The sequence below is a fragment of the Macrotis lagotis genome, chromosome 1, assembly GCF_037893015.1.
Source record: "Macrotis lagotis isolate mMagLag1 chromosome 1, bilby.v1.9.chrom.fasta, whole genome shotgun sequence".
Classification (NCBI taxonomy): domain Eukaryota; kingdom Metazoa; phylum Chordata; class Mammalia; order Peramelemorphia; family Peramelidae; genus Macrotis; species Macrotis lagotis.
Genome location: NC_133658.1, coordinates 626,160,075 through 626,304,253, shown reverse-complemented (window position 1 = coordinate 626,304,253; position 144,179 = coordinate 626,160,075). Strand labels below are relative to the sequence as shown.

Below are 144,179 nucleotides of genomic sequence, written 5' to 3'. Positions count from 1 at the left end.
GTTTGACTCTTGGTGGTAACAATAAAAATAAAAGGAGGGGTGGCTAGGTGGTGCAGTGAATAGAGCACCGGCCCTGGGGTCAGGAGTACCTGAGTTCCAATACAGCCTCAGACATTTAATAATTACCTAGCTGTGTGGCCTTGGGCAAGCCACTTAACCCCATTTGCCTTCCAAAATCCAAAAAAAAAAAAAAAAAAAGTAAAAGGAGATGAGGCAGCATTTAAATTAGCATTGTACATTATGTAGATAGAATCATCTTAGGAAATCTAGAAGACTGGGAAAGGAGGGCAGAGTATATGAAGGCCAATGGAAACCCAAACAGAAGTGATACAGTCAAGTGATAACAAATCACATGGACAGAATTTTTAATAAAGTTTTAGAAATATTATCACATCTGAGATGGAAGCACATTAAAATAGTGATGAGAAATTTTAATTATACAGATATCTGCTGACTCACTTTAGCTCTGATAGGGCAGATTGTAATTTTCTGAGGGTTTTTTGTTCTTTTTTTTTCTTCTGTTCTATTTAATTATATTATGATATCTTTTAGTAACATAACAATAATGATAATTTCTTCCAGAAAACAAGTAAAGAATTATTGTCCTGGGCTTGATTCTCATTAACAAGGAAGAGCAGGTGCTTGGGGTGGAAATTTGTGGAGAAAGGTGAACATTTGGTCTTAGAGTTTATGACAAAAAAAAAATGGAAAAATCAAGCATAGTCTCATATGACATGACATAGTTTCCCCTAGATTTGAGGAGAGATTTCAGAGTCCAAAAAAAAGATCCAATGAACTAAAATTCTTCAGAAGTAGCAAGCAAAGGGACGGCTAGGTGGTGCACTGGATACAGCACCAGCCCTGGAGTCAGGAGTACCTGAGTTCAAATCCAACCTCAGACACTTAATTACCTAGCCCTGTGGCCTTGGGCCACTTACCCTCATTTGCCTTGCAAAAAAAAAAAAAAAAACCAAAAACAAGAAGTAGCAAGCAAAGAATGGAATGCTTATTTGAATGAAGTTCTGAAAAAAAAAAGAAAAAAATCTGATTCAGTAAAAAAAGGATATTTTTCTAATTTCTAATCTATAGATTACTAGTTATATAGGGAATGTATCCAACAACTTAACTTTTAAAAATATCCTTTGGATGTCCACTTGTCAAATATATCATAGAGGGAACTCTTGTTTAACCATGTGTTAGCCTAGGTGACTGGAGAGGTCCTTTCTAATTTGAGACTCTTTGATAATTTAGTGCTCCCAACTGTTGTATGATCTGAAAGCAAAACCTATATATAAATCTAAATAAATATATTGAACTCATCTTTCAAAGTCAAGTATTTTAGACAAACCATCTGGACCCAACAGGGAACACAAAAAAGGGCCAATTACTTGGCTCATCCATAACTTAGCTAAAGTTGAGCTACATGATGCAAGATTGTACCTGTTTAGGATTGGAATCTGAGTATTTAGGTTGACAGAAAGAAATTTCTCACTGAAAAAGGCCAGTGATTACTTTTTTAAGGTGCTGTGTCCCCAAAGTTCTTTCAATAATCTTCTATGCCAGTGGATCTGTCACTTCATCAATGTGATGATGGCATCCTGTGCTATTCTTACTATACTTACAAATGTAGGCTTATCACAGAGAGGTCATTCAACAAACTGAGTTCTCCTCAAGAACTGAAAACTTGAGGTACCAATGGACTTTTAAATAACATTTAAAAAATCACAGCACACATATTTCATAAAATTATGAAAAAAGGAAGTATGAGGAAGATTCAGCTAAATAATCAATGTATCTCTCTTGTCCCCTTACCCCCACCCCAACTGATCCCTGATTGGCTTTTCTTGATTCAAGAAACAGTCCAAGAGTTGTATAATTGTTGAGGTGTAAATGACTAACTCCCATATACACTTAGCAAGGTTACAAGGAAAATCACTCCCCTTCCAAGGCCTCCTGATCATCCATGTTAATTTATCCAAAAAACTCATTAGTTGTATCTAATAGTGAGGATCTCACCAAATTAAATTTGCAAAGACAACAGCTTTATAGCCATTTCTTTTAATCTTGTTTGTAATATTGCCCATTAAATAGAAAATGTAGCATGCCAGATCCAGTTCATTTCTAAGCAAATTATAGGGGTGGGAGAGAGCTAAATTGTACACCAATATAGATAAAAAAATGGTTTTTTTTCTAGCAGGGCTGCAAAAGCAGACATCTGTTTGTGATAAGCTGACAAACCAAAGAATTGAAACTTGATGAATCTTAATGTTTTGCACTGCATATCACAAGGGTCCCCAATTATTTCCAGTCTTTGTGAAAGAATGACTAATGATAATTCACACATGCATATCATTTACATATTTAGGCTTGAATATTGGGGAAGAGAAGGAGGAAAACAGACAGCATCATCTGCTTTATTCCAGATTAAAGTTCTTTCTTTCAATACATTTTTGCCTTTGAAACACTATGTGGGATTAAAATGTGTTTGAGGAGTTGAGTCCAACTCATTTTCCTGGTTTCTAAGAAAAGAAAAATCAACTTTTCCTTCATTTTGAGACTCAATGTTTGAAGAGGAAATCGCTAAGCAGCTAGTTTCCACTGTCAGCAGGTGTTTAAAACAATTGGACCCAGACACAATTGACCTAATCAAACCCTTGATTTTAGGGCATAAATGGATGATTGTACCTACAAGTTAATATCCACATTCAGCTTCAGGTATCAAAACTTTTTAAATATTTCCTTTTTAAAATGAATTGATACTAGATTCTGGCAGTTAGTTGTACTTTACAGGCTATTCTACTGTCACTATGGCTTCTCAGAATGTCTCCTTAGACCACCAAGTAGAGTCAAAAGCAGTTCTAAATGTACTGAAAGAAGTAGGGAATGCTGAACACATTGTATAAACAAGAATCAGAAAAAAACAACTAATGCAATTGACTTTAACATAGGAGCTAGGGGCTTTTACTAGAATTCACAGAGATGAAAGAGGAATATGGTGATTTGCTAGAAAGTAACAAAACAGTTAGAGCAAACCTAGCTCACTATGAAGCACCACAGGAGGAAAAGCATTGCAAATAGATATAATTGAACAGTCACTGAAAAAATAGCTTTGTATGATTTATATAGTTTGTTTAGGATATAATCAATCTTTTATGAAACAATGCTATAGAAATTTTTTAGTATGTTAATTTATCATATTTGTTATAAATATACTTTTTTATAATTTTTACATTTTTTTAAAAAAATTAAATTTTAAAATAGTTTTTATAATTTTATTTTTTTATAATTTCTAATAAATTAATATAAAATAAAATGGGCTGAGATACTAAAGGCTAACATTCTCAAACTTTCCAAAACAGAAATATCATGTACATTGGCAGAGCAAATGGTTGCTTGATGTTCAGGGGCTATCTCACTGTAGATATCCTTCAAAGAAGTTGCTGCCATTTTGTTCCCTCCCTTAATAATTGAATGGAGTTTTAAAAGGAACTAAGAATAAGCTAGCTACAGATTTGACCATCATGATGTTCTATTTAGGAGAAATGTCAGAAACACATGGTACTGCTGCCAAGAGCCCTAACTACTGTTTTTAATGTAATCATTTTAAAATTAGGTCAACTTAACATACTACTACCATGGTTTCTTACAGTCTAATCTATTCATATTTAGCGATCATTTCGTTATAAAATTTTAGAATATGAGAACTCATGGAACCATAGGATGATAAATGTAAAGCTGGAAAATAGAAGTCATTTTTATATGTGAGGAAACAGAGGTACAGAGAGGTATTATAAAGTTTAGGTGTTTTACAAATATTATCTGATTTCGTCCTTACAACAAACCTAGAAGGGTAGTGTTAGCATTATCACCATTTTCAGATAAGGGGAAAAAAGCAGATAGAGATTAAGAAACTTGCCCAGGGTCAAATAATTAAGTAACTATCTGAGGATGGATTTTAATTCAGGTCATCCTGACTATATGTCCATAATTCCATTCACTGTGCCATCTACCTGCCTCTCATCTCTCTGAAAATTAAAATAGATCAAGCAGAAATCAATTAATCCATGAGACCAATAAATATTCAAATAAAATCAAAATATTAAAACAACAACAATGTAAGATAGCTATTATAAAAAAACTGATAAGGAAAATATGACTAGGAGCAACTTTTTAGAGTTGGACCCACTGAAAATATCATTTTGCTTTTTAAAAATATGGGCACCATATTTCAAGAATAATAAATGAAAATTGCCAAACTCTATTAGATCTAGAAGGTAAAATGAAAATTGAAAAATAACATTAACTAGAAATTCCAAAAGGAAAAGACCCAAGAATATCAAAATCAAAATTGAGAATTCCCATGTCAAAGGAAAAAAAATAAAAGTTTGGAAAGAAGCAATTCAAGTATCAGAAAACCAAAGTCAAGATCATAAGCTTTTCAAACTCTGATCTGGGTGGCAGTCATGGGTTTAGGACCTAGAAGAAGAGGAGTAATAGCACAACAGAACTTGCTGCCACAGAGAAAAAGGGGACCTTCCCCACAGATCCAGGGCAGAAAGGAGTGCCTGTGGCCACCCAGACCAAAGCCCCATCCAGAAGAGTAGAGAATTGAAAACCTGTAGGTCTCTAGAGGTATCTCTGAAAACAGCTGCAAAAATCCACAAGCTTGGGACAGTGTACATTACACTGGAATTCTGGAAGCAGAATTCTACCTTAACAAAGAGTTAAAATCAAGTCAAAGAGCAAATAGTAGGGGAAAAAAACTGATAATAGAGAGCTACTATAATGCTAGAGATGATCAAAATACATGATCAAATAAGATAGAAAAGTCAAAGTTTCTACATCCAAGGCCTCCAAGAAAGCATGAACTGGTCTCAGGCCATGGAAGAGCTCAAAAGTAATTTTGAAAATCAAGTAAGAGAAGTAAAAGAAAAAATTGGGAAGAGAAATGAGAGTAATGTAGGAAAATCACAAAAACTGAGACAGCAGCTTAATGAGGGAGACAAAAAAAAATACTAAAGAAAATAACATCTTAAAAACCAGAGAAAACAAAATGGAAAAAGTTGTCCAAAAAGCCAGTGAGAAAAATGGCTTATAAAGAACAAAACTAGTCAAATAGAAAAGGAGATACAAAAGTTCACTGAAGAAAATAATTAGTTAAAATACAGAATTGAACAAAAGGATGGTGACTTATATTATTCCAACTGTGGCTCCATAGAAATTGAATTGGTTCTTTCTTGCTGCTTGAAATATTTTCTCAGAGTTCCTAGGCCAATGAGAAAATATTTCAAGCAGCAAGAAAGAACCAATTCAATTTCTATGGAGCCACAGTTGGAATAATATAAGATTTAGCAGCTTCTACATTAAGGGAACATGGAGTTTTGAAATATGATATTCCAGAAAGCAAAAGAATTTAGGGAAAATGATATATTAATGCATTATTGGAAGAGTTGTGAAATGATTCAACAATTCTGTAGAGCAATTTGGAACTACACCCAAAGGGTTATAAAATCATGTCTACCCTATGACCCAGCAATGCCACTACTAGATCTGTATTTCAGAAGAGATGGAAAAACTGAAAGGAAAAGGACCTATACGAATAAGAATATTTAGAACAGCCCTTTTTCTGGAGGCAAGGAACTGTAAATTGAGGGGATGGCCATCAGTTACAGAATGGCTTAAAAAGTTGTGGTATATGATTATGATGTAATGCCATCCTGCTATAAACAATGATGAGCAGAATGCTCTCAGTAAAACCTGGAAAAACTTACAGGAGCAGAAAATAACAGCAATATTGTAGGATAATCAGCTGTCAATGGCTTACCTTTTCTCAATAATGCTGTGCCCCAAGACAACTCTGAAGGACTTATGATAAAGAATACTATCCATTGCCAAAGACAGAGCTGAACATAGATTGAAGCAAGCTTTTTTTTAACTTTATTTTTTTTTTGAGGTTCCTTTTGGGGGCAGGAGGGAGGCCTATGTTTACTTTCATAACATGACTATTATGGAAATGTTTTGCATAACTACACATTTTTAACCTATACAAAATGGTTTGCTTTCCCAGTGAAAGGGGGTTAGAATGGAAAGAAGGGAGAAAATTCAGAACTCAAAATTTTTTTAAAAAAATGAAATGTTGAAACTTGTTTTTACATGCAATAAGGGAAAAATTAAATTAAATTTAAAAATTAGAACCATGTTTGCCTGTAATCAGTCTAATAGGGCTATTCCATTATTTTTGATTAATTTTATTTTTTAATTTTTTCTTATAATTTAATTATCCACAAAGTAATCATTTCAATGAAAAGACCAAATAAAGATTGTCTATAAAACCAAAAACTTCTCTCTTGTATTTCTAAAGGGTATTCAAATCAATATAATAGTAATAAAATTGCCATTTTTGAATCCATTAAAAAAATGAAAAGGGATATTCAAAATATCCAATATTACAAAATATTACAAAAATATTCCAAAAGTCAAAGGATTCAGGCTTACAACAACAACAAAAAAACTTACTTTTCAAAGATTAGTAATATATTATCCTACAGAGAGAATTTTTTTTGAGAGAAGATTATCAAGCATTATGGATGAAAAGACCAGAGAAGTGTAGGAATTATAAAATACAAGTGTCAGTCCAAAGAAATTTAGATAAGTAAATTCGAATAATTAGAAGGACCTATACAATATAGTGCTTACATTCTAATGGGGGAGAAGAAATGTGTCCCTTCTGAACTTTAGCACCTTTAGAATCTATTAGAGGAAACTCCCAATAACAAGAAAAAAACATCATATAGGGCAGAATTCTTTTTTTTTCTTGCAGTTTGAATTGGGGATAAAGAAAAATTAAAAGAAATATACTAACATAGAAAGGAGAAGAAGGGGGTGGAAATTGATATTTCTTCTAATTAGGGGGTATGTGACTATTATACTAACTTGGAGTGTGGTATGAGGTGAGTGGACACCTGATGAGTCTTACTATTATCTGAAATAGACAAAGAAGACTTAAATATATGCACACATAATTTGGCATTAGATACATGAGACTTCTGAATTTCCTTTCTTTGCACTGTAAGAAATAATGAAAAAATGGTATTTCAGAAAATCTGGGTAGCCCTAATTGATGATTAGTAAAGAAAACAAAATTAGGAGAATATATAATGACAACATTGTTGAGAAAAATAAATGTAAAAGATTTAGGAACTCTTGATTAATGCCTTGTCTTCAAGTGGTCTATGATCAAGAGTATTACCCACCTTCAGAGAGGTGATACTCAAGATGCAGGAAAAGATATACATTTTTGGACATAGCTACCAAGTGTGTTCATTTGTTACAAATTTTTGCACTTTAACTTACTGTCCTTTTGGGAGATTTTGGGGGAAGAGAGATTAGTACTCATGATGCAAAAATAAAAGAAGTCATTGAAACTTTTTTTTAAAATGCACAGAATGGGGCAGCTAGGTGGCGCAGTTAGATAGAGCATCGGCCCTGGAGTCAGGCGTACCTGAGTTCAAATCTGGCCTCAGACACTTAATAATTAATTACCTAGCTGTGTAGCCTTGGGGAAGCCACTTAACCCCATTGCCTTGCAAAAATCTAAAAAAAAAAATGCACAGAAGAGAAGGAAATTCAGAAGAAGAGAGACAACTCTCATCACACTCAGTTTGGATCAATGTACAGCATAGAAACAAAGTAAAGACTGACAAATTGCTTTCTGTGGGGGGGGGGAAGTAAGATTGGGGGAAAATTGCAAAACTCAAATAAAATCTTTAATAAAATAAAGAAAAGAAAGAGATAAACTGGACAATTTTTAAAGCTATATTTTAGATAACACAATCATTTTTAAAACATGAAATAAATTGTAGAGTTATGGTTTCATATATAATCATCTTTTTTGTTTTCTTTTAAGTATATAGAAATGCCCATTTAAAATAACTCAAAGATGACTATTTCCTCAAAATTATAAAATATACCTATTTATACTTCCTTGGATGTTACAATCCATTTAAAATGAACTCTTCTCTATTAAAAATATTAGGGAGATTTTCTTTTATTTATAAAGGAACTTTGTTGAAAATTTCATGAAAGTTTAATACAGAATTCTTTTTTAAAATGATGTAGAGACTTATGGCCAAGATGGCAGGGAGAAGCCAGGCACTGTGCTAAGGTCTCCTGGCTTTCCCTCAAAACTAATATGAATCACGCCTCTTAACAGAATTTAGATCTAGAATACCCAGAAAAAGAACCTAGGAGAAGAACATCTACCAACAAGGTCTGTTTTAGAGGAGCATGGGTGAGCCAGGAGCAGAGGGCAGAGACCAATGTAGGATGGCAGGGTAAGCCCTGTGGATTAACCTGAGAACAGCTGCTCTGGCTGTGTGAGCAATAGGCTGGAGAGCTACAGGGAGAGTTCCAGCTCACTAGACATTGATTTGGTCAGTTTGGCTGGTCTGGAAGAGCAGAGCCACGAGGCCCATATTTTCTGCAGAGTCCCCATGATTCCAGTTTAGTCGTTTTGTCCCCCGATCCCTATGGGAGAAAGGGACTCTTCCCAGAACAAACACAGTAGCAACACCCACACCCTCCCAGGCTCAGCTGTGGACAGCAGATCTCTCTCAGTACTGAATGAATAAGATTAACTATATAGCCCAAGGGCCCCAGCACATAATGTTCAAGGATAATTTAGATGCAACTGCTATCCACCCACCCACCCTCCAGGCCTAAGGAGTGGGCTACAAATCAAGATCACAGACACTCCAGAAAAAGCCTCTAGCACCCCCCTAGTGGAGTTACTAAACCCAGTGAGCTAAGCCTCTAGAGATTTCAACTTCAAAGTTCTGGGAACCAACCCCCCTCCCCCAACACAAGGTTCTGGGAAAATGAAGAAAAGACAGTGGAAAGGTTGGGGGGGGGGGGGTCCATCGAAAGCTACCACAAAGACAAAGAGCCTAACTCAGAGAGAGCTACAAGTTCTGAGGAGAATATGAATTGGTCTCCAGCCCAGAAAGACTTCCTAGAAGAAATCAGGAAGGAGTTTAAAAATCAATTGAAGGGAGCAGCTAGGTGGTGCAGTGCACAGAGCACCAGCCCTGGAGTCAGGAGGACCTGAGTTCAAATCTGACCTCAGATACTTAATAGTTGCCCAGCTGTGTGACCTTGGGCAAATCACTTAAATCTATTGCCTAAAAAAATAAAATTTAAAACAAACAAAACAAAAAAATCAATTGGAAAAATTGGGAAAAGAAACACAAGAGAAAATTAACACCCTGCAACAAGAAAACAAATCCTTGGAAGACATAATTAAGCAAATGGAAAGCTCCTTCAAAAATAGAATTAACCAATTAAAAAGGAATTGCAAAAGGTAAATGAAGAAAAATTCTTCTCTTTAAAAAAGATTGGAAGCTGTGAAAACTAGTGACTTCATGAGGCAACAAAAATCTATTAAACAAAACTAAAAAATCGAAAAACTAGAAAAGACACAAAATACCTCATCAGCAAAATGGCAGGCTTAGAGAATAGATCCAAGAGAGATAACTTAAGAATCACTGGGCTTCCTGAAAACATTGAGGATTAAAAAGAAGATGGAACCCAATATTTCAGGATTTAGTGATGGAATATTGCCCTGATATCGTGGAACCAGAGGGCAAAATAGTTATTGAAAGAATTCATTGATTCCCTCCTGAAAGGGACCACAAAATGAAAACACCAAGGAACATTGTGGCCAAATTCCAGAACTATCAGATAAAAGAGAAAATACTACAAGCAGTCAGAAAGAAACAATTTATTTACCAAGGAGTCACAGTAAGTATTACACAGGACCTGGGTGCATCAACATTAAGGAATCGAAGGGCCTGGAATATGATATTCCAAAGAGCAAGGCAGCATTATGCAGCCAAGATTTCACTATCTGGTAAAACTGAGCCTTCTCTTCCAGGGGAAAAGATGGATGTTTAACAAAATAGGAGACTTCCAACTTTTCCTGATGAAAAGACCAGAGCTAAATAGAAAATTTGGACTTCAAACAGGAGATTCAAGAGACACATGAAAAGGTGAAAAAGGGAAAAGAAAAAAAACTGCTATCCAATAAGACGAAACTGGTTACATCCCCACCTGGGGAGAAAGATTATATAATTCTTGAGAATTGTAACTCTATTAGTCAGAAATAATAATGGACACTCATGACTTGTCTATGTCTGATAAAATGATATAGATTGCAGAAAACTGCAGAATATCAAAGTGTCTTTGTATGTCAATTACTCAGTTATGAACAAGAACTTTTTCTATAATATCCCCAAAAAGCAGGGATTCCACTTGAATGTTTCAAGTGAAGAACTCACCAAAGTACTTACCAGTACTTACCAAAGGAACTCATTCCATCATGGGATGCATAGGGCAGTGGGCTTGGAATTAGGAAGACTTATCTTGATGAGTTCAAATTTGATTTCAGGCACTTAACTAGTTGTGTGAACTTTGGAAAATCTTTTAACCTTATTTTGTCTTAGTTACTAATCTGGAAAATGAGTTGGAGAAGGAAATGGGAAACTACTCCAGTATACCAAAATGACAACAATAATAACAGAAAGAAAAAAAAACAAATGGGATCATGAGAGTCAGGGATGACTAATAACAACATATGGATTGTGAGGAACTCTTTCCCTACATTATTCCTAAGTCTGTTTCCCTACAACTTTTTTTTAAGAAACCAATGTTTATTTTCCATCCGCATTTTTCCAACACTATTAGAGCATCTGGGTAAAATTTAGGACCACTCTGTGGTAGTTCCTACCCATTCAGTGGCCTGAGCAGTAGGAGCTGCAGACCAGTCCTCAGTAACCAGCTGAGCACTCCAGTCTTCAGTAGGGAACTGCTGAATGGGCACAGATGGCACCTGGACGCCCTCAGACCAATCAGCCACCTCTGGCTGAGCAGCAGTGAATTCTGGGGCAGGTGCAATCCATTCACCCTGAAATTCCTCCTTTGTCACTGCCTTCTCAGCTGCGGCTGCTCTTCCTTTTCAATTTCCTCTGGATTTCTGTAGAAGTAAAGATCAGGCATGACCTCCCATGGGTGTTCATGGGAGATGGTACCACGCATCCGCAGGACTTCTTGGGCTAGCATCCACCACATCAGACCCACTGAGTGAGCTCCCTTGTTGTTACATGGAATGGCAATGTCCACATAGTGAAGTGGGGAGTCTGTGTTGCACAGTACAATGGTTGGAAGGTTAACATATGATGCTTCAGTCAAAGGCTGATGATCTGCACGAGGATCAGTGACCACCAAGAGGCGAGGCTCCTTGAAAGTTGCCTGGATCTGGTTAGTGAAGGTGCCCAGGGTGAAGCATCCAGCAATAGGTGTGGCACCAGTGGCAGCAGCAAATTTCAGAACAGCTCTCTGGCCAGTGTTCCTGGATGAGATGACACTAACATCAGCTGGATTTTCAATGGCAACAATGTCACGAACTGCCAGCAGAAGCTTTTCCCAAGTTCTCTTCAAATTAATGATATAGATACTGTCACTCTTCCTTTTGTAGATATACTGTTCCATCTGGAAGTCCAAATTGGTGCCACCCAAATGGGTGCCTGCAGCGAGGAATTTGAGGACATTCCTCCTCCTTCATCTGAAAGACATCCAGGGCTCTGGACATTGTGAAAGTTTCCCTTGAAAGTTACGATGGAAATCGTGAACAATGCCGTATGGACCCCTCTTCTGGGCAGCACGGAAAGGCTCCCTACAACTTTTACAGAGTGCTCCTAATTCTCTCTCTGGAAGCAAGCAATCACTGAGCACTGATTAAATCTTAATGTGTCCCCAGGATTTGTCTTGGCCTCCAGGAGCACAAAGCCAAAAGTGAAACAATTCCTATCCTCAAGGAACATATCATTATATTATTTTTATCCATAAGTATAAACAAAATATATTTAAATTAAATACCAATGAGTGGAGATTAGTTATTTGGGGATAGGGAGAGAAAAAAGATTCAATTATTCTTTCATTTTTTTACATTCTAGCCTTTTAAATATCTGAAACTGCTTTCATTATCCAAATTTCCTTTCTAGGCTAAACAAACACAATTCATTCAAATTGATTCTGTACTGCATATTCTCCAGGTTAATAACCTTCCTGGTCACAAGAAGCTCCTGTGTCTTCTGGATTCATTCTTCATGGTCTTTCTACAATGTAATCCCCCCAAAACTGAATATAGTTTTCAAATGTGACCTGACCTGATCATAGGAAATATCAGCTCTCTCATTCTGGATACTAATATTTTTTCTTAATACAACCTAAGATAGCAATAATATTTTTTTGTCTGCCATGTCACATATTTGACTCATACTGAGCTTTAGTTTTCTTATCTCCATAGATCTTTTTTAAATGGAAATTGTTGTCTGGCTATGTGTCCAGATCCTGTACTTGTGAAACTTTTTTTTCAGTATCCAAGTGAAGAACTACATACTTTTATCCCATTGAATTTTATGCTATTACATCCACCTGCAGTTTTGACAAGTATACCTTCAAAGGTTTCATTCAAAACATTGATAAAAGATGTTAAACATACAGTTCCAAGAATAGATGCCTGGGCTACTAATAAGGACTTGTTACATGACTGAATAAAGACCATGTAAGGCTGAAAACAGGACACAGTATGCTGAAGTAGAAGAACCGTGAACTTAGAAGCCATAGTACTTGAGTTAGAACCTTGTCCCTTCTACTTACTATTTATAAGTCAATTAATGTGAACAAGGCCTCACTTTTCTCCTATATAAAATGGGAGTGGACTAGTTGCTAAATTGCTTCACCTCTCTCTTCCAGTTCTATATTTCTGATCCTATCACCTCCAAAAGATTGCACTGCTGTCAGAGCAAGTGACCTATGCTTAATTTCCATAACATCTTCGAGATTATCTTACTTGAAGATGACATTATTCTAATTAAATCAAAACTCAGAATTCTACAGGATCTTTTCAAAGAAATCTACAGCCACTCAAAAGAAATCAGATGAACAATCCATGTAGGAAAAATGAAGCGTGTACAATTGTCTATTGCCTAGATTGTATTCAGCAGATGGATATACAACCTATTGGATTAGTCTATCAGTATATCTAATGTATAATGTCACTGCAAATGGATAACAGACTGGGTTCAGTATTAATAGAAGGGAGTAGATTGAATTTTGTTTAAGAATCTAGATGATATTTTCAATTGTCTTAAATAGTTTTTCATGCAAAATTTCATATATTTAAGTTTTATTCTACTAATAATGTGAAATGATCACATAATACTATCTTTTCTGAAGAACCAAAATTAAGAATGACCCAAAGGGCATGACAAAATAGCATAACAACAATGAATACAGTGCACCACTGTATCAATGATGACTTGTACCCAAGTGATGACATAAAAGATATTAAGAAAATGTATGCACAGCAAAGATGGATAAGTCATGAGCAGAGAGGTTGCCACAGAAGTCAACAGTCCAAAGATTGTATTGATACATTTGAAATGTTAAATGACCCAGAAGAAATTCTTTACTATATTGGGCAGATTCTCTCTGGAGATTTTATGGAAGAATATATGTACAATATGAGAAAGGCTGAAATCTGTACTCCCTGGCAGAAAAGAATGCTAGACTTGTGATCAGGAATACCTGAGTTCAAACCCTGCTTCTAAGAATTAACTGTGTGGTCAAGAACAAATCAATTAATTTCTCTGAACCTTTTCCTTGAATTATAAAATGAAGTTAAAAATTCAAAGAGTTGTTTTGAGACTTAGTGACATAATGAATAAGGAAACTTTGCAAACCTACACATACTAAATATACATACACATATATTTCTCATTTCTAAATGATACTATGACTTTTGGGAACGTCTGATTTTAGCTATTTTGAATATTCTTGACAATTAAAATTATGATAGTAAAGAGCACCCACAAAAAATAGTATTTGTTCTCAAAAAAGCATGATATTCCTTAAAATTCAACACAACAGATTGTTCCATTGCCTATATTATCAAGTCACAGCAGAGAAATTCATTTAATTTGACCACAAATTAGATGTTCTTCTGTACTAAAAGCATGGAATTCTAACTAACTGAAAGTTAAGTGGAAATTCATTCTGATTTAGGGTGCTTTATCATCAAGAAAAAGATTCATTATTAAAAAGTGATTATTCTTATCACAGACCATTAATTCATCAAAACTAGAATCAGAACTTAAATAAGAATGGAGGTGAGAGGAGATGTGGTATACAGTTTTTAAAAGATTTAATCCTGCCTTATTTAAACAAATTATTGAAAATTTTAAAAATGGGAAATGGACAACAAAAGCTAACTAATTATTTACTTAACTAATAATTTCATTCAGAAGTTATACCAATGTAAATTAATTGGTAGTGAGACCAAAAGCCTAGAAAGCATCTGACTAAGATGACTTATTTACCAATGAAAGAAAGATATCTGCCAAAGACCATACTGCGTTAGAATATACATGTCTATTAAAAACTTTACAAAGGATGATAGATGATTATGTACTGCATTTTTTATAAAGCAGAGAACAGAAGTAGAGGTTAAAACCAGTGTAAAGATATTCAGCTAAACAAAGTCATTCTAATGGCATTGAAGAATGGAAATGGAAAAGAATCAAAACATTAAAATGGAAAAATTTTGAAAAGAACATTTTAAAGGTTTTCCTCCCCCTATTAAGAAAAGTGGAATTACCACATTTGGACCTTAACATCACAATTTCATCTTGAGGAAAAAGAAGTGATTCTGAAGAGAAGGATGTTGGGGAAAAGTCAAATTTGATCATGTATGTATAGAAAAGTTCTATGCTAAAAATACAATTGTAAGGCAGAGGGACCAACATGCAAAATATCTGGAAATAAAATAACAAGGTGGAGGGGGGTCAAATCACATTAATGCCTTAAAAAGGTGATTAGGAAATCATTTAAAAAAACCACCAACCTACTTTGAGAGGATTAATAACTACCACTATTTTCTTTAAATGTGGGTTACCTTCACATTGGTTAGGAAGGTTATCCCTCCCCCTTGTCCTAACAATTAGAACTATGCAAAAAGAGAATGGGCTATATTCATCTCCTTGGAGATCTTCAAACAAACTGGATAAGCATTTAATAGATATTTTATAGTAGAAACTCTGTTTGTGTACAGATAGCCCCTAAAATTCCTTCTGTGATCCTGTGAATATGTAAATGCAGGTTGGTTTTTGTCCTCCTTTATCAAAGAAGACCAAAATTATATCACCATGTTCGAGTGTTCCACTTTGGTTGATCAGATCAATATGAACTCAGAATGCTCTGTCACAGGTCGGGTACAAATTGTTCATGTGAAAACCTGTAGTGGGTACTGTAAACTTACACATCTCATGTTACCTTTGAGCTACTTTAATTTTGCTTTGCTCATAGAGCATAATGCCTTCTCTAATGAGGGCATGCCTGTACCTCCCATGCTACACAATCAATTCTAAAGTTCTTAAGAGAGACTTTTAGAGTGTCCCTGTATCACTTTTTCTGACCCAAGAGTGAGCATTTGCCCTATGTGAGTTCTCCATCTAATAGTGTTTATGGAAAGCATATGCCTGGCATCCAAACATCATGGCCAGTTCATTGTGTGATCTCTGATGTTTGAATGCTTGGCATCTTGAAAAAGGACCTAAATGTCTGGTATGTCATCCTGCCAGCTAATCTGTAGAATTTTCCTTAAGACAATTTAAGTGGAAGCAATTGTTTCCTGTTGTCGTGCTGGTAGACTGTCCAGATTTCACAGACATAACAACAAGATCAACACAATACCTTCAGTTTGGTGGTCCCTGTAATACCTCTTTGTTCCCACACTTTCTCTCAATCTTCCCAAATGAGATGACTCTGGCAATGCATATACCAACCTCATTGTACCACACTGGAAAATATACTTCCAAGGTAATCAAAACTTCTCCATTTGCTGTAACCAATGGTTCCACATATGGATGGTGTGGTGCTAGCTAATGGAGCACCTATTTTCTTGATAGTAATTGTTAGATCAAAATTAGCACAAACAGCAGAGAAATTCATCCATATTTTGTTGTACCTCAACTTCAGAGGTTGTACTGAGTGCACAATCATCCACAAACAGAAGATTATGCACCAACATTCCCAATACTTTTTTCCTGGCTTGGAGCCTTTTCAAGTTGAAGAAATTACCAGTAGTGTGGTAGCTGATTTTGATGCCATGCTTATCCCCATGTTTGACAATATGATTGAAAACATCATGCTAAAAAGCATAGGAGGGGGGGGTGGTTAGGTGGCACAGTGGATAGAGCACCGGCCCTGGAGTTAGGAGTACCCGAGTTCAAATCCAGACTCAGCCCTTGAATAATTACCTAGCTGTGTGGCCTTGGGAAAGCCACTTAACCCCACTGCCTTGCAAAAAACCTAAAAAAAAAAAAAAGCATAGGAGGAAGGACTCAAACTTGTTTCACTACATTGATGACTGGGAAATCCCTGGAGCATCCCCCACCAATCAAACCCAGGAAAGCACACTGTCATGGAACAGGCATACAATATGATGAACTTCTCCAGGAAACCAAATTTTGACATAACTTTCCATAAACCATCACAACTGATGGTATCAAAAGCCTTGGTCAGATCTACAAATGTTGTATACAAATCTCTGTTCTGCTCCTGGAATTTCTCCTAGAGTTGTGGGGCAGCAAATACCATATCAACTCTTCCTTGACCCTTTCTGAAGCCACACTGACTCTCAGGGTGGTGACCATCATCCAGGTGAAGGATTAGCCTACTGAGGACTCTGGTAAGAATTTTACCAGCAATGACTAAAAGAGAAACACTCCTGTGATTGTCATAGGACAATCTATTCTCTTTACCTTGATAGAGATGGACAATGGAAGAATCCTTGAATTCCTGGAGGATAATTTCTTCATGTCATATAAACTGGAAAATTTCAGTCAGTTTTTGGATGAGCAATGGACCTCCCCACCTCATAAATCTTAACTGGAATAGAATCAGGCACCAGCTATTTTGTCACATGAAAGAAGCCCAATGGTAATCAAAACCTCTTCTTCAACTAAAACTTCAACTAGGACCAGACTGACTTCAACTTGAGGTAAACAGTCGATGATTTTTGATCAATGATGGTCTGTTAAGAACACTATGGAAGTCTTCAGTACTTCTCACTAGGGTCTTCTCCCTGTGATTCCATCAGTACCAAATAGTTGAGATACACCATACATCTTTAGCTCATAAATAGCCTTCAGGGCATCATAAAAGTACTTTGGATTTTTACTATCTGCATAAAACTGAAATTCATCTATCTTCTTACTGAGTCAAGAATCTTGAATCTCTCTAAACTTCACTTGTACTTTAATTTCTAAGGAATTAAATGCTGTCTTCTTGAAAAAGGATAAAGTATCTTGCTAGTAAACCCTGTGGAGTTTTCATTTTTTCATTTAGCAGCTTCTGTATTTTTCCTATCATTTTCATCAAATCAGTCTTGATGCTTGTGAGTGTTCTGACCCAGATGAGCAAGTGCAGTGTTATACACAAAATTCTGAAAGCTGCCCACTACTTTTCTGCTCCAGTATTGCCAACTATGTGTTGGTTCACCTTTCCCTCCAAGTCAGCAACAAACTGTTCACAGAGAAGCATTCTTTTTTTATTGATATTTTATTTTTTCCAAATACATGGTATGAAAGTTTTTCAACATTCATCCACATGCCTATGTATATTTTTAAGTTACAAAATTTCCTTCCATCCTCCCTTCCCACTTCTCTCCCCTCTGTATTGAACAGTCAGTTTAATATTGTACATATACATTCGTGTTAAGTATGTTTATAGATTAGTCATGTTCAGTATGAGAAATTAGGATTAAAGGAATGAAATATATGAGATATATTTTGAAAAAGTGAATGTAGAGTTCATCAGATTCTGAAGGCTTCTTTTGTTTTTCTTCCTCTGGATGGGGATAACATTGTCCAGTCAGTTTAACTGAACTGCTGAGAGCAGCTGCATCCATCAGAGTTTATCAACTCAGTGTTGTTATTAAACATGTAGGATGTTCTCTTGGTTCTGTTCCCTTCACTCAGCATCAGATCCCGTAACTCGTTCCATGCTTCTTTGTAGTCCAACCATTTCTCAAAAAACAATAGCATTCCATACTATTCATGTACTATAACTTGTTTAGCCATCCCCCAATTGATTTTAGCATCCCCTCAATTTCTAATTCTTTGCTACTACAAAAAGAACTGCTATGAGTATTTTGGAACATGTGGGTCTTGTCCCATTTTTTATGATTTCTTCTGGATAGAGGCCTAGAATTGAAATTGCTGGGTCAAAAGTATGAACAGTTTTATTGCTCTTTGGGCATAGCTCCATATTGCTCTCCAGTATGGTTGGATGAGCTCACAACTCTACCAGCAATGATTAATCCTCCCACAACCTCTTCAACATTGATCATTTTCCCTTTTTGTCATTTTAGCCAATGTGATGGGTATGAGGTGATACTTCAGAGTTGTTTTACTTTGCATTTATTTAATCAGTAATGAGGAGCTTTTTCCATGTGATTATATGTATAGCTTTAATTTCCTAATTTATTCTTAATATTCTTAATCTATTCATATCCTTAGACTATCAATTGAGGAATGACTTGCAGCCTTATATATTTTATGCAGTTCTCCATATATTTTAGAAAGATCTTTATAAGAACTCCTAGGTTTTGAAGATTGTTTCCCAGTTTTCTACTTTCCTTCTAATTTTAGCAGCATTGATTTTATTACTATAAAACTTCCTTATAGCCAAAATCATGCATTTTGCAGTTTATAATGTACTCGATTTCTCATTTGGACATAAATTTATACCCTTTACATAGGTCTACTAAATTATCTATGGTGTTGCCCTTTATTTCTAAATCCTGTACCCACTTTGAACCTATTTTGGTATAGGGTGTGGGATGTAGGTCTATACCTAGTTTTTGCTACACTATTTTCTAGTTATCCCAACAATTTTTGTAAAATAATGAGTTCTTATCCCAGAAGCTAATGTCTTTGGGTTTGTCAAAGTTAATTACTGTAGTCATTTACTACTGTTCCTTTTGAATCCATCCTAATCCACTGATCCATTACTCTATTTCTTAACCAGTAGCAGGCAGTGACTGCTGTTTTATAGTATAGTTTTAGATCTGATAGAGATAGGCCACCTTCCTTTACATTTTTTATCACTTTCCTTGCTATTCTTGATCTTTTGTTGTTTCTGATAAATTTTATTACTGTTTTTTTTCTTCTAGCTCAGTAAAATAATTATTTGGTGGTTTGATTGGTATGGCACCAAAAAGAAAGCATTCTAATCTCTTGAAATTAATCCTTCTGGTGGTCAATTTAGTTTGGGGTCACCACTTCAGTTGAATGTGAATATGTAGCTTGTAGAGGATATGTCTGTTATTAGTCCAGCACTCTGCACCAGATATTGCCTTTGTCACTCACATCCTGTCTCTCCTCCTTACAATCACATAGTTTATTAGATGCCAACATTTGCTATGAGAGTATATCCACAAAGTTTTATTGCACTTAAGTAAATGGAAGAAAGTGTGCATGATGAGGTCATGAGATGCACAAGTCTTCAGTAGTCAGGTTGCTGTTGTTTCTTCCAACTCCATTCTTCCCAAGGACTCCCTACCATGTCTGGTCATCTGAACCTGTTCTAGCATTAAAATCACCCAGAATTGTTAAGTCCTTTACTACATTTAAGATAAAGGTCTCCAGGTCTTCATTAAAATTTTTCTTTGATTTCATCAGGGTTCATCACAGTGGGAGCATAGGCACTTTTCCTTCAAGTGGCAATATGATTGTCATAAGCCTGTCATTCATAGCTCATGGGAAATATGCAAACTGGCTGACCTGATTAGATTTGACTGCAAAACCACTGCCCTTCACTGCGGCCACTCCAAAATATGTGTAACCAGCTTCAATTATCTGGCCTTTATTTTTGAAATCTTGTTTCACACAGGATTGCTATTCTACCAGTGGAAGACATCCAATTTCTTCCCACCCCAAAAGCTGGCTTTGGGAGGACTTTGGTAACTCCAACCTCCATCCCTTTAATCAATGGAGAAGCCGAGGCAGGAGGTACTGTTAGCAACATGATGACTAGATTACAAATGATGAGCTTACTACTGTTCAGCAGCATAATGGTAAGAGGTAATGCTAAAGGACTTGTGATGGAAAAATGCCATCCATATCCAGAAAAAGAACTATGGAGTCTGGATGCAGAACAAAACATACTATTTTCCATTTTTAAAACTTGTTTTTATGCTTTTTTTCCAATTCCTCTTTCACAACATCTCTAATATGGAAATATGTTCAATGAAGTTATACAGATATAACTTATAGCAGGTTACTCACTGTACAGGGAAGAGAGGAACAGAAAAATGTGGAACTCGAAATCTCATAAAATGTGTAGAAAACTGTCTTTGCATGTAATTGAATAAGAAATATATTCAAGAAAAAGAAAAAAGAGATGATGAACAACATCATAGGAGGGGCATCTTCTTCCATGAAGCTGAAATCAGGCAGAATTGTAGATACAAAATTGGTACTCCTACCAGGCATACACACTCCTTTACCAGCTTTACTCATGATATTCCAGACATTTCCCATACACACACACACACACACTTTCTTCTTCATACCTCCATTAGAATTTAAATTCCTTGAGAATAGGGATCATCTTTTTTTTAAGGTTTTTGCAAGGCAAACGGGGTTAAGTGACTTGCCCAAGGCCACACAGCTAAGTAATTATTAAGTGTCTGAGACTGGATTTGAACCCAGGTACTCCTGACTCCAGGGCCTGTGCTTTATCCACTGCGCCACCTAGCTGCCCCATGGGATCAACTTTTTTTAATTATTTATATTCCCAATAATTGGCATATAGAAAATACTTAGTAAGGGCTTATTGACTAGGTAATGAGTGATTTAATCAATGTGAAAACAGGAAGATTACATGGGTAGTAAAGTGAATGATGGATTATATTCCAAATAGACTAGAGGTAGTAAGATAAATTAGAAGTCATTACAAATGCCTAAGTGAAAAGAAATGAGAATATAAAAAAAACTTAGTTCTATGGGGAGTTCTGACTATTACAGAGAAAGAATAAACAAGATATTCCAACTGATTGGATTTAAGTGCAGTGGAGCTGAAAAACAGTTGAATAATATGCAGCCAGAATAAATGAATGATGGTACCAGTCAGAGATGTTAGGGTAGGGGATGTGATGAGTTCAATTTTAGACTCGTTGACTTTGAGATGCTGATTAGTCATATAGGTGAAACTATCTAGCAGACAAGTGAAAATATATGAGTGGAGTGCTAGGAAGGTGAAGTTGTAGAGCAAGTTTTGGGACTCACTGCATAGTTGGGTAATAAAAGCCATGAGAGTGTTTAAGTGTCAAAGAACGCATAGAGATTAAGGTAAAAGGAAATATGGGGTTCCCTCAAGACTAAGGGATAGGAAGTAGAAGAGGAAACATTAAAGGACAAAAAAAATGGAAAAGCACACATACAAGAGAAGAATAGTTTGATGATGAACATCCAAAAGGCAAAATTATTATGGAAGAGATTCTTGATTTACTATCATTTTGTTACCAGGAATAAAATTGCCCAGGAGAATTTTCTGAGTAATAAATAGGGCTCTTGGGTGAGAACATCCTCAGATATATTAGATGTCCAGGAATGAATTTTGCATTCTAATGATTTAAACTTATTCTGAGTAAAAACTCTCATTTAATATTATGGTGTTAATCACAAAAGTGGATCTATGGAATCATGTGTCTTCCATCTTTTGAGTCAGAGACCATACCCCACCTTTCTTATTCCTTTGGATCTGTAACTTGAATAAACAGGTCATAACTCATCCAAACTTTCTGGAGAGACATCTGTAACTATGCCCAAAGGACAACAAAAATGTACATACCTTTTGATCCAGCAATACCACTACTAGGTCTATACCCTGAAGACATGATGAAAAAGGGTAAAAATATCATTTGTACAAAAATATTCATAGCAGGCCTATCTGTGGTAGCAAAGAATTGGAAATTAAGTAAATGTCCTTAAATTGCGGAATGGCTTAGCAAACTGGTATATGTATGTCATGGAACACTATTGTTTTATTAGAAACCAGGAGAGATGGGAATTCAGGGAAGCCTGGAGGGATTTGCATGAACTGATGTTGAGCGAGATGAGCAGAACCAGAAAAACACCGTACACCCTATCAGCAACATGGGGGCGATAATCAAACTTGATGGACTTGCTCATTCCATCAGTGCAACATCAGTGACATTTTGGGGCTGCAATGGAGAATACCATCTGTATCCAGAGAAACAACTGTGGAATTTGAACAAAGACCAATGACTATTACCTTAAATTTAGAAGAAAAAAATGATATTGTCTGATTTTGCTATCTCTTATACTTTGTATTTCTTCCTTAAGGATATGATTTCTCTCACATCACCCTCAATTTGGATCAATGAACATTATGGAAACAATGTAAAGGCTGACAAATTGCCTTCTGTGGGGGGGGGGGGTAAGATTAAGGGAAAATTGTAAAATTCAAAATAAAATCTTTAACAAAAAATAAACAGGTCAAAGATTAATAAGATGAGAACTTGAGATAATTACTGAGTTTCTGAACCCTCTCATCTTTCAAATGAACAAGTTACTTTCTCTCTAGGATTTAGGATGAGGATTGACATTTCCAAAGGTCCCTTCCAATTATAATTCTTTGTCTGTTACCATTCATACTCCCCACTCATTGCTTTCATCTATGAATTTAACCTAATGTAATCCTACGACGCTAATCATAATCCTAATTCTCCCTCTGAGATCTCAATCAGACTCATAGTTGAAAGGAAATGAATGACTGCTCTCTGCTGACAAAATAGTTGTGTAATAGAATAAAGTTCAAATTAGATGCTTTAGAAAATGCTGATCCTTCTCTGGGTACCTGAGGCCACTAAAATTTGAGGCTTGTAGTAGTTTTGTACTTTGTTTTATATCTGGTTAAGTCACCAAGCCTATTCTCAAAACCTTAAAACTCAAGATCATTCAGGGCTTGTGGATCCACTAGGATATAGGAAGACAGTACCTTGTAGACAATGAAGAAAATATGTAACAGTGACCTAGCCTAGCCCCCTAATTGCGACAAAACTGAGGTTTGGATCTTAGTAACAAAGCTTCCTTTGAGTAGAGGGGTGGCAACTCTAGCTGAGCTAGAGGAGCAGTACTAGATCTGAAGTAAAAAAGATCTGTGTTCAGCTCTAACCTCACTTTCTAGTTGTATGATCTTGGGCATGCCACTCAAATGCTATTTCAGTTCTTCAAATGCAAAATGAAGATGATAGTTGTGAAAATTAAATGACATAATACTTGTAAAGCACTTAGCCCAGGGCATAGCACATAGTAGGCACTTAATAAATGTTTATTTCTTTCCTTTCTATAATGTAAAGTCAGGAACATCAGGGTGAGGAAAGGCTCTGTTCTCAATTTTTTAAAAAAATTATTCATCTGTGAAGGGGAAGACACAACAAGCCACTACTTATCTCTGACACTGTGTAAAAGATCTTTGATGTCAGAGAAACCAAAAGGAAGTAATTACGGCATGACATTTTTTTTTAGATTTTTCAAGGCAATGGGGTTAAGTGGCTTGCCCAAGGCCACCCAACTAGGTAATTATTAAGTGTCCGAGGTCGCATTTGAACTCAGGTCCTCCTGACTCCAGGGCGGGTGCTCCATCCACTGAGCCACCTAGCCACCCCTGGGCATGACATCTTGAAAGTAATTATGGAGACACTGGTCAGCAAAAACCAACCTATAAATGAAAGGGAAAAGGGGAAGTTAAGACTGTCTGTTTAGGGAATTGGAGCACACCTTTGGCATTCAATAATGAACTATGGCCCCAGACCAGAGGGAGGCATTCATGTTTTTTAATTCCAATTCCTCTCTTGGAAGAGAAACAATTGGCTGGCCTACAGACTACAAAAGAGAAGTGTTCTCTCTTCCCTGGACTTTGACTGTAGTTAGGTGGTTGGAAAGCTTAAACCTTCTCAGGCTTTGTGATTGGAAATAAATACTTTGAAGAAATTAAAATGCCATTTAATAGCTTAGCAAAAAAACTAAGCCAATGTTTCAAAAGAAAATTTTGGGGGAAAAGTTTCACGGACGATATTATTACATAGTAGCTAAAGTACTGATCTGAGCCCAGCAGACCTAGGTTCAAGTACTACCTTCAACAGACTGGCTAATCACTTAAACTTGCAGCATCCTGGGCAACTCTCTAAGATTATAAATTGCATAGGAAGTTTCCTAATGAGAGATTCCCCAGACCAATGAAAGCACAAGTTCAGTATCTATCCTTACCTAAGAATGGAAATGGGGTGGCTAGGTGGCGCAGTGAATAGAGCACCAGCCCTGGAGTCAGGAGTACCTGAGTTCAAATTTGGCCTTAGACACTTAATAATTACCTAGCTGTGTGGTCTTGGGCAAGCCACTTAACCCTATTGCCTTGCCAAAAACCTAAAAAACAAAAAAAACAAAAAAAAAAAAAAAAAGGAAAACAGAACAAGAATATCAATTTGTTTTTGCTTTGGTCTGGACTTGTTTACTTCTTCAGGATAGGGAGATCCAGGTGAGCAGTCTGTCAATAAAAAACTGCAACTGCTTAGAAATGGCCTGGAGGCATTGAGAAAGTTCATACTATTATTCCCACAAAGGTAAATCTTTCAGATTCAATCTAGATGCCATTCGGTCTCTTATTATCAGTATTAACACAGACTATTAAAGACAATTGTTCCCGTTCATGGTAATAAAGTCAGACAGATGTTTTACATGTTTTTTTTTTTAATCAAATGGGTTGGGGCGGCTAGGTGGTGCAGTGGATAGAGCACCAGCCCAGGAGTCAGGAGTACCTGGGTTCAAATCCTGCCTCAGACACTTAGTAATTACCTAGCTGGGTGGCCTTGGGCAAGCCACTTAACCCCATTTGCCTTGCAAAAACCTAAAAAAAAAAAAATCAAATGGGACTTTAATGAAGAGAAGATATTCCTAAACTACACCTTTTGGAGGCAGGAGATGCACAAGCATTACATATTGCACATATTTTTGGACTTTCTCAACTTTTTTCCCCCCTCTCCAAAAAACGAAACAACAAAAACTACAATCCACCAATTTGAATGTATAGGATGCTATATAGTGAGATAAGAAAGAAAAACTTCAATCAAAAGTTTTGGTTTTAGGTTTTTTTTTTTTTAGAAAGTCCTTGCATTCCTAGTATAACTCTCTTGGATCATTGATCTCCAATATAAATCACTGTAGTTTGATAGGATTTTGTTTAAAATTTTTGAGTCTAGGGGCACCTAGGTGGTGCAGTGAATAGAGGACCAGACCTGGAGTCAGGAGGACCTGAATTCTAATCCAACCTCAGCCAATAATTACCTGGTTGTGTAATCTTGGGCAGGCAAGTCACTTAAACCCATATTGCCTTGCAAATACCTAAAAGAAATTTTTTTGAGTCTATGCTTATTAATATTAGTCTATAGTTTTATTTCTGCATTTTTTCTTTGGTTTACGTGGATATAAAGATTACCTTTCAAAATGGGATTCCTTCTCAATTTTTGAAAATAATCTGTGAAGCATGACTATCATGGAAATATGTTAAACAAAATTGAACATGTGGAACTTATACCAGGTTGTTTGATGCCATGGGAAGGAGGAAGGGGAGGGTGGTAGAAAAAACTTAAACTAGATTACTTCAGGGGCAAGGGCTCTTTAAGTACTTCCACAAAGTAGTACTCAAAATTTTTGTTCTCAAGAACCCTTTATACTATAATCTGTTGAGGACTCACCCAAAAAGCTTTCACTATTTAAGGGTAATTTGTAATAATGAATAATTTCTAGAGCACTTCAATTTTCAAGGTTCTACCCCACATACCATAATTATCTATCTTTATCCTCAGAACTGATCTAGGAATAAGGCAGGAGAGGTATTGTTATCTCCATTTAGCAGATGAGAAAAATGAGGCTCAATGACTTGCTTTGAGTCATGAAGTGAGCTAGTCTAAAAATATTTACTGAGATAAAGACATTGAAATGTCTTAGTATAAAAATAGTATGGATTCTGCAGCTGATTTGGCAAGGTCCCTGGATCACACTTGGAGAATCACTACCTTTTTAAAAATTTTCTGTGACTAGGGGCAGTTAGGTGGCAAAGTGGATAGAGCACTGAATCTGAGTTCAAATTCAGCCTCACTTAATAATTGCCTGCCTGTGTGACCTTGGACAAGTCACTCTTAACCCCACTGCTTTAAATTTTTAAAAAAATTCTGATTTTTAGGACCCATTTTACTTTTTTCTTGAACCCTTTAAGAAGCAGACACTGAAGGGCAGCTAGGTGGTACAGTGGATAGAATCAGGAGGAACAGAGTTAAAAGTTCACTTCACACCAATAATACTTATATATACCTATTTAGCAGTGTGACCTTGGGCAAGTCACTTAACCCCACTGCTTTGCAAACCTCCCCCCCCCCCCCAAAAAAAGCAAAGACAGGGCAGCTAGATGGCAGTGGATAGAGCACCGGCCCTGGAGTCAGGAGTACCTGAGTTCAAATCAGCCTCAGACACTTAATAATTACCTACCTGTGCGGCCTTGGGGCGAGCCACTTAACCCCATTGCCTTGCAAGAAAAAAAAAGAGCAAAGATTGATAGTTATAAATTACCATGATAACATGAGATGCAAGAAATGTCAACACTTATTTAAAATTCCAGAGTGATATTCAAAGAAAAATATGGGGGCGGCTAGGTGGCGCAGTAGATAGAGCATTGGCTTTGCAGTCAGGAGTACCTGAGTTCAAATCCAACCTCAGACACTTAGTAATTACCTAGTCATGTGGCCTTGAGCAAGCCACTTAATCCCATTGCCTTGAAAAATCTTTAAAAAAAATATGGTAACCAAGTATTTAGTGAGGTTTTAAATTTGAAATATTACATTTTGACATTATCAACAAAGGGAATACATTTTAGTAATCATCCTCACAAATCATCATTATCCAAAAGATCATTACCCAGAAGTATTCTTTCTTAATTATAAAATCAAATCTTCCATCAGACAGACTATAAGCTCTGATCATTGTTTGACGCGGTCTCACGGGACCTAAATCTATTTGTTGCTTTTACCAAGATAATCCTTTCTCAAACTTTCCTCTTGCATCAATTCTATTTGTCAGATACCTTAACTATATTACACTGTCTTCTGCTCTCAGATTCTTAACCCCCCATTAATATAGTTCATTTCTTGGCAAATATTATCCATCTGGATGAAATACAATATTCAAGTGCTGTCACCCATGCTGGAAACACTGTCCTTATTTTCACCTCTGGGCTTCTCTCATTTCCCTCAGGTCTAAGTTTAAGTTGTACCTTATATATAAGAAGCCTTTCTCACTCATTGTATAATTCCTTAAGAAAGCATTTTCCTCTGAGAAGTTTGCAACACTACTTTTTCATTCCCTAATTCCTAATCACATTCACCACAGTAGCTTTTTCATCTTTTGCCAACCCTCTATTTTCAACTGATCACCTCATTCCTTCATCTCAAAATCCTTTGACATTATCCTCCCACTCTAGTCTTACTTCTCCCAATTCAGGAGGTAACCCTTCTTGTGGAGCCAAACCCGATCCGTTTGCCCATTCCCTTTTCAAGCATAATGTCAACAATTATTCTCTCCTTAAATCTTCAACCCCCTCCCTTACTAATCTCCTTTCCTACTCTTTATCTCCATCATTGAAACAAAACAAAAAACACTGTTCCCGGACCCTGTCAGTTGTTCTAAACGGTCATTCCCCAACTCTTGACTTTCCCCCATGCAAACTCCTAGAAAAATGTTGCATATATTTGCTGGCTTCATTTTTCACTTCTCTCACTCAATCTTTGCAACTTAGTTTCTGAATTCATCACTCACCTGAAAGTCTTCTTTAAAATATCCAATGATCTCAGAATTAAAAAATAGGGCTTTTTCTCTAGCCTGCATACTTCTTGACCTGCTATATTTATTATTGTTGAATATATTCTCCAGAATATATATTTTTTCTTTTCTGGGCTTTCTTCTGGCACTCCTTATCCTTGCTTACTCCTGCCTTCCTATCTCAGCTTCATCAACCACAATTGCAACGGTTTACCATTACTGGTCTTATCACGAGCCTTCTTCATCTTTTCACTATATAATCTATTTTGGTGCTCCCATGGAATTGACTATTGGCGAAGAAAAATCCAGACCCAGTCTTTCCCTAAGCTTCAATTCCAATTACTTACCATGAATAAAATATTTTGAATTGGATGTTCCAGACATATCTCAAACTTAACATGTACAAAATAGAAATGATCTTTCCACCCATATCCTTCAATTCTTCCACTTTTTCTTTCCAAATTTTTCAATTTCTGTCAAAAGCATCACCATTCTTTCGATCTCCAATGTTGTAACTTGATCTGTTTTTATCTCCACATCTCCTGCATCTGATCCCTCTTCACATACACAGCTATCAACTTAGTTAAGGCCCTTTCTCCCCAATTACCTATAGTATGGCAAGAACCTAATAATAATTGACATCCCTGCCTCAATCTTTCCCCTACTCAAATATCAGAAAATATAATTACCCTAAGTAAGTATATGTCAAATACAGGCAAATCAAAGAAAAAATAAACCTCAAGGAAAAAATTAAAAAGTGATAGAGAATACTTGGTCTGCATAAAGAACTGTGCTAATCTGAGAAAGACAAAATGCCAGTTTCTGTCCTCATGAAACATAATGTACAAATAGGAAAATCAATTCAAAGAACAAAAGACAATTTAAATATACAGATAGTGTAGAACTGATGAGAATTCCCAATGAGTTCTATAATCACTCAAAACAGGGACATATTTTTTAAAAACACATTCTTTGGGGCAGCTAAGTGGTTCAATGGATAGAACATTGGTCCTGGAGTCAGGAGGACCTGAATTCAAATTCAGCATCTGGCACTTAGTATTTAGCTAGCTGTGTGATCTTGGGCCAGTCACTTAACCCCACTGCCTTGCAAAAACCAAATAAAACAAAAAACAATCTTCTAATGTCATAAGGTTACAGCCATGGTAGTGGTAAAAAAAAAATACGTATGAGGAAAGCTAAGAAATGGGGGAGGGGGAAGTATGAGTTCTTCACAGAATACACACACACACCCTCCACTGATATTCATGAAATGTCAGCTCTAGGTGAAAGTCCTTGGAATGAATCTTCTACAGTATACTGACAAGAGGCTATCATAAAAGAGTGAGCAAGCATAGGCTGTCTACAATCTATGATACTGAAGCAGTAGTATATGTATAATTTTTTTCCCCTGAAAGTTAAAACTAATCTTTAAAAATCATCTCATTCTAATCCATTACTTTAAAAACGAATATACTAGATTCAGGAAAACTTTCCCAATAGCATGTAATTATTTAGAGAAAGCAAAGCATACAACTTAGTACTCTGAAACATTCTTTTCACTAATTTGCTAAGAAAACAGATCACTGAGTAGCAGTACTGGTGACAACTATAACTTTGACTGACAGCTCCAACTCCAACATGTAAAGATCCTTTCTTCATAAAGGATTCTGGTCAAAATTACTGAAGTAACAACAGTGGTACAAAGAATTGTTTAGTGAAAAGAGTCCTAGCCCTTGATCACAACTTACATGAAGATGCTGATACAATCACCAACCTCACCCCATCCCTTTGCAGGAATCTCAAAATGAGTCTTGGTTAGTAAAATATGTATGAAGGGTGAGCAAATGCAAGCATGAAGGGAAATTCAAGGTTAAGAAAACAACCAAAATATATGTAGCATTAACTACATAAAATAAACACTCAACAAAAAAATTATCAAAATTTACTTCTATGAACCCTCTTAAAAGGTATAATACCAAATGAGCTGTTACATCTGAGTTTTATCAGCTGAATGCTTTGACAGGACAAATAATAAGAGTGATAAAAGAGGGGCAGCTAGGTGGTTGAGATCACTGGCCCTGAAGTCAGGAGGACCTGAGTCCAAATCTCAGCCTCAGACACTTAATAATTGCCTAGCTGCGTGACCTTAGGTAAGTCACTTAATTGTGTTGCCTTGCAAAAAATGAACAATAAAAGAGTAATAAAAGAGACACTTGAATATCTTTAATCTCAGTTTTGCACTACTAGCTCTGACAGCATACAAAATTTTCCTGTGACTAATCTTTGAATGGTACTCAAAATAACTAAACTTTTCAAATATTATATTTCAAGGAAAAGGGAAGTGAGAGACAGGGAAAAAAAGAGACAAAGTCTAATTCTTCACTGTTCAAGGGTGCTGATGATATAGTATGTGGTTATCTGGATCCTCTTATTTTCTCTTCTATTTTCTTTCTTTGGGCCATTTCGTGACCCAGTGAAATGGAAGTTGGACTAGAGAAGAGAAAGAAATCCAGATTAATTTTTCTTTCCAGGTCTACTAAGAAATTGATGGAGATGGTTAAATTTCAAAGAGTAAAAATGGAATTTCATAATCGTCTCTAAATGTACACATGCCATCTAGTCCTTTTTTACTATTAATGAGTGTTTATTTTAAATTGTATTATAAAAGTAAAAAAAAGGAGAAAAATTTTAAAAGATCCAACCGTCTAATTAATTAGTACAGATGAAAACATTGTACTGATTTTAATACCTCGGAAAATAATAAGACTGGAGCAGCAAGGTGGTGCAGTGGATAGAGCACTGGCACTGGAGTCAGGAGGACCTGACTTCAAATCTGGCCTCAGACATTTAATAATTGCCCAACTATATGACTTTTGCTTTGCAAAAACAACAAAATAAATTTTTTGAAATACAATTGACTTTGTCTATACACTACAAAGTTTCTTTCCTTTTCCTTAAAGGGATATATCATCAAGGATGTGAAGTGTCTCATGCTGTTTGGTTTTATGTGTCACAACACTCTTGACAGGTTTGGAAGTAATTTTCAAACTCAGTTCTTACTAGGGGAATGCTTTGGGGAATGAAGAAGCTTAGGGAATGAAGAGGATGGGTAGTGATCACTACTTAGGTAAATTTTAAACTGAGTAATTTCAAAAATTTTCTGATTTCCCAAACTGTTAGATGAACTGAAGTCGAATATTTTGGCCCAAAATGATTACATACATGTTTCCCAAAAGGAGATTCAATTTATTTACCTCTTCTTTGATCTGTCCTGCTTTTGGATTGCTTTGAATATATATTCTTTTCTATTTTTTACATCTTTGCATCTTATCTAGTCTACAAGTTAAATAGAGCATGTTATGGTCAGAAAGTTCAACTTTCCTTAACTACTTTTTTTTTTTAAAGATTTTTCAAGGTAATGAGGTTAAGTGGCTTGCCCAAGGCCACACAGCTAAGCAATTAGTAAGTGTCTGAGGTCAGATTTGAACTCAGCTACTCCTGACTCCAAGGCCAGTGATCTATTCACTGTACTACCTAGCCGCCCCCCAACTTTAACTATTTAGGAAACAATTGGATACAAGTTGCAACAGCCAAGAATTGCACTGGAGAAGAATTGCTGAACAATGTATGACCAGCAATCAAAATAAGATCAGTTTTGCTCATGTTAAATTTGAGGCACCAGTGAGACACATTCAGATAGACAGGTCCCATAGAAGTCTAGAGATCAGAAGAGGTCAGGGATGAAAACAAATATTTTAGATCCATCTGGATAAGAGGTATAATCTGGACAGACTGTAAAAGTGACTGGAATTGACAAGGTAGATATTGTAAAGGAAGTGGCCACAAATTCAACAAAACTGATGGCTATAACTGGTGATCCAATATTTATAAATACCTGAAAGAACATGAAAGTCAAGGTAACAAGAGAATGGAGAAAGGTCAAATGTCCTAATTTAAACAAAAGAGGGAAAAACTGCTAACTATAAGTTAGTAAGTCTGACAACTCAGGGAAAATTCTAAAACAAATGAGAAATGCTAAGAAGACATCTGATTAAAAAAAAATAGCCAACAAGTCTTCTCCAACAGGTTATACCAGATGTTACATCACTTTTCCCCCAAGGGTTACTAAACTAATGACCATAAAAATATTTTAGTTTATATAGCAAAGCTTGAGAGGATGATAGAGAGGGGAAGCCTAGTACAATTAAATGTATACAGACAGTGTGAGTGACATGGTCAGTCCTGCATTTTGACAGTCATTATTCAGTGCCAATTCATTAGTCAGAGCCAATGTTCATAGTTAATGCAATATACAAGGAAACTTTACTTAACTTTAGACATTTCTATCAATGACTTAGATAAAGAAATAAACAGTAAACCTATTAAAATTTTTCAGATGATATAACGTTGGGGGGGAGGAATTAACATGGATGAGTCAATATTCAAAGGTTACAAACTAGGATTAAAATATAATAAAATGAAATTCAATTAAGAACAAACGTAGTCAAATACTTGGATTAAAACAAATTTATTTCAGACATACAGGATAAGGAAGGAATGGTTTGAAAATACTTTATCTGAAATAGTTCTCCAAGTTTAAAGAACTGCAAATTTAAAATGAGTGATATCACAGCAAAAAAAAAAAAAAGATAACGTAATCTTGGGTTACATTGACTCATTTTTGTTGTTCTGTTATTTTTATTCATGTATGATTTGTGACTACATTTGGGGTGTTTATGGAAAATATAAGAGTAGCTTGCTATTTCCATCTGCAACTCATTTTATAAATGAAGAAACTGAGGCACACAGGATTAAGTAAGCTACTAAGTGTCTGAGGCCAAATTTGAACTCAGGAAGGAGTCTTTCTAACTCCAGTTATCTACTGTGCCATCTAGTTACCTCATTGAGACATATAGCTTTTACAATTAAAAAGACAGACCCTTTTCTAGGGACCCCCACAGCATTTGGGCCATCATCAGAAATCCTGTTCCCTATTCAATCAGGTCATGGGATAATTATGGTTCTGGACAAGACAGTGAGAAGGATGTCTTTACTCAATATTCCCTTCACTATAATCAACACAATGTGCATTCATTTACAAAGGACAACAATCAAATCAATTGATAGGATCCTTTGTACTCCAGAGAACTATATTAAATACAGTGCATTTGAAGAATATTAATAAAAAAAACAGATATTCATGAAAATAGCTAGCACAACCAAAGAGTTTGGAATCCTTGGAATACAAGAATTAGTTGAGAGTCCTAAGGATATCAGAGAACTATATATTGGCCTGGAAAAGACAAGAAGGCCATATGTGTTTAAGATCTGAAAAGCATATTTAGTGGAAAATGGATTAGACTTCTATTTGATCTTAGAGAAAAACAACAAAGGGCTACAAGTAAGTGGAGACAAACTTTGACTTCAGTATTTCTGGACAGTTAGAGCTGTCCAGAAATAAAATGGTTTGCCTAGAGATCTTTCATTTTAGTGGGATTTCATTTCAGATATTAGGCTAGAATATATGCCATGGCTCCCTACAATTGGCAAAAACCCTGGAAAACACTTGTCTTAAAGCACTAGCAGAGAAATTAAGAGGTGACTAGAGTCATGGGAGGAAAGAATATAGTAATATAGTTAGAGCTGAATATTCATCCCTGTTTACTTATCATCCCATCTCTCCTCCCTTTTGTGGTGAACTCTGGGAGAAGGCTAATAATCCCCTCCAACTACTTTGCTCACTCTTAACTCTATACAGTTTGGGTTTTGAGCTCCTCATTTAACTGAAGTTGCTGTCTTCAGTTATGAACAATTGCTAAATTAGCTAATCTAATAGCTTTTTCTCAGTCTGCAATTTAACTTCTTCATAACCTTGGTAACTGTTGAGCACTCTCTTCTTGCTGCTTTATTCTAGTTTTTATCACGTCTCTCTTCTTCTCCTAGCCAAGTGACCACTCTGCAGGATCTTTATCCAAATCACACACATATAAGGTGTATTAGGTTTAAGTCTGTATTATCAGACAACATCCTGGGTCCTCTTCTTCCTCTAAATCATTGATCTCATCAGTTCCTATGGATGAAATTATCATCTCAATGCTAATGATTCAAAAATCTGTTGATCATTATTAAAATCTACTAATCAAGACCCCACATTTCTCCTGTGCAGCAATCCTATTTCCTACTGGATATTTTGAACCAAATTACCCAAGACTTTAAAACACATACAAAACTGAATTCTGTTATCTTCCGTCCCCCAAACCCTCCTCTCAAGTTCTCTTTCACAAGTAAGATGGGACCAACAACCTTCCACCCTCAAATCCACCCCCCCCCCCCGCATCCCAACTTATTTCCAGTTCATGGCCAAGGTCTGTTTCTTTCATCTTCGCAATATCTCTGCTAGGCCCTTCTCCTGATATTGCCTACCACCTTGGAGCAGTAAGTATTTCATCACCCCATGAGCTCTGTCCCCAACTCAAAAAACCCAGTGATTCCCAATCATCTCCACAGTCAAAGATAAAATGTCTTTTATTTTTTGGCATTCAAAGCTATTCTTAACTTTCCTCCCAATTTCTTTATACATCAAACCCCCCCAAATATTCTGCAATCCAGTGGTACTGGCTCACTGCCATTCCACAAATAAAACCCCAACATCCAGGTCTATACATTTTCACTGGCTGTCTCTTACATCTGGAATTCTCTCCTTCATCTACACCTGGCTTCACATCCCACCTAAAACCTCACCTTCTATAAAGGTCCTTTAATTCCAATGTCTTTACTTTGTTGATTGCTGACTATTCATCCTGTACATTGTTTGTTTGCACAGTTTTCCTGTTCTTTTCCATTTATTAACCAGTGAGAATATGAGAATGAGGATAAAAGAACTGGAAAAACAAACAAACAAAAGGGACCACTGGATTGTATAGGAACACTGATTTGGTGGTCATCTGATACACCCCTTTCACTTTATATAAGCACAAAGAGATTAAATTACTTGCTCAAAGTCACATAGGTAGTAAGGACCAGGAGTGGAATTTAACAGAGGTTCTGAATCCAATACCAGTGCTTTCCCCTTCTTATTGTTTCTGATTAGGTGATTAGATGGTAGTGGCAACCTTTGACAACAATTTCAGAAGATAGATGGGGAGTTCAGAAATCAGGTTACAAGGGTTTAATTGATTATTAAGTGTCAGGAGAGTAGAAGCATCCAATGAGGACAACTTTTTCACAAGTCTGGAAAGGGAGTAAAGAATAAACATCTATAGAATACATACCATTTGCTAGTCACAGTGAAAAGAACTTCACAAACATCTTACTGGAATATCACAACAGTTCCATGATTAAATGCTATTATTATTCTCATTTTTGCAGTTGAAAAAACTGAAATAAACTGATTAAATGCCTTCTCGGGATCATACTGCTAGTCTTAATCCATACAGCTATTTCTGAACTCAAGTTCTTCTGACTCAAAGAGTTATCTAATGCACTGTCTGGAAGATTAAATCAGAGGGTAGTAGTGAAATAAGGTAACAGTATCTCAAGAGACAGCCTCTGCCTGTGTTCAGATCTGACCTCAGACACTTAATAATAATTACCAAGCATGGCCTTGGGCAAGTCACTTAACCCCATTTGCCTTGCAAAACCTAAAAAGGGGTAGCCTTTGTAGAATAGGTAGATGAGTATATTTTGGTAGACTAAAAAGAACGAGAGGGAGGTAAAGATGCAAGAACAAATATTAGCTAAAGGAGAGAGGAAAGACTTCACTGGGTTATAAATTTATTATAGGAAGGGACTCTCAAAAGCTCATATAAGGAAAAAGAGGCCTAAGGACAACTCTCCCAGGATCATATGGAATAATGAGGATAAGACAAGATTTGTGTCCATGTCCTTGAATGCACGGTTACTTTGAGCTCCCATCAGGTCCCAATCTTCCCAATGTAGGTGAAAAAATAATGTAGGTGAGAAAAAAGGTGAAATGTAGAGTGGTCAAGAATAAGAAAGAAGCATTAAAATAAACCATGCAGTTTAGGAAAACAAAAGACAAAGTAGGTGGTCAAGAAACTTATTCATGGGACAGTTAAGTACACAATGGATAGAGAGCACTGGCCCTGGAGTCAGGAGGATCTGAGTTCAAATCTTGCCTCAGACACTTATGACCTAGCTTTATGATCTTGAGCAAGCCACATAACCCCTTCCCTCACCACCCCCACCATAAAAAGCAAAAAAAGAAACTTATTCATGTTTGAGAATTAAAAACAAGTGTTAAGAAAGGCAGAATTAAGAAACATATGGTCAGAGTAAAGTTATAAATATCAGAGGATATGAAATCAAAATCTTGATCATAGAAATGTGTGATTGAAGTTAGGCAAGAAAATATGGTTGCAGGAGTTCAAGACATTGGGGAATTGTGTAATCAGATTCAAGGGATTTTCAAAACGGTAGTTGATGTAGGAAAGAATAATGAATGAATGTGGTTTTGAATCCTGGTTTTATCAATTATTAAATACTTGGGCAAATAATATCTTTTCTCATGAAAAAGTAGAGTCAACTAACTCTTAGACAGAATTCTTTCAACTTTACATCAGTGTTCCTATCATTTTAACTTTAGGACACAAATTTGATTTTACAGCTACAGTGATTATATATCTTAAAATAATTGAACTATGTTAAGTATTCAACAATACATAAATGTTTGCTGAAGGAATATTGCCTATATATCTATATCTATAGATATACAAACACACACACACAACCCTTAGGCAACAACAATAGACCATATTCAGACAACAAAATCACCTTTGATAGTTAACAAGAAATTATCCTTCAGTTATCTACTCTACATAATTCTTAAAGCAACCAAATGAACCACTTACATAACATCTGCTGCCAGTCACTAAATTATGTTTTTCATTTCATTACTATGAAACTATCCAAGGAGATAGAAATAGTTTTATCAGTTTTATTAAGGGAGAAGGGTAAAGTCCACATTACATGGAAATTACATGGAAATTACATGTCCATTTGAAAGACTTCTAAATAATAAATTAATAACTATTTGATTCCTTTCTTTTTTCTATTAAGGGATAATTCACATGATATATGTGTGTGTGTGTGTATATATATATATATATATATATATATATATATATATATATTCATATTCACTTCTGATGCACAGATCAGAAAAGGACTCCCAAGGCTATACTTCCTACCATTTTGATTCAATAACTCTTTTTCTCCCCACAATTTTCTTGATTAGAAACTCAAGTCCTAGATGTTGCCCCCACCCCACCAAAGGAGCTTGGACTCCCAGTCTTCCAAATAAGTAAGATAGGCAGTACAAGGCAGGAGGGGTGATAGTGGAATATTAATGACAAACTTGTACATAAACATAAACTGTTTCATAAGCTGCAAAAGATTTTCATGAAGGAAGGAGGGGTGATGCCAAGATGTCAGCATGAAAGGAACATTTCCCAGGAACCCCGCCCCCCCGCAAAAAACTTCAAAAGCCATCAAATTATGACTCTAGCCAAAATTTGGAGGGGCAAAACCCACAAAAAGACTGAGCAATACATTTTCCCAGTCCAAGATAATTCAGAAGCTCCATGGGAAAGGTGTGTTTCACCAGGACCTGGCAATTAGAAAAAGGCCCTAGCCTCAGCACAGCAAAACCCAATCCAGGGATCACTGGTGACACCTTGATGGTGCAGTGAGAGAACTCTGTTGCACCACACTGAGTGTGGAGTGAAGAGTAGCAGCTGCAAAACCTGCATTGAGAATCATGGGGAAACCAGCATGCACAGCCCACAGATGGTAAGTTGGGGGGGGGGGGGGGTCAAGGGAGACTGCAGAAATCTCTCTGCTCTCCCTGGGGCAGGACTCTGCTGTTTACCAAAACTCAGATCTAGGCTGCAGTTTGGCCTTCCATACTAAGATAGCAGGGGCCCTCTTCACAGCTCCAGGGCAGAGGGGAGCACCTGTGATCATCTACATCTCAAAGCAAAGGCAAGAGAGCATAGGACCAAGGAGGAATAAAGGTCTCAGTGGGGTGTCCTCCCCCCAAAAATAACCAAACCCTTGGAAGTGCTGTAAATTAGTCTTGGGCCGAGGAAATGAGTAAACAACAGGAAAAGAAGAATCTGACCATAAAGAATTTCTTTGGTCCCATGGAAGATCAAAACACATACTCAGATGATGACAAAATAGAAGTTTCCATATCCAAAACCTCCAAGAGAAATAGAAAATGGGCTGACTGTGGATGAGCTCAAAAAAAAGACTTGTTTAGGCCTAATGGAAAAAGCAAAACAAAAGGCAAATGAGAAGAATGCCTTAAAAAGCAGAACTAGCCAGCTGGAAAAGGAGATTTAAAAAAAGCTCTTTGAAGAAAATAACTCCTTCAAATACAGAGTGGGACTAAAGGAAGCTGATGACTTTGCAAGAAAACAGGTAGAAATAAAACTCTTCCAAAAAAGAGCCAAAAATTAGAAGAAAATATGAAATATCTCATTGGAATAAATAACTGACCTCGAAAACAGATCCAGAAGAAATAATTTAAAAATTATTGGGCTCCCTGAAAGTCCTAACCAGGAAAAGAGCCCAGACTTCATTTTTCAAGAAATAATACAGAAAAATTTCCCTGAGATCCTAGAAACAGAGGGTAAAAATAGAAACTGAGGGAATTCACTGGTCACCTCCTGAAAGAGATCCCAAAAGAAAAACTTCCAGGAATATTATAGCCAAATTCCAAAACTCCCAAATCAAAGAGAAAATTCTAAAAGGTGCCAGAAACAAACAATTCAACTACTGAGGCTCCATAGTCAGTATTACACAGGATCTGGCAGCATCTACATTAAGGGCTTGTAGGGATTGGAATATGATATTCTGGAAGGCAAAAGATCTTGGTTTTACAACAGAGATTCAACTACCCAGCAAAACTGAGCATCATCTTTCAGGGGAAAAGATGGACTTTCAATGAAAACAGGGGACTTTCAAACTTTCCTATTGAAACAACCAGAGCTAAACAGAAAGTTTGATCTCAAAGTACAGAACTCAGGCGAACCATAGAAAGGGTGAATGAGAAGGACTAACTAGGGAGAACTTAATGATGTTGAACCATTTCCCTGCATGGGAAGAAGATAATGATAACTTATGTGAACTTTCTCATTTATAAGAGCTGTTAGAAGGAGCATATATATACACACAAGTGACAGGAGGGAGCTGAATATAATGGTATAATATAGTAAAAAGATGGAGTCAATGGGTGATAAAGGAAAGTACTGAGAGGGGGAAAGGAGAGGAAGAAGGAGCTAAGAAATTTCATGTAAGAATCAAGAAAAAGCTTTTGCAATGGAGAGGAACAGGCGAAGGTTAGGGGGCATGAGTGAGCCTTCATTCTCATCAGAAATGGCTCAAAGAGGAAATAACATATACACTTAACAGGGTATAGAAATCTATCTTACCCTAGAGAAAAATAAGAAGAAAGGAATGGGATAAGGGGGAACAGGGGGAGGGAAGGGGGGGAAGAGGTGATAGAAGAGAGATTGTGGGAGAGGGTACTCAGATACAACGCACTTTTGGACAGGGCCAGGATGAAAGGAGAGAGAGAGAGAATAGAATAAATGAGAGAGGGGAAGAATAGAGTGGAGGGAAATACAGTCAGTAATAGCAACTGTGGGAAAACTATTGAAGCAACTTCTCTGGTGGACTTAGGATAAAGAAGGTAACTCACCCCAGAGACAGAGCCATTGGAATCTGAACACAGACTGAAGCACATTTTTTTTTCCTCTCACTATACTTGAGGTTTCTCATTTTCTTGGGGGGAAGGGGGGTTTATGCTTACTCTCACAGGAAGATTATTGTGATAATATAAAATAAATAAACCAAAATCATACTTTAAAAAAAAAAAAGGATTAGGGGGCGACTAGGTGGTGCAATGGATAGAGCATCAGCCCTGGCGTCAGGAGTACCTGAATTCAAATCCGGCCTCAGACACTTAATAATTAGCAAGCTATGTGGCCCTGGGCAAGCCACTTAACCCCACTGCCTAGCCCCCCAAAAAAAAAAAGAAAGAAAAGAAAAGAAAAGAAAAGAAAAGAAAAGAAAAGAAAAGAAAAGAAAAGAAAAGAAAAGAAAAGAAAAGAAAAGAAAAGAAAAGAAAAAGGATTAGGAAGAATCAGAAACTACTGAAATTACTAACAACAAAGAATGATGAGAGCAGCCAACCTAACCTGTCTCAGATTCACCATAATTAGCAGGATTTCCATGAAATGTTGTAAAATATCTGGATGCTCAGGAATTGTTCACTGAGGACACCTACCTTGAAATTTCTGTGAGTGATTGTTGGTAAGGTATCTGCAGCAATAGCTTCACTGATCAGTTGTTAAAAATTTTGAATAAAGGGGCAGCTAGGTGGAGCAGTGGATAGAGCACCAGCCCTGGAATCAGGAGGACCTGAATTCAAATCTGGCCTCAAACACTTAATTACCTGTGTGATCTTAGCCAAGTCACTTAACCACCTTTGTCTTGCAAAAAAAAACTTAAAAAAAATTGTGAACAAAATGAAATATTTTAGATCTTTGCACTCAGAAAGCAAAGAATTGACTGGCTACATTAAAAAAAAACAACAAAAAACTATGATTGTGATTTCACTGGATTGAAGATTCTTGGTGAGCAAAATCCTCCTACCAATACAAGTCAGCACCTTGTGGCCTTAAAGAGGTGCCTGGGACTCTGAGAGATTAGATGACCTTCTCAAATTCACACAGCTAGTAAATGTCAGAAGTGGTACTTTAACAGAGCTTTTTCCTGATTCTGAAGCCAACTCACAATTCATTTCATCAATATGCTTCTCTACAGGGTGTGATTTATTATCTAAGAAACTATATATGTGTGCATGTGCATGTGTGTGCACGTGTGCTGCTAAGAAACAAAATAAAGTGTGAAACCATTATTTAAAAAAAGATTTTCATGAATATGTACAAGTTAGTATATCTATGTTATAACAAATGTATTTTTCAACATTAATTTAAAAATATTATTTTGTTATTGCTGTTTGGGGGTTGACCAATTATTTGACAAGACTTATGTTATTGGGTACTTGGCTATTTTAAAAAGTAAAGTATAATAATCCAAAATGAAAAATCCATGTTTTCCAAATAAATGCAAAGGGAACAAAACAATTCTGCATAAGTAATAACTTTATTGTAACTTGATATGCTGAAATGCAAAAATATTTTCAGCAACAAGATACAAAAAGTATCTGAACATTAACATCAGCTGATTAAAAAAAGAGGCTGGCCAGTTTGATGCAAGTCTTTACACATATATTATGATTTTCTAAATCATACCCACTCCAATACTGGTCTTAAAAATCATTATAACAATGTGTTTATTTCCAAAACAGGACTCATTTAAGTTAAGTCTTCATTCTAAACACTGAATTCAGAATTAACTGGACTGCTGTGCCTGATGATGAAGTCAAACATTTGAAGTATTCCCACAAATTCCCTTTAAAATATAAAGTCCATTTACTGCAAACAGAAAATAAGCTGTGAGTCTAATTAAATTCAGCAAACATTTATTAAGCACCTAATATATGCAGAGCACTGGTTAAACTAATCTAATCTTGATAGTTTATAGGAAGCTCTGTGTGTATGAGTGTATATGTAACTTTCTAATATATTAAAACCAGTGATCAATATTTTTGAGTCAATTTCAAATAATTTGACTCAGTTAATACTTTTAATTTGGATAATTTTCAATCTGGACCAAAATATTGATTTTAAACTAGGAAACATCTTTAAAAGGAAATAATAAACACTTAAAATACTTATTTTAGACCAAGAGAATGCAAATATAAATATCTAACATGTTTGAATTATTAAAAAAAACTATTCCTGTTCAAGAATACTGTATATTATTGAATGCACTGCATATTATTTAAAATTATCTGAATAAAGGACTTTTAGATTTTAGGAATGTTGTTCTCAATTACACATCAGCAAAGGAGATTACTGGTTTCAATTGTAAGTTTACTGCAATGTCAAAGAGGTAAATAAATTAATCCAATTTTTTCATAATTTATTTTCAATATAGTTTACATATGCATCAGTAATACTTGAGAAAACATAAGATATCTTAATATTTTATAAATTAATTTTATAATAGAAGTCCAAAAAAGGCACTGTATTTTCTTCATTCAGTATGCAGTAAATTGACCATTATAAAAAAGTATTTTATAGCTTTCTTGCTTCCTGAACTGTCTCCTAAATAAAACACGTTGAAATGAAATTTCTGAAACTAATATGTAATTTTAAGATTTAACTGAGTCCTATTTTCAGAAAAATCTATCTCTGTAAAAACAGCATACACACATACATACAAGCGTGTACATACACGCAACATGACCACACAACACATGCAAGATTCTCCAAAATAGTTTGAAGGTGGTAGACATTAATATTTAAGGAGGTAATGTTGGCAAGCCAAAATGTTATGGCACCTTCATACTTGTGCTCCAAACACTTGTACAATTTAAAAAAACAAAACACGCGTACATACACACTGTAAAATCTTAGCCTGAATAAGAACATTTTGTGATGGTTATTTTATAACATAGAACATTTGAAATTAATCACGACATTTCTTGAGGAAATACCCCTCAGAAGTGACAAAAAAGGGACATAAAAGCAAGTTGGTGATTCAAAGAAAAAAAATGCTCTGGACAGTTATTAGAGTCCACTGAGAATGCTGCATGGGGTTTAAATGCAACCAAAGAGGCTAATAATGAATGCATCCACTTGAGAATACAGCAACTGTTTACCTTTTCCTGAAGACATAACAGAACTGAAAATATACATAATAAATAAAAATAAGCAAAACAATGCCATACAATTTTTCCATTAGTGTAAGGAAGGTATGCATTGAATTATCTGAAAAGTGGACATTTTTTACAAACAGATATTCTTACAGCACAGCATTTGACATTTTTGGTACAAAATGTGCTATTGAGCTTTAAAAAATCTTTATAATAAAATCCTTAAGCTTTCCAATAGATGATGATATTATATTAGAACAAGCTGAAGTGAATATCACACAGTAATAAACATTACTGAAGTTATTGTACTTTAGAGCTGTAGTTTTTAGCAGTGAATTTATGCATGGTGTGATATATGTGTGTGTACGTGTATATACATACATCTATGTCTATGTGTATATATGTATCAACATATACATATACCATATACCATCACACATATGCATATCTTAAATTTCATTATAATACATGGCAGAAAAATTTCACTAAACTGAGGTGGAGGAAACATTTATACCCCAGGTAGCCAGTCTCGGAGCTCTCTAGCAGGAGTGGAAAAAAAAATTTATGAAAATAAATTCACATTGTAAACATATATAACTAAGTCTCTCATGGTGGAATCAAGGTAATGTGCATTTTACTCTTCTTACTGCTCCAAAAGAAAAAAAAAAAAAACAGAAAAGGCCTATTATCAGGGAAGGAATCTTTTGTTCAAATTTAATCTTTCTGCTTGCCGAAAGGATGCTTCCAATTTCAAAACTGACAATACAGTTAAAAACCACAGCAAGAAATTTAAAGACTCTTTAAACTTTAAACTCTTTCAAGTTTGTAAGTAAATGCTTACTTTTCAGTATTAAGTGTAAATAAGCATATATTCTCATCTTTAAACAATAAGATTAATAATGAAGACCTGGGAATTACGAATTATTTTGGAAGATAGATTTTTAAATTCCTTTGTTCTGTACTGTAAAAACTCTACAGGCAAATTACAATCTTTGTGAATAAAATTATAAATGTAAATATATATATATATTTAATATGTTTTATTTTCCAGTGAGATACTTCTTCCTTCGTAATCAAACGAAAAATTTGCCTAGCATCAATTTATATATTATCACTATTACAGTAAATTTAAAGCAGTAACTCAACGGTTACTCTCCTGCTCTTCCTATACTGTGCACCATTGCAGATATACCACTCCCCTCAAATTGTAAACAAAGCTATTGAACACTGAAAATGTATTTTAAAGCTAAAATTCATAAGAACTGGCCCACAAAAAGGAGTTTTCAAAAGGTTTGTCCTGTTCACATTATGCAGAATTCCAATAATCATCCACAATGCACATTGATTTAAGACAGTTGGGAGTGGGAGGAGAGAACAATTTTTGAAAATGTGACCTGGAATTGGAATACTTATCTCAAGGGGAATTTAGGGGTGTCTCTCCTTTAGTGTGCATTTTCCTTTTAGAGAAATCAGAGATGCACACAACTTTGCATTAAAAGGAAAAAGAGGAGAGCAAACTGCTCAGGATCTAGTTTTATTATGTGCCTTCTTCAAAGGGAGAGTACATCAGTTATTTAATGTGTGAAATTCATAATCAATTATGCTGTCTCAATTGTTATTTTCCTTGTCCATGGTAACAAAATGAGTGTCTCGATTGGTTTCAAATACCATTTTTTTCCCGAAAGTTAACACATTAACTGTACCTCATTAATTCAATCAAAAGCAAAATATATTATGTACCACTCAGTATACAAAAGTTACACATAAAAGTGCATATTTATCATTCTTAATTTGGCCCATTAATTTAATTTATATTTGGTCATTATATGTATACTTTCTGCAAATCCAGGAATATTCCTATCAATGTGGGTCAAAATAAATTTAAAAAAAATTTCTGAGAGCAAATATTCTTTGTGATATCTTAACCTTAATTCTCAAACATCATTAACTAGGGCATGAAGAAACACAAGCAAAAGTTTATTATGTGTTTCTCAAAGTTTGTTGGATATTTAACACACAGACATGTATTACAAACTGTACTGAAAATACAATTTTTCAGGCCAAACCATTGCATATTTGCCCCTACAATGAAAAATAAATTAGAATCAAAGTAGTGTATTGCCATAACTTACCTTGAAGGTAAGCAAGCTCTCCCGTATTCACCAAGACTTGGACTGGAGCATATCCGTGGTCATCTCCAATTCAAGTGTTTTTGAGGAGAGCCTAGTTTTTAACCTTCGAGATAGCACAGGACCAAAACTATAAAATTCATTTTGTTTTTCAAAATAATGGAAGATCCTTTTGAAACAATATCTTCAGTTATCAATTTTACTGCATTATGGAGCTAGTGCAATCCTGCATAGCCTAGTCAAAAAGACAAGGCACAATTTAAAATAAAATTAGCCTATATGAACTAGAAGTCATTGAAGATAATTTAAGGCCTTGCAGTGAATTAGAGAGTAATCAGTCTAATTTAAAGCTGAAGATTAAACCATAAATTATCCATCTGAAAAGCAAACAATGCTTTTTCAGCTTCTGTTCTGTGGACAAGGATAACAAAAACAATTCTTGTTTATGGTTTGTATATTAGAATCCATCTGGACCTGGAGGAATAAAAGTCAACCGAGTTTCTTTAAAGTTCGTGGAAGATTTCAAGACTGCTTTAGTCGTTTGCGTGGAATACCAAACTGTGGACACTGTGCAGATGCCAGTGCTCGGAAAGCTTCTGCCACTAAATGAGGATGGGACTGAATCATAGACTTCCAACCTGCCGTTTCCATTATGTCTGTTGTTTGGCTGCAAAATAAAGTGAATAAAACAATTAAACATGATTTGTAAAATTTAATCTTAAAAAGAAAAAGAAGCAACAGTCACAGAACTCAAATTTTAAAACTTTCTCCAAAAGGGACATGTTGAAATATACAACCCATTAATAATAAAATATTTACTAAAAATAAAGCATGCAACTAAGAATAAAACATACTTTAAGCCATGTGATGCCAAACTGATATGATTGAATTATTCACTATTCAACTAATTTCAAGCATTATTAAGTACTTTCATTCATTTGTTCAAACTATTTCCTGAGTGATTTTTGTGCACATCATACAATTAGGTATCTTGTGAGTGAGAAATTTAAATTTCCTTACTATTTTCCTAAATTCTGCATCTTATAATACTACCTAGTACCAACTAGATACACATACTGAAAAAAAAACTACCTTTTATAATATATTTCAAAGTGAAATGAAGAAGCAATATCGAATTTTTACTTTTTTCAAGGGTAATGCAATACAGTAGAAAGAGTTAAAGCTTCAGCAGTGTTATAAGTCCACCCAAACCTTACCAGGAGCTTTTTTTTTAAACCAGGAGTTACTTAACATTGTATCATAGGGTACTAATCTGTAAAATGTGGATATCTATACTTCATCATAGGATTGCTGTGAAGGCCAAATGAAATGATCCAAGTAAAGCATTGCATATATGAATAAAATTTAAAATTCTACATAATAGCTACCTAGGGCAAAATGCCAGAGCTATATGTGGATATAGTATCTAGGTATAAAGTATAATGAAAATATTTAATTAGCATATGGACTTTCCAACATTAGGAAAAGTTGTCAAACCATGTAGAAATTAGTTTTGTCAATGCTGTTTATTAAACGTTTCTTTTTTCCTCACTATCAAATCATGTCATTTAATCATTTAAAGTAATGGCATGGGGCGGCTAGGTGGCGTAGTGGACAAAGCACCAGCCTTGGAGTCAGGAGTACCTGGGTTCAAATCAGGTCTCAGACATTTAATAATTACCTAGCTGTGTGGCCTTGGGCAAGCCACTTAACCCCATTTGCCTTGCAAAAACCTTAAAAAAAAAAAAATTTTAAGTAATGGCATTAAACTATTACTGGCATGATCTAAACAGATGAATGTGGAAACTGACCAGAAAAATGAAGAATATTCAAACTTGTTGAAGTTTCTTTTCTCTATTCTCACATTCTAGATGAAGGAAGGCTACAAAGTTTATTTTAAAAATTATGCAATTCATTTTAATATATACGACTCTTAAAACCTATAGCAAGATTTACTTCCATTTATAGAATTCAAATTAAAATGAGAATCTGATGTCATCTTACTTGCTGTTCCAGTTTTTCCCATCTTTACACCCAAACTGTCGAAGTACACTGCACCTGCAATGAAAATGTAAGCATATTTAATTTTATTTGAGATGGTGATGGTAGCAAGTTAATTAAAATCTTGATATCACTTACCTGTTAATGAACTCTATTGCTTGTGCTTTCAACTGTTCTGCACTGTGCAAATCTGCAAGAATAAGGATGTCAGCAACATTTTCTACTGAGAGGTTACTACACAAAGCTTCTTCACACATCACCTTTAGCCGATCCAGTGCATACTATTGGAAAGGAAAACACAACAATTATACCTTTATTCGAACCACTAATTATTGCAATTAGCATACATGCACTTTAGAAGATAAAGTTAAAGCAAATACAGGAAATTGAGGCCATTTTAAAAGTCTAATCTCCACCCACTTTATGAATATATTATAAAAATTTCAGTCCCTAAAATGTGCATGTAGAAACACACTAATTTGGGGATGGGGGTGGGGTAGGGGGTTGAAAATATGATTGAACAGAGCCGGGACAAGGTTTTGAGAGCCTTAGAAATAAGGTCTGAAAACTGCACCACTCAATTACACAACCTGAATCAAAGAGAAAAAAGAGAATTTTTGCTAAAACCTGTCCTTCACTCTTGTTTACTTAGGAAGGATATGGTTCTAGGGTTCAGAGCCTTCCACTCTGATGTGCACCATCACAAAATATAAAAGAGAAAGAATATTTTGGCATTACAAATAGTAAATTTATAAAAAATGGTATTAAAATGTGTCCTTCAATACATTTAAGGTGGGTAGCCCTAGTCCCAGCTCTGAACTTATTATCATTCTTTATTATAATCTGAAATAATTATGAATACACTCTGCATAAACGAAGAATTCTTTCTAAAACTGTCAAATTCAACATGGAGTATCTCTCAGCAAATACACAATTACAAGCTCTTAAATAATAGTTTCTTCTATAATCTACTGCTCCTTTCTTTCTGTATCAAAGTGGAGAACTGTCATATGCTGGGTATTTATTGCTTTACTTTTAAAAGTTACTTAGTATATTAAAAAACATAAAGCCAAAGAAATTTGTTCATAACTGTCAAGTAATAGTTAAAGACTATTTTGGTCATACTTAACAAAAATGTTTAACTATAAGTATCCTTACTTAAATAAGTATATAAATAAATTTGCATATAAGATATACTTAATTTCTTGACAGATTTACCTACATCACGATCAAATGTACATGTGGCTAGGAAAAGTGACTATGCATCAAATGAATGAAAACATCACCCCCAACTTTTGAAATAATTATATTAGTGAATTTCTGAAACCTGTCTGCTGTTCCTTTGGGAGATATCAGTTGTGGAAGCATAACCATGACCATAACCATGACCAAGACAGTACTCAGTTCACAGCAGGTCCTTAAAGAAATCGAATGCAATAATTAGAGTGGCAATATATTTCATTGTCTCTGGGTTGCTAAATAGCTGCTACATCAATATTATTTTAAATAAGAATTAAGAACATTAATTTCATTCATGTCTGCATAATAATGCAAGATTTCTTTAAAAATGTACAGAAAATGTAGTACAGGCACTTCAAAAACGTGTTCCTCAAAAATAATGTTACAGCATTTTTAGGAGAAAAGATAATTTCTTATATTAAGGTTAGCAAATAAACCAACACTGATCACTTCAAATGGAGAGTTTGCCCTAAGAGTATTAAGTTGTAACCACATTATACTGTTATTAAGAGCTAAGATTTATTAGGGAATATACTTTTGACTACTTTATTACCAAATCAAACCCCAACTAGTAAAATATCTGCCTTCTACTTGATGCTAAAATAAACTGGAATCCATAGTATAATAGCTGCTTTCATCTACAGTGGAATAAACACTAACATCGCCACTGTACGTAATCTATTTGTAGATTTAAGTTATATATTGCAATGCCTAATCTTTATATAATTTTCAGTGGCATAATTTTAAAGGCAAGTGTCAAATTCTGGCAATTTTTAATTCATACATAGGAGTAATAAATACAACAAAGTGCTTTTGTTTACATTTTAAAAAATCATCAGCATTTACATAAAGATCAAAGGCATAGAAATGCATGCAAACCTTCAAGTAACTGTAAGTAAACTGTTTTTCAAAGGTCTGGCATTTCGCAGTTGATTTATTAAAATAAGATCTACATGCAAAACTGTACTTAGAACAAGTTTTAAAATAATTTACATATACATACTTTAATTTGGTAGAATGCCTTCAATCTAATTCATGCACAGATGATGATGTGAACTGCCAAATGTAATTATTAGTATTTTTATAATGAAATCTTAACAAGATCTGAATTGTTAATCAGATCTCCTATCATATATTGAGGATTTGTTACTTTGAAGCAAACATTAGACAGTTACTCCAGTTACTGAAAATTCCTAATAGAAGATTACTGTATATAACACTAAAGTCTTTTAAAAATTTACTTCACATATTTTACTTATAATAACCTTGTCAAGTAGTAATTTAGTGTACTCCCATTTTCAAAAATAAGAAAACTGAGATTAAGACAATTTAAATGACTTGCTAGAACTGGCCAAATCTGGTTTCAAATCCGATTCCAGTGCTCTCTAAGTTCATTTATATTACTAATTATACTAAAGTATTCTTAGATAGCCAATTCTGTAATTATCCAAGTGTGGACTGGCATTATTTACATTATTTATTAACATCAACTTTATTAACTCATATATATTTAAGTTAACTAGTCCAGTCAATGATTTGTTTCAAGTTTAAAGAATGAAAAAACAATTCTTAATGTTAATGTAAGGAAATATAACTAAGCATTCTATTGTGGGAAGATGAAAAATTCAGTTCTTTTCAAAGAAAAAAATTTATAAATTTCCTGATATTTCAGATCATAATCTTTCTTTTCTACAAATTACAAAATATAGGTATTTTCTCTACAAATATGCATTTCAAGTCTGTCTAAAGCAAAAATTATACAATGCAACTGATTTTTAAAAACAATATGATTAAGTGTTTTGCAAAACGGATTTAATAAGCTTACAAAAATGAAAAATGTATATATTTAGCATTACTATGATAAGAGACTTTTTAAAAGCAACATACTCACAGGGGATATAAATACAATTTAAAATCATTTAGTTTACAATCTAATTTCTCTCAAAAATTATTTTCTTGGAAATCTAATAGTTTTACTATAACTTCTTTTCAATATATTTTTATAACTTGTTCAGGTAAGTTGTTCAAAAGTTCCCTTTCTCAACATTACCCCACTGGATACATTATTTCAAAAGAACGATCATCAAAAATTAGCTACAAAAACATTTTTTCTACAACTCAAGACATTTAAAGGTTTCATTTTTTATGATAGCTTTAAATAAACATCAAGCTTGAGGACATTTTGTATCCCCTTATAAACGAATTACTTACTTTGTCTGCAGCTGCTAACAAGTTGTCAGCCATTTTGTCAAGGTTAGGTGCTTTCCCTGTATATATGAATCTCATCATTTCTTTAAAAACTTCTGGGTCTAAATCATTTATTTCTACTCGGTTCTGTTATTTAAAAATACAAGAGGAAAAATATGCATCAGAATTAATCTTTTAAAAAAACTGAAACCTAGTTCACTTGTTCCTATATATTAGCCTACTATTGTGCATTTAAAATCCTAAAGTTATATTTTAAGAATTTCAATTTAGTTCTACTTGGTTTTAAAAATACTTATCAAAGACTTCAGTTTCATTATTCTCCTAAAGATAACATTATGCAAATTCTTAACTTATTTTTTCCAGTAATTACAAGCTAACATAAATGTACTTCCATAGTTTAAAGAAATACTGAGCAGATAAAAAAGTTTTTAAGGTCACTCCTAAGGATTCTTAATCTGCTTGGGGATAAGGAATAAAGTGAAAACAGGATCAAGGAGATTTAGTTTAGAGTAGAATAGATTTTGTAAAATGAGTAGCAGGAGCAGATATGTGGCTCAGTGAATAGAAAACTAGCCCTGAAGTCAGGAGGGCTTCAAATGCTACCTCAGAATCTTGATATTTACTAGCTTTGTAACTCCAATGCTTTGCCAAATAAAAAAAAAAAAACCAGTAGTTAAGCTCTAGTCCACTATCACCAGCGGCTTGTTGCAAATTTCAATCTGAATGTCCCAGAGATAACCTCCAAAATGAAACTCATTTTTCCCAAAAATATGTCTGCCTTCCTAAATTGAGGGCACAATTTTCCAAATCATCTAAGCTCCAACTCTTAAAGCAACCATCACTCTCCCAACAGAACTCATATTCAAACAGTTGCTAAGTCTTTTTGCCTCTATCACTATAAGATTTTTCATCTGTAACCATTTAACATAAATTCTCTTCAATTGTCACCTGTAAGGGAATAACTTTCTAATTGTTCTCATTACCTCCAATTTCCCCCACACCCTACATCCACTTCTCCAAACTGCCACAAAATGATTATTATTGAAGTATATGGATGACCATGTCATTCTCTTGATCAAAAGTTTCAGTGAATCCTCATCGCTTTTAAAATAAAATGTTAACTTTCTCAGCATGTAAACACTTCAAAATCTGTACCTTATCTTTCCAAACATTTCCATTTATCATTCATTTGTAGGCCAAGTTAACCTATGTGCTTTACCTTCTACCTAAGAAGTCTCTCTTTAAGCTCTATTGCCTTTCAAAAAGGCTACGTTTACTTCTAGAATAAAGCACATTATTTTTGTTGTTCCTATCCCCCACTTGTGCCTCTTCAAATTCCTAGTTGTATTCAAGGTTCAACTCAAATACCATTTCCTACATGACGTCTTTTATGATCTTATCAGCTTGGGGGACTTAAACCCACCTTCTTGTCCTGCCCTATCCCCCCAATTATAACTTTGGTGAGAAATTAAGCTAATTTTTCCCCTAAAAACTTGAGATCTATTAATCCATGAGTACGGGAATCAAAACACTGTAGATAGCTTCCTGATCAACTACATCTAACACAACTGAGGATCCTAGAATTTGACACATCCTGATTACTGAGCACAATACTATGAACTGTGTCCATGCGAAGCAATGTTATATGCTTACCAAATACTTTTCCATTTTAGTGTTAATATTTTTTTAATTTATTTTTTATTCTCATTTTGTACAATTTTTTTTACATTAATATTCTTGTTTACAAGTAAACAACATACCCTATGAATATAGATAGACTTGCTTGGGTGAAAAAAGTAAAGGGGAGAGAAAAAAATTAAATTAAAAAAAATAATAGTAATAATTGTAGGTATGGCTAGGTGGCACAATGGACGAAGCACCAGCCCTGGAGCCAAGAGCACCCAAGTCCATATCCAGCCTTGTAAACCCAACAATCACCCAGCCATGTGACATGCAAGCCACCTGATCCCCACTTCCTGCAAGAAGAAAAAAAAAAGACCCAAAATAAAATAAAATAGTAATAATAGTAGGGGTGGCTGGGTGGCAGACAGAGCATTGACCCTTGAGCCAGGAGCACCTGGGTCCAAATCCAGCCCCAGACACCCAAAGATCCCCCTGCTATGTGGCCCCAGGCAGGCCACCCAGCCCCACTTGCCCTGCACCCTCCCCCGAATAATAATAACAAAAAATGTGCTTGAGTCTTTGTTCCAACACCAATACCTTTGTCATGAGTGGATCTCATTCTTTATGATAAGTCCATCACAAAAGTTAGTTCCATATTTTTCCAACATTGCCACTGCTGATCTCAACTCCCTCCTTTTGTATTTCTCCACTACCATATACTATATTTTCTCTCTCCTTTCACTATGACTCTGCTGTCGGGTCGCTGAGTGGCGCAGCAGACAGATCCCTTGTCCTGGGGTCAAGAAGCCCTGAGCCCCCATACCACCCCTTAGGCCCAGAATCCACCTGGCCCTATGGTCCTGGGCAGGCCTTCCGATCCCAGCCCCTTGCAAGAAGTAAAAAAGAAAATGTGTTATATCTGACCACTCTCCCCCCATGGTCCATCCTCTCCTCCTTTATTCACATCCCCACCCCTTCCCCCGCTCCCTTCTTCTTACTCCAGATGTCTATACCCCACTGAGTATATTTGCTGTTTCCTCTCCTAGCCATCTCTGTTGAGAGCAAAGGTTCCCTCATTCCCCCTTGCCTCCCCCCTTCCATATCATTGCAATAGCTCATTATAATAAAGAAAAATCTTATTATATGAAATATCTTGGCCTATTCCCTCTCCTTTTTCTTTCTCCCATTACATTTCCCTTTTTTCTATTGACTCCATTTTTACACCATATTTTATCTTCAAATTCAGCTTTCTCCTGTGCTTCAAACTATAAAAGCTCCCTCTACCTGCTCTATTAACTGAGAAGGTTCATATGAGTATTATCAGTGTCATTTTCCTATGCAGGAATACATGCAGTTCATCATTAAGTCCCTCATATTTCGCCCCCCTCCTCCAATCTCCATGCTTCACCTGAGTCCTGTATCTGAAGATCAAACCTTCTGTTCAGCTCTGGCCATTCCAAAAGGAACATTTGAAATTCCCCTGGTTCATTGAAAGTCCATCTTTTTCCCTGTAAGAGGACATTCAGCCTTGCTGGGTAGTTCATTCTGGGCTGCATTCTAAGCTCTTTTGCTTTCTGGTATATTGTATTCCAAGCCCTACGAGCTTCCAATGTAGCTGCTGCTAAGTCCTGTGTGATCCTGACTGCGACTCCACGATATCTGAACTGTGTCCTTCTGGCTGCTTGTAATATTTTCTCTTTGACTTGGGGGTTCTGGAACTTGGCTATAATATTCCTAGGGGTTGGTTTTTGGGATCTCTTTCTTGGGGGGATTGGTGGATTCTCTCCATTTCTATTTTGCCCTCTGCTTCTAGAATATCAGGGCAATTTTCCTGTAGCAATTCTTTGAAAATGATGTCAAGGCTCTTTTCCTGATCATGACTTTCAGGTATTCCAATAATTTTTAAATTATCTTTCCTAAGTCTGTTTTCCATATCAGTTGTGTTTTCAATGAGATATTTCACATTTTCTTCTAATTTTTCATTTTTTTTTTTGTTTTGAAGTATTGATTCCTGATTTCTGGTAAATTCATCAATCTCCCTGAATTCTATTCTTTGTCTGAAGGATTTGTTCTCCTCAGAGTTTTCTTAACTCTTTTTCCATCTGGCCAATTTTGCTTTTTAAAACATTCTTCTCCTGAATAGCAACTGTTTTATCCATTTGACCTAAATTGGTTTTTAGTATGCTATTTTCTTCAGCATTTTTTGGATTTCCTTGACTAAGCTGCTGACTTCATTTTCATGTTTTTCCTGCATTTGTCTCATTTCTTTTCCCAGTTTTTCTTCCAACTCCCTCATTTGATTTTCAAAGTCTTTTTTGAGCTCTGTCATAGCCTGAGCCCAATTTCTGTTTTTCTTGGAGTCTTTAGATGCAGAAGATTGTGCTTCCTCATCTTCAGACTGAGTATTTTGATCCTTCTTGGGCTCATTTGCAAAATATTTCTCAATAGTCTTCCTTTTGTTTCTCTGCTTGCTCATTTTCCCAGCCTGGGCCTGGTTTTGGGGTGCTTCCTGAGCTTTAGGGACACTCCCACAAGGGTCTCAGTGTGTGAGATTCTGTCCTCTCTCCTGGTGTGAATGAACATAAGCATCCCTCTCTGCCACGGGGCCAAGGTGGGGGGGCCCTGTTGTTCTATGGAGGGGCCTAGACTGCGATCAGGATCTGAATGTGGTCAGAGCCCCAGAGTCCTGTTCCAGGGGCAGAGGACAGAGCTCTGCAGTCTCTCTTCACTCCCCTCCCTAGGTTCAATGGGCTCATGCCCTGAAGGCTCCTGCTTACTGGCTCAGCCTGCTTCTGTTTCCTGGATTTGGGCTGCAGAAAGACCAAGCTGCTTGCTGTGTGCCCTGAGGGCTGGGCTCCAAGTGCTAGCTCTGGCAGAGGTCCCCTGCTTTTCCCCCACTTTGTACCCGGTGCTCCTCGGGGTGCAGCTCAGGAGACTCCCCCACTGCTGTGAGCTGTGACTCCCAGCACCCTGGTGCTGCCTCCGGGAGGCTGAAGTTCTTTGGCTCTGGCTGGCCGCCCCTCCGACCCGGGGAAGCAGAGCCTTTCTGCTCTTTTCCAGGTTACCTTGAGTAGGAGAACTGCCTCACTGGGTCCCTCCGTGGGCTCTGTCTCTTGAAAGTTTAGTTAAGAGTCCTTAGCCTATGAGTTTTATCAGAGAGCTCCTAAGACTCGATTCCTTCTTGGCTCCGCCTAGTGTTAATATTTTTGATAAAACCGAGGGCCTAGAAATGTTTCAATTCTTACAAAATCCAGCTTGATTCACTGCATTATCTCCTTCCTACCTGGTACTGAAAATCATTTTTTATTTATGTACCTGTAGGCATGTTTTGCCACCTTAGGGGGAAAAAAGTGTGCTTTACTATTGTCATTTTTGTCTTTGAATCCCCACCTCCCAGCACAAGCTCTAGAATAGACAAGAAATTTACTGAATTTGCTAAATTGAACTGAAAACGAAAAAAAAAGATGACAATCCTGGCATACTCTGTTATAGTTAGATTGCCTTGGAATTATTTTATTCATTTCTGGGTTCTACTTTAAGGAAAAAAAAATATGTCCAGAAGGTGATGAAAACATGTTATATGAAGACAGAATTGAGCTAATGGAGACATTTAACTTGGAAAAGTACAGACATAGGAATGATATGTTACGTATCCCTCAAGTACCTCAAATAAGTTCATGTAGAAACAGATCACTTAGATCCTGCTTTTTCTCCAGAAGAATTGGGAATAGATCCTGCAGAAGCAAATAGATGCAAAAAATTTCCGTAAAATAATAGTCCAAAAGTAAACTGAATTTTGCTTGGAGATTGTCACTACTTTCCAACTGTTTGGTCATGTCCCATTTTTTGTGACTCCATGAACCATAGCACACCAGATCCTAGTGTCCTCCATTATATCACAAAGTCTGTCCAAGTTCAGGTTCTCTGTTTTCATTACACTATCTTAGCCTCTGCTGTCCCTCTTTCCATTCATCTTTCCTATCATAAAGCTTTTTTCAGTGAGTTCAATCTTCTCATGTGGCCAAAATATTTAAGTTTCAGTTTCAATATATGATCTTCCAAAATTAATTTAAATATTTGATTTGATCTTCATGCTGTCCAAGGGTCTGTCAAAAGTCTTCTTTCCAGCAGCACAGTTCAAAAGTGTTGATTCTGTGATGATTAGCTTTCATGGCAATCCAACTCTAACAGGCATATACTGCCACCAGAAAAATGAAAGCTTTGACTTGTACAGACCTTTGTTGGCACAGTAATCTCTGTATTTTAGTGTATATAAATGCAATTCACTTTTAAGTTATGGCATAACCCTCCTATTGTCAAGGTCTTCAAGAACAGAAGACAAACAACAATGAGTTGTATGAGCCATTACAGTGGTCAATTGACCATACGTAATTTCTTCATTCCTTCTATCCTGCCTTCACTCAAACTGAGACCTGTCAAAGACCTTAGCTTAAAAAGGCAAGATCTCCCACTGCATTCAGGATTATTTCCTTTTTTTTTCTTTTTTTAAGGTTTTTGCAAGGCAAAGAGGTTTAAGTGGCTTGCCCAAGGACACACAGCTAGGTAAATATTAAGTGTCTGAGGCCAGATTTGAACTCAGGTACTCCTGACTTCAGGGCCTGTGCTCTATCCACTGTGCTACCTAGGCGCCCCCCCAGGATCATTTCCAATGGTTCTGATCTCTATCTTGCCAACAGACTCAGATGTCTCAGGAGAAGAAAATGAGGCTGGTGACTTTGCACAGCACTCCCTCACTTAAATCCAATTCATTTGCAAGTCATGGCATCATATTCCTGATGTCATGGTTCTCTTCAAGAACAAAGGGCAAACAAAAACCACAGTGTGCTGCCCAAATTTTCCACAGCAAGTGTCTTCTAATTTCATGACAGCAATGATATTCGAGTTCAAAATATAAAATCTGACAAATTCAATTTCTTCTTCCATTTGCCAAAAAGTGATGGGAAGAGTTGCAAAGATTTCAGTTTTGTTTTTTAATGTTAAACTTCAAGTCAGTTTTGGAGGTAGGGGGTTTTCTTTCACTGATATTCAAGAAAAGTGTAATCACTTGTCAAGTTATTATAAAGAAGTTGCTTTATTCAGTTTCACATAAGTGAAGGTAGAGTAGAGCTATCAAACTCAAATGAAAATTGATGCCTATAGGATGAATGACTTTGAAAATCACAAAATAACATCTATATTGTATTTTATTTTTTCAACATTATTGTACTGTACTTTTTTCAACATTTCCCAATGCAATTTTAATCTCCCTTTTTAATCTTATCTCTTTATTTTCCTCTACGGTATCCATGCTACAAGTTATTCTCATTAGCCTCTATGTTTTTCATTTTGGGAATCTCTCACTGCCAAGAATCTTCCTCCTCCTCCATTTGCTCAATTCTTAATCCATCTTTTAAAACCTAAGATAAATTTTCAATCAGTGACTAGCCTATTAAAGTGAACACAACAGGGGGACTTAATAAATGCTTCTTGAATACTGAAAGATACATAAAGAGCAAAGAAGATATTCTGGATCTGTTTGAAATTCAAGCTAAATGAAAAAACAGCCATGGTGAGAAAAGTACCACCTGGGGCAGATCAGTTACCTTAATGCTCAAACCTTATAGAAAACACAAGAATGACTATCATTATCATCACCACCATCTTTATTATCATTTTTATATGGTGTTTTAAGATTTGCAAAGTGCTTTACATGTGTTATCATCAAAATTTATTGAGGGAATAGTCTCCCAACTGTCTTTATACTAATATCTTTTTGGGGTAACATCTCATTGTTAGGAATTTTTTTGATAAGAATGTCTGAGATCATTCTAGTTTTATTTAGAAGAGAATTTAAAGGGTTCTCTTCATCCAGGCATGCAAATAATTTTTAAAAATGTTCAAATAAATTATAAATGCTTTAACCCCTTGGTTTACCTTTTTGCTTTCTTCCATTTCATGTTCAAACATTGCATTAAAAACGAGGGAGCGAGCTGTAACAAGAAATTAGTCATTAGCATTCATGCTAAGGAAAGAAAAATAAAATATTTTGATACAAAAGCAGAAAATACCTGCAAGAACAGATTTATGAGCTTTGAATTCTTGTCCTCTTACAAAAAAACTGCAATCAGTAAATCTTGTGGTTTCCCAGAGATTCCCTAAATCTTCAGCCAGTCGACATTCAGGTACTTTCAAAGTGTTTGTATTAGTCTGTCCTGATATATTTACTGAATCTTGGACCACGCTTACCTGCAAAAAAACAAAAAAAAAAACAGTAACAGCAAGACAACCATCATCACAACTGAGTATCTATCAATAATCATTACTTAACATATTTCATATCCTTAAAACAGATAATGAAATTACTTTTACCTTTCTATATCAATACACCCTTCTAGATTTACCTTCTAAGTACATTAAGGTTTTTTTTTTAGGTTTTTTACAAGGCAAATGGGGTTAAGTGGCTTGCCCAAGGCCACACAGCTAGGTAATTATTAAGTGTCTGAGACTGGATTTGAACCCAGGTACTCCTGACTCCAGGGCCAGTGCTTTATCCACTACACCACCTAGCCGCTCCAGTACATGAAGTTTTAAGTTGTACTGCAAGTAACATAGAACCTGGCATAGCGTGAACACTTAATAAAGATACTATAGTATATAAAGTGCCAGACCTCCATATGACAAATGTATTAAAACTTATATATGCATTTAATTTCTTTAACTTTTAAGATTTCAGATTATCATAAATAGGAGGCCATATTCATGGATAGCCTAAATTATGTTGAGAATTTTAGTTTGCATACTTATAACTTCACAATAATAAACAAAGATTTTAAAGCTTCTTTTTCATAAGGTCTCTCATTATGATATATAAATTATATCCCCAAAGCAAAATTATCCAATGTCATAGTTAACCAGTAATTCACAGATTAAATTTGTTTATAAACATGTTTAACAAAGTGACTCTATAGTATATGCCAAAAGTTATCGCAATATTATTTAATAAAAAGCACACGATTCAAATCCGGTCTCAGACACTTAATAATTACCTAGCTGTGTGGCCTTGGGCAAGCCACTTAACCCCATTTGCCTTGCAAAAAAAAAAAAAACCTAAAAAAAAGCACATGAATAATTACATCTCTACAATGACAGAGTTCAAGCATGAGGTAATCACTTCTGCCTAATGTATTATGTAGGTTTTATGCACTAACTACACACACATACACATACATGCATATATTTGTGCATTTGTGTTTACTTTTTTTGCTAAGAATTCTTAAAATCGAAAGTCAATTACAAATGTTACTTCTGTCAAAATGTTAACATATTCATAGATATAAAGAAACTTCAAAGGAATAGATATGTCAGGCTAACAAAAATACATAACAAAGCTAATATTTATATAGTATTTTAAGGTTTACAGAGGATTTGTGCATACACATTATCTCATTTATATAGAAGTTACTTTGGAAATTGGCTAATTTGACAACTCTCTCAGCACTACTAAGTTTCAATTTAGATATTCAGATTTTGTGGACATATTCTAATCTAATACAAAATTCTACACTTTACTTGAAATTTCAATACCTAAAAATCCTATTGTAATCCCTTACATATTTTGTGTGTGTGTGTGTGTGTGTGTGTGTGTGTGTGTGTATCATCCAGAGTATTAGAAGGTCCCAGAAAAATACAAATTAATGTATGTTATACTAAACTGGAAAAATTTTAATGTAGTTCCAGCAACAGAATACAGTCTAAGAACTAACCTAAGCATGGAGAGACCTTTCATAAATAGTCCACTAAATAATAAATCCTTGGGCCATGTCAATACCGGAAAATGTTTTTAAATTGTATACTACTGAAAAAAAAAGCAAAATTTTAAAATGGAAAAAATACAATTATATTTTCTCAAAGAAAATTAGAAAATCTATTTTTTTAAAATTACTTTCCATTGGACTAGGAATCATAAAGCACTGGATTTTTGTCCTGGGTTCCAGACATATTCCAGTCAATAACCAGCTCAGTGGCTTTAGGCAAGTCACTTTCCCTTCCCAGGTATCAGTTTCCTCAACATCACAAGAAGAAAGGTGAATTCTATCTGACCAAGCTCTCTCTAGAGATAAGTCTCTTAATATTCATGAAAAATATATGAATATAGAACTTTAACTTTTTACTATCAAAACACTTTGAAGATGTAAAGGACTTTAAAAATTATCTGATGCAATCCTGATCTCATAACTAAAGATTAAAGAATGTACATGATTTCTAAGACAGCTGATTAAAGAGCACTTGTTAAGCACTTGGTAGGATGTGGTTCAAATCCTAGATATGTTTAACTGATGACCTTAAAATATTACTCACTTCCTAATATTTAAGTCTCCTTAGCTGAAAAATGAGGATATTAATATTCACCCCACCTACACTTCCATAGAATTATTGGTGAAAAAACACTTTATCAAATTGGGTGCTATTCAAAAGTAATTATTGATATTTGCCCAGTCACAATGCTAGTTAGTTTGAATTTTCACTGTTCTTTCTACCAGACTGCATCTAGAATATCTAGAATCTAAGAAATATTTTCAATACGACAGTATTTTTAATATGTTTTACTTATTGTTAAAAAAGCACTTTATCAAATTAAAAATTAAAATAAAATAACATAATCCTACAGAAATGATTCCTTAACTGAAATCAGTATGTTAGATTTTCTGATTCTAAACACCAGAGCAATTATGTCCTATTAACCTACAAATTTCTCTACCATTAATTTTTTCCAGAAGTTTTGTATAGCTTTCCTATCACTGACTCATTTCAAGATGAAGAATGATTACAACAGTTTCTAATTCCATTTGACTATATAATTCCCATTAATCACTTCTCATTTACATTTATTTGCCATTTATTTTTAAAATTCAATTGATATTTTTTTCTTTATCTTATCATATGGGCTTTAAAAAGTCCACATCAGTATGAATGAAAGAATTACATTCTAAGAGAATATAATTTCTTTAAAGGATACAGATTGTAACTATATAATTCTCTGCAAACAGCAAAAACAAAAATTTTAAGAAACTAAAACAATTATGATCTTGATGACAACTACATAAAATTAGCCTAGGATTAAAGATTTCTTAGATTACTTAACTTCTATCTAAACATTTAAATATGATTATAAATTTAGCATAAAGAGTTGTCATAATTCTAAGTCATGAAGAAGTTTATTGCACAAGTATGGATACCAATAATTTTAATCAATATTCCACATTGAAAAATAATTTAGGGGAATATTTTTTAAGTGTGGTGATGATTTATAATTTAGCTAAAGCTTATGGGTAGCTAACTAGTAATTATAGTCATGAAAAAAAGACAAAATTAAATCACTTAACTTTCTATTTAAAATAATGAAATGAGTACAAAAATATGAGAAATGTTTCTTATTGAAACATGGCATCAGAAATTCAGAAAAAAGGCTGATAAGGTAAATTTTGAGGTAAAAATGTCACTCAAAAGAATAAATTAAAAGGTCAAATGTATCATAAAAATTCACCACTTTTTCACTCAGTTATGATAGATGGTCCAATTTTGGACCAGACCCACAAAGTAAGTCTACTCTTCTCTAGATGGTAAGTTGGCCTTATATCAATCATCTGTCTAATGAATCTAGGTCAATCTTATGGTTTCTTGTACTTTTTTTGGGGGGGGGGGGTTGCAAGGCAATGGGGTTCAGTGACTTGTCCAAGATCACACAGCTAGGATTAAGCGTCTAAGACCAGATTTGACCTCAGGGTTAACTCCTGATCCCAGGGCTGGTGCTCTGCTGCACCACCTAGCTGCCCCAATCTTGTGATTTCTTTAAAAAAAAAAAAAAAAAGCTGTTGGGACCGATCACTGATTACTACTTTAGGACTCTGAGATCTATTAATGGGAAGTAAATCCTCAAAACTGACCCATATTTAGGAAGAATACTAAGATAATGATCAGGGATACATGGTACTATTAAAAATTGCTCAAGGATCAATTTCCTCAAGATTCCATTCTTTTTTTCTATCCTACTCTTGTGAATCTGTGCCATACACCAGGCTGAAGTCAATCTGGTTTTATAGTATCTGAAAGGAAATTTGCAATCTGTTGGATGACCAAAAGGGGAAAAAAAAAAGATTAGTTAAGCCAGTGTTTTATTTCTCCTATTGCTTGCTCAATTTCTTTTTTCAAAATAATTTTATATTTTCATTTAATTCTTTAAAAAAAATCATTTTTCTCCTAAAAACCTGTTTTTCCTCCTGGTCACTACAATGAAATATATAATATGCAGGCCAGGTTATGTTTTGTAAAAACAGAATAGCACCAAACTGCCTTACCTGCCTACAGCACCACTTGCAGGGGAGGGGGAGGAGGCAGTTCTCTATGTTGGCTCTGTGCAACGCTTCCTCCTCTTCTGCAAGCAGTGCTGATGATGCTGTGGAAGGAAGTCGCATCAGTGAGACTGGGCTAGATAAAAGATGAGGATATGTTTTGGTAGGAGGGTACAAAAAATTGATTATATATACTTTTCTTTATCTTGTCCATGACTAAATATGATGCACTTCAGGGATATACTAGTCTATCAATACAAAACAGTTAAAAAAAAGAATGTTAGGTATTTCCAGATTCAAAAAAAGCTGAATGTGAAAACTATCAACATACAAATCAATATAAATTAACATTAAAGTGGGTCTTTTTAGAAGACTAACGTATTATAAAAAGGAAAATGTGATGTCTTTTTTTCTAAAGATGAAGGAAAAAAATCTGAATTGTAATTACAGCCTTAATTCTGAATTTCTGAATTATCAATGTTCTAAAATATTCATAAATGAATTCTGATTCTAAAAATTAGCAAATAAATTTTGTAGGAATTAAGTTATTAAAATATTTCATAATATATTAATTTAAATGATTTTTTAAATTATCAAGAATGAGAAGACTACTACTATATTAGGAATATTCAAATATTTCAAAAAAAGGGGGGGACCTGTATTTAATTTGAATAACAGTACATAGGCAGTAAATGCTCAAATATGTGAAATTAAATAAAACTTAAGAATGATCTTACGATGAAACACTGAAGAACCACAAGACACTTGTTACATTTGCTTTATCAACCAAATAATTGTATTCATAACAAATTCATCATATGCTAATTTAACATGCCCAAGTGAAAATAAGATGCACTATATTTGTACTATGTGGTCTCAGGAGACACATTTCAATTATTCCTCTGACACAACATAATGACATTTCATTATGGTGTAATCTTGCCAAGAAAATTTTACATATGTACAAAATACAGAGATGTAAACTAAATTGTTGGCAATCTATGATCCTTCTAAGGAAATAACTGATCTGCTGAAATTATTAAAACTTGCCAATATAAAGATTTCATTTTAAGCACACTAGATTACACCAAAATTTGATCAAAATTTTAAAACAGTTTTTTAATTAAAAATAGTACAATGAGGGGACAGCTAGGTGGCACAGTGGATAGAGCACTGGCCCTGGAGTCAAGAGTACCTAAGTTCAAATCCTGCCTCAGACACTTAATAATTACCTAGCTGTGTGGCCTTAGACAAGCCACTTAACCCCATTGCCTTGCAAAAAACTAAAAAAAAAAAAAATTACAATGAGAAAATTTAGGTTATTTCATTCAATTTTCCTATAAGTAGTAACAAGAACCTTGTAGTACAGGGGAAAATCAACTGTTTCAGAAATACAAAAAAATGACTGATTATCAAACAACAATAATCCCATAATAGCAATTCAAAGTTCCAAACTGAAACAAATCTAAAATATAAGTTTAAATAGTGGAAGTAGTATTTGTTTTTCTAGTTTTTTATGATTTTATGAACTAGAATGACTGGAATTTAACAATGTCGCAAATGACGGCACATATTTTTACTCATAAGGTAAAGAAAATAGAATTAGTTGGGTCATAAATTTTATTCAAAAATAAATAAGAGGAGCGGCTAGCTGGCGCAGTGGATAAAGCACTGGCCCTGGAGTCAGGAGTACCTGGGTTCAAATCCAGTCTCAGACACTTAATAATTACCTAGCTGTGTGGCCTTGGGCAAGACATTTAACCCCATTTGCATTGCAAAAACTTAAAGAATATTTTTTTTATTTTTTGTCAGCTGAAACAATCAGAGATCTTAGTGTTACTTCATCTTATACTGGTTACAGAGGTGGTTACTTTAGCTCGAAAATTATTTCTCAAGGATCCTATTATTTTGATGACCAGTTGTTTAAATATTCCCAAACTGATACTTTTCCAAGTTTGTTATACTGATTTTTTTTGATATAAAGAAATAAAAAGTGCTATGTGCAATCTATATTATATAGTCTAAGTGAAGAATGGTCACATGATCCCTTAGTTTCAAATTACTTAAAGTGTGGAAAATAATACTTGAAGTACCTACTTCACGGAATTAGGATTATAAAACCTGACATATGAATATGAGTAATTTTAAAAATTCATAGGAAATATAATAGAAGATACTAATCACGTAAAAAAAGTTTTCCCAAGAATACATTCAAAGACAGATAAACATACTTCTTTCAATATTCCTCAGGGCATTGATTTACAAATAAATCAATTGAACCCATTAGATTGTACATTTTTACAAAACCATACTTATTTCAATATCAGTTTGGAATTTTGCTTTATTTTTATTAATTACAAAATTCAGTTGAAAACAAACTATACCTACCTCACAAAACAATGTAAGCTTGTCATCTGGTAAAAGACCATTAGCTTCATCAAGCAAAAAATCTCTTCTAATGAATTTTTTAAATCCCCAGTCCTTCCCTTGTACAAATCGATATGCTCTTTGGCTTTCTGGTGGAGAAGAGAATCAAAAGAAATTTCATAATTCACTAATTCAAGACTTATTCTTAATGCTAACATGGCTACATGAAATGTATAAAAATAACAATTGGGCAATCATACTGTAAATTTCAAAATTATTAAAGTCTATTTTTAAGGAAAAAACAAATGTGATTAAATGGGGTTTGAACTGTCATTTTTATTTGCCACATGTGTTTATGCATATATGTATAGATGATTCTTTTTGGCTTCCATCATTGACTTAGCAACAAATTTCTGGATCTGTCATTAAGCAAAAAAGGAATGAAACAAAACTGTCTGTGGCCCTGAAGAAGAAACAAATTGAACACTTTACAAGGATAAAAATATACAATAAGAATATGACAGTATATTATACATGCTTATCAGCATCTAAATCCAGGGACATATTATTTCCACATAAACTGCTATGGGGCGGCTAGGTTGCCCAGTGGATAGAGCACCAGCCCTGGAGTCAGGAGTACCTGAGTTCAAATCCAGCCTCAGACACTTAATAATTACCTACCTGTGTGGCCTTGAGCAAAGCAATTAACCCCTACTGCCTTGCAAAAACCTAAAAAAAAAAAACCCACATAAACTGCTACTCTGATAATGTCTCTTCCACAATTTCTATTATACTATTACCTCACAAATTCATCAGTTTCACTTGAGCTCCCATCAAACCTTGGCCATCCTAAAAAATTTGATGCATACTCCTCACTTATTTTTCAATTACCTGTAGTCCAAAAATTTAATTTAAAAAATTTATTTAACATGCTACTTTAATGCCATACAAAATTAATGACATATGTATTAGGGATGGCTCTGGGAATAGAGTAAGTCTGTTTTCTAAAGATCAGTGTAACTAATTATGAAGAAGTATATTACAGTAAGACTTGCCATTACCTGCAGATGAATTGTTTTTAACCATGACATTTTGTGAAACTAATCATAAAAAAAAATATCCCTTAGTCTCATGTGGCTGCTTTCTACATAATGGCAGCAAGAAAGAGGGGCAGTGTGCTAAGTTTTTAGACCATCAACAGTCTTTAAATTGATGGTTGGTATTCTAAAGCTGAGATCCTTATCTAATGATGAAAAGAGAAGAACAAATAACGTTAACATTCTAATTTTATAAGGAGTTGTAGGTAAATGGAAAACTGGTTAATCAATACTCTTTAAAGGGATAAACAAAGGAGTTGACAGAGTAGGTTTTATTACACACACAAAAATGACAAGACATACTATTTTTCTTGAGACATTTAGTCACTGCTTATTTCAAACTGAATGATAAACCAGATTACCATTAAAATGACAACTTGCTGATCATTAGATTTATGCCAAGATGATCCTACTCAGAAGAATTTTAGAACAGCTCCTAAAGTCAAATCAAAATACTTTCTATGACTTGATGACTTGAATGAAAAGGAGAGTAAAAATTTAGAATGAGGAATAATATATGGTAAAATATGGTTCAGGAGAAAGAAATGAGAGAAGGCAAAGATTTGTAGATTATTCAAAAAACTTAAATAGCTTCATATGTTGAACATGTTCTCAAAACAAATTGGAGTCACAGAATATGACTAAACATAAAACTAAACATCACAAGTGAAAATGAGTACATTTTAACAGATAAGAATACTTGGGAGTTATCTTAAAGTTGACAGACTATGCACAGTGAACATCAACTCAACAAAATTAAGATCATAATTTATTGAAGAAAAAGACAGTGTGCAAATAAGATAATTTAATCAAAAATTATTTAAGAAAGCCACTGAAATGTGAGAAGGGGGCCAACAGAAATTTTACTGACATGATCACAACTATTTAATCCAAACATTTAACCAATATAAAATAATGCTAAAAGATTAACTGCTTGAGAAAGGACCTGAGTCAGCCTAACTTTCTTATCAACCAGAGAAAGATGGCTACAAAAGGCAATACCAGATTCAAATATAAACTTATGCATAAAATCTGGAAAAAAAAAGAAAGAGGGACATTTATGATGAATATTATCTCATAAAGCTGAGAGAAGTAATGAAGGATCAAAGCAGTTTAAATAAAATATGGAACAATATCCAAATGGCAATGTCAGGAAAATAAACCATATTGGATCAAGAAGACATAGGAAGAGGGCTTCCAGGGAGGAGTCAAGATGGCAATATGAAGCTAGCATGCTCCTGGAGCTTTTCCCTAAATAAAGTTAAATGAAGCCTCAACACGAACATTAAAGTTACAGATCCCCATACCAAAAAAAAAAAAAAAAAAAAATCAAAACTAGTTTTCAACTGTAGATATCATGGAAGATGTAAAGGTTTGTCTCTTTAGGGGAAAAGAGGAAGTAAAGTCCAGCTAGGCAGGAGAGTGGAAAGGCAACAAAAGCCTTTCAGCTACAGTGTAGCACAGGCCCCAGCAACTGTGCAACGTTCCATCCACTATACAACCTTAGTTGGATGAGACCATATTGGATTGGTTTAGGGGAATTGCAAGGCTGTTTGCTGACAGCAAGTTTCCTATAAAAGCAGAACCCCATCTTCTCAATATAAACAGTTTGCCAGCCTTCCTATAAAGTATGACATAGCAGTGTGTCTAAAAAGAGTAGGGATGAACTAAGAAGAGCATTCACAGAAGGTAATGGAAAGGCATATGGTCAAAATGATAAGACAGCACTATACAAGGAGTAAGTGAAAAACATGAATAACATAATTTGAAGGAATTGTAATCATATGACAAATGGAAGACAGTATGGTCAAAAGACTAAAGCAAATGATAACAGCCAATAGCACTAAAGCAAAAGATGATAGCCAATTGCACCAAGTACAGCACTATTAACTTTCTTCTGTCAGAAGAAAAAGAGAAAGGCATCCAATATGTTGGTTGGATGAATCATTTGTAGTAAAAGTTCAGGAAGACATAGATGAGAGTTACATAGGATCTTAGTGATCATAGTGATCTTAATTGTCAGAGAAAATGTAAGAAAAGATACAATTAAAAAAATTCACTGGGTAGGATATTTTTTTTAGGTTTTTGCAAGGCAATGGGGTTAAGTGGCTTGCCCAAGGCCACACAGCTAGGTAATTATTATTAAGTGTCTGAGGCTGGATTTGAACTCAGGTACTCCTGACTCCAGGGCTAGTACTCTATCCACTGCTCCACCTAGCTGCCCCTGGATATGAATTTTGAAAGAGAAAAAAACACTCTACAGCAAAGTATTCAACATGGAGTGCAACCAGATAATAAAATGGACAAAATATAATGAATTCCATGGTTAAATATCATCTTAATAATATGTAATTTTTTTGACATTTGGAACTGCCTCACTTTTCTATTTCTATTTCCCTACTGACATAAAAACTCAATTCATTCTTGGTTGATTTAATTTAATATATGAAATATAAGGTGAAAACCAGGCACATGGCAATATTCTTTATATTCTACTATGTATATGAAAATGTCTTTTTTATTTAAAGAAATATTTAAGAAAAAATATAAAGTTTAGGTTCAGAAGGTACTCTGATGAAAATTACTTGGCTGTGATTTAATATTTGAAAAAATTGAATGTATTATAAGCTATAAAAATAACTATATACAGTTAACAGTCTGCCATGTATGTGAAGAATTAAATAGCTTTTACTGAGTTCATATGTAATGAACATCTCACCTATCATCATGAAATTATGGACTATATTACTTCAAGTGTTTTACAGTAATCCTGAAAAGATTATAGTGATAAGAGAAAAGGAATGACTGGAGGAACAGAGAAAAATATCAAAAGATATTCAAAGGTTAAGTGGGTTAAGTGACTTGCATGGAATTACACAATATCTGAAGCCAGCTTTTAACTCGGGTCTTTCTGAGTCCAGGACTAGTGCATAACTTTACCTACTACTGTGTCATTTAGCTGCTTCCATTGATAAAGGAGAAATGATGAGGAACTAGTATTGCCTCATCAAGAAGTCAATATATCCATCTTTTTTTGAAAGGTTACATGACTGGCACAATAGGAGAAATATTATAGAGATAATTTACCTATGTATCAGCAAAGAATTCAAGAAAGTACAAGTTCTTGTGAACAGGATAAAGAGAACAACATTACAGTGGATTCAGGACTAAATAAATCACTTCATCCAATGAGGACATCATTATAAGAATGCCAATTTAGGAGATAGTCTTTAGTTGTGTTTTCTAAGGAGCTGTCTTTTGTCTTGTGTTGCTAATATTTTTTATATGTTGTGTATAGTATAAAGTGTATAGATAATATATTTAGTAAACTTAATAGTTCCCAAAGTTATAAGGTATAGCTAATACAATTGATAATTTACAAAAACAAATGACACTAAGTTGAATCTAATAAAATAAAAGATCAAAATTCTTCATTTGACATTTTTAAAAAATCAATTTCATGATAGCAAACAGTGTTAGCTGAAGGTAGTTAATGTATTTCTTCAAGTGATTAAAAAATGGATTATTGGGACAGGTAGGTGGTGCAGTGGGCACAGTGGGGGGCGTCTAGGTGGCACAGTGGATAAAGCACTGGTCCTGGAGTTAGGTGTACCTGGGTTCAAAAGAGGGCCAATATGTGCAAATTTAGGTTCCCTGTAAGGAAAGGCTACCTTAAAATGATTGTTTGCAAAAGTGGAAGAGATTCCTTCACTGGAGGTCTTCTGGCTAAAATAAGATGAAAGCTTACTGGAAATACTGTGGAAGAGATTCTTGGATAAAGATTGAACTAGACAGCTTGTGTGAGCGAGTGAATGAGAGTGTGTGTGTGTATATTTAAGTAAATGTTAGCCTGCCTGAAAAATAGTTTTACTATGTCATTAACCATAAATTCTTACTATTACCAAAACCTAACCTTAAATAAATAAAAAAACAACTCTCTGTTCTTTATTTCTTGGGGGGGGGGGGTAGATGAAGGGTAAGGAATTGCAAGTCAGGGGAACTGAGAAAAGTGTAGGAATGAGAGTGGGATTTAATTTAAATTACCACAGGGATTTCCTTATATTACTCTCTTTGTAAAATCACTTACCCATTGCTTTTGTTTCTTCCCTTTTAGCATTTAGAAGGGAAAATTTGAATTTTGCTCGAACTTCACTTTTGGGGCAGCTGACTAAAAGCAAATATAAGGACAAGTAGTCTTTACTTTCATCATCTAATCCCTTTGGATTTACTCTCAGGCACCTAAAATAAAACAAGTTCATAGGGAGAAATGTAAATTTAAAAGTTTCTTTTTAACATGAGCTATAAGGAAAATATTTATACTATATGATATAAATGACATCTCTATTAATTCATCCATATTTTTCCACAGCACAAAGAACTTACTTCAAATGTAATCTATTCTCTATTGATGCCTATCAGAAAATGAAAAGTAGTAACATAAAGTCTATAACAAAAAAACAAACCAAAAAAACTCACCATTTCATTTTGTCATTTGGGCCTGATGAAAATGTAGAGCTTTTTAAAACTTCACCCATTTCTTCTCTACAAAAGCTGAAGTTATTAATGGTCCACATGTAGGAAAATTTGACTACTTTAACCTAAGATTCAAAAATTTACATTTGTAAGCCTTTTCTGCATTTTTTCATAGAGATTATATAGAGCTTTGGGATAGGGGTATGAAAAGAACACATCAGACCTGTGATGTCAGAGAGATTTTCTCTGCAACTTATGAGTCTAATAGAATTTCAGAGAGAAAGAACTTCAATATAAGTTTACCTAATCTAAATCCACTCTACATTGTCTCTCCCCAGAATATTAACAAAATTTGAAAAACCATTTAGAAAACGTTCAGAGTAGTCTTCTCAAAAGCCAATTATCTTATTACAAAGTTTTAAGCAAGGTTATTTGATAAAGAATACTTGCCTGTGTATAACACCAACTTTCAGCTACAGGGCCACAGGTCATCTCTCCAGGTGGAGGTGGGGTGGGCACCCTAGACATTGCCATTTTATTGCAGGTTTTTATTATCAGGTCAGTAATCTACACTTCAGTAATTTACCTGTGAATAGAATAGGTTAAAATCAACTTATTCAAAAGTTTAATGACTGGAATAACAAAAGAATGATAGGAAAGAACTGGAAAACAGCAGATGCCCATCAGTTGAGGAATAGCTAAAAAAATTTTTGTTATATTAATGTGATGGAATATTACTGTGCTGTAAGAAATGAATGAGGTAAAGACAAAAAATATGGAAAGCTCTATATAAACTGATGATTATAATAAAAACAATGACTACACTAATGTAAATAGAAAAGAAAAATAGAAAGTGAATTGATATTGAGAACAAACAGGGCTCAAAAGATGATATATAAGATGTTTCCATTTCCCCTTGCGAAGATGGGACATCCACAAGTTGCACATTAAATGTATTTTTAGACTTTTTCAATGTCTTGGCAAATTATACTGATTTTTCTCTTTTTATTGTCTTTTAATCTTTAAAACTGCTCTATTTTTTATATGGGATGGCTCTTTAGGAGTAGAATTTGGGAGATACCAAGTTTCTACAAATGAGGTTAGGGAACATCTTGTTTTATTTTAATTGATTCATACTCCAAGTAAGCATTAAGACAAAAATTTAAAAGCATCAGCAATTTGTCAAGATATGCTTTAAAATACAACTATTTTTAAGAATTGCCTTACGGGGACATCTAGATGGTGCAATGGATAGAGCACCAGCCCTGGATTTAGGAGGATCCAAGTTCTAATCCAGCTCAGACACTTAATAATTACCTAGCTGTGTGAATCTTAGCCAAGTCACTTAACCCCACTGCCTTGCAAAAAAAAAAGGCCTTATGTTCCAAAGAAATAATAAGCTAGGTGATATCATAGCCAAGTGCAAAAGACTATCAAGTGTAAGATACTGTTCTCAAATAATTTATAATCTTTATGGGGATTCAGGACAAATGAAAGGATGAATTAACAAAGTTTCAAAAGGACCAAATGAATAATATAGGACAGTTGCATTTCATAATAGATCATTACCAAGTACCTCTAGGGTTTTATATTCTGGAGGGAAGAAAGTATGGTACAGGTATAATTATCAGAAGAGAAAAAATTAAGGAACAGTAAGCAATCAAAGTTCAGGGTCATTCTAAGAGTTGATTACTTAAAGAATTAATAATCCATAAGAAAAGATTTTATTTACCATAACTCTCTTCAACTAAAATCTTTTCCAGTAAGATATTCTACAGGCTGAAAATCATTACAAAGATCATAGAGGATTAATTATTTCCAGCAGGGAAACAACCAAGAACTACTATGCTCCTTAGATACAGAAACCTCTATTTGGGGAAAGAGCGAGAGCGTGCCAGAGCACAAGCTAAATAAATATTTTTCATATCATAACTAAACAAGATTAATGAGGACTATCTATTCTTACAAAGTATTTAAGTATGATATCATCTTCTACCATAATGTAGATAAATAAAACAGAACCTTGCTGATAAATAAAACAGAACCTTGATGTCAAATGGTTCATTAATCACCTAATGAAAAGTTGGAACTGAGAACTGAAGTAGAGACACTTATAGCTGTATTATATGTGAATGGGTGTGAAAAGATTTTAAAAGGAGGTCCCAGAGATGATTTTATTATGAGAATCTACCTAATGAACTTGGTGGAGGATGAAAGAGAAAAAATTTTAAATGGCTTTTATGAGGATTCAAGTCAGAAAAAAGTAAAGGCGTTTGGGGTTCCAAGGCCTATGATGGAAATTCTACTTTATTACTTACTATCTGGGATTCTGAATTAAGTAACTTTGCATCTCTATGTTTTCAATTTAAGTAAAATGAGACAATTGAAATAGATGATTTATAAAATTCCTGCCAGTTCTAATTCCTATAGCCAAATTTTGGATCAGAGGAAACCAATCAGCAGTAGCACAAATAATGTAAAATTAAGGTAGTCATTAAAAAGAAGAGCAAGTGTTTGGAGGTATAAGTGTAAGAATCATCTGTATACTAATTAATAGAAGAAAGTAAATAAACTCTAGAAGGAAGTGAAGTGAATAGACAGAAACAAAATTCACCAACTATAAACAATACCTACAGTTAACAAAAGGGGGGCTCATCTAAAGCTTATAGATTCACAAATACTTAGTTGATTTATCAGAAGATATTGATAGCAACCACCTAGTAAACACTATTCTAAGCAAAACAAAACTAGTTCAGCGATCCCCAATTTACCACTACTAACTTGGCAAGATCTGCATTAAATGAAAAAAAAAATTCACTTGACTTTACCATCCCAGTTTTCATAATTAAACTCCTAGAAAAGACCAAGTACACTATACAAGTACAAAATACAAACCTGAAAGAGGGAAAAGGGAATAGCATAGGTGGAAAGGCAAAATTAATAATTATAACCATTTATGTGAACAAATTGAAACTGCAAATTAAATTGGGTAAATCTTCTTATTATACAGGCATCACCCAGCATTAGCACTAAATATTAATCTAACCATTTAAGATGTTTTTAAAGACTATTGTGTGATTTCTTAGATGGTATGCTAAATATTTTAGGCCATTTGCTATTTTAAATGGAATCTTAGCACAGGGTCTGTCACATTAGTAAGCATTATATAAATCTTAGTTATAATCAATATGACTCTTATAATACTCAGCCTTGTCAAAGACCCTTTTTTTGGGTGCATCTTTTGAGATAATTATGTTGATAGAGTTAGACCTGGATGGGCAAGTCACTTAATCCTATTTGCCTCAGTTTCCCTCATCTGTAAAAGGAGTTGAAGAAAGAAATGGCAAACTTCTCTAGTATCTTTGCCAAGCATCAGATATGACCTGAACTGAACAACAAAGAAGAGACATGCAAAGACACCTCAAACCACTCCATTGGACACATGGGCAATCCAGAGTTGTGATACACTGAACACATTCAGGCATTTCTCATTTACTGCTCTATTTTTAAATTTTCTTTTCTTTTGCATTTAAAATATAATTTGTTATATGGTGTGAATCTCTGAGGGGGAGAAAAGCTAGGAGAAATTTTATTGACTTAAAAATGTGCCAATAAAATTTATTTTTAACAAGGAAATAAAGTTCTCAAAATTTAAGAGAAAGGAAGATTGAGCTTAAGAAACCAAAATATAGGAAACATTTTTAAAAGTCATATTAGAATAAAAGAATATAGTAATAAAGTTTTTAAGTCCTGCATTAGATAATTCCCCCAAATTTAGCTTCCATTCATACTTATCATACAGGACAAAAATAAAGTTTAATAAATGACAAGTGATAAAAGAAAGGTACTATATGATGCTTAAAGGCACCATAGACTGGAAATAATTACTAATTATATGTGCACTAATATAGTAATCCATAAAGGGAAAGCAGAACAAATTCAAAAACATGTAGACAGTAATACATGATTGTAGGAAACCTTAACATTCTTCTTAAAGATGGAAAAATATAAATTACATTCATTAGATTTTGAAAATTAACAGTTGCTAAAGAAGCTTTTTCAATAAGAATACTAAAGAAAAATTATCATCTGCAGAAACACAGAAATCAGAAGAAAAAACATTAAATATATCTTTTATAAAAGAAATTAATAAAAACAATTTTAAGTAAACAAATTAATAGAAACAGCAATTTTCAAAGTGTTCAAAAGACAGATGCCTAAATGGAGAATAAGTAAAGATAGCCTGAATTAGTAGGTCAGAGAAAAAAAAAAAAACCCAGTAACTATGTAAAGCAAAATGATAAAAAATAAAACAACTAATGAATCTCTGAAAGAGAAGTAAAGCTACAAATGAGGAAAACCCTACCCTGGCACAAAAAGATTTAGAAGTATATTTTATTGAGTATTTAAAGAATAAGTGTCAATGCTACAAAAATGACTCTATGTAATTGCAAAAATAAATCTGGTAATTATTAATTATTAAGTAATTATTAAGTGTCTGAGACCAGATTTGAACCCAGGTACTCCTAACTCCAGGGCCGGTGCTTTATCCACTGCGCCACCTAGCCGTGCAACCTCATTTCTTTTTTAAGATAAATATGGTACTATTAAAAATACTAAGGAAAAGGCAGTAAAAAGGGAATTTTGGACCAATCAAGAAAATTTAGGTTTCATTAAAATTTATAGAAAATAAAATTATTCATTAGAACTAAGAGTTAGATTGTTCTACTTTAGAGACTACCATACTTAATTCTTACAATTTATATAGATTAGCAAAGTTAATGAGTTGAATAAAAATACTGGGTTTATAACATGATGACATCTTTATAAAGGTCTTCTTGGTTCTGATTTAGTGTATAAAGTACACAATTGGTGGCTAAACAAAAATTCATTATAATATTTGGCTTACATTACTCTCTAATTCAACATCATGAAAGGGCAAATGAACAATCAAAGTAAGAATCAGAAATTAATCTACTGGTTGTATGATTTTAACCTAATTATACTATATTCATTTGGTCTCTTTAAAACTTAGTGTAGGGGTGGCTAGGTGGCGCAGTGGGTAAAGCACTGGTCTTGGGGTCAGGAGTACCTGGGTTCAAATCCGGTCTCAGACTCACTTAATAATTACCTTAGCTGTGTGGCTTTGGGCAAGCCACTTAGCCCCATTTGCCTTGCAAAAAAAAAAAAAAAACCTAAATCAAAACAAAACAAAAAACTTAGTGTAAACTATGTTATCATAGGAAAAATAAAACAAAACCTCTTCTAGGCCACTAGTTAACTTCTGAGTTTATCATGGGTATTCTTTTCAGCAATAAGATTCTAGGGGCAGTCAGGTGGCACAGTAGATAATTAGCCCTGGAGTCAGGAGTACCTGAGTTCAAATCTGGCCTCAGATACTTAACTACCTAGCTATGTGACCTTGGGCAAGTCACTTAACCCCACTCCCTCACAAACAAAAGAAAATTCTATAATTGCCCATCCAAATAACTCTCCTTGTTGACTACCTTAAATTCACCAGAAGATATTTATTCATTTGTGCTAGGGCCTTCCTCAAGCTACTCTGCCACTGGCTCTGAGGACACACAGAAAAGTCCATCCTTTTTTTTCCTAATCATATTTTTTTGATGATATACTTCACTATGGTCCTTTTTAATTTCTTGTTTCTGATGCCTACTCATGTCCACAATTGATCTTTCCCTTTCCCTCATCTTGATTTCAACTTTTATTCTACAGTAGTATTCAGTTTCTCATAGATACACAGCAACAAGAGAAAATGGGCCTTTATGTCAGGGAGCTATTGGGGGTTATTAAGACATAAAAATTTTACAATCTCCCAAAAGCAATTCAAACCTTTCCTCTTCCTGTTTAATTTTGGTTCTAACTTACTGCTTATTTAAAATGTCTGAACTGCAAAGATCACCTTCCCATCCCCCACACACATCCAAGATAAGTGTCTATTCAATAACATGGTAATCTACATTCACTGACCCGGAAAGGGGCAACAGGAGGTGTGGGGGCCAGGGGTCTCTTGCTTCTGGTGCCAGGCCCAACCTGCTCCAGGGAAAGTGTCAGGTGAGGAGTTTAATGGGACAATATCCATAATGTAAGTCTTCTAAGGCAAACGTCAGGTAGTCTGTTATCAGATATCACATAATGGTGCTGCCAGATGCTAATATAGGAGAAAGAAAAACTAACTCAAGACCAAGAGATTCCCAAAGCAGTCAGACTATCTCCAGTAGTCCTGTTTCCTATTAATCAGGTCATGAAATAGAATGATTCTTGTAAAGGCAAGTGAGAAGGATGCCTTGCACAGCATATTCCTTGCTACAATAAACATAATTGTGCAACTCACACCATCAATAATGTTGTTGGTCAGTATGGTCCTCTTTGACATTGAAGGACAAGTAGTAAGTGAATCAACATTCACCTACTGATTTATTTTTTACATATAGATACTTGAGTAATAATTTAAGCATGATCCTGTATTTCATTTAGGGCAGTGAAATATTTCTGGGATTAATAAAAATGAGAAAATGAAAATGGCATGCAATTAAGACAAGTATAATCTGACCTTATTTTAAAAAGTTGCTGATTAGAAAAATGAGAAATAAAAGGAAAGACATGGGTAATCACAAGGCAAAAAGTAATTTTACAATGCCTCAGTAAAACAGTTGGACTATGTGCTCAAGTGAGAGGGTTATTCACTAAGGACAATATCAGTTAAGATATAAACTCATTTTCAATACATTTGAGAAAGAAGTTAGAAAGCATATGATGTCTTCTAAAGGAGAAACAGTGGAAGGATAAAAGTTTCCCTATGTTCAGATGAGTCTCTTACAAAGCTAAGGCATTCCATTGATTACTTAAGAATCAAATTTGGAAGACAACTAGGCCTATTAGTCATACATTTATTATTCAAAATTATACAAACAAGGAATCAGAATTTAAAATGTGAGAACTGAAAGACACCTTTTAGTAGTATTTATTTTATATGTAGCATTTATTTTACAGATAAGGAAAGTGAAGCTCGGAGAACATAAGAAAATCTATCTACTATACTAAAATAATGGCATTTTTCTAAAAGAAAAGTTATCCTTGAAGGTAAGATCTGTTTTTCATGTTTGCTTTTATGTGCCTATATATATAATAGACCCCTTAATTAATGGCTGGTGAATCGAGAGGGTGGAGCAAGGTCTTTTTTTGAAAGTTACAAAGGAGCTGATTACTCCTTAAGGAAACAGTAATAAAGTACAATGAAAAATACCCACTATAAAAACTAGAACAAGCGTTCTTAATACTTTTTTATGTCATAGTAACCCCTTTGGCAGGCTTATGAAGTCTATAAACATCTTCTCAGAATGTCTGCAGATACATAAAATACGAAGAAATTATCTTGAAATACAATACTAAAAAGGAAGCCAATTATATTGAAATAAAGATGTAACCTTTTTTTCCCCCATCCAAATTCATAACCCCCCCCCCCGAAATCTATCCTCAGAGCCACTTTGGGTATCTGTAGACACTAGCTAGGTTAAGAAAACTTGGCCTGGAATAAGAGGAAAATGTTGTCTAAGAAAAAGACTAAGCAACTAATTTGTACATCTAATTCTAAGCAGTGTTATCACTGATTTGTGGAAAAAATTAAATTTATGAGACATTCTCAAGTTGAAGGGAGAACAACCATCAGGTACCTTTAGAAGTTTTAAATGCCATTGCCTAAGAAAAACCACAAATGTTTACTCTCATTTATTTTGTATTTGACATTGAATGTTTTGAACACATAATTGTTTGTATGGGTTCATAACCGAAAATCAATTTTTGTTTTAAGTTTTTGCTAGGCAATGGGTGGGGTTAAGTGGCTTGTCCAAGGCCACACAGCTAGGTAATTATTAAGCCTTTGAGGCCAGATTTGACTCCAGGGACAGTGTTCTATCCACTGTGCCACCTAGCCACCCCGAAAATCAAAATTTTTGAAGAATACTGTGATCTTAAAATGAACATTTTTCATAGAAACAGTTATTTACAAGTTTATTCTTGGAACCAGAGAGAAATGGCACGGTACATGTTTGATTTTAAAAAACCACCTAAGACACAATATCATAATTTAGTATTCCTGTTTTCATCACATAATCATAACAAAACATGTACAGTCAATAAAACTTAACTCAGTTTTAAACATAGAACAATTTCACCAAAGACTAGGCCATCTGTCAAAACAATTCTTCAATTAAAGAAAATAAGATTTTAAATCACAGCAGTGACCCGAATTATGTTTCTGTTTTATTTTTAGGTTTTTGCAAGAAAATGGGGTTAAGTGGCTTGCCCAAGGCCACACAGCTAGGTAATTATTAAGTGTCTGAGGCCGGATTTGAACTCAGGTAGTCCTGACTCCAGGGCAATGCTCTATCCACTGTGGCACCATCCTCCTCAGTGACCCAAATTATGAACAACAACTCTCGAGAAGTCTGATTTTTCAAAAGTAATTTTTAGTTTACAATTCTTCTTCATCCTTCCAATTCATTGTCATGCCTTTAAACTAAATTATACGACCTGTTTCTGAATGAAGACATTTAAGAGGTGTATCCATTCCAAGATTTACATTAACAGAATCCTTGAAAGAATAGTGTTTTTATTAGTATTGATAGGATTTTTTCTATTTAACTGTTTTTGAATGAAAAAGCTTTTTTCTTACAAAGATTTACACTTCTCAAGAATTTAAGTTCACCTGCAATAAATCAATTTAATTTCTCAGTGAAATTTTTATAGCCAAGTTATAGAAAAAACGTAAAGTTGCTAAAAAAGCAGCTAGGTGGCACAATGAATGTGTCAGGTATAAAATCACAGACTCAACTGTTGAACTCAAATTTGGCCTCAGACACTTAACTATTTTGTGACCGGCAAGTCACTTAACCCTGTTTGTCTCAGTTTCCTCATCTATAATATGAGCTGGAAAAGGAAATGGGGAAAATCACTATAGTGGTTTGCTAAGAAAATCTTAAATGGGATCATATAGAATTGGATGACTGAAAAATAATAACAAAATGTTTAAATAAAATAGTAGCACTAAGAAAATCATCTCACTTTACGCTAATATGTTCTGAAAAGAAATGGTAACATAATAATTACAAGAAATATTTTCAAATTTCCATTAGTTTCAAAAATATTTCATTCCTGATTAATCTTCAATTAGTCTGGGCTTCAAATGCAAAACCAAAGTTTCATCCTTCTCCCAACACTCTATATTAAATAGACATTAAAATATACTAGCAATGTTCAAGAAATTAATTTGAAGGGGCAGCTAGGTGGCGCAGTGGATAAAGCACCAGCCCTGGAGTCAGGAGTACCTGGGTTCAAATCCGGCCTCAGACACTTAATAATTACCTAGCTGTGTGGCCTTGGGCAAGCCACTAACCCCATTTGCCTTGCAAAAAAAAAAACCTAAAAAAAAAAGAAATTAATTTGAATACATTTATTTATTTAAAACAAATCCTCATCATCTACTATACATAAGAAGAGATATAAACAAATAAAAGGAGGTAGCCTTAGCAATCCTTTCTCTCCTTACTCATTCTTCTCCTTACTCATTGTACCAGATAAATTCCAGTTCAAATAATAAAGACCTGGAATTGAAAATGAAAGCAAAATCAACTCACTGAAAATAGACTTTACTTCCAGCTATGATGGCCAGTAGTTAGTCACACCAGTTCCCAACTCCAACACTTTTCTCCAAGAAAGATCTAAAAAGAGCACCAGAATGAATAATAGTCAAAAACAAATAAAAAACACAACTAAGTTCTTACATCCTTGAATAGTATTTACTTCAAAAAAAAAAAAAAAAAGGAATGTAAGCAAACAGAAGAAAAACAGCAGCCCAAGGAAACACAAGAAAGAAAGCCCTGGGAGGGTGAGAAAACTAACCAGCACCTAGATCAAGGTACACTCAAAAGGACAAAGAGACCAGCTCAGCACACTAAAAGGGAAAGTCAAACAGAACTCTCCCATCAGGGACAATGAAACTTTCTAACATCCTGAGCACTGACACAACCTGTAGCACTTAGTTAAAGAAACCCAGAAATAAAAGATCAGGAACAAAGAGAGTCTAACAACTACCTCATCCAAGATGATTGAGTTTAGTGGTAACATATTCAATTGAGAAAAGCTGAAAAAACATTAATGAATGAAAGTACCAACAAAGGACACTAAAGATTAAAACCCAAATGAAGAAAAAACAAGCACCACAGAAAAATCAATGACTTAAAATGAAGTCTATTGGAATTCATATAAGAAATAAAACAAGCTTTTAAATAATTTTAAAAATGAAATGGTAACTATACAGGAAGATATGAGATATATCAAGAGTCATAGAAAAATGGAAAGGAAAATAAACAGCTTTAGCACAAAAGTTGCACAACCTTCCTTGGATAAGAGACTTCTTGAAATTTAAATCTGACAAAGTGAGAACAATGACTTCTTGAGATAGGAAATATTAAACAAAATCAGTTTTGTGGGCTGGGCTATTATTATATAGCTACCTTCCTTTGGGGAAATGGGGTTATTGTTGTTACTGTTACTACAAAGCAATCAACACTAGTCAAGTTTTATAATTGCGAAATGCCCACCATGCTTACTTCCAAAGCCCTTTGTATTGTATTATTTGTGATTTTTGTTCTTTGAATGAGGTTTCATGAATCACCTGGGAGAATTCTAATATGAAAGACAGACTGGTGTACTATAATCACTGAAAGTCCTGAATGCAACCAGGCTTCTCTCCAAGTCACTGACCATCTGCAGTTTAAGTCCTGAAATGTAAAACAGTAATGAGTTAACCATCCAAGGTATAATTTGAGCATCAAACATTTTTCATTTACTTGAGATTACAATGTCATCAACGAATAGTAGAATTTGGAAGACTTTATTATCTTAATAGTATCCTTCTTTCATTAGGACTATGCCAGGCAGACTCTGAAAACCTGAAAAATTTCTGCCAAACATATGCTCATTTTCAAATGGTTACAAAGAAGCATGAAGGAAAACTATAAATATTATAAGTTCATAAACAGTAATAAGGACAGGAAGGAAAGCAACATTTTAAGATCACAATTAATAAATAAGCATTCTGCAGTAAAGAAGGAAAATTATGTGTGGAAGTGACTTTGTTCAATTCAACCACTAACATTTGTCCTTCATTTTTTAATTTGAGTGAGGAGTGCTGTGCTAATAACCTCACTTTCTCCATCAGAGCTATCCAGAGCCAATGGCCAGAGATGAATCAGGATGACTGGGGATAAGTAAGCAAGGTTAAAATGACATGCCCATTTAGTAAAAGTCAATGTCTGAGGCAGAATTCAAATTCTTGTCCTCTTGGCTCCAAGGTCAGTGCTCTAAACACTGTGCCACCTAGATGTCCTTCAATTCAACTAATACATTAAATGACTACTAAGAAAATGAAAACTGAATGCCAGGGGCAACTAGGTGATGCAGTGGATGCAGCACTTAGCCTGGAATTAAGAAGACCTCAATTCAAATCTGGCCTCAGACATTTGATTCTTACTAGATGTGTAATCAGGAGCAAGTCAGTGTAATCAGGAGCAAGTCACTTTAACTCCATTGCCTTAGGAAAACAAAACAATTGAACAAAAATAACTTAATGCTACAAAAATCATAATGATTATGTTTGGCACCAAAGAGATGACTAAAAATAACCATAAATGGTTAAAGGATATGAAAAAGCTATATATTAGCAAAATCAAATTTTTTAAAAAGTTCCAAATCATTAAAAGAAAATGTAAATTAAAGTAACATTTAAAGCTCCAAATCACAATCTTCCAAGTGATAAGCTGGCAAAAGAAAGTCAGACAGACATAAAAAGACAGAAAGAAAAAGAAATGGAAAATGTTACGAGGGATCATGGGAAAACAGTGCTGATGGAGCTATAAAAATTAGTTGAAACATTCTGGAAAACAATTTGAAAATATTACTGTGCATTTTCTTTGACCAGCAGCAATGCAATACTACAAGTGTGTGTGTTTGTTTGCGTGTGTGTGTGCGCGCGCGTGCATATATATATATATATATACATATATATATATATATATATATATACACACACACATATATATAATATATTCCAAAGAATTTTTTTAAAGGTTCATCAATATAAACATATTTAGAACAGTTTTTTGTAGTAGAAAGGAAATGGAAACAAAAGCCTCTAAAATGGGGAATAGCAAAACAATAGTACATGGATATAACAGAACTTTATTGTAACTTTAAAAAATGACAAAAGTGAAAACATCAAAGTAACTTGAAAAAACTTATTTAAACTAATCCAGAATGATGTTGGCAGAATTGGAAGAGCAATTTATATAGCAATAAAACTATAAATGAACAACTTTGAAAAACTTAAACCTGATCAATGGTAATACCAATAACAATTTCAGAGGACCAGGGCTGAAGTCTGACAGAAAAGTGACAAATTCATGTTTCATAATAACGTTTGGTCATTGACAAATGTGAGAATCTGTCTTTAACAACTTGTTACAAGGATTTTATTTATTTTTTAAATTTAAAGGAATGGAATAAATCATAGCTACAGGGGAAAGAGGTAAAACTGGCACTAATGAATGATAATAGAAAGGGTCTTAAACTAACGACAGCTAGTGAAAAAAAGGAATATATACAAAATGTTGATTATGAAAGACTGATTTTCCATAGCTGACTTGTAGTTAAATGTAATCAAAGGCATATGAGGGCATTCAAAGAAAGGTAAAATTACTTGTCAGTTAATGATTAAATAGAATAAGAAACAGAAACATAGTAAAATCTATGTAGTAAAAAATGAATGACATTTCAATTGCTATTATTGAAAATTAGAGAAATTTATGAAATGTGCCTCTTAAGCTATTTAAACTTGATGACAATCCCATTATTGATGAGGGAAATTTTTGTTTGGTTGGTTTTTTGCAATGGCGTTAAGTAACTTGCTGAAGGCCAGTGCTATATTAATTTAGCCACCTAGCTGCCCCAGGTTACATTCTTTTTGAACTTTCATCAATAACATCAATATTTTCAGTATCCATGAAGAAGTAACTAGACTAGAAGATATTTACTTCTATAAGAGTGGCCAGGATAGATGCTTCAAATTCTATGCAATCTTCCTGAAGGAAATGCTGGAGGAGACATAGGAGGGACTAGTATTTAAGTGGGGGCGGCTAGGAGCACAGTGGATAGAGCACCGATCTGGAGTCAGGAGTACCTGAGTTCAAATCCCACCTCAGACACTTAATAATTACCTAGCTGTATGGCCTTGAGCAAGCCACTTAACCCCATTGCCTTGGAAAAAACTAAAAAAAAAAAAAAAAAAAAAAAAGATTTAAGTGAGGGAAAAGAATTTATTTTGTTCTGCATGACTCTAGAAGGAAAAAAAGGTAAAATGTGGCAGTTTAGACTTAATATTTGAATAAAGTTATCTTTATACACTTCACTGGGTTAAAAAAAAAAGTAAAATAGTCCAGGAATCAAATCACAAATATCAGGGGTTTACAACTACAGATATCCAGCCATTGCACAATTGTCAAGAATTCTTTTAAGACATGAAATGGATTTACTGAAAAGATGACATCAAAAAGTGACATTTCTAACCAAGCATACATCACTCCAGAATATGGGTTCTTGCCTTTTTTTGTGTTGGCAATGTAAAGAAAAGAACCCCTTTCTTGAAGCAGCTTATGACTAAGGAAGAGATGGAGAACATCACTAAAAACAAACTAGATGACTTCAGTTACATTAAATTAAAAAAGCTTTTTCAGACAAAGCCACTGTAACCAAGATCAAAAGAAATGTAGTAAACTGGGAAACAATCCTTACAAATAATGTTTCTGACAGACTCATTTCTAAAACATACAGAGAAACTGAATCATGTTTAAAAAAAAGCCATTCCCCAATTGACAAATGGTCAAAGGATATGCATAGGCAATTTACAGATGAGGAGATCAAAGCAATCCATAGTCATATGTAAAATTGCTCTAAATCATTACTAATTAGAGAAATGCAAATTAAAGTTTCTCTGAGGTACTACCTCATATGCTTCTCAGACTGGCTGATATGACCAGAAAGGAAAATGATCATTGTTGGAAGGGTTGTGGGAAATCTGGAACACTATTACATTGTTAGTGGAGCTGTAAACTCATCCAACCTTTCTGGAGAGAAATTTGGAAGTATGCCAAAAGGGCAACAAAAAATGTGCATACCCTTTGATCCACAATACCACTACTGGGTCTATACCCTGAAGAAATGATGAAAAAGGGTAAAAACATCACTTGTACAAAAATATTCATAGCAGCCCTGTTTGTGGTGGCAAAGAATTGGAAATCAAGTAAATGTCCTTCAACTGGGAAATGGCTTAAGCAAACTGTGGTATATGTATGTCATGGAACATTACTGTACTATTAAAAACCAAGAGGGATGGGAATTCAGGGAAGCCTGGAAGGCTCTGCATGAACTGATGCCGAGTGAGAAGAGCAGAACCAGATAAACACTGTATATCCTAACAGCAACATGGGGGTGATGTTCAACCTTGATGGACTTGCTCATTCCATCAGCTCAACAATCAGGGGCAATTTTGGGCTCTCTGCAATGGAGAATACCATCTGTATCCAGAGAAACAACTGTGGAGTTTGGACAAAGACCAAGGACTATTACCTTAAATTTAAGGGAAAAAAACTGATATTTTATTGTTTGATCTTGCTCTTATACTTTATGCTTCTTCCTTAAGGATATGAATTCTCTCTCATCACATTCAACTTGGATCATCAATGTATACCATGGAAACAATGTAAAAACTGACAAATTGCCTTCTGTGGGTGGGGGGAGTAAGATCAGGGGGGATATTGTAAAACTCAAAATAAATAAAATGTTTAAATAAAAAAAGAACCCCCTTTCTTAAATTAACCTTTTAAAAAGTATTACAACTCCTTGATAGAGGGTATTTGTTATTTCAATGAAATTCCAAATTTATTTTCCAACATATATCCTCCCCCCCTCCAAAAAAGATGTTTTTAAAGAATCCTAAAAATTCAACAGGGACACAAAAAAGACATCAAGATTAAAAATAAATTTCATGGGGCAGCTAGGTGGAGCTGTGATAGAGCACCAGACCTGGAGTCAGGAGGACCTGAGTTCAAATCCATTCTCAGACAATTAAAAATTATCTAGCTGTGTGATCTTGGGCAAATCATTTAACCCCATTGCCTTGCAAAAAACTAACAAATAAATAAACAATGAATTTCATTCAAAATAAGAAACTGTATAAAAGGAGGGTTTAACCTACAAAGATTTAGGTGCTGTTATTATTTATAAACTTAACTAAAATCCACTCTTTACAGCTCAAGTATTAATCTTCCTTAGTAGATGGCAATTGTTATTGCAAATGAAATTCCAAATTTTTTTCCCCACACATATCATTCCCTCCCATCCCCCAAAAATGGTGTTTTAAAGAACCCTAAGGAGGAGCATGGTGGTACAGCAGATAGAGCACTGGCCCTGGAGACAGGAGGTCCTGAGTTCAAATATGATCTCAGACACTTAATAACTGCCTCACAGTGTAACCCTGATCAAGTCACTTAACCTTCTTGCCTTAAACAAAAATAAGATTTTTTTTTTAAATCCTAAAAATTCAAGAGGGAAAAAGACAGGACATAAATCAGACATCAAGATTAAAAAATAAATTTCATTTAAACTAAGAAAATGTATAAAATATCAGGAGGTTTAACTCACAAAGATACATTTAGATGTTGTTACTGTTTATAAGCAACTAAAAATCCACTCTTTCCAGGGGAAAAAAAAAACTTAAATAACTGAAGAATAACTCAATGTTCCTTGGCTAGACCATGCTGATGCTATGATGCCATGCATTTTTTAACTTTAGCATCAAAAGAAATTACCAAGGGATGACTTTATGAAACTGAACAAACAACAAAATTCACAGGAGGAAGAAATCAATCAAAAACTGGAAATAGGAAATGGAGCCTTACAATTCCAGATCTAAAACCAGAAGGAGTAAACTATTTGATACTTATTTTAAAAAACAGAAACAGTATCAAAAACTATCAAACATAGTAGTTTAGTGATTTTTTTAAGCCAAGAAACTCCCGAACAGATTAACTGCCAGAGAAACTTGAAAGCAGACTGGCAGAAATTAAGTTTAAATGAATTTCTCTGTTTATTTATTAATTCACCCCATATATTCAGATAACAGGAACGTGTAACAATAAAAATCATTCTCCAATAAATTAATTATCAAAAAAATGAACAACCTGGTCATGAAAGAAATGTAAGCTAGCAAAAGTCACATAAAAAAATGCTCCACACATCATTAACAAAGGTGATATAAATTAAATCAAATATGATAACTGTAGTTTCACCTCACAATCACAGGATGAATGAAAATTACAAAAAAGAAAAATGACAATTGTTTGAAGCCACAGAGAAGGTTGACAGAGCTGTGAAATGGTTTGGTCATCCTGGAAAGCAATTTAATCAATTAAACTAAATAAATTAAAATGAACTAAATCACACATTTGTCAATCCATCAATACCACCATTGATTACACACACACACACACACACACAAATACACACACAAAATTATAGTTCCTTTTTAGCAGCAAAGAATTAGAAATAAAATCACATCCATTAATGAGGTAATGACAGAACAAATCATTACATATATAATAGAATATTAACAGTGCAGTAAGAAATGACTGGAGGAATGGATTCAGAGAAACCTGCTAAGATTTAAATGGGCTGACATAGAAATGAACTGAAGAACAATTTATACTACAAAAAAATTTAAGTACATAAATATTTAGTAGATTTTGGAGAGAAAAGAAAACAATTTCCCTGACAAAGAGACTAATCATAAGCTTTCTTGATGAAAAAACATACTTCCCACATCCTGTCAAGCATTAGAGATGCAAGATGAGATGTACATTTTTCAGAAAGCCAATGTGTGAATTTATTTTGCTCAGCTATACTTATTTGTCACAAGGAAGGCTTACTTCTGTTTTTGTTTTTCTTATGCTTTGTGGAAGGAGGGATGGGACTTAGCAGGCAATATGAAGGAAAAAAAAATCAATGAAACAAAAATACATAAAAACAGATTCAGAAGAGTGTATAAGTCAGAGAATTTTTATTATCTTCTTAAATTTCATATACACAATACTTGAGGTTCACTATTATACACCATCCTTTTTTTTCTGAATTTGAAATGCTTGTTGATATTGATCAAATTCAAAGAAGAAAGAGCCCATGTTCCCTATAAATAATCCAGCAAAACAGAGTCAATGAGAAATCTAGTCCAGGACTTTACCATTAGACAGTCAGAAACCTGAAGAAGATCTGAGCAGAAGCAAACTAAGATCAGCATAAACATGCTCAAAAGTAGCTGAGATTCATAACAGAGACAGGGGCCAGCACCAGAGCAGTAGCATACAGTCCATTTGCTCATACACAAACCGAGGAAGAAGACAAGGGCATAACTGAAAAGCACCTGGAGTACTGAAGGAAAACTGCAACCAGCAGAAATAGTAATATATGTCTGAGACCACTGAGTGTCACAGTGAAGGATAGTTGGTGTGCAGTAGTGTAAAACAAAAAGACAGAGTAAGCAAAGCAAAAATCTAAAATGATTCACAATCCAAAATTCCTAATGGGTCTATTCTTAGGCACTATATTCAACATGAAGCAGTACCTGCCCTCATCATCCAACAGTATAGGAATGATCTCAGTCTGTGTCAAGCACAAATTCAGAAACTTAGAATGAAGATGGAAATAGAGATGATGATGATGACGACGACGATGATGGTGGTGGTGGTGGTGGTGGTAATAATACTATAATAAATCTTAAGTTCCAAGAACTTCTAAGTACTTTACAAATATTGTCCCAATTTATCCTTACAACAACCCTAAGGGTGGGAGCTATTATTTTTATCCTCACTTTATAGGTGTGGACATGGAAGCAAACAGAATTAAATGATTGGCTACAATCACACAGATAACAAGTGAGGTTAAATTTGCATTTAGGTTTTCCCATTTCCACATGGTACTCTACTCATAAAGATTTTTTTTAATGGAATAATAATGTAAAATGTATAGGAGGCTAACAGAAAAAGCTTTAAATGCCTTCGATTTTTTTCTACATTTGTCTTAAGAGTCAAGGGAGAGGGGGCAGCGAGGTGGCGCAGTGGATAGAGCACTGGAGTCAGGAGTACCTGAGTTCAAATCCGGCCTCAGACACTTAATAATTACCTAGGTATGTGGCCTTGGGCAAGCCACTTAACCCCATTGCCTTGCAAAATTAAAAAAAATTAGAAAATAAAAATAGAGTCAAGAGGGAACTATTTCCTTCTTATGCCGTTTATTAAGAGGCAAATAAAATGATCTTTCTCGACCTTAGCTTCCTCAGCTCTAAAATGAGTGGGTTGAAGTGGCTAGATGGTTTATAAGTCACCTTCCAATTCTCTTCTAATTTCTTAACTTTTATTTAAAGTACTCAGTTCCAAATTCTATTACTCCCTCCCTCCCTAAGACTATAAACAGTCAAAAACAGGTTATATATGTGCAATTATGTAAAACATTTCTCTATCAGTCATTTTGTACAAGAATCAAATAAAAGAAAAAATAACAAGCTTCAGTCTGTATTCAATCATTATCAGTTCTTTCTAAGGTGGTGGATAATATGCTTCATTAGTCCTTTGGCATTGTCTTGGATTATTGTAGTGCTCAGAATACCCAAGTCATTTACAAATCTTCATTTAAAAAATCTGGTTACTTTGTAAAATGTTCTGCCGGTTCTATTCGAATCATTACAACCAAGTCAAATTTAGGAAAGTACAAGTCATTCCCCAAGTGATAAATGATCAAAAGATGTAAATAGGGAGCCTTCAGACAGAAAAAAAAAATGGTATCTATAATCATGTGAAAAAATATTCTAAATCTATTTATCATAAAAATGCTAATAAAACAACTCTGAGATACCAACCTCACATCTACCAGGGTGACTAATAAGACAGAAAAGGAAAATGTTGGATATTGGTGGTGATATGGAAAACTGGAACATTAAGGTATTATTGGTGGAATTATGAACTGATCCAACTATTCAAGTTGGAACTGTAAGGGCAATAAACTGTACATTAAAAACCCTTTGCTTCAACTATATCACCTCTAGGTCTTTATCACCCAAAAAAGGGGGCAGGGACCTATTTGTGCAAAAATTTTTATAGCAGTTCTTTTTGTGGTGGCTAAGGAGTGGAAATTAAATGTACAACATTTGGGGAATGGCTAAAGAAGTTGTGGTATATAATTGTAATGGAATGATCAGAATGATTTCAAAAAACTTAAAAGACTTACATGAATTGATACATAGTGGGGTGATGCTAACATTTTTAAGGGAATGTTATATTCAAACCTTTTTGGTTGATATGTAAAAGATGCAATGGTAATATGAGTCACATTTCTACCACTGTTCATTAAACTTCAACATGACATGTTCAACAAAGACCTGAATGAACTATAAATTGCAAATCAAAATGAAGTAGATTGATAATTGGTTGCAAAAGAGAGTAATTTTTTGTCCCCATGGAAGTCTTGGCAAGTAACAATTTACCTGAGCTCTAAAATATATTTAACGTTCTTAAACTATTTCAAAGGATCGCTTTGTCTTAAATTTAAATATGGATACACTTTTAAAAGAAAAAAAAATGGTTACCTTTTGTAGAAGCCAACACTGTGCTATATTTACACTTATTTCACTCTATGGAAAGGTATTTCCAGTTTAAGAAAACTATGCATTAACAGATAAAACATAAATATTATACTTAAAGGCTACCTTCTTTGCTTGGCAAGTTTCTCTGCAAATAAATCAAATGTAAATTCTTTACATTCTCTACTTTCCCTATAATTTTACTTTCTTTCTTCTAGCAGAGTTAGAGATTCATACATTATGTGTGGATAAAAGCATACTGACCAGTAAATCAACAACTGCTGTGAATATGACAAGTAAAGAACAGCACACATTACCCATACAGCTGCAGTCCTTAAACCTTCTATTTTCCCTCCTCTCTCTCCCTAACTCCACCCCCATAAAAAAATTTCCACTCTTTATCATCATCATTATTCTATACTTTCTATTCAAATGGAAAATGAACTCTCAAGGGTTCTTCTTTAAACTTGCAATTCAGAAAATTACCATCTTATCTTTTAAAGACACTCAAAAGATTAAGATTTCCCTTAAGAATATGAATACCCTGAAATTGATGGATATGTAATGTCCCATCTGTGATAGAAAGAAAAACAAAGTGTATGTAAGGTCCTTTTTCTAATATATGGATAATCAATGTACACAACTTTTCTGTGTAATGTATAATGAAATCAGTCCTTCAGAAGGATACTTTTATATAAAATTTGAACCTCTAGTTCATAACCTATTAACATTTTTATTAATTATCTAAATGAGTTCCCATTTTAATCTTATAGGTTTAGGCATTTAAACACATTCTGAAAAGAGATCCATAGGCTTCACAGACTTGGGGTTGGCAGTCTTACATTAAATTCCTGCAATTCTGTAATTTCTCCAAGATATCATATATGAAGCATTTTCCAAGTTTACTTTTAGGACAGACTATAAAAATGAATCTCAAAACTTTGAAAAAAATTATTCTGAAGGGAGTTAAATTATTTCAGTCATCAAATACAAAGACGGGAAGAAGGGATATGCAGATTCTCACTCACCACTGTCATTTACAATTCTATTTAGATGAATATTGTCATTTTAATCTCCTATATCAACTAATGCTGATGTCCCTAATTATAGCTATCACTATCTACTATCTTTATTTTCAAAGAACTACAAGAATATAACATAAAACTTAAAATGTAGAAATATTTTCCATTTTAGAATAATGACTCCATTCTAAGACTGAGGTTTGTGAGTGTATGAAATACACAGGATTGTAAAAGTTATCAAATATACTGAAATACAGTTATCTCCATCTATGCATGTCAAAATAGGTATTTAGAACATGTGGGTGATGATCAACCCTAATGGACTTGCTCATTCCATCAGTGAAACAATCAGGCACAATTTGGGCATATCTTCGAAGGAGAATACCATCTGTATCCAGAGAAACAACTGTAGAGTTTGAACAAAAACCAAAGACCTTTAATTTAAAAAAAAAATTATTCTATTATGCAATTTTGCTTTCTCTTATACTTTATTTTTCATACTTAAGGATATGATTTCTCTCTCATTGCATTCAACTTAGATCAATGTATACCATGGAAACAATGTAAAGACAGACTGCCTTCTGTGGGGGGTGGGGGGAAGGGAAGCAAGATTAGAGGAAATATTGTAAAATTCAAAATAAAAAAAAATACATTTAAAAAATAGATGTTTAGAAATGTAAACAGATATAGATGACAATTTTATAGAATTTAAATATGACTGCTATAGAGAAATAAAATGTATTTAGGTATATGCAAAGTTATACTGTGCACATCACTTAGAACTGCCAAATAGAATAGCTCTAACAGAAACATTTCATAAATCACTTGATTTCATCACTCTTAGCCTAAAATTTCTACATAAATTTCCTTTCATATAACACACAGAAGATACTTTATTATTTTTGAAATTGTCACTACACAAAAATTACAAATTATTTCTATATCAACCAATGTTTTAAATCCCAATATTTCAATACAACTTGAGCAGTTAGCTCATAAACCACAGAACAAAACCAAATATACAACTACATGAATAAATTTTAAAAGATCAAAAGAAGTTTACTCAATAACAAGAAAAATAAAACAGAAATTTCCACTACTATTCAATTTAAAAATTCCTACCATGTACAAAAGGCACTATACAAAGGCAATGCAAAAACAGAGCAAAATAAATACACACTCAGATGTCTTGAAGTGATGCAGGCAAGATTTTTTTTATCTTCATTTTTTTCATAGTATCCAACATTAAATAGTATTTTAAATGCTGAAAAAAAATAGTACTACATAGATGAAAGAAAACGTTTCAAATCTATTATCGTTATACTACTTTGACACAAAAGTTTAAATCTCCAATATACTCTTCTTTAAGTCTATGGGACTATGGAAAACTCATTTCACCTCCATTGACTTCAATTTCCTCATATGAAAAATAAACATTTGATTAGATAATTGTAAGGTATTTTCCAGTTCTAAAGTCTACGAACCTGAAATGATTATTAAAAACATAATTAATTTTAACAAAACTCAGGTATCAAAAGAGCAACACTGAAAAAATTTCAACCTGTGAGTGATGTGTATTATACATAAATACTTCACATTTCATCTGATAGATTAATTATTAAAAATCTGACAGATAAAATATGTAAAAAGGCCCAAGTATGCTTTCAAAAAGAATAAATATATTCTAAAGAAATGTGAAACAAGATGACAAACTGAAGAAAATAAATAACACCTAAAAATGGCCTAATGGTTAAAAAATGCACAAAAATTCAATGAAGAAAAGTTTTAAAAGATAGCATAGCCTAAAATGATTTTTTAAAAAAGAGGTAAAAATTCACTGAAAAATATTATTCTTCAAAAATAAAAATTGGTCAGGGGCAGACAAGTGGCACAGTGGATAGAACATGGCTCCAGGTGGATCTGAGTTCAAATCTGACCTCACACACTTAATACTTAGCTGTGTGATCTTGGGCAAGTCACTTAAGCCCATTGACTTGTTTTAAAAAAAAAAAAGGAATTGGTCAAATGAAAAAGTGATGTACAAAAGTTCACTAAAGAAAACTATTTCTTGGGGTGGCTAGGTAGCGCAGTGGATAAAGCACCAGCCCAGGAGTACCTGAGTTCAAATCCAGTCTCAGACACTTAATAATTACCTAGCTATGTGGACTTGGGCAAACCCCATTGCCTTGCAAAAACCAAAAGACTGAAAAAAATAAGATTAGGTGAAATCAATGAGTCCATGAGATATCAAGAAACAATGAAACAGAGTTAAAAGTAAAATAATAGAAGAAAATGTGAAATATCTTACTGGAAAAACTGATCTGGAAAATGGATCAAAGAAACATTTCTATTTCTGGAAATTATCAAGGATAACTGTATCAATATCTTAGATCCAGAGGGAAAATAGAAATTGTAAAAATCTGAGAGAAATGATTAGTAACTAATTAGTAACATTGGAAGTTTTTTCTCTTACTTCCTTTGAAATCCAGATGCTTAACAGCTGACAAAGAACACCTCAAGTACCCCAACCAACTGAGAGAGTTTATTTCTTATCAAAGAAGACATTCTAATCTAGGTGAATTCCAGCCCATAGTTCAACTGCAGTGATCTGGGTAGTGATGGGATCCTTTGAATAGATTCCAAGAGGTGGGAGTGCTCTGGATAGAGATGAATTTTTCTATCCAGATAGCTAAGATCCACTTAAGATCTCAGAAGGAGGTGAAGACTTTTTGGCCCAACCTCCTCATTACTGTCTACCCTCACATTGATCAGAGGATATCTGACCTGTCAAGGCCAACCACTTTTCCAAAGGTATTTAAGCATCTGTGCTTTCCATAGTCTTCTGTCTTTAGTTATCAAGAAAAACTGCTGATAATTAATTCATTGATTATCTGCTAGCTAATTACCCAGTCACTCAGTCTCTTGGGCTTTTTCTTTTGTCTGTTTTTGTAGGGCAATGTGCTTAAGTGCCTCGCCCAAGGTCACACAGCTAAGTGTCTGAGACTGCATTTGACCTCAGATTCTCCTGATTCCAGGGTCAGTGATCTATCTACTGCTCCACTTGCTGTCCCAAGCTCTTTAAATTCTTTTCACTCCTGGAAGATCTCAAAATGAAAATTCTCAGAAAAATAAATTTGAGAGTTCTCGGGTCAAGGAGAAAATATTCCAAGCAGTCATAAACAATCCAAATATCATGGAGCCAAAGTCAAGCTTTAGCTAAAGTAAAGAAGCAGGGAAAAAGAAAATTTAGAACTCAAAATGTAAAAAAGAAAAGAATGCTAAAAATAATTAATTTGTCAGGGAGAAATATCAGAGTAGTGGAGGGAGAAATTTGACAAATGGATCCACAAAGATGTGCCATTGAAGCTAGGATATGGCATGTGGTATGTGGCATAAATGAGGAATAACATTTGAGGCAAGAGTGAGTTTGGGCAAAGTTGGAAGATGGGAGTAGTTTATACATGGAATTTCTTAAGTGAAATGTGTAACATAAATCTGCAAAGACAGGTTGGATCCCAAGGTAAAGGACTTTGAATGCCAAACTCCAGTTTTCAATTCAAGCCATGGTCAACTTTAACTTTTAAGAAGGGAAATAACATAAACAGATCAGTGTTTTGCAAAGACCAACTTGATTGAGGAAGAACTGAAGTGTAATATGAGTCTGGGAGTAAGGAGAGTATATTAGGAGATTAGGAAGCTATTCCAATTGTCCAGGTAAAAGGTAATGAAAGCCTAACAGGAAATTACAAAGTTATTTTTTTAAACTATTCCATAAAACTCTTCTGCGTATTTACTTCTGCATTCTTCTGCACACCAGTATAAGTGTGGCAAATCACTTTACTTCTCTGCATCTCCATGTCTCAGTTGAAAAATTAAAGTGTTAAATTAAATGACTAAGATCTCTCATCTTCAAAAATAGGAGTCTATGATTCTGGCTCCTTAAATATAATTAAAGAATCTTGCCATTTCTTGATGACTTCAAAGTCATCAAAATGTACTTTCCAACATTACACTTAAAATTCAAGGTGTACTGAGATAGTAATGACATATATATAATGCTTTGTAATTTTCCACACTATCACTCTGGATCACAGTGTATCCTTTACTCAATTTGGTAGGAGAAACAAATTCAAAGAAGTTAAACAACTAATTCATTCACAAGACAAATTAAGTAGAAATGATAGACCTTGAACACAGCACTCTTTTTATTAAACCACAAGGTCTACACAACTATTTATTCCTCTATTTTTAAGTTAAAGAACGTTCTTGTATTTTAAAGTCAAAGGAATTAGGATCTTTTATTAGAAAAGCAGCAGGTCTACTGTTAACATTTTTTGGTTAAGAAGTTATGAGAGGGGCGGCTAGATGGCACAGTGGATAAAGCACCAGCCCTGGAGTCAGGAGTACCTGGGTTCAAATCCCGTCTCAAACACTTAATAATTGCCTACCTGTGTGGCCTTGGGCAAGCCACTTAACCCCATTTGCCTTGCAAAAACCTAAAATAAAAAACCTAAAAAAAAGAAGAGCACCAGCCCAGGAGGCAGGAGGTCCTGAGTTCAAATCTGGTGTCAGACAAATAATAATTAACTAGCTGTATGACCTTGGGCAAGTCACTTAACCCTGCTGCCTTGCCAAAAAAAAGCTATGAGAAAAAGTTAGTATAAATTCAATATAACTTTTAAATGAAGTAGTACTTTATAACATCTATATAGATATGATAAAAAAATTTCAAAAAAATTTGAGTACGAATGTGTGTCTGGGTGGGTGAGTACCTGTGTGTGTCTGGGTGGGTGAATGGATAGTATGGATGACATATTTGTGGGCATATCCAGTTCAAAATGTATGTTCCTATATGAATATCTGTTGACTTAATATGCAGAGAAAAATTCTATATTTTGTTGAAGATAACATAAGACTACAGTGGTAAAGCCTGGTGCACATATTGATTGAAATATTTAAGTTGAATGAACCCAAACTGAGGATGCTTTTTTTTTGACAGGTTGCAAATCACTACCTACATTAAATAAATCCAAGCTAAACATATTTTTTGATATTTTTATATTAGCATTCTAAACTATACTTTCTCTTTTCTCGGGGACATTTAAACAATAATCACTGCATAGTACTATCAGTATGACTGTTTTATTAGTAGTAGCCAAAGATGAGATTATGGAAGCTAGGAAAGCTGCTAGCAAGGCTCTAACTTCTGTAAAGTTATTTTGGCAGTCAACTGCATTTAGAAAGTTTTATTAAGCCCTGCAAGAGTATCTCTAACCCATGACAAAGCCCTTCCAAAGTATTTCTAATTATAGTAATAAATAATAAAGATAAAAATGTCTTATGGGATAAGAAGTCAGGTTAATTTAGCAAATAGTTTGCTTATGTAGTTACTTTGAGCTCTTGGTCTTATTTTCTCATCCATAAAATATATATGGAACATACTAGAAGTCTTCCCAATGAATATAGTAATAAAGCAATGATACACTTTTATCCAAATGTTATTTGACATAATTTGTAGAAATTCTAGCAGCAGCAGCATGAAAATGATATTAAAGGCATGAATATATGGCATTCAAAGAGAAAAACATTTCTAATTGCTAATGCTTTATTTAGAAAACAATTTAATAAAAAAAGTACAGTGATTATTAGATAGGGGTGTGTGTGTATGTGTGTGTGTGTGTGTGTGTGTGTGTGTGAAAGTACATTCCAAAGGAAAATGTGGGAGAAAAGCATTAGACTGAGTACCAAACTCAAAGGTCTATGGAGGTGCTATGCTTATCTCATTGCTGTAAACCTGTAAAAACCAAACAATCCACCAGGGCAATGCCAGGAAACTGAATTGCTTCTATCTGAATTGTATGAGGAAGATTCTGAAGAACAGCTGGTAGGGTAAGATACAGACACTAAAATTCTTTGTCTATCTAAAATTCTAAGGAGCCAAACTTTACTAAGAGTACAATTGTACAGGCTAGCCATGTTGTTGACCAAACATATGCCGGTAAAAAAACTATTTTATGAAGAACTCACACAGGGCAAGCACTCATAAGGAGATCAGAAAAAGTGATACAAGGACACTCTCAAGGTCAATCTTAAGAAATTTGGAATTGACTTCTGGTCAAGATGGAAGAGAAGACAGGAACAGTTCTAAAGTCTCCTGATCTCTCCCCATCTATCATATGAAACAAACCTCTTAACAGAAATGCAACCGGCAAAACCCAGAAAGAAAAGGCAGGAGAAAAACATCTACCTCAGGATTTGTTTTCCACAGCCTTGGGTGAGTCCAGGCACAGAGGGCAAACCGCATTAGCAGCTGAATTGGAGCTGGGAAGCCTGAGGGCCAGACCTGCTTGATCAGCAGTGCTTGACTCAACTAGGGAACAGAGGCACTGGTGTTGTTGCTGACCCTCTGGAGCTTGTTGACAGGGCTGGGGGGAGAGTTCCAGTGCAGAAGAGCTGTGGACACCGTCCCTGGGCTCCTCTGGTCTGAGGAACTCTGAGTCCAGGCCTCCAGTCCTCGAAGAACAAACACAATCACAGACTACTTCTGCCTCAGGCACAGGTGTGTGAGCAGAAGAACCAGCCCAGCTGACAATAGAGGGATGACCTCACTCCAGGGTAATGCCCACCATTGATTGAAGGCAAAAAGATTCAATAGCTTCAATTGCTCCCTTCAAGCTAAGGGAGAAGGCCTCAATCAAGGTCACAGACACTCCAGAGAAAGCAACCAGCACCTCCTACTGCCTAGCCGGAGAAATTACACTCACTGAGTAAAGCCCTAGGGATCCCGACACCAAACCCCTGTGACCAGCCCCTCCCCAACTCAAGGTCTTAGCAAAATGAAGAAAGGTCAGGTGAAAGGTGGATTCATAGAAAAATTCTTGGAAGGAAAAGACTCTAACTCAGAGAGACCTAGAAGCTCTGAGGAAAATATGATCTGGTCTACAGCACATAAAGACTTGCTTGAAGAAATAAGGAAGGAGTTTAAAAATCAACCGGAAAATTTGGGAGAGACAATTAGTATCTTGCAACAAGAAAACATCATTAGAAAATACAATTGGTCAAATACAAAATGAGAATAAATCTCTAGATCATCAATTGGGCAAATGCAAAAAGAAAATAATTCTCTCAAAACCTCAATTGGTCAAGTGGAAAGCTCTTTCAAAAGTAGAATTGACCAATTGGAAAAGGAGTTGCAAAAGGTTAATGAAGAAAACTCCTCCCTAAAAAAAAAAAAAGAATTAAGTTAAGCAAATTAAGTTAAACAAAATCAAAAAATAAAAAATAGAAAATGTAAAATACCTCATCAGTAAAACCACTGACCTCGAGAATAGGTCAAGGAGGGGAACCTGAGAATTATTGGACTTCCTGAAAACACTGAAGAGAAAAAAAAGAAAGCCTGGACTTAATATTACAGGATCTAATGATGGAAAATTGCCCTCATTTTCATGGAACCAGAGGGCAAAGAAGTTATTGAAAGAATACACTGATCCCCTCCAGAAAGAGATCCTAAAATGAAACAGCAAGGAATGTTGTGGTCAAATTCCAAAAACTATCAGATAAAAGAGAAAATCCAGCAAGCAACCAGAAAGAAACAATTTAAATATCAAGGAGCCATAGTAAGGATTACACAGGACCTGGCTGCATCAACATTAAGGTATCAAAGAGCCTGGAATGAGATATTCCAAAGACCAAAGGAGCTTGGAATGCAGCCAAGAATCTACTATTCCACAAAGCTAAGTCTACACTTCCAGGGAAAAAAATAGCCATTTAACTAAAATGGAAGAATTCCAAAAAATTCCTGATGAAAAGACCAGAGCTAAATAGAAAATTTGGACATCAAACAGCAGGTTCAAGAGATACATGAAAAGGTTAAAAAAAGGGGGGGGGGGGGTAAAAAGAAAAAAAAAACTGCTATCCAATGAGTTGAAACTGGCTATTCTCATAACTCTTGAGAATTGTAACTCTAACAGAGAGAATATGCCTAGCCAGAAGTGATGGACACTTACGACTTGAGAGAATATGCCTAGCCAGAAGTGATGGACACTCATGACTTATCCATGAGACTGGCATAAAATGGTATAAAACTGGTTATAACCCCACTTGGGAGAAAGACTCTAATAACTCTCAAGAATTTTAACTCTATTAGATAGAGTATACTTGGCTAAAAGTGACCAATACTCAGAATTTTCTATGACTCAGATAGAATGATTGTAAAAACACTACCTCCTTAAAAAGGGGGACAGGAAGGAGACAGGAGGAGGGAGGGGATTGAATGGGGTAAATCTCATTACACTAAGAGGTACAAAATACCTATGGTAATAGAGGTGAAGAAGGGAGGAGATGAGAAACACCTGAATCTTCTTCTCATCAGACTTGGCTTAAAGTCAACTTACACATACTTAGTTAACTTAAAAAACATCTAACCTTTCAATTGTTACAAGGGGAAAAGGGGAGGGGGGGACAGAGGAAGGGAGGAGTGGGGAAAAAAGGGGGAGCTAACAAAAGTAAAGGAAGAGAAAAGGGAAAGGGGAAAGAAAGGGGAGGGCTGATATAGGAGGGCAAACACTGAAGGGGGTGGTATTCAGAAACAAAATACTGGGGAATATGGATAAGGGGGGGAATTCAAACAGAAGGAAGATAGCAAGGGAGGGCAATAAAGAATTAGCAATCATAACTTTGAATGTGAATGGAATGAACTCTCTCATAAAACGTTAGCAAATAGAGTGTATTAAAAACCAGAATCCTACAACATGCTGCTTATAAGAAACTCATTTGAAGCAGAAAGATACAAATAGAGTAAAGGCAAAAGGTTGGAGCAAAATATATTTTGCTTCAGCTGAAGTGAAAAAAAGCAGGGCTAGCAATCCTTATTTCAGACAAAGCAGCTGCAAAATAGATAGCATTAAAAGAGATAAGGAAGGAAACTATATCCTCCTAAAAGGTATCATAGGCAATAAAATTATTTCAATACTGAATATATATGCACCCAATGGGATAGCATCCAAATTCTTAGGAGAAGCTGAAAGAATTACAGGAAGACATAGACAGCAAATCTCTACTAGTTCCTCAACCTACCACTCTCAAACTTAGATAAACTGAATCATAAAATAAACAAGAAAGGAGTTAAGGAGGTAAATAGATTGTTAGAAAAACTAGATATGGTAGACTTATGGAGGAAATTGAATGGGGATAGAAAGAAGTACATGGAACTTATTCAAAAACTGACCATGTACGAGGAGATAAAAACCTAATGATCAACTGCAGAAAGGCAGAAATAGTGAATGCATCTTTCTCAGATCACAATGCAATAAAAGGCATATGCAATATTGGGCCAAGGAGATAGAGACCCAGAACCAAATTAGATACTGAATAACCTCATTTTAAAGAATGAGTGGACTAAAAAAAAATTTATAGAATTAATCATTTTATCCTAGAAAATGACAATAATGAAACAACATACCAAAACCTATGGGATTTACTCAAAGCGGCTCTCAGGGGATATATATCTTTAAATGCTTACATGAAAAAAATAGAGAAAGAGGAAATCAATGAACTAAATATGCAACTAAAAAGTTTGAGAAATAAAAAAATTAAAAACTCTCCAATTAAATACCAAATTAGAAATTCTAAAAATTTAAGGAGAAATAAAATCGAAAGCAAAACTATTGAATTAATAAAACCAAAAGTTGGTATTATGAAAAAACCAATAAAATTGATAAACCTCTGGTCAATTTGATTAAAAAAAAAGAAAGGAAACTAAATTGCTAGTATCATAAATGAAAAAGGTGAACTCACCACCAATGAGGAAATTAAAGTAATAATTCAAAATTATTTTGTCCAACTCTATGCCAATAAATTTGATAATCTAAGTGAAATAGATGAATATTTACAAAAATAAGTTGCCCAGGTTAAATGAAGAAGAGATTAAATACCTAAACAACCCTATCTCAGAAAAAAGAAATTCAACAAGCCATCATTGAACTCCCTAAAAAAAAATCTCCAGGCCCTGATGGATTCACAAGTGAATTCTACCAAACATTTAAGGAACAATTGGTTCCAATTCTATATTATATAAACTCTTTGGAAAAATAGGGGAAAGATGGAACTCTGCCTAACTCTATGAAACCAATATGACGCTGTTACCTAAACCAGGAAGAGTTAAAACAGAAATAAAATTATAGACTTATTTCCCTGATGAATACAGATGCAAAAATCTTAAATAAAATCTTAACAAAATGATTACAACAAGTTATCACTGGGATACTACATTATGATCAAGTAGTATTCATCCCAGGAATGCAGGGTTGGTTCAATATTAGGAAAACTGTTAGTATACTAAATTATATCAACAACAAACCTATCAGAAATTATATGACCATATCAATAGATGTGAAAAAGCTTCTGACAAAATACAGCACCTAATCCTATTAAAATGACTAGAAACCATAGGAATAAATGGGACTGTTCCTTAGAATAATTAGCACTATCTATATGAAACCAACAACAAGCATTATATTCAATGGGGAGAGGCCAGAAGCATTCCCAATAAGATCAGGAGTGAAACAAGTGTGCCCATTATCACCAATACTATTCAATATCATATTAGAAATATTAGCTTCAGCAATAAGAGAAGAAAAAGAAATTGAAGGAATTAGAACTGGGAAGGAAGAGACAAAACTCTCACTGTTTGCAGATGACATGACCTACAGAATCCCAAGAAATCATCCAAAAAACTACTGGAAACAATTAGCAATTTTAGCAAAGTTGCAGGTTATAAAATAAACCTCTCTCTCTCTCTCTCTCTCTCTCTCTCTCTCTCTCTCTCTCTCTGTGTGTGTGTGTGTGTGTGTGTGTCTCTAGCAAGATACAGCAGGAAGAGCTAGAAAAAGAAATCCCATTCAAAGCAACCTCAGACAATATAAAACACCTGGGAGTCTATTTGCCAAGACCGACTCAGAAACTTTTTTGAAAACAATTATAAAACACTTCTCACACAAATTAAATGAGATTTAAATAACTGGGCAAATATCAACTGCTCATGGGTAGGTAGAGATAATATAATAAAAATGACAATTCTACCAAAATTAAACTACCTGTTTGGTGCCCTACCAATCAAAATTCCAAAAAATTACTTTTAATGAGTTAGAAAAAGTTGTAAGTAAATTCATATGGAGAAATAAAAAAATCAAGAATTTCGAGGAATTTAATGGAAAAAAGAGCAAAAGATGGGGGCTTAGCCCCACGCGATCTAAAATTATGTTACAAAGCATCAGTCATCAAAACTCTCTGGTATTTGCTAAGAAAGAGTGGTGCACCAGTGGAATAGACTAGGTGTAAAAGCAGGAGATGATTATAGTAATCTGCTGTTTAACCCAAAGAGTCCAGCTACTGGGATTTAAAAAAAAACTCATTGATAAAAACTTTGGGGAAAATTGAAAGTTAGTATAGAAGAAACTTAGATTAAACCAACACCTCACACCCTATACCAAGATAAGATCCAAATGGTTACAGGACACAGACATAAAAAAAAATACTATAAGTAAATTAGAAGATCAAGATCAGATCTATGGAAAGGGGAGCAGTTTATGACTAAGGAAGAGATGGAGAATATCACTAAAAACAAACTAGATGATTTTGATTACATTAAATTAAAAACCTTTTGCACAGATAAAACCACTGTAACCAAGATCAAAAGAAATGTAGTAAATTGAGAAACAATCTTTACAACTAATGATTCTGACAAAGGACTCATTTCTAAAATATACAAGAGAACTAAGTCATATTTTTAAAACAAAAAGCCATTTCCCAATTGACAAATGGTCAAAGGATATGCAAAGGCAATTTACAGATGAGATCAAAGCAATCTATAGCCATATGAAAAATTACTCTAAATCATTAATTATTAGAGAAATGCAAATTAAAGCTTCTCTGATGTACCACCTCACCCCTCTCAGACTGGTCAATATGACCAGAAAGGATAATGATCATTGTTGGAAGGGTTGTGAGAAATCTGGGACACTATTACACTATTTGGTGGAGCTGTGAACTCATCCAACATTTCTGGAGAGAAATTTGGAACTATGCCCAAAGGGCAACAAAAAATGAGCATACTTTTTGATCCAGCAATAACACTACTCAGTCTATACCCTGAAGAGATGATTAAAAAGGGTAAAAACATTACTTGTACAAAAATATTCATAGCAGCCCTGTCTGTGGTGGTAAAAAATTGGAAATAAAGTAAATGTCCTTCACTTGGGGAATGGCTTCACAAACTGTAGTATATGTATGTCATGGAACACTATTGTTCTATTAAAAACCAGAAGGGATGGGATTTCAGGGAAGCCTGGAGGGATTTGCATGAACTGATGCTGAGTGAGATGAGCAGAACCAGAAAAACACTGTACACCCTAACAGCAACATGGGGGTGATGTTCAACTTTGATGGCCTTGCTGATTCCATCAGTGCAACAATCAGGAACAATTTGGGGCTGTCTTCAATGGAGAATGCCATCTGTATCCAGAGAAACAAATGTGGAGTTTGAACAAAGACCAAGGACTATTCCCTTTAATTTAGAAAAAAAAACATATCTTTATTGTCTGATCTTGTTATCTGTTATACTTTTTGTTTCTTCCTTAAGGATATGATTTCTCTCTCATCACACTCAATTTGGATCAATGTACAACATGGAAACAAAGTAAAGACTGACAGATTGCTTTCTGTGGGGGGGAGTAAGATTGGGGAAAAAATTGTAAAACTCAAATAAAATTTTTAATAAAAAAAAAATCCAGAAAAAAAAGAAATTTGGAATTGATTGTGCCACATGGGAGACACTGGCAGAGGGACCATTCAGCATGGCATGCTTAGATGTTCACATGGTCTACATGTACCTGAACTGTGGTAGAGCATTTCAAAATCTTTTAGGTCTGATCAGCTATAGTTGGATACCAAGTAATTTGTTTATCATAATCATTTTGGTCCTCTTCGGAGAAAAGGATAACACACACACACACACACACACACACACACACACACACACACAGAAAGATATAAACCTCTAAGGATTGCAAAATGCTTTATAAAAAACTCCTACTTTCACAATAAACTAATAATGAAGGTAGATTCAATAATTAGTTCACTTCACAGATGAAGAGGTATAGATCAAGTAGATTACCCAGAGTTTACTTAGCTAGTAAATGTCTGAGTCTTGATTTTAACTCGGAACTGTCTGTTTCCATGATCAGCATTCTATTCACTGCTGAATGGCCTGCTTATTAACTTAAATAATTAATAGCCTCAGTAACATTACAGACTGCAAAATAAAATTTTACTATACAGCAATACCAAAACAGGAGAAAATAATAGGAAGCATCAAAACCTTCTGATCAAAGAAACAGTCTCAACAAAGAAAAATGACAAATAATTAAACTAATCTGATAATAACATTGTAAAGAAGATAATCTAGGGGGAAAAAAATCTCTCAATTTGATAAGAAATGTTGGAAAAGATGGAAAGTAGTTTTGAATAAGTAAAGTTTTAGAACAATGTCATATCACAATGAATTCAAATGTACATATGATATGAATATTAAAGATCATACAATTAAAAAATTAGAAGAGAGAATCAGATAATTTGTCTTTCACAGTTAAAGGCAGGGGACTAATTCTATACCAAGCAAAGAACAGAGATTAAAAGAGAGGAGTTTAATTACTTGAAATTGAAAAGCTTTTCCATGAAGAAAATTAATGTAACTAGGATAATAAGGGAAGAAGAGGCTGATTAAAAAATTCAATATTTCAAGTACAAATGTGAGATGTAATGAATAAAGCACTGAACATGTGGTCAAGAAGATCTGAATCCAAATCTATACTCATGCACTCACTAGCTATGTAATCTTTCAAGTTCATATAACTTCTATCTGTCACAGTTTCCTCTTCTGTAAAATGGGAATAATAATAGCTACATAATCTTTGGAAATTTCCAAATGAATCATCATCAAAGGTTGCTGTGAGGATAAACTGAAGTAACAATTGTAAGATGTTTAACATCATCATTATTATTTCTGATAAGAGTCTGATATTACATAAGACCAAAAGCTACTCATCAAAAGTTAAGTATTCAAAGAAAAGCTTTCAAAAAATAGTTGCAAGCAATTAGCACAAAAGAATGCTCTAAATCAATGGGTGAAATATAAAATAAATCAGTCCCAAGTCTTCATTTCACATCCAGAAATCTGATACATGACAAAAGCTAGAAATGGTTTATTCTGTAGGGACTATTTATTACAAGTATTTGTTTTAGCAAAGAACTGGAACCAAAGTGCATGACTGTCAATGAAGTGGTAAATGACTGAACAAGCTATTATATTTATAGATAAATGTAATATGAATTTTCCTTAAGAAATTACAAAATATAGTTTCGATAATTATTGCCTAATAATATAGTTTAAATCTAGTACTTTTAAGTCTTCCTTTAGCGCCATTGATATTCTCAAATTTTTTTTCTAATTCAGTAAAACAAATTTTGATAACTGGGATAGCACTGAATATCAGGTAAATAGATTGGGTAAAACTGGTACTTGTATTATAATAGCCCTGCCTACCCATGAAAAATTAATATATTTCCAATTATTAAAAACTGATTTTATTTATATAAAGGTTTTTTTTATAAATTTGTTAACATAGTTGCTAGGTTTTTTTGGTAGGCTTATTAAAATGTATTTTATACTGTCTAGAATTATGTTAATGGGAGATCTTTTATGATCTCTTTTTGTAGGATTCTATTTGTGATCATTTATGCATTGGATTTACTTTCTATTTTTCTACTTTGCTAAAATTGCTTTAACTGACTTTCTAAAGTTTAGTTTTAGAGATTTCCAAATGCATCATCATATCATATGCTAAAAAATAGCTTTAAATGAGAAGAAATCAGATAAATCCAGAAGAATTCTATTAATTAAATATAGAATGAAATCAATCAATCAATGATCAGTGATGGCTTATTATATTTGCCAAGTACTGGGATAAGCACCAAGGATATAAAGAAAATCAGCAAAACTAGAATTAAGGAACCACAATAAAATAAAACAACTTTGAAGTACATACTAATAATAACTTTAGAATAGTATATTTGCATTTTCTAAACAAAAAAATCTTTTTAATGGTTTTAACTTAGACATAAATAAAATAAAAAGTTTAGAGATCATAGTCCTATGGATTCATTTTTTTTAGATGAAAAAGTTGAAGTTCAGTCACAAAGTCAATTAGTGATAGATATAAAACTTAAATTCAGTTCTAACACACAATCTGTTCTTTCATTACATTTTCTTTTAACATAAACAAAAACATATTTTCCCAATATGATCTTTGTTTCATTAATAGGATTTCTCTACTTATCAAATTAATAATAAGGAATATTTTATGTCCCAAAACACAACAAATGCAAGTAACCAAAAGACAAGAATTCCTTATATTTTTAACTTTTAATTTAAAATTTTGTCCCCCCCAATTACATGTGAAGACTATCTTAACATTCTTTTCCAAATTTCTGAATTCCAAATTTACTCCATTTCCACTTCCCACATTGAGAAAGCAAGCAATTTGACATAAATTATACATGTATTGTCACACAAAACACATTGCCAAATATGATAAGAATTCTTATGACAAGCTTGACAGATGTTTAATAATTTCCAAATAGGTTATTTCTGCATGTTAGTTTAGATATTTAACAGAATATTAATTGGCACAAGTCTTAATTTACAAAAGAAAACTAGGTTAATAAAATTATTTTTAGATTGGCAGGCTTAAATATATCCTGTCTAAACCTAAATTTGATTTTATTTATAAAATATTCATTTTTTAAAAATTTGTACATAAAATTCTTAAAACATAATGAATCACAGTTTGGTTTTTTAAAAAAAGAAAATCCTATTTAGCTTTTTATAAAAGTTGCTCCGTTTAAATTCAGGAAGACTGGAGCTCAAATCCAGCAAGACACTTATTAGCTGTGTGACCCCTGGCCAAATCACTAAAATTCTGTTTGCTTCATTTTCTTCAATTACAAAATGAGGATAAAAGTACCTACTCCCTAAGGTTGCTATAAGGAGTAAATGGAATATATTTTAAAAGTTCTTAAAAATAGCACCTCATACATACTTCTTGTTTGTCCTTAATTCTCAGAGAACCAGGACATCTGAGAGGTGAGCAGGGGCTGAGCAGTTACCAGGCTAGGCTCACTCTCTTCCTCCACAGCAGTCTGGGTTCAGTGGTGAGATACCCTAGCACATAACAGGTGCTTAATAAATGCTTATTATTATTCCATTTTAATTTCCCCCATGCTGATTTGTCATCAGGAAAAAGGTGGTTAAAATTAAATATATCTGATACACTTCAAATACACAAGGAGAATAAATTACAATTTGGACATTTGCTTAAGATATTTTAATTTGGTCACATTACCTTTACCACCAAAAGTCTCAAAAAAAGCACCGACTGAACACATGCTGAATGTTTCCCCCCCAATTTCTGAAGAAATAAATTATTTTTCATAAAAATCATGCTTTTGTTCACATTAACAACAATATTTTAAGTTGATCAACCTTGATGGATGCAGCTCCTATCAGCAGTTCAGAGAGCTAATAACCCCAGGAGACCAGTAATTAACAATAGTATCCCCACCCCCATCCAGAGAAAGAAAAACAAAACAAAATCAAAACAATTTAACAGAATCTGAATGATTCTACATTCATTTTTTAAAATTCTTTTTTCTTGATACTTCCCTTATATTTTTCTATCCTATCTCATGGTTTTCTTTCTTTTTCTCTTAATCCTAATTCCTCACACAGAAAATGACTAATCTGTAAACATGTTAAACACAAATGTGTATACACAACATTCATGTGACAGGTTGCCACTGAGGGGAAGGGAGAGTGGAAGGAAACTATGTAACTTAAAAGTATGCATATGCATGTAGATGAATGTTTAAAAACATTCACAGCTTGTAACTGGAAAAACAAAATATCAGTTGGAAAAAAATAAATAAAAATCATGTTTGTGTTCCAATTCCATCTTTTGAGCTTCAAGTATTTTCTCTAGCTGTCCCCATACTGAATCACTCTCCCTCCTCCAGTAATTGCCAACTGACAAATCTGCCTTCCCTTTAAGTCCCAACTAAATTCCCTCTCTCATAGGAAGCCTTTAGCAATCCCTCTTAATTTGAGTACTTACCTGTAGTTAATTATTTCCTATACAGCTTATAAATAGTTTCCTTGGTTTATACGTGTTACCTGAGATCTCCCACTTTTGAATGTAAGCTCCTAGAAAGCAGAGACTTTCTTTTATCTCTTTTTGTATTCCCAGCACTATATGCTGGGCACAAGGGAGATGCTTAATAAATGTTATCTAATCAATTAAAAATAATTTCCATTTCAAAAACAAATTATTTACTGTCGATAAAGATATAATTAACTTTTGTGTGTGTGTGTGTGCGCGCGTGCGTGTGCACACGCATGTGGGGTATTCAGTATTAGCTATTTTTATTTCCCTTTTTGAAAAAAAAGTAACTATATTATAGAACCTTAAGACTCATTTATTTCTTACTTTTCCAAATCCTTCCTTATAAATGTTTGTCATATTTTTCAATATGCTCCCTATATCACCATTGCATTTAAGTTGAAAATCTAATTATTTGACTTGATTTGTGGCAGCACTTCTCAAACTGTGCTGCCAGGAACCCTGAAATACTTCAATCTCTTTTTTTGAATGAACTTCATGTTGTCTGTTAATAGGAATTAAAAACAATAATTTTACATAATAACAGCAACAGCCATTTTATAATTCGGGAAACCGAGAAAAACAAAAATTAAGAGACTTGCCCAACTACTATATATCTGAGGCTGGATGTGAGCTCAGATCTTCCATACTCAAGGGCAACTAGGTGGTGCTATAGATAGAGTACCAGGCCTGATGTCAAGAAGACTTATCTTACTGAGTTCAAATATAGAAGCCTTAGACAATTCTGGACAAATCATTTATGTGCTGTGTGCCTCAGTTTCTTCATACATAATGAGTTGGAGAAGGAAATGGCAAACCACTCCAGTATTTCTCAGCAAAGGTTTACAAAGAGTCAGCCTCAATGAAAAAACAACTAAATAATTTCCTGACTCCAGGTCCAGCACTCTATCTATCTACCTAACTGCCACTACTGTCTTTTATTCCAAGGGTTCTACCAAAACTTTGTTTAAACTTTGTTTCCCCCAAAAAAAACATTTTAAGAATGCTGAAGGGTTGTATCTTAATGCAAAATTTTTGGAACCACTGGCTTGGAGAATAACAATAAAAATATAGGCACATATAAGTCACAATTATCTTTCCTTGTGATAATGTTTTGCTTATACTCATCTTTACTATTACCACATTATATAAACAACTGATCCAAGAAAAAAAAGAGGTTTTTATCTCTGGCATACAATTATATAGTCAATTTCTTTATTTATCTCTCCAAGAAAAAAAATTTTTGTGAATCATCTAAAGGCAATGTTTTTCTGGTTTTATTTTTTAAAAAAATGACAATAATCATATGAAGTTGGGATTTCTTTCAATCACTAGGGTTAGGGGTACATAGCATAATTTTGAAAATCTGCATAAAATTTTTTGACCTTCCCATCATATACCAGAAAAAAAAAACTAAATTTTTTTTCTATTTCTTTTGAGGGATATTTATATTTTTCTCTGATACATAGAATATCATGATCAAAGAAATTGTAACAATCTTATGATAGTCCATTGCTGGGATTGTATTGATGCTTATGTGAAAGAAGTCTTTTTTAGCCTTGAAAAAGCTGCAAAGGCCTTAGAGGCATCTCTAGGGGTGGCACAGTAGATAGAGGAAGAATTAAGAACAAGTTTGGCCTCAGACTATGTGACCTTCAGCAAGTCACTTAACTTATTTACCTCAATTTCTTCAACTGTAAAATGAGAATAATGATAATAGCACTTATCTCCCATGGATATTGTGACAATCAAGTGAGACAATATTTGTAAAGTGCTTCACACAATTCCTGGCACATAACAGTCTCTAAATGCTAGCTACTATGATCATCATTACAATTATTATTAGGCATTTGCTCCACAGTATCACCAAGAACTCAAATTCACTCCCCTCAACATGCAGGAGCAGGATAGTTCCTTTATAAACTGTTAACTCATGCCATAGCTATTCATTTTTGGAAGACTCCAAGTAGCACTATCTCCAAAAGAGTAAAATGAATGGAGAAGAAAATGAAGTCTGTATAAAGCTTACCATGAGATTCAATTAAATCAGATAATTCCAAGGGCTACTAGAGAAAAAATTTGAAGAAATACATGAAAAAAGTAAGATGTATGAAAGTATTTTTACAAGAAATTAATCCATCCTCAATAAGAGGAACAGAACCATTACATTAAGACTCAGTTCCCAATCTGCTATGGAAAAAAAGTGGAAAGAATACTAATGACATAGGAAGAGAACCAAACTGTGCAAGCAAAGAAAAAAGGCTTGAGAAATCCTATTTCCAAGGGCAGCTAGGTGGTAGAGTGGATAGAGCACTGGCCTTGGAATCAGGAAGACCTGAGTTCAAATCCAGTCTCAGAGATAAGATACTTACCAGCTGTGTGATCTTGGGCAAGTCATTTAATCCCACTGCCTTGTAAAAACCAAACAAGGAAAAAAAAATAAAGAGGGAGAGATATGATTTCCAAAATATTTGAAGAAATACAGAATTTAGTATTGGGGAAAAAAATTATAGATGATATTATTAAATAGCAAAACAAGGATCTTAATTAAGAACTATTAATTTTAAAGGCCCAAATTTTTAATCTTTTAAAAATTATGATACAGGAATCCCAGATAAAAATGAGAAGAAAAAAAATGTTTGGCACATGAAGAAAATTATAAACTGTTTCAGGAGGTCATAGTAAAGTAGTTATTCTGTTTTGTCTATAATGAAACTCCACCAATGATTTCTTTTTCTGGAATTAGGATATTTAAATGAGATATCCAAATTAAAGTATAAAGTATAATTTTATGAAACATTTTTAATATGGCACTAAATTGATACCATAGTTTAAACAAACATACAAAAAAAGCTTGACATACAATTTTCTACAGCAGGCCAACAATAATATAATTGAGTGAAAGGTTCCAAGAATATAAGAACCAACTGTGTTTATCAATGGTTGATTTTTTTCCTTAAATGTTGATTCAGAAAAGTAGATGATATCCCCTAAAGGTTCCCCTGTGAAAATTATACAACATTCTCTAACAGATGAAACTAAAGAAAAAACTTTGTTCTGCAATCATCTAACACTATCAAACTAGGTTAAATAGAATTTGTATGCTAGTCAGGATATCCTGTAACTAAGACAAATAGAAGATGGTATCCCTATTGTTGGCACTATCCTCCAAATGCTCTTATCTGTAGATAACATGGTAATGATTGCAGTCAGTCAAGAGAGATCACCCTAACAACCTACAAAACAAGTATAATCCAAGTATAGAATGCCAGTGAATGGATAGTCCATCAGTACATATGCCTTGAACAAGCATCGGATGAGCAGGGAACTAGGTCAAAGGGACCAAAATGGACTACATTTACAGCAATCTTAAATTGCTTGCTCTCTCTCTCTCTCTCTCTCTCTCTCTCTCTCTCTCTCTCATACATACACACACACATACTTTTTTTTTTTAACAATAATATTTTTCTAATGATGTTCTTTGGCTGGAAATCAGACACCACAATTTTCCAACTACCAAATTTGTAGGTGATCTGAAAGGTAATGGAGAAAACATGATGGGCTTAAGAAAATTGTAGCATCTTACCAATGTGACTTAAAAGATAAAGCAAAAAAGAGCTCATCATGTAAATATCTGATCAAAAACAGAGGTGGGAAGACACATAAGCTACCTCACTCTGCTCTCTATAAATCAAGAAAGCATAGATTGACCATCTAAATTCAAAATGACAAAAGACATCATAATTTAGATAATCTAAATGGAACAATAGGCAGAAATCACAAAGTATCTCCAATTATTAGACTGCAACAATGCCAATCAACTTGTTTTGCTTATTAAAAATTTAGGAACATTACCATTTCTTCCCAATCCTGACAGCAATTCCTTTAATCCTCTTAACCATCATTACCTTTGATCAGGTGACAAAACAATGAGAGGAAGAGACCAATAGAATTATTAATAAAACAGAGTAATGAAAGGATATGAAATAGTACTAAATAAGAACAAATTACTATCCTTTATATCTTCACCTTTTCACTGCAAAACTCCTAGAGCTGACTCTGGTTACCTCCACATTTCTCAGCATTGACTCATGTCTTCACTCTCCATCACACTTAACCAAAACTGTTGCTACCATGCTACCTGCTAAATCCAGTGTCCTTTTATTATTCCATCCTCATCAGCTTAAGTCTTTTACTCTCACCTCCTCTTAGCTTTTATTACAATGCTCTGCTACCTATCAGACCATTCCATTTCAATTTCCTTTGGTGCAAGATCATCTATTCAACATCTTTTAAGTATTGGTGTCCTTCAATGCTCTCTATCCCTAATTTTAATCTGTTCCCATGGATTGTCTACAGAGATGTCCCACTTGTTTTTATATAACCCAACTCTAATACAATCCTCTCTCCTACAATCCATCCTACATTACTCACTCACTACTTATTAGGCATGTCACCTAGATGTCTCAAATGCATCTTAAACTCAATACATACACATCTGAATTCATCCTTCTTCCAAACATCCCTATTTCAATCAGTCAACTTTCTCCTCTGAGGAAGGAACTCTGAAGCTGACTAAATTGCAAAAGTTAAGTTGATTCTTCCCTCATCCTTATGTCCCACATACTAAGTCATGTCAGTGCTAGCTTTATAAAATTTCTCACATTTGTCCACACTGCCACTGCCTTAGTTCATGTCCTTATCATGTTATCACAACTATGATAAAGTCTCTTTGATTGATCTCCATATTTCCAGTTTTTCCTTTTCTCTCCAAACCATATATTGATTTCAAAATAATGTTCCTATTGTATATGTGATGTTTAATTACTTTGACTCATTCACCAAAACTTCTAATTACTTATGAAGTGCAAATTGCTTTATTCTGTACTTAGGACCTCTTGACAAGTTGACACTATCCTACCTTTCCAAACTTAGTATTCTTTGGGATTACTTCAGCCGAACTTCCTAGTCTATAAATGTTTTGCATCCAGGCCTTTGCTGAATGATTTCCTTTGCCAGAAATACCCTCTCCACCTATTTCCTTGTCTTTTGAAATCCTTTTGTTAGTGTAGTCTTAGTCAACTCTTCATGAACACATTTGGGGTTGTGTTGGCAGAAATCCTAAAGTGGTTTATCATTTCCTTCACCTCAATTTACAAAAGTGGAAATAAGAGGAAAAGAGGGTTAAGCAACTTGTTTAGGCTCATACAGATAGTATGAACTCAGGTCTTTCTGAATCCAAGTCCAGAACTCTAACCATTGTGCCACTTATCACCTTTAAGGCTCAGCTAGGAAATGAACTCTTTTAGGAAGTCTTACCTAGTTCAACATAAGCCAGAAATGAATTCTCATAATATTGTTCATACTTTCCATAGGAGTTTATGTTTTACCTTTATTGTAGTCATCCGTTTATCTGTTACCTCTATAAGAGAATGTCATATGTGCAAGGGCAGAGTGTTATCTTTCTACTTTCCTCAACCTTTCACTGTCTAGGATAGGATCTGGTATATAATAAGAGTAACTGATGTAGTGGAAATAGCAATGAATTTATAATCACAAGGTCTGCTTTTAGGCTGAAGTTTTGCCACTTGCTGACTGTTTTACACTAGAAAATCTCAATTTCCTCATCTGCAAAATGTCAACAAATATATTTGTCTACCTCACAGAGGTGCTAAGGGTTATACAAAATAATTTACTCAACAGCATTCTGTGAATTAAAAATATAAAATATTCTTATAAACACTTAGCATATTAGCTGAAAAACTTGTAAAGACCTCTACCTGGAACTACCATCAATTCTATCAAGAACATCAGAGTAAACCAAGAGAACATTAACAACAATATTGTGAGATGATCAACCTTGATGGAAGCAGCTCCTCTCAGAGGTTCACTGAACTAGGACAACTATCTTAGACTGGCTATCAACAATGCTATCCCCGGGGTGGCTAGGTGGCACAGTGGAAAGAGCACCGGCCCTAGAGTCAGGAGTACCTGAGTTCAAATCCAGCCTCAGATACTTAATAATTACCTAGCTGTGTGGCCTTGGGCAAGCCACTTAACCCCTACTGCCTTGCAAAAACTGAAAAAACAAACAAAAAAAAAAAAACCCAGGTATACAGGAAAGAACTGTAATAGTTACAGAAGAGGAGTTAATGGATAAGAAAAAAAATATTCTTAGACATGCACCTAGGAGAAAAACAAAAATTCAACTCAACAAATATTTGTGAAACACCAACAATGTGTAAGGTACATATGGGAGGTAAGGATATAAAGACAAAAAGGGAGGAATCTATATCCAGAAGGAGTTCACATAGGGGTGGAGGGGAGGTTATACCATGTTTACAAATAACTTAACACAAGGTAATGAGGTGAGAGACAACATGTTTACAAATAAGTTAACACAAGGTAATATGATGTGAGAGACTGGAAGAAGTAGCAAAAAACCAGAAAAGACTTCACAAAGGAAGTAGCAACTAAAGCATACGTAGCTTTAAGGAAGTTAAAGATTCTTGGAGGCAAAAGTGAATGGGTGAAGCCTTCCTGACATTAGGGGACAATCTACGCAAGCTCACAGAAATGAGGTATAGGAAAAAGATAAGAAGCCAGCTTAGACAGAACAAAGAGTGTAAGAAGGAAAATAAAATGGAAAAAGTCTGGAAATGTAGGTTTGAAGTCAGAGTACTAAGTGTTCCCTCACTCTGGGACACTAGTAACTGTAAACGTAACTAGGATTTTAAGACAGGATAGCAGAAACTAGGGCAGAATTTTCCTTTAAAAAGCCAAGGTTGGAGCAGCTAGGTGGAGTAGTAGATAAAACACTGGATCTGGAGTCAGACGTACCTGGGTTCAAATCCAGTCCCAGACACTTAATAATTACCTAGCTGTGTGGCCTTGGGCAAGCCACTTAACCCCGTTTGCCTTGCAAAAAAGAAAAAAAAAAGCCAAGGTAATAATGGCTTAGTGGGGGGAAAGGATGATACCTCTAGAGTCAGATTAAATTTGAAGTGAAATGTTGCTTCTGATGTTAGTTATATGACCTTGGACAAATCATAATCATGCTGTACTTCATTTTACTTATCTGTAAAACAGAAATAATACTTCTTTTATCTCAAGAACAGTGTAAGGATGAAATATGAATGCTTTGCAAACCTTAAAGCATAATTTGTGCATCAATTATATTACACTTCATACAGCCTTAAAAAATAGTCCATTTTCATTCAGAAACGTACATGTGTCATATAATAAAAATCAGGTATTACACTAAACAAGACAAGACTAGACAAGAGACCATAACAAAAGTCATCTTGCATCAGAGACTGGCAAGCACACTAGGGAATTGAATATTGAATTAAAAGATACCTGGATTTTATTCCAATCTTTACTGAAATACTCTGAAAAGTCAATAATGTCTGCCTCCAACTACTTCAAGGAATAGTATAAAGATAAATGAGATAATGGATATGAAAATGATGTGTACTCTTCTGAAGAAAAGGTCTAAAGAAATCCACAATTATTATTAGAAATAATAAGCAGCCAAAACAACTGGCAAGTATACAAAGGGTTGCTGTACACAAAACAGCTGTTCTCCATCTGAGAAAGGGAAATCAGTTTAAACTGTAGTTGGAGGAATTAAAGTTAGACATGGAATCATGGACCTTATAAAATAAAATTAAGTTCCAAAAGAAAGCCACAGAATATATTTTTTCTAAAGTTTTTTTTTTTTAATGCTGAAGGAAAAAACAACAACTCTTTAAGTCACTTTAGTTACTAAGCCACCTGGAGTCAAGAAAATCTGAATTCAAATCTGGACCTAAGACAAATACTAGCTGTGACCTACTTAACCTATGACTGCCTCCATTCCTCATCTGTATAATGGGATAATAATAGCACCTATTTCCCAGGGTGGGCAGTGACACAGTGGATAGAGAACATAGAGCCTGGAGTGAGGTTAGACTCCAACCTCTTACCATCTGTGTGATCCTGGACAAGTCACCTACTCCTGTTTGTCTTTGTTTCCTCATCATAAAATGGATCTGGAGAAGGTAATATGAAACCACTCCAGAATATTTGCCATGAAAATCCCAAATGGGGCTATTAAGAGTCATAAACAAACAACTGAGCAACAACCACTCAGGGTTGTGGGGAGGACTTTGCAAATCTTTAAAAGTTACAAAAATGCTACTTACTGTTTTGTTGTTGTTGTTTTTGTTGCTGTTGTCATATAGTATTAGTCTAGTTGTGAGTCTTACCTGAAATTATGGGGGGATAAAACCAAAAGGAATGAACTATCTAGACTCTTTCCCCATAATTCTATATCCAGTCATTGTTAATATAGGATCAGAGAAATAAGAAAGGCAACATATTTCTAATATCCTTTAAAAGGACTGGAGAGAAAAAAAAAAGAAACATTTAGTTTTTTGGTAGGCTTTATAATTAGAGATAGAGTTGAGTAATTTCGATTTCTATAAAGTTTGCCTTTTATAAAAATGTTTACTTCATTCAAAGCAATGTATTTTACTTTATATATCATAATGAAGCACCCTTCAGATTATATGTACACTCAGTAATTTTTTTTCAAATTTACATTTAAAATGTAAAAATGAATAGATGGAAAGCACTGTTGTATCAAAAAGTGTTACTCTTAAAATCTCATGCATCAATGAGAGTATAAAGCACAATTTATGTAGTCTATCAAGTCACAGCAAGAATATCCCAGATGAACTTAGGGCCATGGAGAAACATGAAGACAGGCTTTAAAAAATAAATCTACTTGCAAAACTTGTTACCAGTTTACATCATCTAAAAGCTGTGCTCCTACTTAATATGATGTAACAGTAAGACAGTAATATAAAATACTACTTTTCCAGTAGTACTTTCTACACCAGCTGAAAGGGCTGCCTCATTTCAATCTCTCTAGGCTTCAGTTTGCCAATCTGTAACATGAAAAGGATGAACTAGATTACTTCTCATGCCACTTTCTTAATGTAACATATAATTTTGCAATTGTTTGTCCAAACAGTATTATTCTAGCATAAAGGTACTGAAAAAAATGTTAATCTTCCTATTCAAAAAGATTAAAATGTTCTTTTTTATTTCAGAAGAATCCAGTTTTAAGGGATATCACTCTAATTTTCAGATCATATCCATGACATTATAAGTTGCACATGTTAAAACTGTCTTCCTAAAATATCTGGTATTACAAATATTTTCGCAAATCACTGTACATTTGCTATCTGTTTAAAGATGTCCTTTCACCTAAATTTTTTTTGCATTTTCTTCTGTTTTCTCCTCCCTTCCATCCTCTACATCTCCTCAATTATCTCCTAGTTAACTGTCTGCATTCTTGCTGCCAGTCTCTGAGTCTCCGAACTGAAGAACATTCTCTGATATCACCCTTCAGTTCTGAAAAAGACAGATAACATTCAAGGTCTATCTAAAAAAATCACCAACTCCCTTCCCCCCTCCAAAAAAATGTTCTAATTCTTTATTTCTTCCCTAGGTGGCCAAACTACTGAATTAGGTTTCTAGCATTACAACTGTTGAATCTTATCAACCCTCTCCCTGTTTGGTTTCTCTATACCAGGGTCTTTAAACATACTCAAATTTTTATCCATGAGGTTTATATCTCCATTCCACTGTGTTAACCGAACCATTCATTTGTGTATTTCTTTGGTCAGAAAAGGGGGTAGGGGTTCTCATTTATTAGGATTTAATTAGGATTTAAAGTTGAAAGTGGCCTGAAAGATAGGGTAATTTAAACCTTTCATTCTACATATTGAACTGAAGCCTAAAAGATGTTAAATGTTGGCTAAAGGTCACTAAGATAGTAAATATCAGAGCCTTTTACAAATTCCTTCATTATCTCCACTAAATAATTGTCTTTTTTGCTGGTCCTAATAAACAAAGAATCACAAATTTAGGGTGGAAGGGGGCCTTAGAAATTTAACCTAGTCCAACCTCATTTTACAGATGAGAAAACAGAGCCTTAGAGACATAACCTGACTTGCCCTATTTCACACAGAAATTGGCAGAGCTGGAATTAAATCCCAGGACCTTTGACTCTATGTCAAGCAATCTTTCCACAACACCATGCTGCTGCCTCCCTAATCCATTTTTTCTTCATTCTGCAACAGAAGGAAAGAAATTATAATAAGTACAACTGGAGCATCATATATAATGAATGCTTGGCAAATGGGTTAACTTATATTGCCCCCATTATTCTCCCCAAAATCCAAATGGACAAATAAGATGAGCTTCTCCCATGACTCAAAAGAGTAAGCAATTGTTACATTCCCATGCTTAGATATACCACTGACTCTGACTACCTCTTCTAACAATTATCAATGTCCCTTCTTATAAAACTGACATTGGCTTCCCATTCATTAAAAAACATTTATCGAAACTTTACAAGTTACTCTGCCAGATGGGGGGAAGGAGGGAGGGATTCAAAGACTTCGAACAAGGCAGATTTGTTGTCCCATTGCTTTTTGGTTATGTCTGACTCTTCATGATCCCTTTTAGGGCTTTCTTGGCAAAGCTACTTCAGTAGTTTTGTCCTTTCCTTCTTTAGCTCATTTTACAAATGAGAAAACTGAGGTAAACAGCATTAAGAGACTTGCCCACCATCAAACAGGACTCAGGAAAATGAGTCTTCCTGGACTCCAGCTATGGCACTCTCCATTTCATCACCTAGTAGCCAAATTAGTTGCCCACAAATAGTTTGTAATACTCCATCATCAAACCAGATTCTTTGGTTCATATGGTTCATTCTTCTTTTCCAATATAACATGATTCATTTGATCTATCAATTAGCCAATATCCCTTACTACCTTTACTTCTAAAAAAAAATCCCAGATGAACTTAAGTCATACATCTCCAATCGCCTATCAAAAATTTCAAACTGGAAGTCTTAAAGGCATCTCAAACTCATGATATCTAAAATTGGGTTCATTATCTTTCCCATCCCTCTTTACTATTTCTGTAGAGGGCAACCCATCCTTTGCATTCACCCAATGTTCCCAATATTACCTTCATCCCAGACTACTCAATCTTCATGTCAAATCACTTGGAAAATCTTCTTTTGCTTCTATCAGCTTGGGATTTCTTACTTCCATCCACTCTCTCTAGTCATGTAACAATCATCCTATCACCTGGGGCAGCTAGGTGGCTGTCAGGAGGTAGAGAGTTCAAATCCAGCCTCAGACCCTTAAAACTTACTAGCTGTATAACCTTGGGCAAGTCACTTAATCCTGATTGCCTTGTATTCAGGGCCAACTCCAGTTGTCCCGATTCATTTCTGGCTACTGGAGCCATATGGCTCTGGAGGAGAAAGTGAGACTGGCGACTTAGCACAGCATACTCCTCACTCAAATCCAATTCATATGCTTGGCATGGCATCACCTCCTTAATGTCATGATCTTCAAGAATGAAGGACAAACATCATGCTATCATCTCCCTTTCTGGACCCCTGCAGGTTTCTTTCTCAGGCTCCCTTCCAAAAGTCTCTGTCCACTAAAATCCATCTTCCATATAATAATTTTGTTAAAGCACAAGTTGAACCATGTCACTCTCCTACACAAACACCAATGGCACCCAGTGGCCTTTAGTATCAAATATAATCTACAGCTTTTAAAATCTTTCACAACCTGACCCCCCATACCTTTTCAACCTTGCTACATATTACTCTCATTAATGGTCACAGTTGACACAGAAAGTTGACACTGTGGTCAACTTTCTACAGCCTCCTTGCTGTTCCTTTTATAATTATCTCTCCTCTATATCTGTCTCTTTGTCTTTGTATTCCCTATTCCACATACCCAGAATACAGTCAACTTTCAACTCTATCTCTAAGAATCCCTTGTTTCCTTCAAATTCAAGCACTTTCTTTCCTGATCTCTCCCAGCTTCAAAGATCCCTTTTCTATAAATACTAACATATATGAGCAAGATTGGGGGAAAATGTATAACTCAAATAATATCTTTAATAAAAATAAATGTAAATAACATATATGCAACCATTTTCCCCAAAGCTTCTCAAGAACAGAGGACAATTAAATCATTTTTGGATTCCAGAACCTTGTAGAGCTTGGTACAAACAAGCACTTAATAAATAAATTAATTTCAAAGCAACTCATTTGGCAGAAATAAAAAAAAATAACAGTTGTAAAACCATTTCTCTTTGTATAAATTCTTCAAAATTCATTTCTACCGACAAATTGGGGAGAGGTCATGAACCTCAGTCTTTCGTTTAAAAGGTAATATTTTAATTCTGAATTAAATGTCTAAGAAAAAGTATTATTATATTGTTCCCCAGTCTTCAAGCCCCTAAGTGTTTTTAAAAAAAAAAAAAACCTATTCAATAGTAATAAAAACAATTTAATGTAAAGCTAGTTACAGTACAACATGACTATGATAATCCATATATGCTAATGGTACAATTCTTATTCTTAAATGCAAGATTAAGATGGTTTTCCACATTCAAAAGACACCATCATTTCACAAGATTATTAGTCACAGTCTTTTTAGTTTCAGGGTTTCTTCTAACTGACTCAGAGCTAATAGAAAAAGCATTGGTCTTAAGTAAAGGAACCCCAGTTACATCCCAATTCCATACTTTATAGTGAACTTCTTTTGAGCCTAAGTTTTTTCCTAGAACAAAAAATATCAAAACCTGTCCTGACAGCCTCAGAGAGTTAAAATGAAGGATTAAATGAAATGACAAATAAGAGTATTCAAAAAATTCATATCAGTATTCAAATATGAATTATTTTATTATTGATAATATGGATGATGGTAATCCTAATCAAGCTGCCAAGAACAATAAACCCACTGCTTTGATTACCTAAAAGATTCAGACTAGAGTAGCTGAGCACATCTGAAGGTTCTGAAGCTGGAGTGGCTGTCTCCCCCACATCCTAAGAAACTGAACATTAAGTTTCTTTAACAACAAAATTTTATGAACCTATGTTACATATGATTTAGGTTAATAAATTAATAACTTTATTGTATATTTAAAGAATCCCCCCTCCCTCTAATTCTTATATCTATACTTTTTCTGGAAATTTTCCTATTTTTGACAACCACTTTAATTTACTAGATTATTCAAATTTCAGTTATTTTAGGTCAATCACATTTTTCAGGATTATCATCAGCGAATAAACATGGAACATGGTTAAATAACACTTACTGAAATGGAAAGTAATAGGTTTGAGTGCAAAAGAATTGATATGATGGTAAAAATGAAGGAAAAGCCAGTATTTGAGACAAGATAATTGTATTCTGTTGTTGTACACTGGATGGTCTCAGGATAAGGATATTATGTATAATAAGAAAAATTATTAAAGGCTTGTGTATGCACACATTTTAATTTTAAACATTTCCCTATGAAATATTGACTAGAACCAAAATATAACACTTATATTTAAAGTAAGCTATTAGTGGATTTTTTTCTTAGGCATAACATTGAGGGATTTAAGTGAAAATAAATTTCAGCTAAGGTTTTACTTGGCATCATTTTTCTGAAAATGAAACTGAATATGTAGTGTTAATATCAAAATAACTAAACTATACCCAAGAAGAGTTTCAAAAACACATTGAGCGAAGTATCCCATTTTCATTAAGTGTGCCAATACCAAAAAGCCATTTGACCCTGTTCTAATTTTTTGAATAGTTATCTACTTTTATTATCTGTTGGAAGGTTTCACTAATATGAGAATTTACTGCCTCTGCAAGCTAATACACTGACAGTGAAGTAATAAATTAAGTCTGATTCTTTTGGAAAGCAATATTAAACTATGTACTAAGTTATATCATTGTTCCTATCCTTTGACACAATAATTCCACACTAAATACTCTTCAAGGGCATTACTAAAAGGAGAAAAAAAAATAACAATCTAAGACCACTACTAGCAAAGTCAAAAACAAACTGATATACAAAAGGAATGAGATATATAGATATATGTATACATATACACACATACATACACATTACATGTGTGTTAACACATACACGGCCAAAAATGAAGAATGAAGATCCAAAATAATATACATATCGATGACCAAATGTAAATGAAAACAAACAGTAATGAACTTCAAGTTAAATACAATGGAAAACATGAACTAAAGCTTTAAAAAAGGTATAGGACAAAATCTTCTAAGTCACAACACTCTTTTGTGTTTTGTTTAAATATTTTTAGGAGTCAACTTTCATTCAATTTGTATGTCCATGTTTCATTGAAACATAACTTACCAATAAAATATTTTTGCATAGATTAACTACTATTCTAAGCTACAATGGTACAGTAAATTCTCCAATGTAACAAAATTAATGGCAAAGTTCCATTAATACAAAGCATTATATTTTATAAGCTACTATTAGAATAGAGAAATAAGTGCTTGAGTAAGTTTAAATTGCTTATACTTTGTAACCAAGAAATTTTTCATTCAACCTTATTACATACCTAAAGTTGGCACATGAACTAATAATTTCTGACAAAGTTTATAAGTCCCATTTCGTACAGATACTCTCTAGAATGAAAATGCATTCATGTTCCGCTGTAAATCTCCAACAGTTAATTAGTTCCCCCATCCTTTTTTTCTTAATTGATCCAATAACATCACAGGTAGAAAGTCTTTGGAAGATTGCTTATATTTTGCAATTTCTTTTGTAAAAAAGCTTTTCAAGCTTTTCTGTATTTATTTAAGAATCTTTCAATTGTGATAAAGTTACTGTGAGATTGATAACCAATTCTTTAAAAAAAACAAATTAATTAACATCTATTTGTAAGGCAAGTCTAAAATCTGATAACAAATGCCATGGGTTCAAAGTAGTAATGGGAAAAAGTAGGTCATTTTACACTCCATAGATAAATATACATAAACCTATATATTTATATATAAATTTATTAAATATAAATTTATTTATCTGTAACACAAGAACATTCTAATAATCTCCAATTTGAATCTCCAGTTCTCTGAAACAATCTAAACATTTAAATATCAAACAATCAAGTATTCCCAAAATACTCATCATCCCTCTAAGGTTTTTCAAGCTTAGACTTTAAATAATGATGTATATAAAGCAACAAAAGAGTACACTTGTCTTCTATTAAGTACAATGTATTTATAATCTCCTACTGAGTACAATAAAAATGTGTTGAAAAAGAAACGTTATTTGGCAAACAATAACTATTTGCCTAAAGAATGACATTGAACCTAACTCCCAATGCTGAAGAGGCAAAAACAGAAACATAGATGAACTGAAACATTCTCAAATATAAACTAAAACCGTACTTTTATTTTTAAAGAGTGTAAATAAGAATTATCTACTGCTGGGTTAGGTTCTTAAAAAATTAAATCATTCTTTGACTCTCAGAATTTGTTGTTACAAGTTGTATCCAATCTATGAGAAAATGCTGGCCACAATGAATTTCTACGATTGGTAACTTGGGGGAACTGCCAAAAAAAATCAGTTCTCTAGAGGTCCCTAGATCAGAATTTTCCATACCCTACCTTTTATTCACTCTTCTCCCCCTCCCAACCCTCCCCCCAATCCACCCAAATCAGTTACAATAGAAAAACTTAGGTTTTGAGTCAGAGGAACAGAATTCTTACCTGTTCCACAGTGCGATTTGATATAAGTGATTGTTTAAAGAGTCAAAAGATGTGGGTCAATCAAATTCTGGCTTAATCTCTTAACTACTTATGTGACCTTATGGTTTCCCTTAACTAGGAAATGAAGAGAGTAGATGAAATAATCTCTAAGGTCTTTCCCTGTTCCAATTCTAAAGACTGATTCTAACCCATACAAGTCCACCTTTCTCTCTGAACCTTGCAATTATAGCCCAAATCAATTGCTCAGAATTTTCTGATTAGTTTACACCTGTTTGTATAGCACAATTTATCACTTTATTATCATATCCTATTCTAGTACTTTATCATACCAATATTGTGTTGCTTTATGTTATCCTGGTCAAAGAATTAATGCCTAGTGACCAAACTAGGATGACCTTCACAAGATGGTGAGGTACTGAAGTAGGACTTTTGTGCAAACCAAAGAGATGTGACATAAAGATGGTATCTTTAAACAGATAATAAGATTGGAAAAGTGAACCAATCACATAGCAGGAAAATGAAGACTTTGCTGGAGAAAGGCCTTCAGAATGTGGGGTAAATTAAGATTTCAGAGAAGATGAACAAAAAATTTATAGTTAACAGCGAGTAGATGGTGATATGGTTCAATGGAGAGAGTATTCAATGAAGTTAAATAACACTGTAAAATATGTAATCTTAAGCCCATACTCATAACAGGTGCAAATACACACACACACACACACACACACACACACACATTTCTTCTTGTTCATATATCTTGCCTGTCTATGTGGAGAAGAACTGTCTCATATTTCTTTCCTATTTTGGATAGTATGGCACTATGTATATAGAGGGCACTCAAAAATTACTTTTAAAGTGACCCATGCTTGTTTTCATACCTGCTATTCTAGATAAAACTACAGTATTTTAGAGGGCATGGTTAAGGAACAAAGCAAAGATAACTGGCTTTTGCCAATCAACAAGCATATTAAATATCAATATCAATATATTAAATGTCAAATGTTCCAATATGTGCCAAGTCCTACCTTAGGTTTCCTCTTGAGATGAGAACCCACAAATATGACCATAACCAAATGGTACAGTGGCAAGAAGGCTAACCAACTTTAGACAAATTTTTAGACAAGAAAGTATACTATGTAATTAAGTGGTATCTAGATATAAATATAAAAACAGGAATCCAGGTAACTGCTGAGGATTTCTATCAAATTCACAGTGCAAACTTTTGTGCCTCAAAGTACAATAATCAATAATAAGATTTCTTGATGCAATGTGATCCAAAAGAAAGGATACTCATTTAAGTGACTGGATCTCACAGATTAAACTGAAATCCAGAAACAAATCCTGAAGGAAAAAAATATGTACTAATATTTTTAAATTAATAGAACTGAGAATTTTATATAGCTTACATACTTGCTCCAATCGTCATAGCAAAACAATCTGACATCCTTATTGCCTAAGCTGAGTACCCAAAATAAAACCTGATTGACACCTCCACATCCTTTATCAAAACTAAAATTACCCTGATCATTAATTTATTAATTTTCATATAAAGACAATTTCTGAGTAGAAATATGGGTAAAAATTATTGAAAGATTTTTGCTCACTGAGTGAAATTAAAAGAAGGAGAATTGGTCATTAGGATACTTCAAACATTGTAGAATTACTGAAATAGTTTTAACAACTATTTTTGTTTTGTTTTGTTCAACAAAAATAATCCTTTGGAAGTCATTTAAAAATATTTTAGATTGGACTTTGGATGGAAAAGGAGTTTTAATAACTATGAGAATGGTATCTGTCCGAAATTAGGCTGTATCTTGAGACAACAGGCTACAAGATTAGAAGAGAAAGGAGAGGTAAAGATGAAGAAAAAGAAAGAGAAGGGAGGGAGACAGTCTGAGAGAATGTGAGTGAGTGGTGTTTATCACCCTTGGAGTGAGAAGGCCCCAAGTTCTAATGTGACCTCAAATATTTGACAATATTGTGATCTTGGAAGATTCACTTAACCATGTTTTGCCACCTAGGGCCATCTCCTGTGATCCTGATTCCTATTTGGTCACTTAAGCAAAATAGCTCCAGGCTGGGGACTTGACTACTGACACCCCCTCACTCAAATCTACTTCACTTGCTGGTCATACCATCACCTCCCCGATGTCATCATCTTCTTTGAGAAAGAAGGCCAAACACCATCATCATTTATGTATGTGTATAAGAATTATGGCCATTCCACAATTTGTCCATGTCTTGGTGCAGTTCCTAGTGTTTGAGTTGCCAAGCATATTTATTCTATAACATACTTAAAATACCAAATAAAATTTAAAAATTAGGCCTTTCAACAGCATCCAACTATTAAGGAACATTTCAATGGAGAAATATATGCTCATTCCAACTTTAATGCCCTCTTTCCAACATTAGCCTCCAGACTATGTAAGGAGAAGTACAGGACTCATTCAAAGTCATCAGCAACTCCCATTGTCTACTTAAAAGAAGCCAACTCCCTGGGACAATCACTTTTCAGGATATTCTGAATTGTGTAACAAATGGTAGTCCGACCGTCCCCCCCCCCCCCCCCAAGTACTGATTCACTCAGGAATCTTTTCATATTCTTAAATCTTAAGTCCACAAATAAGAACTTCGGGGGGGGGGGGGGGTGAGTATGGTAGAGTAAATAACTACTATGGTCCATCAGAAAAAAAAAAATCAATGAAGAACTCAGTTAAGGAAAAGGGGGGGGGGGGAATTAAAGACCAATTAGAATTTAAATAAGTATAACAAAGGAAGACTGGCTTTCCAGATGGGAGGAAAAGAGTAAACCATACATGGGTATAACTGTGGATATTTAGAGGATGTTTTGGGGTTTAAAAGCAGAAAATAAGACTAAAGTTAAAAACTTCATCAATCTAAAGGCACTGTCAGAAAGAATTCACTTTTTTTAAAAGTTGGCATTGAAGTTTTAAAAGCCAGCGTACCTAACTAAGCCACATTTTCAATGTACTGAAGTTCTCTAGTGCAAAAAAGAAAGAAAAAAAATTATTCTATTAACAAAAAAGAAAAAGGAAAGCTACATACAACTTTCATTTGTAGAAAGGTTTACACACTTCCACTTAGTAAAAGGGTAGTTTACTCTGTGCATGGCGTTGTGAAATCTCAAGAACTAAATCTCTTATTTCTTTCCTTACTGAGAATAACATGATATCCAAATTGAGTTAAGGACTTCTGCAAAGCTCTATAGCTCTGGTTTTTCCTAATATTTATTCAGGGAGCTAACGTCTTGTATATTCCATATCAATGAAATTAGTGATATTAAATATGAGTCACAACTTTATCAAGAGGGATGAAGAATGAAGAGAATGGGGACAGGGTCCCCACCTTGCTCTCTCTCTGTCCTGGAGTCTTATCGGCCAAATCATCACACTAGGCCCCAATCTCAGGACTCTTAAGGTTTCTGGCTTTGCCTTGGGGAGGGAGGGGAAGCAACTTTCCAAGGAGCAACTTCTTACTCCTTGGGTGTCTGGTGAATCAAAGGGGAGATTCGGTTACCGGAAAGAGGTGGGTGCTGAGAGTGGGCTAAAAGATGGGGAAGGCTAGGCCCAAGGGGCTGCGGGCTGGGCGGAGGAGAAAGGAAAAGTGAGTCAGGGGCGGCTCGGCGTCTCCCGCACGGAGCGCGGCTGCACCCCCGAGGCCCCGCGGACAAGGTGCTCACTTGTCGGGGTGCAACGAGGGGGGGCGGTGAAGTTGGGAGAAACCATTTTCTCGAATCCCGCTCCCTTCCCAGAGAAGCACCAGAACCTCAAGGTAAGTCCCGCCCCGCCCCCGCCCGGGGGTTGGCGGGGGGAAGTTCAGCCTCGGGGTGGGGGCGGGGAGCCGGGCGGCCACCCAGGCCTCCCCCCCCCAGCCCCGGCCCAACGGGGGGCCCGGCCCAACAGGCGGCCCGGCGGGCGGGGGAGGGGCGGGGAGGCGGCCCCGGCGCGGCGCCGGGCCTGGCCGGGGCACCTACCGGGCCTGGCCGGGGCACCTACCGGGCCTGGCCGGGGCACCTACCGGGCTGGCGGCGTCCCGGCGGCGGCTGCTCTCATGCTGAGGCGGCGGCGGCGGCGGGGGCGGCCCGGGCGGCGGGCGGCGGCGGCGGCGGCGGCGGCGGAGGCGGCGGGTCCCGGCGGCGGCCGCCTCCGCCGTGCTGCATCCCTCCTCCCGCCCGCCCGCCTCCTCGCCCCCTCCGGCTCCCCCAAACTTCTGCCCCGGGATAAACCAGCCGGGGTGGCCGCCGCCGACTCTCCCCTCCCCCCGCCCGCCCGCCCCCGGCTCCTGCTCACACAGGCTCCACCGCCCCCCGCCGCCGCCTCCGCCGCCGCCGCCGCCGCTCGGGCTCGGGCTCGGGCTCGGGCTCCGGCTCCCGGGCTCCGGCTCCCGGGCTCCGGCTTCCTAGTTGTGACGAAAGCCGCGGCCGCCTCCGGCGCATGCGCCGCGCCGCCGGCTCCGCGGGGGTTCTCCCGCTCGTCCCCTCCCCTCCGCTCCGAGCCGCCGCGCGGCTTCCGGGCCTGCGCGGGAATCCGGCAATCCGGGTTTTGGCAGCGACCGCGCCGGCGCGGGGGGCGGGGCAGGAAGCTGGGCTCCCGGCGCGGGCCGGCGCTCCCGGCGCTGCGGGGGGTGGGGGGCTGGGCAGGAGCCGGGACCCCGGCCGGCGCCCGCAGGCCCGTGCCCAACATGTGGCACGTCTGCTGCCCGAGCCCCCCGCCGCCTTTGCTCTCCTTCCCTCGCCTCCCTTTCCCCGATGGCGGCCAGGTGGGGCCCGCCGGGGTCCCCGATGGCGGCCAGGTGGGGCCCGCCGGGGTCCGGCGGACCACCATCACAAGTCTGTAATCTGTGTGCGTGTGTGTGTCTGTGTGTGTGTGTGCACATATACATAGAGCCCACACACACACATACACGAAGTGCACTCATCACCCCCCTGAGGGGCTTGGAATAAAGTTGTGGGAAACATCTGAACGAGTCGCTAGACATCCAGTTTAGGCCTGGGTCATGCAGGGATTCAGTAACACAGGTCTTAGATGATTCCAAATCCACTGGATATCTCTTATTTTTTTCTAGTGAGAGGGGAGAAAAAAAAAGGTAAACAGACAGCCTCTTTGTGGTCTCTATAGATATATGTGACCATGAGTTAACAGAAAAATACCGACAACAACATACCTTAAAAGCACAAATCTTTGGCCCTGTGCTAGGAATTAAACTATCAATGCATGTGTGAAGCACAACACTCCTGGATCCCTTTCTATGCTGTGATGCAAAGAAGAAAAGCTCACATTTACTATATACTTTACTGTAAACAAAGCAAATTCTTCATCACCACCCTGTGAAAAGGGGCTTCAAATTTTTCTTTCAAAGAACCATGATTTGGTGAGTATTCCTTCTAACAAAATAAATTGGTAAATCCCTTTACAATTTGGTAGCCCTTCTTAAAAGACTGAAGTTTCTGAAAATCACAACTTTGTGATAAGCCTTTCCAAATTTGACTAAACTTGTCTTTAGATAACAGACTACCATCCTTCTCTGGGCCCAAATTTGGAGACATTCCAGCTTGGTACAATCTGTCAGAATTTAGACTCCACTTGCAGGGGCCTCAAAGAATCCAGAGACACCACCATGTCACAATATGGCATCAGAGTAGAACTTTAGTATGCATCAAGAGTATTGCTTTTGTAGGCAAAGGACCTGATGGTGTTTGTTCTTCATTCTCAAAGAGGACCATGACATGCAAGTGAGTTGGACTTGAGTGAGGGACTGCTATGCAAAGTGACCGGTCACACTTTCTCCTTCTGAGCCATCTGAGGTCCAGTGGTCAGATATAAATATAGATGGCTGGAGATGGCTCTGGATGCAAGGCAAACAAGGTTAAGTGACTTGACCAGTCACACAGCAAGTGTCAAGTGTCTGATATCAGATTTGAACTCAGTCCTACTGACTCCAGGATTAATACCCTATCTACTACATCACCCAGCTCACCCATGGCAGCTCTGAATCCCATCATTTTAACTTGCTACCTCAACAGCATTACAACCTCTCTGGGCCTCAGTTTTCTCTATAAAATAAAGGAGTTGAACTAGAGGGTCACTAAGGATCTTTTACTTAGGGAATCTCCAAGGATGCTTTCAGCTGTAGACCTGTGATGTTATGAAATGACATCTGCTGGCTAATTACTTTTAATTATATATGTAATTTTTTTCTGATTATAGGATCATAGTATATGTGCTATTAGGCCTATTTTACAAATGAGAAAACAAACATAATGAATTTAGGGGTAGTTAGGTGATATAGTAGATAGAGCACCAGCCCTGAAGTCAGGAGGCCCTGAGTTCAAATTCAGTCTCAGATACTGAATAATTTCCTCACCATGTAACCTTGAGCAAGTCACTTAACCCCATTACTTTACAAAAACTAAAAAACAAAAAAATAGTGAATTAACCACATTTACACAAATGTCATAGGAAATGTCATAGTTAGGATTGGATTGGAAGTCCTGGATTTTGAGTTCATTGGATTGATTGTTGATTATACCATACTGACATTAGAAGATGACCTAGTGGGGCAGCTAGGTGACACAGTGGATAAAGCACTGGCCTTGGAGTCAGGAGTACCTGAGTTCAAATCCAGCCTTAGACACTTAATAATTACCTAGCCATGTGGCCTTTGGGCAAGCCACTTAACACCACTGCCTTGCAAAAAAAAAAAAAAATGACCTAGCCATAAATTTTCATAAGAACCTTAGAACTGATAGTATTTTTGGAGATTTTGTAGTCATCCCTTATAACATTCTGGGAATTTACCTATTGCAGGTAAGGAGGTTCACCTTTAAAATGGAGATCATAATATTTATATTACCTAATTTACAACAACTAATCTACCTCACTGAAAGAAATATCAACCTAATTCATTAGTCTATTAAAAAGAAAGATTTAAGGTTTCCATTCCCAATAGATAGTATTTTTTTTTCCAATTACAGGTAAAGACAACTGTTGGCATTCATTTTTTTAATAAAATTTTCAGTTTCAAATTTTCTCACTCCCTTCTCCTCCGGGATGGTAAGAAATTTGATATAAGTTATATACGTGCATTCATGTAAAACATATCCATATTAGTCAAGTTATGAAAGAAGAAACAGAACAAAAGGAAATAAAACATGAAAAAATAAAGTGAAAATAGTGCATTATAAACCATAAAGAACTTATATAAAGGTGAGTTGTGGTTGCTTGCTATCCATATACCTTGAGAAAAGTTTATAAACTTTCTCTGGCCCTCAGTTTCCTCATCTGCAAAGTATGAATAGAGGTTGAATAAACTCTTGAGATACTTTCCAGTTCTAAATATATGATCTTATGATCCTTCAAACACCCTGATAGCACTTCTCTGAATGTTCTCTAAATTCTCAAATATAGAGAACATTTATGTAACACTTAATTTTTCTAAGCACTGTGTTAAGTGCTTTACAAATATCTCATTTGGACTTCACAACAACTCTCAGAAGTAGATGCTTTTATTATCTCTAAGTTGAACTAGTAAGTGTTTGAAGCTGGATTTGAATTCAGGTCTTCAAGACTCAGGGCCCATGCACTATTTGCTTCACCATCCAACTACTTCAATATTCTATCACCCAGAATGATGCATAATACTCTTACTTGTGTTCTAACCCTAGGCAGAAACAAGAACCATTACTCACTTGTTTTGAACATTTTGTCAAAAGCATTTATTAAGTGGTTACTATATGTCAGGCACCATACTAAGTGTTTGAGCTACAAGAAAAGGTAAAAATAAAAAATCCATACTCCCTCATATTAAGGAGGGTACAATTTAATGGTGAGGCCTAAGATCCAATTAGCTTTCTTTGACTATCAAATTGCTCTATTCATATTGAGCTTTCATTTTTCTAGAACAACAGTAGTTTTCCAAATGTACTATTTTCTTGATTTTTTTAAACAAAGTGGAAGACTACATATTTATACCTATCATTTCATCTTTGTTAGATTCAGACCAATGCTGTAGCCTATCAAAATCTTTTTGGACCTTGACTGTCATTCAGGGTATTAAATATCCCTCCAGTGTTTCTTCTACAATTATAATAAATATTTTATATCATAGTCCCAAGGATAGTTCCCTGGGGGGATGCTACTGGGGACCTCCCCCACTCCAATTCACTTGTAAGTCATAACATCACTCTCCTGATGTCATGGTCCTCCATGAAAGACAAATAAAAATCCTCCCTCCAATTTCATTTCAACTCATTAATTGCCATTATTGTCCAATTTTTTGGTGTTATTCAACCAATTTATCTATTGTCTAAAATTCTATTGGTTTTACCTTTGTAACATCTCTGGTATATCTCCCCTTCTCTCCTTTGACAGTATTTCCAGCCTGATGCAAACCTTTATCCCCTTACTGGACTATTGCAATAGCTTGCTGGTTGGTCTCCCAGATAAAATTATCTCCCTACTCCAGTCTTTCTTCCAATCAGCTACTAAATTAAACTTCCTAAATAAAACACTGTGTGTGTGTGTGTGTGTGTGTGTGTGTTTGTGTGTGTGAGTATACTCAGTATATGAAAATAGTTTGATATAATCTGTTCTTTTTTTTCTAATTACATGGATATAACTTGTTCTTGATGAAGATTGGAGATATAATTATTTATTAATCATATTTTCCTTTTCTAATGGTTTACTAACTATTCCTTGAACCTTATAAGTTATCCTTCATAACATTCTGGGAGTTTACCAGGAATCATACATTCATTGTTTTGTATCTAGTTAACAGGCATCAATCTCTCCCTTTTTTGAAAATTGAGGCCTTCTTCAGTTCTGAGTGACTTCAACCATTCTCCAGGAACTTTCAGAGATTACTAACAATATTAAGTAATGACATATTTCCATACATTGGAAGGCAATTTATGACTTCAACTCATCAAGAGTAACCACATATTATCATATTATATTCTTAATTATCTTGTGTTTCAACCACATATTAGTCATTTTTGCTTTGAGTTTATCATTGTGGCAATAATTCTGCTTTGGCAAAGGAAACAAAAGAGAAATAATATTTCTGCCTTCTCTCCATCAGCAGAGATCAAATGAGATAATTTATGTAAAACATTTTTAAATCTTAAAAGTATTAATCATAGCTATCATAATCCCACGTCTCAGAGCAGTAGCCCATTCCCTTTTTTACCCTTCTTAAGAGTTTTCCACAATATAACCAACAAACAACAAAATTTCTTTCTGTTGTTCCTTAAATTCTTCAGTCTCAACTCATTTGGAGATTTATCATTCTTGCCACTTTAATTCTGGATGAAGTCATGCTTTTCTAGGGAAACTTCATGGCTAGCCTTTGTGTTCATTATTCTGTACATATTGTTAAAAAAAAAAACACACCTAGATTAGTCAGTGAGCTCTCTGTGCATCCAAAGTGGTCTATTTAGATATTACCTCATTTATTCCATCAAAATTGTTTCTACTTATGCCTTAGGATTCAATCTTGAGAGCATCCCATACCACCTGAGCTGAATTCCTCATAGAAACTTTAGACCATCCAGCCCCACCTTTCCCTCCCCTAAACACTATGCAATTTGTTCCAATTTTTCTTGATTACTTCCTCCTAATGCTCCCATAATTTCTATTTCATCATATCTTATATCACATAGCTTAACCCTTTCTTGGTTATAAGTTCTAGAATTTCAGCTCTCTGTCACCTTCTCCATCTAAAATTCTTAACTGTCTTGATTTTGGCATCACTTCTACTATCATTCTCTCTACCACAAATAAGAAGAAAGACTATGAGGACTTAACTACAACAATGTAAATTCAAAGAAACAGAAAAAATGAATTTTGCAAAATTACAAAGAAGAAACATGATTGCAAAGAAGGGATTGTTAAAGATAACCCTTATTCCATCTTTTTACAAAGGTACAGTACATTGTACATTTTTTTTTTGATGAACTGATCATTTGTTGATTTTTCTCCATTATCTTCATTTTTATTTCTAAGAAATTTGTTATGTAGAATGACTCTCTGGGAAGGGAGAAAGGTAGACATCTTCTCTGGGAGAGTTACTGGCAGAAATTATGGTGATGTTAAAAATCAAAATATATCAATTAAAACTTGTTTTATAAAAAAAAAAGCATGGTTCTAAGTAAGACTTTTGACCTACCACATTCTCCTACAAATGTCTACTTCCTTTTTCTGTCAAAGTGGTCTAAAGCAGAGATATCAAACACACGGTCCATGCTGCTTGGAACTCTCCTGGTGTGAGGCCAAACTAGATTAAAAAGTAATTGAGAAATATTTAACAAAACAAATCAAAATATAATAATGTTAATATATGGTTTTCTAAGTCAATATGTATATACAAGGATCAATATATATGACCTTTCTATATGAGTTTAATACTACTGATCTGGAGTATTTTAGCATTACAATATTATTGGTTCCTAGATTTCCTTATATGAATATATTTTCTTCAAACACAATATTGATTTGACTCCTCTACCTCTATCTATCTAGCCTATTCCTTTTTAAAGAAGATATCCCTAAAGGAACAGCTTCTAGTAATAGATTCCATCTATTACTGTCTACTATCTGTCCACTGCACCACCTGACCATACCTACTACTACTACTATTATTATTATTATTATTATTATATATCATTTTTTTATTTTTTTCTCTCTCACCTTTACTTTATCGCACATGCGGGTCTATATTTTGGGGGGTATTATGGTTAGTCTTAAATAAGAATATTTTACTAATATATTATTATTTGTACAAAATAAGATTAAATAAATAAATAAATAAAATTTTAAAATGTTAAGTGAGTTATAGGAAGAAATTTACAGCAAAACTATATTAATAGGAGACCTCAATCTCTCTCAGAATTAAATCTATCCACAAAACAAATAAAAAAGAAGTTAAGGAGGTGAATAGAATTTTAGCAAAGTTAGATGAGAGCACTCTGAAAAAAATTGAATGGGGATGGAAAGGAATATATCTTTTTTTTCCTCAGTGGTATATGGCACCTGAACAAAAATTGATCACATATCATATATTAATTATTGGACATTAAAACCTCACAATCAAATCAACGATCCAAGCTTTGGGGACAAAAATTCATTATTTGATATAAATTGCTGAGAAAACTTGGTGATAGCATGATAGAAAGTAGATGTAGACCAGCTTTTCCTCCTAGATACTAAGATAAGATCAAAAAGAGCATATGTTTTAGACATAAAATGTGATACTATACACAAATCAGAAAAACACAAAATAATGACAGCTTTGTGATGAAATTAGGTCTGAAAAATATATAGAGAACTTTTATAAAATGTAAAATGGATAATTTTGAATATATTAAATAAAAAATATTTTGTACAAACAAAACCAATGCAACCAAAGGAAAGCAGAAAACTTGAGTTCAAGAATCTCTGATAAAGGTCTCATTTCTCAGATATATAAAGAATTGAGTCAAATTTATAATACAAGTTATCTTATAATTGATAAATGGTCAAAGGATATGAATAGGCAGTTTCAGACAAAGAAATCAAAGCTATCTACAATTATATGAAAAAATGCTCTAAATCACTGTTGATTAGAGAAATGTAAATTAAAACAATTCTGAGGTACCAACTCATACTTATCAGACTGACTAATATGATAGGAAAGAAGAATGATCAATTTAAAGGGGATGAGGGAAAGTTCATGGAATTATGAAATGATACAACCATTCTGGAGAGTAATTTGGAACTATGCCCAAAACTGCATAGATCTGTGCATGCCCTTTAACCCAGGAGTACCACTACTAGGTCTGTATTCCAGAGAGATTTTTAAAAAGGAAAAAAGAATACATTTATACAAAAAATTTATAGGAACTCTTTTTGAGATGACTAAGAATTGGAAATTGAGGAAATATCATTAATTAGGAAAGACTGAATAAATCGTGGTGTATATAATTGTAATGAATATTATTTTGCTGTAAAATATGAGTGAAATGGTTTCAGAAAAACCTAGAAAGACTTAACATGAACTGATACAAAGTAAGGACTAGGAGAACATTATGCATAATAACAGCAAAAATAACTGATGAAGAATTGTGAATGACTTAGCTATTCTCAACAATACAAAGGTCCAAGACAATCCCAAATGAAAAATGCTATCTTCGTCCATAGAAAGAACTGATAATGTATGAATAAAAGCATACTATTTTCTCTCCCTTCCTCTTTCCTTACTCCCTCCATTTTCCTTCCTTCTTTTTTATTTTGAATTTCTTCCACAAAATGACTAATATGGAAATGTTTTAACATGATGGACATGTATAAACTATATTGTATTGTTTACCTTCTTAGGTAGGAATGAGGAAAGGAAACAAGGAATAGACTCTGGAATGTCAAATTTAAAAAAAATGAGTATTTTTTGCATATAATTGGAGAAAAATAAAATATTAAAAATAAAAACAAGTATGAGAAATAAAAAAATGAGAGGTTTGTCACAGTGGATAGGATTAAAGAGGTAGAAGTTGAATTCGGCTTTCAAAGATGGATTCAATTCTAACAAGTTTAGAGGAGAGAGAAGAGCATTTTAGAAAGAAGAAATATTTAAGGATAGGGCTCAGTGATTAAATTGTGTTGCTAGTGTAGAAGAGAAAGTATCAAACACTCACCCTATGTATCTCACAACTGAATACTGAGGAATCAGATTAAAACACAATTACAAAATGCTTAACAAAATAGATAAAAATAAAATAAAAACAGATAATATTACATTTTAAAACTAAGTCAATATGCAGTCCAGAGGGATCCTTATGTATGGTTTTAATGCCCCTTCCCCTTCTATTTGAGTGTGACATCATTGGTGTTGAACAGCAATGGAAGATTCTAGAAGCACTTGAATGCCTAGCTAAGTAGTTTATACATTAACTGGGAGCCAATGGAGCCATTAAAAGATTTTGAACTGGACATTTCATGAAAAGAATATTTTAAGAAGATTAATCTGGATTTAGTATGTAGAAGGAAACAGTAGTGAGGAAAGAATTGATAACAACAAAGATAGGGATAAAATATCATTTCATTGGTCAGTCAACATACATTATGGGCCTGTCACTGAGATCAATACTGAGGAGATAAATATAAAGACATGCTTGCTGTCCTCAAAGAGCCCACACTCTAATAGAGGAGATGTAAGCAACAGAATAGTATAAACAAGAAAAATAAAACTAACTTGTTTTCTCAATGGAAAATAATATTTTTTTTGACTGGAAGATAATCTTAGAGGGAAGGCACTAACTGTGAGAGAAAAATAAGAAAAAGAACTCTGGAGAGACCTCTTGAAGAAAGGATGACAGACTGAATATTGAAGAAATTTAAAGATACCATGGGGAAAAAGTGAGGAAGGAGAGCATCCTAGTCATGGTGGACTACCAGTGTTACAGGTACAGAGTTGAGAGATAATGTGGTATTGAAGCAATAGCAAAAAGGCCAGTGGGTGAAGGAACTAGCTTGACAAGATCAGCACTTCAACCTGAAATTTAAGAAGTTGTTTTTATCTATTTCTTATTATATTTATTTCATCAAATATCTCCAGATTACATTTTTTGTTTTTGGCAAGGCAATGGGGTTAAGTGATTTGCCCAAAGTCACCCAGCTAATTAAGTTTCAAGTGTCTGAGGCTGGGTTGGAACTCAGGTTCCCCTGACTCCAGGGCTGGTGCTCTATATGTTGTGCCACTTAGCTGCCCACACCCAGTTAAATTTTAATTGGCTTCTGGCCACTCTCAGACTGTTGTGGGCCATGTACTGCATGTCTGATACCTCAACCTAGATCAACGAGGCTACAAGTGATTTGCCTAGGGCCCCCTGAGTTAAAAGATGAAAGTTAAGATGAACTTAAACCCAGACCTTCCTGTATTTGAGGCTGACTCTCTTTCCATTTCAATTACTGCTTCTCAGAGTAATGAAAGGAGAAAATGAGAGAAGTAGGAATTAGAAAACAGAATCCTTATCAGGCAATAAAATTTAAGAGTGTACTTAACTTGAAGAGATCTCCTCTAGATTGTATCCATTTTGAAAGTATTGTGATGTGGCTTCCCTTACAAGGGCTGGCCCCCTTGAATATTAAAACAAAATAAGACACTCATCATTCCAGAGGCAACAAAAAGAGATTTATTAGAGCAGGAGAATATTTTGACAAGGACAGGCTGTGAAGTAACCTCCTTTTGATTCAACTGTGTGTGTAATTCCTTTGTCTAAATTGCCCAAATTGTTCACTGTTTTCCATTAGCCAAGCATTGGTGACCGCTAGGAGCCCCCTGGCTTTTTGGTGCTCAGGTGATCAGGATGTGACAACAGCATGAGTTTTAGTACCTCTAGTCAACTGAATCAAAGATGGTTTCAATATTTTTTAATGAAAAACTAAACCTAATGTGCACAGAGAGATCAGGCTTTTACTCCTACCACTAAGGTGTCTTGTACAAGAATGGGTAGCTATACTTTTGTTTCTATGTGTCATCAGCATTTTCCTTTTGCACATTTCAACTCTGCTTTAAGCAAGTAGTAGGGTACAGTATAATAATCTATCACTTATTCATGTCTTACTCGTGAAAATTATTTTGCAGCTGCTTTATTTTGCTTGAACTGGTAAATTTGGTTTCAGAGGGTCATTATTTTTGATTCCTTCTTACTATTTAATATCCTGTGAAACTGATGTTCAAGACTCTGGATGAAGTCTTTTTTTTTTAAAAAGTTTCAAAAGTTATTGTCATATAAAAGATTGAGGTGAGAGAATGACTTGATTAACAAATCAAGCTTGAGGCTTTATATCAGAATGCCAATCTCCTAAAATTATGTTTTTGCTTTCTAAATTTACTTTTTATATCAAGATAATGTGCTCACAGAAAGCCAAATCTGTTTATATAATAAGTTTATAAAAGCTTATGTTGCTTTTTAAAAAAAGATAAAAATAGGTAATGTTTTAAGGCTTATAAAACAATTTACATAAATCATCTCATATTATCCATTTTATAGAGGAAGTAAGTAAAACTCAGAAAAAGTAAGTGATTACCCAAGCTGACACAACTTATTACCTGAAGGAGATAAAAATTCAAGTCTTCTAGAAACTTATTCTGACACTCTAGTCACTAAACTACAGTTTCCATGCCTCAGTAACTCTTACCATTCACTCCTCTAGATTGTAAATTCAGGTGGTACCACTCAGATACAGTTAGATCTAAGAGACAACTTTGTTATTTCTTTTTTCCTCTTCTACTCTCTGTAAACTATGAAACAGTACAATCCTAAATCTCAAACAAATGAGTGAACCTCCTCCCTCACCACAATAAAGCAGAATGCAATCAAGTTCCTAATATCCCTGGTGATGAGTTCTACTTAGTCTTATCAACAAGTATTTATTGTACTCTTAGTTCATGCTAGGTATTAAACTAAGCACTCAGAATATAAAGAAATCAAAACAAGCAAATAAGCAAAACCTGGTTCAAGAGGTTCACAGTCTAAAGGGAAAGATAACATACAAACAACTCTGTTCAAACAAAATAGATCCAGGATTAATTGAATTATCTCAGAGGAAAGGCACTTAGATTAAGAACTATGAGGAAAGATGCCTTTGCAGAATGTGGTGTTTTGTTCTTCACTCTTGAAGAACAGGGGGATGATGCCATGACAAGAGCATGAATTGGATTTGAGTGAGGGAATGTTGTACTAAGTCACTTTCTCCTCCAGAGTCATCTGATTCCAGTGACCAAATATGAATCAGAGTGACTGGAGATAGTCCTGAATGTGAGGTAATTAGAGTTAAGTGACTTGCTCAAGGTCACACAGCTAGTAAGGTCAAGTGTCTGAGGTTGTATTCAAACTCCTAATCTCTTGACTCCAGGGCCAGTGTTCTATCCACTATACTACCTAGCCTAGCTGAAATTTAAAGGAAACAAAAAAGACAGAGTTGAGAATCAATGTATTCTGGAATGGGGAATACCTAGTGAAAATTCAGTCAGGAGATGGAGGATCTTCAAGAGGAGCAAGGAGGCCATTGTTTCTGCAATTTGGCCTATGTGGAAGACTGGGAAGGTAGGAAGAGTCTAATTATGGAGGGCTGTAAAGGCAGAAAGGATTTTATATTTGATTGTAGAGATAATAGGTGATTACTAGAGTCTTTTGGGGTCATAGCCATTAACTACTGAATGGAAAATGAACTGGAATATATGAAATTTAAGGCAAGAAGACCAATTAACAATTTATTGAAATAATAAGTAAAGTAGGGGCAGCTAGGTGGTGGAATGGATAGAACACCGGCACTGGAGTTAGGACAACCTGAGTTCAAATCTGACCTCAGACAATAATTACCTAGCTGTGTGACCTGGGGCAAGTCACTTAACCCCATTGCCTTGCAAAAATCAAACAAATATTAATAAGTAAAGTTATGAGGGCTTGCATCAGGGTCATCAGGGTGATGGCAATGTCAGAGGAAAGGATATGTATACATGAAATGTTAAAAAAAAAAAAAGGTTGGAATGTCCTAATGGTCCATTGCACATCCTCATGGGACAGTATTAGCCTGATATTTTGAGTGCTATTCAGTGCTTTGGTTACACTATCTTGAAGACCATGAAATTAGGGAGATGATGCCATGACAAGCTCATGAATTGGAGTGAGGGGGTGTCGAACTAAGTCACCAGCCTCGCTTTCCCCTCCAGAGTCACACGAACCCTGTTGGGACTGCTTTTCTTTTTTCTTTTTTTCTTTTTATTCAGGAACATACTATTAAATCATTATTGTACTAGAAATTCTCCTGACATGTTTTACCTGTGTGGCTATAGGTAAATTAATTAATCTTACTTTTCCTAAGGTCCTCTAAACTAAAATGGAGGTTAAGCTGGATGACCTCTGGGTAGCTCTGGATGTGCTAGCTATCTATCTGTCAAATCTACTGCTTTCTAGCCTCCAACTCTGTCTGGGTCTACCCACTCTTACAAGTCTGGGTTCTGATATAGTCTGGTCTCAGGTCCCCATGCATCTTTTTTTGGCTATCCCCATGCCATGTCTCTGTGCCTTCCCCTTTACCTCTAGCTCTGAGAATAGTAATCAAATCAACATTACCATTCTTGGTAAGAACAAGTGAATCTGTTGCCTAAGATTCCAATTACCATTCACTTTGATTTTCCTATTCAAATCACTCCTCCTAATCAGCACTTCCCTGATATGTATATTCTTTTGCTATGAGAATGTGAAGGCAATGATTGTACTATTTGTATTTGTATCCCCAGCACTGAAGGTTTCTTGTTCAATCCCATGTGACTCTTCATGATTAGGTAGATCCTATTGTCCATTGGTTTTTCTTCTCAAAGATACTTAAGTGATATGCTATTTCCATTTTATTATTCATCTAGGAGACTTTGATTTTATTATACATTGCACTATTCTTTTTTCCCCTAATAAAATTGTCAAAGATTAAAGATTTTAACTGGGAAAAACTATTAGAAAATTATTTAATTATCTTCTCTTTGATTCAAAAAAACAAAGGAATTATTTATTTTTTTCTAATTTCTTTTTTCTATTTACATGTAAATATAGTTTCTGACAATTGTTTTTTGTAAAATTTTCTCCCTCTATCCTTTTCCTCCTTCCTTCCCAAGACAATAAGCAAAATATATATGTTATACATACACAATCATGTTAAACAAATTTCTATATCAGTCATGAAAGAAAAATAAGAAAAGAAAAAAACCACAAGAAATAAAAAAGAAAAACAAATTTTAGAAAAATGAAATCTATAATTTCAATTCAGACACCATAGTTCTTTCTCTAAATGTGGATGGTAGATGGTATTTTCTATCACAATAAGTCTTTTAGAATTGTCTTTGACTGCTATATTGATGAGATGAGCTAAGTCTGTCATAGTGAATCATCACACAGTATTGCTATTACTGTATACAATGTTCTCCTGGTCCTGCTCACTTCACTCAGCATCAGTTCATGTCTTTTTAGATTTTTCTGAAATCTATCTGCTCATCATTTCTTATAGAAAAATATTATTTCATTACATTCATATACTACAACTTGTTCAGCCATTCCCCAGTTGATGGACATTCCATCAATTTTCAATTCTTTGCCACCACAAAAAGAACTACTATAAATATTTTTGTACATGTGGGACTTTTCCCCCTTTTCATGATCTCTTTGGAATACAGACCTAGTAATAATAAAGCAATTATTTCTTAAACTAAAAATGGTACTTTTTATCATGAACCTTTCAGGGTTATTACTAAAGAAAAAATGTGCTTCAACTTCAAAAATCTTACTATTTATATAAAAAATCTAAAGTCATTGAATGGATATATTAATACCTCTTGCCATGCATGAAATAAATTAATATCTAGCAGTTGGTATTTCTTTACAAAGCAAAAAATACTTCCTGGATTTGTTTTCTTTCCCCTTGCTTGAAATATTAGTTTGTTTTTAATCTTTAGACCAATAAAGTGATCAGGTCTCCTACCTGCTCCTCTTTCCCTGCAGTGCCATCTTGTATGTTTTCTTGTATTTTCTTTTGTCACCTATCACCATTTTTTCTGCTGTCATTGTCTTTTTGATATTCCTATTGTGTGTGATCAAACATTTATGCAATACTTTTATCTCTGTTTTCTGTATATAACTGAATTACAAGAAGAAATATTTCACCATTTTGTTAAAATTATTTCTTTGAAAAGTGATGAACTTAAAATAACCACTTTTTAGTTTAGTCTTTTTTGTCAGAAAGTTTTTAGACTAGGAAATTTGAAATTTTGATGCATAGCTTATTAAATAGCAAGGCAATAATTAAATTGTGTACATTCGATGTTTGTAATCAACTATTAAAATCAAAGAATCTGCCAACAAAAAGCATTTACTTTCCTTTGTTTCCTTTCCTATTTTTCCAGAAAGCCTTATATGGAAAAACTTAAGCTGTCCTTTCATAGTCTTATTCTCTTTCAATCTATGCAACAACAGGAGAGAAAAGGCAAACAATGTTATTACTTTCTTCTTGCTGAGAACTCCACATGAATTGGCTTCTGGGTTGAATGCAGAATTTACCCTATACAAAACAGGTGTGACAAAACCATATATATCTATATATCTTTGCCTTATTGAATGGTGATTATGCTCCCCGACTCTGCTTCCATCTTTTTTTTCCTCAATAAAATTCACATAACTAAACCATTGGAAGGTTTGCATATTTGACCAAGATGGTAATTACTTCTTACTTGGCACACAGCAATTGTGCTCTCAATATCTATTTCTTTTTTAAGCTTGTTGCGTCACCTGGAATAAACTTAAAATCTCTTATAGGAGAGTAAGGCTGTTACTTAATCTCAAAGAAAAAATCCCTTAGTTCTTAACTAGGGTGATTAATTTGCTTCTTTGAACTTATGTTGTGGTTTTCTTTCCTTAAGTGTCCTTAAGCACACTTCTCCAAAGTTTTTCACAATGACCAGAATTTGCTGTTATGATCTGTCCTTTCTTTCAAAATGGAATCCACTGTAAACTTGTAAAATCTCCTGTCCTTACTGTTCTGGGGGTTATGACTAAGCAGTAATTGCCTTTGTCTTAAGCTATCGTTTTTTAACTGCCATTTCTTTACATCTCTATTTAGGATGTGGATGTTGCTACAACTTCCTAACCATATCATCAGAAATCGTGCCTGGATGAAACTAACTTATTTCCCCAATCTCTTCTTTTTCAAATCAACATTATGCTTGCTTCCGGAAAGGGCATGTTAATGGACCACCTTTTCCATGAACAGAGGACAAATCAGAGCATGACAAGGACTATGGTGAAAAAGAGCTTTGCAAGTTCTATTTCCCTCCAATGCCAATCATCAATGCCTTCACTTTTTCATTACTAATTCTCTCCTCTTGCAATTTTGCTTCTGAACCTATTAACCTATATTCTGAGAATTTCTGGGAATTCCTGCCTCCACCCCCTAGCATCATCTTGCAGAAAATGTTCCCTCAAAGGTAACCAATGACTCTTGTCAAATGCAATAGTATGTCTCCACTTCCTTAATGCCCATAGACAGTTTACTTTTTAGACTTTTTTAGTAATAGGAAATGCCTTACTGCTTGTGATTGGCACTGCTAGAAGTATATAAGCCATCTGGAGTACATCTTCCACTGCATTGTCCTCCGCCCCCCCCCC

At 34.8% G+C, this 144,179-nt stretch overlaps 2 protein-coding genes across 7 annotated transcripts; both read right to left on the bottom strand.

Annotated features, from left to right (window-relative positions):
• Positions 1-10,723: 10,723 nt before the first annotated feature.
• Positions 10,724-11,903, bottom strand: LOC141522096 (small ribosomal subunit protein uS2-like). The gene is made up of 2 exons (XM_074235210.1): positions 11,004-11,903; positions 10,724-10,866 (listed from the first exon to the last, which is right to left on the bottom strand). The coding sequence occupies exons 1-2, from the start codon at positions 11,542-11,544 to the stop codon at positions 10,757-10,759; spliced, it is 651 nt and encodes a 216-aa protein (XP_074091311.1). The 5' UTR covers positions 11,545-11,903; the 3' UTR covers positions 10,724-10,756.
• Positions 11,904-40,059: 28,156 nt separating this feature from the next.
• Positions 40,060-136,821, bottom strand: SPOPL (speckle type BTB/POZ protein like). Of its 6 annotated transcripts, XM_074215073.1 has the most exons (13): positions 128,015-128,070; positions 80,943-81,113; positions 79,968-80,051; positions 70,762-70,897; positions 70,315-70,436; positions 69,926-70,077; positions 64,763-64,890; positions 58,094-58,271; positions 57,960-58,015; positions 50,406-50,528; positions 47,094-47,236; positions 46,959-47,012; positions 40,060-45,621 (listed from the first exon to the last, which is right to left on the bottom strand). In XM_074215073.1, the coding sequence occupies exons 4-13, from the start codon at positions 70,843-70,845 to the stop codon at positions 45,477-45,479; spliced, it is 1,185 nt and encodes a 394-aa protein (XP_074071174.1). In that variant the 5' UTR covers positions 70,846-70,897; positions 79,968-80,051; positions 80,943-81,113; positions 128,015-128,070; the 3' UTR covers positions 40,060-45,476. The 6 variants fall into 6 exon arrangements, with proteins under 6 accessions (XP_074071174.1, XP_074071177.1, XP_074071178.1 ...); XM_074215076.1 differs by lacking the exons at positions 79,968-80,051; positions 80,943-81,113; positions 128,015-128,070 and adding exons at positions 134,162-134,269; positions 136,763-136,821; XM_074215077.1 differs by lacking the exons at positions 79,968-80,051; positions 80,943-81,113; positions 128,015-128,070 and adding exons at positions 134,162-134,269; positions 136,662-136,730.
• Between the last annotated feature and the right edge of the window lie 7,358 nt (positions 136,822-144,179).

Bases quoted from the DNA above. Each gene is read 5' to 3' on its own strand.
- SPOPL (XM_074215076.1), bottom strand. From the start codon at position 70,845: ATGGCAATGTCTAGGGTGCCCACCCCACCTCCACCTGGAGAGATGACC. The intron at 64,891-69,925 runs GTAAGTGATTTT...CTTCTCCACCAG, and splicing joins GGAAGAAACAAAAGCAATGG to AAAGCCAAAGAGCATATCGA. The intron at 50,529-57,959 runs GTAAACCAAGGG...TTTAAATAACAG, and splicing joins AAATGGAAGAAAGCAAAAAG to AACCGAGTAGAAATAAATGA.
- LOC141522096 (XM_074235210.1), bottom strand. From the start codon at position 11,544: ATGGAACAGTATATCTACAAAAGGAAGAGTGACAGTATCTATATCATT. The intron at 10,867-11,003 runs AGCAGCCGCAGC...CTGTGCCCATTC, and splicing joins AGAGGAAATTGAAAAGGAAG to AGCAGTTCCCTACTGAAGAC.